The sequence below is a fragment of the Topomyia yanbarensis genome, chromosome 1 (genome assembly GCF_030247195.1).
Source record: "Topomyia yanbarensis strain Yona2022 chromosome 1, ASM3024719v1, whole genome shotgun sequence".
NCBI lineage: Eukaryota > Metazoa > Arthropoda > Insecta > Diptera > Culicidae > Topomyia > Topomyia yanbarensis.
Window position 1 is genome coordinate 61,230,126 of NC_080670.1, and position 144,179 is coordinate 61,374,304.

The 144,179-nt window shown below is 39.2% G+C and overlaps 3 protein-coding genes across 4 annotated transcripts in view; 1 reads left to right on the forward strand and 2 right to left on the reverse strand.

The window, feature by feature from the left end:
• The window catches only part of LOC131677743 (cysteine protease ATG4D), a 7,165-nt gene extending 4,081 nt beyond the window's left edge, over positions 1-3,084 (forward strand). The window contains exon 5 of the mRNA XM_058957763.1: positions 1,353-3,084. Within this exon, the coding sequence (XP_058813746.1) occupies positions 1,353-1,628 (276 nt within the window). The 3' untranslated portion in view covers positions 1,629-3,084. The remainder of the gene's footprint in view (positions 1-1,352) is intronic.
• Positions 3,085-15,732: 12,648 nt separating this feature from the next.
• LOC131677745 (transcription factor cwo-like) lies at positions 15,733-18,864 on the reverse strand. The gene is made up of 2 exons (XM_058957766.1): positions 18,353-18,864; positions 15,733-18,292 (listed from the first exon to the last, which is right to left on the reverse strand). The coding sequence occupies exons 1-2, from the start codon at positions 18,636-18,638 to the stop codon at positions 17,223-17,225; spliced, it is 1,356 nt and encodes a 451-aa protein (XP_058813749.1). The 5' UTR covers positions 18,639-18,864; the 3' UTR covers positions 15,733-17,222.
• Positions 18,865-19,493: 629 nt separating this feature from the next.
• LOC131677744 (transcription factor cwo) lies at positions 19,494-116,100 on the reverse strand. Of its 2 annotated transcripts, none has more exons than XM_058957764.1 (4): positions 114,420-116,100; positions 39,849-39,969; positions 22,114-22,447; positions 19,494-22,053 (listed from the first exon to the last, which is right to left on the reverse strand). In XM_058957764.1, exons 1-4 carry the CDS (start codon positions 114,476-114,478, stop codon positions 20,984-20,986), a joined length of 1,584 nt encoding a protein of 527 aa, XP_058813747.1. In that variant the 5' UTR covers positions 114,479-116,100; the 3' UTR covers positions 19,494-20,983. The 2 variants fall into 2 exon arrangements, with proteins under 2 accessions (XP_058813747.1, XP_058813748.1); XM_058957765.1 differs by lacking the exon at positions 114,420-116,100 and adding an exon at positions 40,074-40,236.
• Between the last annotated feature and the right edge of the window lie 28,079 nt (positions 116,101-144,179).

Genomic DNA, 144,179 nt, shown 5'->3' on the forward strand with positions numbered 1-144,179 from the left:
GTTCTGGGGCTTTGGCGATGAGGTTTAAGAGTTGTACTGGAGTATAGGATCGTTTTCTGTCAAAGACGGAGTTGAAGTGATCGTTAAAGTCGGCCCAGTCTTCTCTGTCGTAGAGCCGACGGCGGCGACTGGTGGCGCTTGAGGGATATTACTTTTGAGAAATGATCGCTTCCTGCAGTGTCCCATGGAGGAAAGTGTTGTTTTCGTCGTTTAGAACGATAGCTACCCCCAGGCGGCGTGGTAGGTATTCATGTCCCCATTATAATGCAAGGAGTCTCGATCTGGGATATCAGGACTCGAATCTTACTTCTACCACCAGTAGCAGCGTGAGGAATGTACAACGAGACGACGGTACACGTGAGGGGATAATTGATTCTCCTAGCAGATACAAATTATTCAGTTTTCAATTGTAACGGTGTTGAGACGATGTCGGCCCTGATTGCGATACCAATCGTTTGGTATATGTTTGTACTTGTAGCCGTTTCCTAAACAGCATTTGCGGAGTCAGTATGTCTGATCCGACCCTGGTTTGAGGAAGGGTCTCCTGAAGTGCCAGACGGATAGGGTCGGCGTCGGAGATCTGTGTTCCAGGTCTCATAGGTTAGCTGCCAATCTATTGATATTCCACTGTATTGTCAGAGTCGTCTGCGTCCGGTACCAAGGTGTATCTGGTGAGCCTACTGAGTCGCTGAACTGCTCGCTATCTGATATTGGTCCGGAGTGAGGGTTCGAGGAATCATGTGGTAGGCTGCCTGAAAGCAGTTCAGGGACGAAAATCTGTTCGTAGTTCGGGGGTAATATGGAACTTATCCTGAAGCCAGCAGTAGCCCCGCGGCTGCGGCCGTCAGTAGCTCGCCCACTGTGGTTGAAACTATCCCAGACAGCGTCGGTGCATGGGGGATGGTTTTCTTCATAACCCTGCAGCTAGCAGTTTCTGACGGTGTTTTGAGCGCTATATACCCAGACGGCCTGCCGTCGAGCCTTTTGTAGGTTAAAATATAGGGGAATTCGCGAGGGTCGGCTTGGCTGTCTCTTAGGACTGTTGCTTCGAGCGGAATCTCATCGGATACCAGGCGTATTCGGCGATAAGTTGCTGCCCGATGGACTGCCATTAAAAGCCTTGGAGGGGGGCATCTGGTTGTGGTTGGGTGGAAATGAGTTGAGGCTTTAGTGTAAAGTGTGATAGTGACGTAATAATCGAAAAAGAAAGTAAACAAAGGAAGGCTCTCAATGTTACTTACGTCCTAATCAAAATTTTCTACAGACTTTCTTTTCGACAATTGTAGTACTATTGATGCATGATCTTCCTCAACATACAAATGTGCCATTAAACGCCATTTTTATTTTTGCAGTTCCTTCTTCCAGTAAAGCAATCGATGAGTAGTAGCTTTACCAGCTCAACCGGTCTGCATCAGTTCAACGAAATCACTTACCCAATGTTCGTGTTTTGCCGGGGCAAAAGCAGCGAGCAGCAGATTGATTTGCCAGTAAGGTCCATGTATCGATCCCCGCCGGCACCACCGCCCCTCTCCTCACACAACGCTACGCATTCGCAGCAGCTACTCCCGCAGGACTACGACGATGATGACGATGATGACGACGAAGCTATTGAGTTTGTAATTGTGTAGATCCACTCTATCTAAACCCCCGGCAAGTAGGACCCTATTGCTAAATATCAGTTCATGTAGCACATTCCGGCTCTTTTAAAAGCAGTTTCTCCAATTTGGTGCTCCCTTAGCTCGAACCTAATGCTTTATGCTTCTAGTATTGTGTGCTTTAAATGCAAACAATCTTTCTTCAGCAACTTGAGTAGGAAATACTTAAGCATCCACTCGATAACGGAATAATCATGCTAATAGCTAAATAATATCTAGAAAACGGATTCAACCTGCTGTAGTATAGTACCTTACTGGTCTCCTCACTGTTATGTTGTGGGTGCAGTCGGTGCATTCACGTTTCTAACAAGAAACATTAACGGTAGTCTGTACTTATTTGAAGAAACGTAGTAAGATTGTAATCTTCTTACCATAATAATTATTACCCTGTTAGCCTGTAGTTGTTTTAGGACTATATCTAAAACTGCGCCTGTGTATATTACAAAAGGGTTTTCATGCTCAATGCGATGAGGCAAGCTAAAATCGTGGCAGTAATTTATTATTCGTAGATATGGCAAAATAATATTTTCACTTTTTCCAAGGACATGTACTCTACTAAACTTTTCAATTATCATGTATGCTGTCAGCGATTAAATGAGTCGTCTGGATTCTGTGGTACTATCTGGCAAGATATTGCTTTATAACTTGATAGTTTTTTTTTATTTCAATTGTAGAGGTTCTACAATTGAAATAAAGGGTAATTCGCCTCCTTTTCGGGTTAGAAAAGTCTCTAATCCTTTATGCGGGTGGTTGCGAATCGAACCCAGGTGTGCTGCGTACAAGGAAATCGATTTACCAGGTACGCTATGCTCGCTCCCATGATAAGAGGTTACCCCTACACTGCCGCTAGAAGCATAATTGTCCCATGTGTATAGGGATTCCCATAGCACATGGGACAGTTATGCTTCTAGCGGCAGTACAGTTGAGGATCTATTTTCGATAAATTTCGTAGGTTTTTTAAATGGTTTTCCTACGTAAAAGAGGAGCTCTACGCAACAACAATTGCGCATTACATAACTATCTGATTCGTACAAAATGTATACTCGAAGCAATTAGGTTCGAGAAAAAGTGATATAGTAATGCGGAATAGCTAATCGGACTCACCGTGTTAGACATACAAAAGGAACAATTGGAAGATACAACTTCGTGGAACAGAATGATCATGTTGGCTCATCTTATCGCGTACAGATTCATGTGTGTTTTGGCTTTTTTAGATTATGAAAAAACGCCTTTATGTCGAAAGTTGTAATTATAAATTATACATGATTATTTATAAAGTTGTTTTCGCTTCATATAGGTTTTAGAAACGAGAAATACAATACATCCTCCGATTATGCACTATAATTAGCTAATTAATCACTATAGGAAATGTCTCATACATCTGTAAATTTTGACTGTAATAATATGATGGAGCATCCGATTTGCAAAACGCTTATTGTTTTTAGTTGAGAAATCCATATTTTGCTGAAAAGATGGGGATAGGATGGTTCTGGAATAGAATTCTACATGATGTATGGAAAGTGCACTGAGATGGACACAGTGGGAAACATGGACACTTTTTTGCCAAATTCTACAAGAATTTAATAAAATCGTAACCTTTCGGGGTGAAGTTATTAGCAAAAAGCGAAAGTTTTCAGAAATGGGCATACTTTTCGACAGCAGCAATTACTGATTACAATGTTTAAGTAGTTCATTGTAAATTGATATAGATTAACCAAGCTAAGCTTTTTGTCGAAACGGGAAATATCCATGTTCAATAAATTTCGTGATGGAAATTTGAGATTCCAACGCGGAATTTTCGGGGTCTTACAGTCTTCCTACTGCGGCAAGTATCCATCTATTTCGAAACCTTCTAGTACCGAAATTTTCTTCGAATTCAGCTCACCGTCAATTGCGCAACGTTCCTATCGGTACCAGAAGCCTGCTTTCATGCCAGCAACCCGCAGTCGTTCATGAGTTGTACCTATCCCAACTGCATTGAGTACAACCCCCGGTTTCCCGTTTTCCCCTTCCTGCTAGCAACCAGCAGCCGTCCCGGTCCTGTGGTGGAGTTGAATGAGGGGTCTTCCGCAAACCTACAGCAGGCAAGTATAAAGAATCTGTGAGCTCTCCCTTGCCTCAAAACCAGATTTCCAGCCTTGATCAACAACGGGAGAAGCTGCTAGTATACTACCAAAACGTTAGTGATATTAATTCAACCGTTGAGGAATATCATCTTGCAGTCTCCGATAACAGTTTTATATCACCGTCTTCGTCGAAACGATGACACGCTTTCCAGTCAGGTGCTCGGTACTGGATATGAGGTTTTTCGTTGCAACCATAACCTTAGAAATTACCGTAAATCTACTGGAGATGGTGTGTTACTAGCAGTTGATCGCAGCATGAAGACACGAGATGCTAGGAAGATTTGCTGGGATTACCTCCAACAAGTCTGGACGATAATCGAGCTTGGTGACCGTAAGTTGTACTTGTGTGTGTTGTACGTCCAACCCGGCCGAGTTCACGACATCGAATATGTTTTATTTCGATTATAGAGGTTTTAACCTTAAGGTCATTCGCCTCTTCGGGTTAGAAAAATCTCTTATGAAAACTTTCAAACCCTATGTGCGGGGTCGGGACTCGAACCCAGGTGCACTGCGTACAAGGTAATCGATTTACCAACTACGCTACGCCCACCCCCATCGAATATGTTGATGCACACTGCAGCTCAGTTTTTATCATCCTCGAAGACGCTAAATCGGTTGCATAAATCATCGCACTAGGAGATTTCAATCTCCCCAGTATGTCATGAAAATCTTCCTGCAATGGATTTCTTTACCTGTATTCCGATCACTCCTTTCTTCGTATTGCTAACGAGAATAACCACCATCTTGATCTTTGTTTTGTCAGCGACCAGGTTTCTGCTACATCAGTAGTGATGGCTCACTCTCCTCTTGTGAAACCAGTAGTACATCATCCACCATTGATCGTAACGATCGATCGCACCCTGGTGCATGATTACAATGTTCCTCCGGTCCTCGTCTCGTACGACTTCCACAAAGCTGATCATCGCAATATCGCAGACCTCTTCTCCACTTTCGATTGGCTAAATATTGTGGACCCCGAATTTGTTGATACCGCAGTTCAAACATTTTCCAACGTTTTGGGTTATGTTATCGACAGGCACATCCTGACAAAAAGTATAATAAAAAAACGGCCCTCCTTAGCAAACGAGTAGATTGCGACGGCTGACGTCTATTAAAAGAGCTGATTTGCGGAGGTTTACCAAGTATCGCACAATCCCACTTAGAAACTATTATCACAGACTAACAGACATAACACTATAAGGAAATTCCCTTAAAAATATCGATACGGCAATTTTCCCAAAACAATAGATCCACCTTTTATTCACGGTCCCAAACACTTATTTGCTGGTGGGTTGCCCCTCTGATTTGGGAACAATTTTTCACTAGGGGTATATCCCCCATATGCTTGTTCATATGTCAGTGGCGCCATAATTTCAAAAGCGGCCACAGTCCCAACTACAAATATATATAAAATGCCGGTAAAGTGGGCGAAGCATTATTTTCTAGTGTTATGTCTGTTAGTCTGTGTTATTATGCCAGTCTTAACCATGCCTATAAACGATTGTTTCTTTCGATATTAGCGAACATCAGCGTAATTTCATGTTGCAGTTCAAACGTTTCTGGAGATATATAAATGTGTAGCGCAAGGAATCCAGACTGCCGTCGTCTATGACTTTCAATGGCAGCACAGCTACCATATCCCAAGATATGTGCATACTTTTTTTTCGGAGAAATTCGCGAACGTGTTCACAGATGAGGCCTTAACAATTGATCAAATTCAACTTGCTGTTAGTCAAGAGCTAAACCCTAAGCGCTATTGATGTAAATGAAACGATAATTACCAGAGATTGTTCTCAGCTAAAATCGTCTTTCAATCCGGGACCCGAAGGCTTCTCTTTAGTACTTTCGACGTTTTAGCGACTTCACTTATTCGTATCTTTAGAGCATCTATTCCATCCTGTTGCAAGTCCGCGAACATGTTTCCATTCCATAGAAAGGGTAATAAGCGAGACGTCAATAATTACCGTAGAATTACTTCATTGAGTGCTATGTTATCTGCAGATGTTATCTACACAGACCTATCTGCCGCTTTTGACAAAGTGAACGATGACATAACATTCACTAAAATGGAAAGATTTGGATTTAGCGGTCTTTTGTTGCAGTTGTTTCGATCCTACCTTACAGATCGAGAAATAGTGGTTGTCGTTGGAGTGTGTCAGGCACCCTCATTCACTTCTACGTCAGGATTACCCCTGGGAAGTTACTTGGGACCGCTGATGTTTCTGCTTTACTTCAACGACGTCCATCTAGTTCTGAAGACTGTAGTTAGCAAAGCATCCCGAATGCTGGGATGCATCCTCAGGATAGCCAAAATTTTTACGTATATTTATTGTCTCAAATCGCTGTACTGCTCTTTGTCGCGGTCAATTTTGGTCGTTGCTGCGAAGTTTGTAGCCAAGTTACGAAAGCCGATGCCAGCTGATTACTTTGGAACCCCTGCTTGTTCGAAGGAATACAGCAAGGGCTTTGTTCGTTGCTGATACTTTGCCAGGTCATCTGGAATGCCCAGTCATCTTGGAACAAATTCACATAAATGTCGCTTCGAACAACGCATAACAATCTTATGCTCCGATTGCAATTTCGAGACACTAATTATAGCATACACGGAGTCATTACTGGCCTACAAAGGATCTTCAACTGGGACGCATCAGTATTCGACTTTAATTTGTCTCACCCAACTCTGCGTCTACGATTTTCCAGAACCTTCAACGGACCCGTTAATTTCGGCTGATTCCTTCATTATCTATCGTATCGTTGCAGTTTTTTCACGTTATTGTTATAATTTTTACCAAACATTTGTAACAATTCGACTGTTAGCAATAATTTTAGCATTAAGACAGCATTGGGGCTTTGAATTGCCTGTTGGAGTATATATAACAAATACAAATCAACGCTCAACGATTGCAAAGAAAAGACGCACTCTACTTTCTACCTCTGCCGCAGCCAGACCTACAGTCGAGTCACTAGTGTGTATTATCTCGAGAACAATGGAAACATTGTATTATTCTTGTCATCATGAGCAAAGTAGACGTTAAATCTCTACTCCGTCTCAACGCCGTGGTCGTTGACTTGTTGAATACGACCGAGTTATTGTGAAGCCTTCTGAATGTGAAAATGCAGCTTAGGTTTGCGGAAGTCGCGTACCTTCAGTATCATCATGTCAATGCAGTATTAATATCATTCAACATGTTAGCACAAGTCGCAGAAGAACTTAAAACACGTGGCTGGTAGTGACAACAGGAATTAAGATCCCTGTGTATATAGAAAATGATTATATAAATGAAAGGCTACATGACATATCACATCGTACTCTTCCTGAGCCAATTGCCAAATGCAAGTCGCAATACAGGGAAAAATCCGTTACACCTTATATTTGAGGAAGCTTTTTCTCGGGTACTCCTAACGGCGGATGTGGGTCGAGAAACCTGTTCCCTCCTACTTGACAATAAAGCTCAAAACTAACGGAATTACAATTTAATCAACTACGCTATCAGCAAGGAAGGTAATAACAATAACGACGGATTTACACTGGTCAACCGTAAGTACAAGAATCAGTGAAGAATATCTTATCGCAGGCACCAAGACAGCTTCAACGATGATGACCTGGGTGTGAAAAACAAGAGAGAATTAAAGGTCCCCCCTGACGTAGTACGCGAGCAGATAAATGTTACGCCCCCGTTAAAGAAGGTCTCCGCTCGCAATAAATTTGGACACCAATACACCGTTTTTAGGAATAATCGGTCCCTCTTGAACAGCATCAAGACACGCGGCGGGGGTGTTTTAATAGCAGTATCGATTAAACTAAACGCTTACATGGATCCCGCAACCATCTCCAATACGCTCAAACAGTTGTGGGTCGTTGTTGATATACCGCAAAACGCACTCGGTATTGGCGTTATATACCTGCACCCAAACCAAAAATTTGATACGGTGAGTATCAATGAAGACGTGGAATCGTTAGGTTTGATATCATCACGATTTAGGCCCCACACTCTCGCTTTTCTGTTCGGTGACTATACTCTCGCATATGCCGGGTACTAGCTCCGCTCCTTTGGCTGGCTTCAATTTACATGGATTAACTCAAATCAACAAGTTATTGAATCGGAACGAACTTCTCGTACTCACAAATGATATTGTAACCGCAGTGTCGTCGCCCATCGAGTCCTTGATTGATCTTGATGCTGATCACCCAACTCTTAGCGAATTCAATTTGCCCACTCAAATCATCTTTGAAAAGCCTTCCATTTCGATCTCTCTAGACTTTCGTCGAGCAGATTATACCGCATTAAATGCTATGCTTTTGGTCACCAATTGGCAATTTATTGAATCGTCTACCAGTATTGATGAAGCTGTGGAGTGCTTCAGTGCCGCTGTGGAGTATGCTGTTTCCCGTTTCGTTCCACCTAAACTGCCCCCGCAGAAACCACCGTGGTCAAACCCAACATTACGCACTCTCAAGCGAGCGCTTGCTAAACATCGAACCGCTGGAGATACGACGAATAACCTCACAAGCATTATTCGCTGCAAAACTACTGACGGGCGACATTGACTGCCCTTCTTTGATAGTGCAGCTAAATTTGTACGCTCTTGAGAGACCAATTCGTCGTTGAATCTTCCTGTTCCTGGAGCCGGGGAATACGCAATACCGTCAGCATGATCCGCTTCGATTCATTTGCGCTCGGTTCAATGAATTTGCAGATTCATTTGATTTTAATGTGTCGTCCAGCGTGTTTCGTCAACGACTACTTAACCATTTTCGTGTTGTTTGTCATAATTAGCTTTTAAGTTTTTTCTTCATTATGACAATCTGTCAGATGAATTTATATGCTCATAAATACAAATACAAGTAAAAGAAATGTATAGAACTCGCTCAGAGTCTTATATACCAATCGACTCAGCCGGGCTTGGGAAGCCACCCGACCCGCTAAAACAACTACTCTTGCCGCCGAGCCTGATTCCTCCCCGGCACTACCTTACGGCATTGCTTCGGGGAGAGGTTCTTTATGGACCAACCGGTAGCGTGCCGTGGTCGGTCTTGCGATCCCGGATAGAGCGTGGTATCTGTTTCGCTTGCGCCCCGACGACTCATACCGGGTGCTTTTTTACAGGCTATTCGACTAGTACTCGGCAGTGGATCTAGCCTACATCGGCGGAGAGTTTCCCGGCGGTTATTGCTCTCTTGAAGCCGTTACTCACTGCTCATAATGCCATTTCCGCTGTAAGACGGCCATGATCTGCGTCACCACTCTGTTAACCACGTTCCACGAATTAACGTCGCTTGTCATTCTCTAGATGACATTATCCGGGTTGATGTCCGGTCCTCCCGTTTCAAAAATCCCTCTGAGTGTCGCTTCAACTTTCGGACATACGAAGACGGTGTTTCTACGACGTTCTCACACTTCGGATTAAACGGTGCCGTTGCGGTTAAAACGCTGGTCAAACTGTGGACAAAATACACGATACAATTCACCACTTCATTTCCCTTCAGGACTACTATCTCGCCATCGAATCGATTCTCACCACCTTCCTCAAGTTTCTAGTGTTTTTTTTTTTTCGATTGTATCCCGGCGATAACGCATACTGCCTTAAAAGATATAGTTCTGTATGCGCTCGCGACACATACGGCCATCAGCCGGAACGTCCTATTCAGCTTTCCACGATTCCGCTTGGTCTTCAGCGCCGTATTACAGGAAGGAATCCCGTATCGCAGTATTGATGACAAATCACTAGCAAGCAGACGTCTCGTGCTGCTTCTTGGACCGCCGACATTTAGCATAATCCTCGCTACCTTCGCTGATATTTTGCGGGCGTAGTCGACGTGGTTGTTGAAGCTTAACCGGTAGTCGGTTATCACTCCCAATTGCTACAGTGCACGCTTCGATACAATCATGTGCCCTCCGGCGTCGATCTATATCCGCTGAATCGCTTTGCAGTTGACGATCAGCAACACCTCCATCTTGTGGGAGCTACGAGGGTCGTTCAATAAGTCCTTAGAAAAAGATGAAAAATGCAGTTTTTTGGAAATTTTCTTTTTTATTTCTCAACATAATCTCCTTTCAGCTCTACCCACTTTTACAACCGTTTTCCCAAAAATTTTATCCCGCCCAAAAAATAGAATTTCTGCTCCTTGGAAGTGAATCGTCGTCCGCCGAGCGTGTCTCTTTGTTTCTGGAGTATAGTAGTGTATCCAGGTTTTGTCCACAGTGACATATCGATGAAGGAATTCGGTAGGATTGCGATAGAAGAGCGTCAACATAATCACTACACGATAGAGTTTATTCTCCTCTGAGAGCAAACGCGGCACTCATCTTATCGACATTTTTTCTCACAGCTAAATATTTATGCAAAATTGAAGCGAGTGTACCTTGTGATATGCTTGTGGCCTCTACCAATTGCCGCACTTTGATTCGCCGATCGCTCAAAATCAGATCGTGGATTTTATCGATGATTTCAGGAGTAAACACTTCAACTGGGCGTCTTGAACGATGCTCATCTTTTGTGGATGAACACTACGTTTAAACTCATTCACCCAATTGTAAACCATCGCAAACACAGGTATCTGCAGCTTGACCCTTCGGTCGCGTTCCTTGTCTCCTGCACCAACACCTCTAATTCTTCAAGTATCTCACTCATCACAGTTAGTGAAACGTCGTCCGCGAGACCCACGATTTTCACTTTCCAGGCCAGCCGAAGTGTCAATATCCCATCAGACACCCCTTTCCAAAGCGTTGAACCGAAGGCCCTGAGGAACGTCCGCTGTGACTCACATTGACTTCTACCGTTCGTTCGTCTTGTATATAAGCACTTTGCTCTGGAAGTAGCTCTTCAGGATCTGGCATAGATGGTCGGAGACCCTCATTCTGTGCAGCGCTGCGGCGATGGTGCTATTTAATGCATTCTGCACATCTATCGTGACCACTGCGCAGTATTGATCTCTTTTTCGCTTCTTTATTTGATGGTCGTTCAAATTTATGAAACGGAATCATCAATGCATTTTTACTCTCCTCATATAAGGAAGGTTATGCAATCACTCTGAAACTCGACTGTTCAATCGAAACCCGGAGTGCCGAGTGCCATATACCATTAGAGTTCGTTGAGATATGAAAATGTCATTGTGTTTTTATAGTAAGGTTAAAAAGCTTCAAAAGTGCATTGGCACTTTTTTTGATGCCTAACCACTAAAAACAGTCCTTACTTTTCTTCCTTCCTGTTGCCCCACGAGACTGCATCAAAGCGTTGCATCGTGGGAAGGCTGATTCGGTATTGAGATACAGCGAATTCAAAAAACTGGCGAAACCTAGTGGCAGAGTTGAAAACTATGTGGTTTTCCACAGGTTAGCTCTTGATCTTCCGAACAGGTTTTCCGAAGATAGTTACCCTGTACATGATCGAATTCTAATGTTCAGGGTAACTATCTTCACTTGATGTGGTCTGTGTATAAAAATGGTTATATCCAAAGGCCTTAGTATAAAGGTACGCAAAGAGTGTGCAGAAAGTGAAGCCGAAAAAGACTACCTATCGAGCAAAATTAGAATCCAACTTTGCTGCAGAGGTATCAGAGATGGATTCCAATTGTGCTCGATAGGTAGCCTTTTTTGACTTCACTCTTTGCGCAACTGTTCTCTATAGACAGTGGTTATATCTTGTCCAGAAGGCGTTCGGATGGCATCCACTGTAGGCCTGCTTATAAGGAAGCCGACTTGTATGACAGGCCGTGCTCATGCTTGTACTTGGTTAGGCTCTTCAGGATTACTCTCTCTAACAGTTTTCCGACTGTAACAAGGGATATATTGATCTATACGCTAAAAGATCTTCATGTTTTCCCAGCATCGGCAGCAACATCAGCGTCTGTCGCTTCCAGTTATCGGATCATCCTAAACATATCCGGATTCTCCTATATAGCTGATTTTAGAACCATTTTTGGTCCTTCTTCACTTTCATGGTTTTCACCATCTCGATCAGCTGTTTGTCGGTAATTCGAGTTTCTTCTTCATTATCACAGCACGGTAAAAGTTGGTTCATGCTGTGGGAAAAACCTTTCGATGGTGATCTTCATCTTCTCCGGGTACTTTTTAGGTGGGTCAGCTGAGCCTTTCATCTTTGTCATTGCAACTCTGTAGACGTCTCCTCGAGAATGCACGTTGGCTTTGTGGCAAAGCTCCTCAATGCAGGCTTTCTTGCTCAGCTTGACTGCTTTGTTGAGTGCTGTCTATTGCATATTGCACCAGGCGACCGTTTCTCGATTTCCCATTCCTCGGTATGATCGCATTTCACGCCGCACTGCCGTCAACTAATTTGCAGTTCGGTTGAAGGGGATGTTTAAGTTCTTCGGCGGCAGGCCCGTGCGCAGAAAATGCTCATGGGGAGGGTTTTGATTTTTCTACGTTTCTCATAAAAGAAAGGTAAAACTTTGAAGATTTTGATGAGACCTGGAAGGTCCAGTATTGTGTACCAATCGACTCAGCTCAACAAATTGGGTAAATGTCTATTATCAAGAAGGAATGGAATTTGTTGCTGGTAGTGTCGGATTGGTTTGAAGTAGTTAATCTTACTGACTAAACTTAAACCTCTTGTGTCTTGCCATCCTCATCCATCCGGGGCCACTGTTAAAACAATGTTCCTAAAATCTTGCATAGAGTACCATGAATTCTAGAACATTCACATTTTTTCGTTACGAAAACAGGACTATAAACAAAAATCACGTGTTTTATAATTATGTTCAATTTCGCTTCAGTAACGTCCTCATAACGCTTTTATTAGTGGAAATATTAGTTTTTGTGTTGTGAAATTCAATCACGGTTTCCTTGTCATTACCAAAACGATTTTCTGTACGTGAACTAGTTCACAACTTTATGATCATTACTCTCAGTTGACTCATGAAGTTATTCATAGATAGTTCGCAAAATCAAAACATTGTGGATATGTTCTCGTGCTCCATTCGATCCTCGTGAACTAATTCATGATTGTATATTAAACACAACTTACCATTCGTGCTCCTGAAATAGTTCCCAAGATCATGAAATATTATTCATGTACTCGTGAACTCGTTCATGATAATAGTCACGACTGACCATGCGTACCCGCGAAATAAATCCCAAAATTATAAAATGTTATTCATGTCGTGAACTGGTTCATTTTATCTAGTATAGTAGTCACAAGTTACCATTCGTGCTTGTGAAATAGTTCAGGAAGCCATCAAACATTATTCATGTAATCGTATACAGGTTCATGATTTCTAATATATTAGTCATGATCCAATAACCGTGCTCGTGAAATAGTTCCCAAGTTCATTACATATTATTCATGTATTCATGAACTGGTTCATGATTTCTAGTACATGATTCACGATCTATTTAGCGTGAAGATAGCCCTAATCATATATAATTTCATGGAACATGGTAATGAAATTTTCATGCGAGCTAATTTCTCAAAATGTGGAGTAGTAGTCGTGGAATCATTCTTGTTCCGTGCACTTTTTCATAAAATATCCAGCTGTCAGCGACCAAGAATAGGTACGAGCTGTAGATATAAAAAATATTGGGACCATTATCGTTATTCATTCGATGCGGTTCAGTGTGATGTCTGGATAGAAAACGAAAACTGTACTGAGCGCCTCAAATCGTGTTCGTAATATAGTTTACAGAATAAGATCCCGCGAACACTTTTTTTGGTCCAGTTCACCTTGTCACGTTACTCCGAGTAAAAAACCGATAGTAACCAAAAAATACCAGATCGTGATAAGACGAAGAGAAATTACGAATACCACGATGAAACTGAAATCATGTCACATTACTTCACGTGTTAAATTCGAAAGTAAGGTCTAGAATAAAATATCAAGGTAAGATGAACAGAAATTACAAAATTCGTGACTGAGGTCCTGAAATCATAAACATAAATCAACCAACTCGTGACAAAAAATATCAAAAATCGTCACTAAGATCTTGAAATCATGAACATAAATAAACATGAATCCCTACTCGTGACTCAAATATCACAAAATGCACAGAAAATATGAAAACCAAAGTTCCTGCAATCATGGACATAAATCACATTACTCGTGATTTAAATATTCAAAATCGTGACTAGGATCCTGAGATTATGAAAATGAATCACTTTACTCATGACTGAAATATCACGATAAAGTGAATAGAAATTACGAAAATCGTGACTAAGATCCTGAAATCATTAACATAGATCTCGCTACTCTGACATAAGAATCCTGAAATCATCAAAATCGGCTGTGTATTCCCAAATATTGAACAAGACTTATAACAAAAACTAAACATATCCAAGGAACAACAGTAACCCAACCAAACATTCAAGTGTAACGCCATGTATATAGTCGGAGCGAACTAGTTTTGTAGAAACACAGATAGTTCCATGGATACGAGGTCTAGTATTCATATTTTTAGAAACTGTCACGGTTTTCGTGAATCGTTCACGAAATAGCGATCATTTTTTCATGAATCTATGAACGAATTTTTTCCGTGTAGGCACAACTTCAGTGGGGATTGTACTCTAGCTCTTTTTATTTTGTGTTAATCGTTCATGTTTCTTTCCAATTATGCTTTTTCTTGCTTGCTGTCCAACCTTCTCGGTATATCTGACCTGCTCAGGTCTGCTGCAAATATCGTCACCTGTTGAGACACAAACCGATCCGGAGGTGTCGACCATAATGATTTACATCTCATTACAACCACTTTCCCCGGGTTTCTTATCCTTCTTGGTGCTACTCGTTCCTATTTGTTTGATAGCTGCTGCTGAGAATTTCTCGGCGGCGGTATTTCTACCGATAACGATAACTATTTTCGCGAGTCATTTAGCTGTCAGTCACTCCGACGGAGAGATCATCGGCTGTAAAATTTCTGCAGATAACGATATCTCGATTTTCTCTGACATCATGCTTTATCCTTAGATCCCGTTGCTAGCCCGCTGGCCGACCTTTGCTGTGTAGCTGATCTACTCACAACTAGTGCTAATATCGCAACAAACCGAAATGTGAACCGGCCCAGAGATGCCGAACAACATAACTTACATCCATTTCCAGCCTCCTTCGTGGGGTTTCTTCCTTGTTTTTTTCAACGACTAGTTTCAAGAGTGACCGAACTCGAATGAATAATTTCGTCCCTGAAAAGGAAGTTAATGAAATTTGAAAAGTAATTCAAAACCCTCATGGGAGGGGTTTGAACACCTAAAGCCTTGCCCTTGCGCACGGGCCTGTTCGGCGGACACGATCTTGTGAATGATCCACTAACTTCACTTGTTTATGTCTCTTACATTATTCAAACTGTATCCTGTTACCAATGCTGTACCAGATTGCTTGAATCAGATATAAACTTAGAACGGAAAACTACGACTAGGCAGGCTCATATGGACATGATCTAAAGGAAATGTGAAGAATCCTTTGTAGGAATACTAGCGTGCGGATTTGAAGAAATATAATAAAAAATATACTTGAGTGGAAATTAGAACATTTACCCTAATTTCCTGTGTGCTTAAATTAAACGTTGAAACGATACACGACTAACGTTACGGTAACGGGTATATCAAAAAAATTAAAATGTGAAAATACGCTTTTAATCACAACAGGCTGATGAAAAAAAATAATCGATTCGAAGAATTATTGTAGCGACGGACAGTCACATGTGCAATAAATTCCATTAAAAAATTCGATAAGCGCACGTGCAGTGATAAAAATGGAAGATTCCGATATCCTTTGCCTTCTACTAGTAGAAGTTGGGTAATCCACCCAAGTCTATCGTATGGTCGGCGACAGAATATAACCCATCATCATGTTTTACGCCGACGCCGGTAAAACATGATGATGAGTTATGTGCTATCAACGCCCATTATGTGGCTGAAACATCAGACCCAAAAAATCAATTAAGCAATATAACTAACTGCCATGCGACTGGCATTTGTTATCACCCATGCCCAACAAAAACGCACGCTTTATAATTATGACATTTTATTTGGTTGACTTTCTATCATTAATTACAGCACTTGTCTACTCATGTTTCATCAAAAATGTTTCTCTTCTTGTAGTTTTGTTGTTGTCTCTGCTCTTAGTTACAAATATACAAGACAAAAAGCGACTGATTGGTTTATACAAAGCATTTATACGTTTCAGTTCTCAATTTGTTTGACCATCAAACAATCTCTAGAAAGGTCTCTGCATTCATGCATGCATTCGTTCTGCCGTAACAGTTTTCCGTCGTTTTGTTGGTTTCCGTTGTTAATCAGTATCACAGATTAAAAGATTTTAATTTAATTATATTTGATAGTAAAAAAAATCATGAAACACAACCAGTTAAAAAAATGACGGGTTGGTGGCATCACTGACTCTGTTAAGATGATTTACAAAAGAAGGTAGGTTCTATTAACAAGTGGCTTGTCCTATACAATCTGGTTTGTAACGTTGTTGTCCTATATGTTTATACTGCGTGCTTTCTTGTGTTCATAATTGTTACGCACAGTTACGCTTGCTCGCCATTCGCTATTGAATTATTTTTATTCGCTATCTATTCTGCATGGGATTTTTTCTGTTATGCTAAAAATAGTGTATACCTGAGTTTAACTATACAATTACACATACCTCGTTTCTATCAGCTTATTTGTTATTAGTCAGTTTTACTTGGTTCTTCCAAAGATAGCAATGGAATTTCTACTCTTCTGTTGCAGTATTATGTTTTGTTACAGTTTGTATATCGTATTTTCAAACACTTTTAATCTGCGGCAATTAGGTGATTAAGTAAGCAAATCTTTTCTAGTTCCAATTAAAACAATACACGGGGCTTTTACGTATACATAATTAAAAGGGCAAATGCAGTTTAAAATGGCGAAAATGCACTTATCGGGGTTGGGTTTTTTGTTTGGCTTAGTCTTATGAATCTGCGTTTGTTTACTGTGTCTTTTATGTTTCCTACGTATGGAGATAGCAATTATGACTGAAACGCCTGAAATAGGTTCCGATAAATTTTCTTACAGAACCTATTTCCAAAAATTATGCGATGTGATCTATTCTTTTGTGTTATTTCCTATCAATACAAGATTGTAGTCCTTCATTCCTTATTTTATGATCTTTTAAACTTGTGTCCGTATGTACTATCCTTACCCAAGCAGCCAATTAAAATCTAGAGAAGAACAAAATTCCGGATGTGCAATAACATTTCTGGATGAATTCGAATCCGAACGGTTCAAGCTGCCAGATGCCGAAACATTGTATGATTTAGACTGTGCAGCAACACGAACAGCAACATGTGTTCAACACTGCTCAAAGGTTATTAACACTATATCCATGCGTATTCCACAAGAAGCACAGTAGACCTGCATTTTATACAATGCTTCGTTTCAGAACAAGAGAACAAAATATTGGGACAAAATAACTTTTTGCATTTCACTTGTTGTAAAGTTTTTTTTTACTTTAACCACCACCCACACTCTAGCAACCATTAACTAGCCCTTCGACTAGCTTGGCCTTTCCGATCGAGGTTAGCCCATTCATGGCCGTTTTCAGCAGACTGGCAGAGGAGTAGTTGACGTTTATGTTAATAGGATGCAACGGTGGCATCTGCGGGTAGTTCTTTCCAAACAAATCAATTCCGTTCAGGTATGGCAGTAAAGCATCGTAGTCCACGTTAAGAGGGATATAGAAGCCCTGAGTATGGCAAGCAAAGATTGGAACGGTGTAGGACGCATAAGAGCCTCTCGCCATATGTTCGTTCTTGAACTCTGTGAGACCGTTTTTAGGTTTCTTGTCCATTATCAGGTCGTCCCGATCGTCTTGAACCAGCGTCGCATGTGACAGTTGCTCTATCGAGACTGCTTTCCGTTTCAGGGACAGTGGCTCGTCGCAGCCATCAATGTTTGGGACACATTCGGGTTTACGCTTGGGTCCAAGTCCATTCATAACTGGTTTTTCTTGCGACAGGGGCGGTACATCAGCCATCTGATGATCCTCATGAAGAGAGGATGGACTATGTGGACCATCCGTTATGTGACCATTCTCGTTACCATGGGTGTCTTGCGAGAAACGTTGCTGAATGTAGTTCTTGAATTTGTAGCTGTTGTGGTTATGCTCGTGCTCCGGCGACGTTTCAGAAAACTTCCGCATACGGATGTTCCGTAGGACACTTTCGTGCTGAGCGTTGATGTTGTTGTTGGTGTCCTGCTGGAAGTGGTGCAGCGCCCCATTGTTGGAACTGGTGGAAATACGAGAGGGTGACGAAGCTTCAAAATCGACCGTAGAATGGTTGCTCGAAGTATCCAAGTGTTGTACACTACTCGGCGCGGTTGAGGTGATCACGGCAGCCTGTGGTGGATTACTGCTGCAACTGTTGGTGCTGCTGCGGAAGCTAAGATCCTTAACGTCGTGATGATCGTTACTACTATGCTCCAAGTCCGAGGGGCAGGATAGCATTTCACGCAGTGACGATAGAGGACCCGGATGTAGGTACACTGGACTGCCACCGTTTGGAATCTCCGAACCGCAGCGGGATTTCATCTGTTCACCTGGAATGGTAAATTTTGGTTAGTTTTATACAAAAGGCACTGAAGTGGACTACCAGTTACCTTTCATAATTTCACTGCAGTGTTCCTTCAGATGGGCCACCATTCGGTAGCACATTTCTTCGCCCCGTTCGCGCAGCATGAATTTGGCCGCTTCGGTGAGGCAATCGTTGTAACCCAGTCTGTACTGCTCGGCACACGATGACTCGCGAGCGCATTCTTGGTTTTGCAGGTTCTTCAGGTGTCGGATGGCCATCTCGATGATTTCGGTCTTCTCGACGCGACCGCGTCCTTTGCGCATGTACTGCTGTGGAATCAGCCGCGAGAGATCTGCCAGGCAGGAGTTCATTCGATCACGTCGTCGTTTCTCTATTATTCGATGTGATAATGGATCTTGCTGAAAGGAAGAGAAGATATGTTGTTCGCATGTTTAGTAAATTTTGTTAAACAGTGCTGCCAGCACCGTGCTGGTATCGTGGATGAGTTTAGGCATGGTTGATCACATCAAGAAGAAGCGGTTCATTAGTGGATATTGAAGCCAAGCTAAGGAAAATAACTAAAAAAGGCCCCTACAACTTTGTAGGAGACACCTAATTTCTATCTCTTTCTCGTGAATAGTTAGTTCTGGCGCTTTTTAAAGGAAATGTGAAGAATCCTTTGTAGGAATACTAGCGTGCGGATTTGAAGAAATATAATAAAAAATATACTTGAGTGGAAATTAGAACATTTACCCTAATTTCCTGTGTGCTTAAATTAAACGTTGAAACGATACACGACTAACGTTACGGTAACGGGTATATCAAAAAAATTAAAATGTGAAAATACGCTTTTAATCACAACAGGCTGATGAAAAAAAATAATCGATTCGAAGAATTATTGTAGCGACGGACAGTCACATGTGCAATAAATTCCATTAAAAAATTCGATAAGCGCACGTGCAGTGATAAAAATGGAAGATTCCGATATCCTTTGCCTTCTACTAGTAGAAGTTGGGTAATCCACCCAAGTCTATCGTATGGTCGGCGACAGAATATAACCCATCATCATGTTTTACGCCGACGCCGGTAAAACATGATGATGAGTTATGTGCTATCAACGCCCATTATGTGGCTGAAACATCAGACCCAAAAAATCAATTAAGCAATATAACTAACTGCCATGCGACTGGCATTTGTTATCACCCATGCCCAACAAAAACGCACGCTTTATAATTATGACATTTTATTTGGTTGACTTTCTATCATTAATTACAGCACTTGTCTACTCATGTTTCATCAAAAATGTTTCTCTTCTTGTAGTTTTGTTGTTGTCTCTGCTCTTAGTTACAAATATACAAGACAAAAAGCGACTGATTGGTTTATACAAAGCATTTATACGTTTCAGTTCTCAATTTGTTTGACCATCAAACAATCTCTAGAAAGGTCTCTGCATTCATGCATGCATTCGTTCTGCCGTAACAGTTTTCCGTCGTTTTGTTGGTTTCCGTTGTTAATCAGTATCACAGATTAAAAGATTTTAATTTAATTATATTTGATAGTAAAAAAAATCATGAAACACAACCAGTTAAAAAAATGACGGGTTGGTGGCATCACTGACTCTGTTAAGATGATTTACAAAAGAAGGTAGGTTCTATTAACAAGTGGCTTGTCCTATACAATCTGGTTTGTAACGTTGTTGTCCTATATGTTTATACTGCGTGCTTTCTTGTGTTCATAATTGTTACGCACAGTTACGCTTGCTCGCCATTCGCTATTGAATTATTTTTATTCGCTATCTATTCTGCATGGGATTTTTTCTGTTATGCTAAAAATAGTGTATACCTGAGTTTAACTATACAATTACACATACCTCGTTTCTATCAGCTTATTTGTTATTAGTCAGTTTTACTTGGTTCTTCCAAAGATAGCAATGGAATTTCTACTCTTCTGTTGCAGTATTATGTTTTGTTACAGTTTGTATATCGTATTTTCAAACACTTTTAATCTGCGGCAATTAGGTGATTAAGTAAGCAAATCTTTTCTAGTTCCAATTAAAACAATACACGGGGCTTTTACGTATACATAATTAAAAGGGCAAATGCAGTTTAAAATGGCGAAAATGCACTTATCGGGGTTGGGTTTTTTGTTTGGCTTAGTCTTATGAATCTGCGTTTGTTTACTGTGTCTTTTATGTTTCCTACGTATGGAGATAGCAATTATGACTGAAACGCCTGAAATAGGTTCCGATAAATTTTCTTACAGAACCTATTTCCAAAAATTATGCGATGTGATCTATTCTTTTGTGTTATTTCCTATCAATACAAGATTGTAGTCCTTCATTCCTTATTTTATGATCTTTTAAACTTGTGTCCGTATGTACTATCCTTACCCAAGCAGCCAATTAAAATCTAGAGAAGAACAAAATTCCGGATGTGCAATAACATTTCTGGATGAATTCGAATCCGAACGGTTCAAGCTGCCAGATGCCGAAACATTGTATGATTTAGACTGTGCAGCAACACGAACAGCAACATGTGTTCAACACTGCTCAAAGGTTATTAACACTATATCCATGCGTATTCCACAAGAAGCACAGTAGACCTGCATTTTATACAATGCTTCGTTTCAGAACAAGAGAACAAAATATTGGGACAAAATAACTTTTTGCATTTCACTTGTTGTAAAGTTTTTTTTTACTTTAACCACCACCCACACTCTAGCAACCATTAACTAGCCCTTCGACTAGCTTGGCCTTTCCGATCGAGGTTAGCCCATTCATGGCCGTTTTCAGCAGACTGGCAGAGGAGTAGTTGACGTTTATGTTAATAGGATGCAACGGTGGCATCTGCGGGTAGTTCTTTCCAAACAAATCAATTCCGTTCAGGTATGGCAGTAAAGCATCGTAGTCCACGTTAAGAGGGATATAGAAGCCCTGAGTATGGCAAGCAAAGATTGGAACGGTGTAGGACGCATAAGAGCCTCTCGCCATATGTTCGTTCTTGAACTCTGTGAGACCGTTTTTAGGTTTCTTGTCCATTATCAGGTCGTCCCGATCGTCTTGAACCAGCGTCGCATGTGACAGTTGCTCTATCGAGACTGCTTTCCGTTTCAGGGACAGTGGCTCGTCGCAGCCATCAATGTTTGGGACACATTCGGGTTTACGCTTGGGTCCAAGTCCATTCATAACTGGTTTTTCTTGCGACAGGGGCGGTACATCAGCCATCTGATGATCCTCATGAAGAGAGGATGGACTATGTGGACCATCCGTTATGTGACCATTCTCGTTACCATGGGTGTCTTGCGAGAAACGTTGCTGAATGTAGTTCTTGAATTTGTAGCTGTTGTGGTTATGCTCGTGCTCCGGCGACGTTTCAGAAAACTTCCGCATACGGATGTTCCGTAGGACACTTTCGTGCTGAGCGTTGATGTTGTTGTTGGTGTCCTGCTGGAAGTGGTGCAGCGCCCCATTGTTGGAACTGGTGGAAATACGAGAGGGTGACGAAGCTTCAAAATCGACCGTAGAATGGTTGCTCGAAGTATCCAAGTGTTGTACACTACTCGGCGCGGTTGAGGTGATCACGGCAGCCTGTGGTGGATTACTGCTGCAACTGTTGGTGCTGCTGCGGAAGCTAAGATCCTTAACGTCGTGATGATCGTTACTACTATGCTCCAAGTCCGAGGGGCAGGATAGCATTTCACGCAGTGACGATAGAGGACCCGGATGTAGGTACACTGGACTGCCACCGTTTGGAATCTCCGAACCGCAGCGGGATTTCATCTGTTCACCTGGAATGGTAAATTTTGGTTAGTTTTATACAAAAGGCACTGAAGTGGACTACCAGTTACCTTTCATAATTTCACTGCAGTGTTCCTTCAGATGGGCCACCATTCGGTAGCACATTTCTTCGCCCCGTTCGCGCAGCATGAATTTGGCCGCTTCGGTGAGGCAATCGTTGTAACCCAGTCTGTACTGCTCGGCACACGATGACTCGCGAGCGCATTCTTGGTTTTGCAGGTTCTTCAGGTGTCGGATGGCCATCTCGATGATTTCGGTCTTCTCGACGCGACCGCGTCCTTTGCGCATGTACTGCTGTGGAATCAGCCGCGAGAGATCTGCCAGGCAGGAGTTCATTCGATCACGTCGTCGTTTCTCTATTATTCGATGTGATAATGGATCTTGCTGAAAGGAAGAGAAGATATGTTGTTCGCATGTTTAGTAAATTTTGTTAAACAGTGCTGCCAGCACCGTGCTGGTATCGTGGATGAGTTTAGGCATGGTTGATCACATCAAGAAGAAGCGGTTCATTAGTGGATATTGAAGCCAAGCTAAGGAAAATAACTAAAAAAGGCCCCTACAACTTTGTAGGAGACACCTAATTTCTATCTCTTTCTCGTGAATAGTTAGTTCTGGCGCTTTTTATATGGTGAAATGTAGAACTAAAATTTTATTGTCAAGAAATGACTCATCATGCACTAAAATTCTTCCAAAGATACTATTCAGTTAAACCCAACCATTATTTCGCAAAACATGAAGTTCGTGGGAATCAATTACTGATTTATCACCATGTGCTGTTAGACCCCATACAGAACTGACTCAGGCATCATTTCATTAAAAGTTAATTAACTTTACCCATAGAAATAGGATTGACTTGCTGTCTTCAACACAGTTTTAGGTAATAAAATCATCTTTCTTATGTCGTTTTCGATTGAGAACCTAGACACTAACCCAGGTTAGTTGCTTCAACAAAACTTTTTTGCGAACTGCGCATTAACAAACACTAAATCAACAACGATCGTGCTCAGTACCACTAAACCAACTTATATTACGGACAGCGAAATGCTTCCAAACCAACACTACCAAAAAGAATCAGATGCCGATAAAGACCTATCTACAACAGCGACCCGTAAGCACAAGAAACAAAAAGGAACATCCGACCGTGAGCAACACGAATGCAGTACCGATGACGACATGGATGTGAACGAAAACGCGAGACAGTGGACTGAATGACCTCCAAGCTGTTGCAGCAACGCAGCTAATGTATCAGCGCCAAGGAAGAGGATCTCAACACGCAGCAGCAAGCAGCATCTACAAAACCCGATGGACAGGCATTTAGAAAACTATTTTTTATTTTTTACATAATATAAAAATCATAACAGACCCGCGGCTCAGCTATGTTAACGTATTGAGCCGAGTCAAAAAAACAAAACTTCCTATTCAGTATGATGAGCAGCCGGAGCAGACCCCATGTCATGCTATAACAGTGACTGTGTGATGCAGTTTGATTTGTACGCGAATGGTATCCGGCTAAGACGAGACATGCAGATAGCAAAAAATCGAACGTCAAATGCAGCCAGGGGGCGCTGTCAATAGCTGCGTCGTTGTACGATAGACGAATCCAATCGAAAACGGTAATGTCGGTTGATTGCCTTATTCTTGCGATTTGATGTCCTTGAAATGTTTTATGGTGTTCTATCAAGTTCGTCTACACTAGTGGTTCTTAAACTGTTTCGTTTCATGTACTCCTTTCCGAATATTGATCCCCATGGTGTACACCTTTCTGAAATTCAATTTTTCAACTGATCAAATCCACAATTTACTTTGAAGCAAACAGACTCGAATGTTCTGTTCTACAACCAATATAGTTTTTGAACAAGTGAAACTCTACTTAAAAGTTTTCTTTGGTGATTTACTTAGTGTTATAGAAAGAAGTAAATCGATCTAAAAAGTGTGCGTCTACTCGATGCACCACTATCGAGGCGTAATGTAATAACCATCTTAAAGCAGTTGTTCTTTAGATCTGATGCACGCAATACGCCTGATGATGTTTGCAATATCATCAACCCCTCAACTTTGGGGAGGGCATTTAATGAAAAAATTGGTTTGTACACAAAATGTCCAAAAATTTAATGTATTTGAATTTTACAGATAACGAATTTATTTTTATTTTGTTCCTGAGAATTCCATGTTTAACCAGGTACATTCTATGAAAATTGCTTTAAGAATAATGGAGATATATGCAAGCGAAAATGATATTTAAAATTTAATATGAATGACAAAAGGCCCTATAACCCCAACTTCTCGTATTCGGCGAAAGGTCACAAAAATTCCATTCGATTTCCCAAAAAAAAATTCGCATTCAAAAAATTGCACAATATGTTTGATTTGCAGCACAGAGCAGAGAAATTATTCAAAATAGAGAATTTAGCATATTTTTTGACAAACGAGGATACCTTCATACACATACTAAGGTTATTTCCTTAAAAAAGAGGTATGAATTGTAATTTTCTGAGCGCTACTTCAAAAGTTATAGCATTATGGATAAGCTTGAATGATAAAGCACTTAGTAGACCTTTAATACTGTTTAACGTGTACCTGTACAATTTAAGTAAACATAAATAATCAGTAGCGCATCATCGTGCGGATGTAATTTTCAAGTCTCTGATTTTAGGGTTTAATGTGGAAAAAATCATTGTTTCCGCATATTTTTCTCTTGTTTTGATAGCTTGTATAACTCTTAAGGGAGTTATTTGGTTTTACGATTTTGAAGGCAAGGCAACAATGGATCTTTTGTGTAATGTTTAGATTTTTTTGTACATCCATTGTAAAATATTTGCAGTCACGCAGAGCCACACATACGAGCGTTCTAAGAGTAGACGTCCAACCATTTCCACGTCGAGGAGCGCCGCGGCGAACACGATAACTCTTGATAAAATTGTCTGACACAGGAAATTCAATAAGATTTGTAAAGCTTACTCGATGAACCAAAAAAAAATAACTGTCTGTATAACTGTCTGATAATCTGACATGCAAAAGACAGCAGCATGTATGTTAATGCAATCGAGTCTGAGTACGGAATTCCTAGAAGCTGGAAAAGGTAGACGACTTCGTGTAGGTCCCACACTCTGGCGGTGTGCAATCAAGGAACTGATGAAGAACCTTGTCGCGGATGACATGTCTATGGCCCTTGTTCAAGAAGAATTCGAAGCGATTTTCTTTGGATTGAGTGCTTTTGACAGGTTTCATGCTCGATTGGAATGACACTGACAGATAAATGATAAACAAACGATACACCCAAAACGCAAGCCGCATGAATTACATGCGAATGAGCATGTTTCTAATGAGAATTTTGCATTGTAACTGGTATAATGCATAGAAAGCGATATTGGTCCGGGACAAAAATGCATTAAATGGCGATTACACCACAGAAACTTACACAAACCCATAGTTGGGAATGTATTAGTGAATTTAACGATATCGGAGTACATATTAGTATTAAAATGACTCCGCACTAATACACATGTAAAAGACATCTCCACTCGGATACATGTGCGCTCTGAAAATACTAACACACGCTCATGGACCCGTTTCCATTTCGCTTTTCTGCTGATCACATGCTGCATATTGGAGAGAACAGATTAGAGCATCATCAAATTGGTGGGGTGTGGGTGATGATTATGTGTTGATGTTATGTTGACCTTTCGGCGTTCTCTCAACCTTAAATTTACTAGCGATATGCGAGTTCTAGCCACTAGAAAGGTTCATAAATGTTAATAATGATTAATTATTATTTAAGCGCATTATACGCAGGAGATGTGGGATTATATGGGAACTTTGGGCTAACAGGTTAATTCAACATTTGTCTGATAGAAGCCGTCCGCCAATCATTTCTGGCATTCCTCATATCAACAGTACTTTCAGGTGATATTATATCAGTATTTCTCAGTAAAAGTATCTAAGTTTAAAGTATCATAAACTATAAGGGCAGTGATGACAAGGTTTTGCACTTTTGAGCAGCAGTGGCAGTTACTCATTTCAGTTTGTATTAGTTCCCGAACATGCGAATCCAGCGTACAACATCGCCCTGGTCAACTATCATCGCAAATCAATCTGAGCACAAATCATTTTCTTCCACTCGTCTCTGAAGCACAGAATGAGAGAGCGATGATTTTACTACAAAAACCATTCGCTATGGGAAAATAACAACGCGTATATCACACACTCTCGTGAACGTAAACTGTTCACGCGTTTGGTGTGGTTGTAATTGAGCTGTTCGCAGACAAAAAAGCGTAACTGTGTATGAATATAGAAGTTCTTACAAACGCCTTTACATCACCTTTTTGACAGACTCAGAAAGCAAAACCAACTAATACTTTTACATGCGGGCAGATAATATGGTAGTGTGTATTCTCAATCAATTTATTTCATCATGAATCAAGCTGTGTTGGTATAATGCCATAGCTATGCTTGGTCTACAATGCGAAGGCATGATTCTAATTCAGAATATGCACGAAAGGATGTAATGCCTTTTTTGCATTGGGAAATTTTTTTGGGTGTAGATATGGCGAGTTTTTATCCAGAGGTATTCAGCGTCTTGGAGGGGTACACTGAAGCAAAAAGACTTAAGAATTTCATAAGTAAGGACTTATGAACCTGTGCAATTTCGATATCATTAGACGCTTATGTAAATCGTAATATTATCTATGAATTTCATAAGTACGGCTAATGGAATTTATTGGCGTATTTTACGTTTTTCATAACTGTCTCATTGCAAAAATTTCATAGAATTGATGAAAATGGAAAGCATAGTTGGAAATGGAATCACTGTTTAGAACGAGTGCAAGTAATGTAAGTGTTTGAGCTTCTGATTGCGATCTCTTAAACTGGTCCCAACAAAATGTAAACTTAACGACCAATATGATTTTATTACCTTAACAATATTTTGCTTAAACACACATTTCGTAAAAGAATCGTTCATTCAATATTTAAAGCGCACGATGTCCGTTTAATTGAAAAGCAAAAATATTCTGAAATATTCCTACTCGTTGGGGTCCAGCTCATAAGGGCCGGAATAATATTTTTACCACAAATTTCTCCGTGAGTCCGTTTAGCGTTACGTACGTGTTGTTTTGACTTTACAAACGATGTTCCTTGTCGAAAGCGTTTTAAGCAAACAGGAATTATCAGTTGAACCGTCGAGTATAAATTGTTTACTCGTTTATCGCTACCGGTGAACATATCTGTTCATTTGTGTACTAGGTTGACTTTGTCACGACCACATGTCTGACACTCGTAACAGCTATACAGCTGAAGCAAACAGGGGATTTCCCCAGTCTACTTCGCCCCTACTGGGAGAAACGGCAACTCACCACAGTTTCCGCAATAAATAGAAGTAAATGGGACAACTAGACCGTATCATCCGTATGCTTTTATCAAGACCAGTAAATTTATTGCAGACATATTGATAATAATAACAATCATAAAAAAACAACAGAAAAAATATTTGCATAGGTCACGGATCGGATAGGTGTTTTGCGAATTCAATCACGGTTTCATAATATCTCGCTCGTTCTAGGTTACATGGTTTCTCAAACACTCATATTTTTGGGGGAACAGTGTTGTGCTTTCGCCAACAACGGTGCTATGAGCGATCCTACTATGTATGCCTGGTATCCAAACAAATTTTTAATTTGTTGGTAATAAATCTAGGTTCGATTCAGGATTCCAACAACGATAATACTCGCAAAGGATTGCACACTATTCGTTGAATTAATTGTGTGGACCTTGAATCACTATTTTATGTGGGTGAGCCGTTAAAGAGTGCACGTTCCTGAATGAGTATAATATACTCTGGATTCTGCACAAGAAGCTTCCCTCATTAAATTTATAACGCACATCTTTACTGCTGAAAAGAATTCAAAGCTATGTTTTGCATTATAACGAACGAGATATAACAACCGATTTTCTACCGGAAACGTGAAAACATCGTGGTTAGAGCCCCTATTCCTTAACATTTGAAGAGTTTTGCACCACTTATGCATTCCAAAGGAAAGGTGCACTCGGGAAAACATTATCGCGTGCGTGAGTTACATAAATTATTCTAATACTCCAGCACACCCGTAGAACCTGTTGATAAGAGTTCTTTTGCACTTGCTACTTGCTGGTATGGGCCCGTAAATGCTTCACCACACTCAACGTTGTTTTAATTTTATGTCCCGGCCGACTACACTTGTATAGACGGAACGAAAAGTCGCTGATAAGCGTTTGAATCGAAACAATCATGTGACGGTTAAGATACTCTGCTCAGTTCATCGAATGGCTGAGATAACGTGTCTAGACAAGAGAACAACAAACATGCGTCATTGGGATGAATTATGGAGCCAACCAGATGTCAATTTGATCTCCCTAGAAGCTGGGAATACACACGTACTTTGAATGTTGTGATTGGAGGACTTAGGACCCGTCCATATACTACGGTGACAGTGTAGGAGAGGGTAGGGGGTACGAAAAAGGATACGCTTGTCCATGGACAGGAGGTGGGGATATGAAAAATATTTAAACACGAGAATCTGAAAGTTTTTTATCCATTTTTCTCAATTTAAATAAATTATTCCATTTTTTTCTCTTTTTACGTTGTTTCATATTTGCTTGTTTGTTTCTCTTTTCATTTAATTCTGGCTTTATGTTCTATTTTTTCATTAAATCTTTTTTTTTATATTTTGCCCCATATTTTTCTTTTCCAATTTTTACCATTTTTGCTCCTTTTTTAAAATTTGTCCTTATTTTCTATTATTTCTTTGTACTTTTTATGATTTTTAATAAACCTATTCTAGTAATTCTCTGTCCGACCTATTTCCATATTTTTCATTTTAGGTTTCTCTCACTTGCTTAAAAAATCTTTTTTTTTTTTTTCTATTTTTCGTTCTAATTTTTTGGTGTGGTGTATGGATTTTTTCCATGTTCTGCCATTTTTGTGTATTGTTATGTTTCATTACCTTTAGCATTTTCCTTTTTTTACCCATTTAAACAATTTTGTATTCTATATTTTCTATTTGGTTACTTTATTCATTTGAACATTTTTCCCATTATTTTATTTTGACCTTTTTGTGTGTTTGTTAATGTTTTCTGTTTTCCATTTTATTAAATCTATTTTTTCACTTTTATTTCATATAGATTGATTTTTTGTTTAACCCACCTTTTTAAAAAACTTTCTCTTATTTTTCTTTATGGCAATATTCCTATTTTTCCCATTTCTAAGATTTTAATTTTTACCCATTTGAACCATTTTTATTTTATCTGTTTTCTAAGATTTCACTTTTATCTATTTTTGGACTATTTCCATTTGTTCCTGCTTTCTTTTTTTCAAATCTATTCCGTCCAATTGTTCCCATTTATTTCTATTTCTATCATTTCTTTTAAAAATAGCAACTTGTCCACTTTTTGATTTTTCATAGTTTTTTTTTTATTTTTATCTTTTTGCCTTTCTCAATAGAAAGGTATTGCAATTGCTCTGAAAACCGACTTTTTAACGGAGGCCCGGAGGGCCGAGTGACATATACCTTTCGATTCAGTTCGTCGAGTTCGGCAAATGTCTGTGTGTGTATGTATGTGTGTATGTATATATGTATGTGTGTGTGTGTGTGTCTGTGTGTGTATGTGACCAAAAATGTCACTAATTTTTCTCAGAGATGGCTTAACCGATTTTGACAAACTTAGTCTCAAATGAAAGGTGTAACGTTCCCATAGGCTGCTATTGAATTTCTAATAGATCCGACTTCCGGTTCCGGAATTACAGGGTGATGAGTCCGAACACGCAGAAAATGTCGATTTCAATAAATTCTGCAATGAATGTATAAAGGTGAAAATTTTTCCAAAATATGACTACAACTGCTTCGATTTGTAGTATTAGGTCACTAACATCCATTCAAAGTCACATTGACCACCATCATCGGTTCCGGAAGCCCCGGCGGAAGTATTTAAATTCAGAATAACAGTCACATAGGTTTCTCGGAGATGGCTAGACCGATTCAACTAAACTTGGTCTCAAATGAAAGGTATTACGTTCCCGTAAATGGCTATTTAATTTCATCCCGTTCCGACTTCCGGCTCCGGAGTATGTACAGGTTGTGGCGTGCGATCACATAGCAAATTAAACTTAAATTTGCTGTTCTAACCAAACTTTCGTTGACTACATTGACCACCATAGACGGTTCCTGAAGTGCCCGGGAAAAGCGGCAATCTTTCAAAATTGACGAACTAACATCAGTTTCCCGGAAATGGTTGGGCCGATTTTCACAAACTTAGCCCCAAATGATAGCTATAATATCCCTACAGATGTCTACAAAATTTCGCACGGATCGCTTATATGGGTCCGGAAATATAGACTGAACCGTCCGGTCACATATGAAATTCCCATATAAGCCGGAACTCAATTTTTTTTCAAAGGGGGGACCCGAATTCGTATTTTTGATGCCAAACATCTTTAAAATGTATGAAACGTCGAGATTTTATGTTATCACGAAATTTTTTTTATAAAAATCGACTTTTTGGGACTTTGCCGATTTTGCACCTTTTTTCAGTTCAATATTACCGTGGCTGTTTTTTCTTTTTCAAAATTTTAGAACTCGAATAATGGTTTCTTTTCCTGTATATAGTTGTCATGTGATGTATAATAATAAAATGTAATATATGCATTCAAAAGCTTTTAATGAATATAAACAACGCACACATCCTCGTAATTCAAGATTGGGAAAGGCACAATTGCACCGCTAGGTAGATTAAAACAGGTTTTATTCCATTTATTTTATCCTTTCTTATATTTTGAAACATCTTTAACATTTTCCCATGTTCCTGTTTTCATGCATTATATTTTTATTTTGCAACTATTTTTAATATTTCAAGCATTTTGTATGATTGTTATTTTTATGTCTAACTCGGTGGATCCATTTCGTTCATTTCTATATTAGTTTACTTTATTGCAGTCTTGTTTATATATGCTTTGTTGTGTTCAGTTTTCTTTCTTTCGCGATTTTTCCTATGTTCCATCTTCATGATGTTTTATTTTTCATTTTATTGTTACCCTTTTACAATTTTGCAATATTTTTCTAATTCATCAATGTTTGTCTAATTTCCTTTTATTTCCATTTCCTTCGTTTTTTTGACTGTTTCAATTTTTCATGTTGTTTTATTTTGCAATTTCTTCAAATTGTTTGAATACTTTCAAATTTTAACTTGTCCGTTGTCTTAATTTTGTCAATCTTCCGATGTTTCTCGGTTTTAGATTTTTTCTACTATTTTTTATATTGGTAGGTTTTTGATTATTTGCATACTATTAATCATTTTGCATTATTTTAAATGTTGTTTTTATAGGTTTCTTATTTTGTTCCATTTTATCAATTTAATAATTTTTCCTCGTTTGTTTTGTTTTTCTCTTTTAAAATTATAACCCCATTGAATTTTTTTTCCTTTTTTAAATTCATTGCATTCCTGTTTTGTTACTATTTTCGCAATTTGTACAAGGTTTTAATTGTGAGCTTTTCAATAGTATTGCACCAAATATATAGATGAAGGACTCGCAAGAATCGCCTAAATCATTTTCACCCGAAACCAAAGCTAGTCAGCTACACTATCGCACAAATGAGAACTTGTATTTTCAGAGACAGATCCGAATAAATGCATGCAATACCGACACCTGGATAATTACGAAAATATTGATATATCGACTACATTGATAACCACTAAAAGTTTTTTCGAGATATTTGAAAGATTTTGCGATTAGAATTTGGTCGACTTACACTTGACGTATTTCTTTGCACGATATTCAACAAATCTGAAAAAAACTCCATTTGCCTGCGTGCAGAAAGATGCCTTTTTAATTTTGACATTAGCTTCTCAGTTAGAAAAGTGTCGTCCAAGCAAGAGCAGCCACACAAAGAAATTTTGCTCGCGAGCAGCCTGAATCCGAGCCACTTACACACCAAGTGACTGTACAGAATTTGATGGCAGTAATTAAAAGACGCTCCACCGAAAGCTTAGCTGAATATTTTTCTGTATTTTATGGTAATAGAACTTATGAAAAAACTAATATTTTAATAAAAAAATAATCATTGTTGTTTGACCAAATTGTGATCATAGACGTCGACGGTGAGTGGTAAGCGTGACCGCCGCTCTGCCCATTAGGTCTGGGTTCAAAAAATCCTTGAGATTTTCTGAGATGAAAACTTTGTGTCACGTCTTTCTTCGCAGGGTGAACCGATATCTGGTTGTGGAATCTCCTCACTGAGATCGGTGATAGGTATCCAGTGTGGACAGAGACCGACAGAAAATAAACAAAAAAATACTGCAACACCCTTTGAAACTTTGAAAAGAAAAAAATCAATGGAATTGATAGCACTAATTTTATTCTCCTATAGTTCTCGCAATAGCCTGCTCTACCAATACTTCCAATGCATTGATACATTTTCATGAAGATTTTTCAAACGGTGTGAAAAAAACAAACTATTTTTTTCGTTTTCCAAGATGGCCGCTTTTCCAAGCTTTCTCAGTTAACCCTTAAAGCACTGCAAAAACTTTGGTTGGCAGAAACAGAGAGGCAGTCATCATTTTATGCAGTGTTGCGCATTCCTCTGTACGGGACTCTTAGAATACACATACTCTACATCAACGAGTAGTTACTGTATCCTAAGTAAACTTCGTATCACGAGGAAAAGATAATTAATTTTGATTTGAGATTAAAACAGATGTTCCCCCTATCAAAACAATCCTTCCACCTAACCCTTTCTCTTGCTTCACTCAACGTCACATTACCTATTATCGCCCATGTTGATACATCACGTGCCCCCTTTGCAGGTTTACGGGTTGTACAATTGCGAGTCTACCACGTGCCGTTGGTAGATCATGTAAATATAGGTACGCAAAATCCCTGTGTCACGAGGATAAAATCCAATTTCCCGTGAACGGCGTAAATTTTCCGCATCGATAAGAGTAGTCTAATCCTTTTAAGCGATGGTCACGCAGGTTGGTCAACTGCTCCTCAGGCTGCTACGATTGATAAGTTGCGGATTTTCTGATAAGGTCATTGGCCTATTGGGAAACAAACAACAAAAGGGTCGTAAAAAAGCAAAAACAAAAATATCTCTCTTGAATCGATGTGATTCGAACCGCTTTTAATTTGTTGGCATTATTGCTACATTGGTAGAAGCACCTGTTTTCAACTATTAATAGTATAAGCTTGATTAGTTGAAATCAGGCAACGTAACTGTCATTTACTCACATGAGAAAGGCATTATTCGATGCACATCCATTCCGGATAAGATGAGTCGCATAGTTCTACGACTTCACGTACAACGGAATGTTTTTTTTTCTGATTTTATACAACTGATCAGCACTTCTCTTCGGAAGTGTACCCAAACGAGTTTTTTTTAAATTTTGGGTGAAAATCCATGGTTTTTACATTCGTTTTCGGATAGTTTTGGGATTTTTTTTTTTGGAAAATGTGGCTTCAGACATTGCACAGTGGTCCGAATCCAGAATTTAGGAAGACAAAAACGTTTGTAGCTAAATCTTTTATTTTAGAGATAGATGTCTTCAGGACAAATAATCAGCATCGAATAGGCCACCTTCATATGTAGGTGGCATTAGAGTGGCTCTCATTGTTAGGGTGACTGGAAAATTATTTTCTGAATGTGATGTGATAGAAGATTGCAGTCTTCAGCAGCATTGTAGAACAACTTATACCAAGCTACTTTTCCGAAGTTGCCATAGCCATTATAATTTAGCAATTAAGGGAGTACCTAACAAAAATGGTTTTTTTCGTACAATCTCTTTACTTTCTCACCTACTCTGAACTTGTAATGAATGACAATACCTTCCGCTCGAAGCGTTGCGTACATAATTCGATCGAAGAGTTATTTGAAGACCAAAGAATGTACGACTTTTCATAGACAGTGTTCTTAGAATTTCACCACGAACGGTGTTCATACCACAGACCCTTTATACACAGATTAGCGAAGTTGCAAAAACTACAGCCAAACGAGCCTGAGGGTATTATAAGTAAATAGGGAAATTCATGGCCCCATGCATTGTTTTCGTATAGTTTTCAAATGGTTTACAATATCGCTTGATGTCAAAGAGAAAGCTACAGGAAATGTTATGAACCTTTTGAAAAACTTATTGTTGTTGATGGCGAAACGCGAATAACTTCTGAAAAGGTCGTAATAAAGAATGGTGATGTTGAAACACAATTTAAAATGTCTCGATAACTACTATATTTCATTTAGAATCATATTCAAAAAGAAATTGTATTTTTGAATGCAAATAGTATGAATAATAAAAATATTTTTTATGTTGTTAGGAAAACTTTTTTATTGAAAGCTTCTCCATGATCCAAATACACTGAAAAAGTTTCTTTTACGGCTTTAAAACGATAAACATTAGATTTTTGACATTATATGATGGGGTAACACGAATAACTTTTATAAAGGACATAAACAGTCGAATTAACTGTTTCTGTTGGAACAAAATTCCAAATATCTCGAAAACTATTGCATTTTGGAAGATTTTTGTTAAATGCATTTTGATTTAAAATGATACTTAGAATTATATTCTGTAATAAAATTACAGTTTTGCATGTCAATTAGTCTGATCACTATCTCGTTGTCAGTAAGATTCGAGCACGGTTATCAACCGTAGCGAACTCAAGAACTCAGCGACCGTTGGGTTTCAATATCCAGCGCTTCTCAGCAGAAGGTGTGACGGACGAGCACCGCCAGAAGCTTGGTGAGCAGATAAGGGGAGTCAACGTAAACAACAACCTTAACAATCTGTATGAGTCAATCCATGGAGCGGTGAACACAGCAGCGCGAGAAGTAATAGGTACTGCTCAGAGACGACCCAGAAACGGTTGGTTCGATGAGGAGTACCATAGAGTGACGGATGAGAAAAATGCTGCCAGAAGCCGGATGTTAGTGTCTGGTACCCGGCAGAACAGAGAGCGGTACAAGGAAGCAAGAGGAGCCGAAAAAAAATTCACCGCAGAAGGAAAAAGCAGTACGAGGAGAACGTCATTACTGAGGCGCAAAACAGTATGGAACAAAATGATATGCGGAAATTTTATGAAACTGTCAATGGCGTACGGAAAAAAACAGCGCCGTTTCCCGTCATGTGCAATGACCGCGAAGGTAACTTGCTGACAGATAAAACTATGGTAGCAGCCAGGTGGAGAGAGCACTTCGAGACATTGTTGAATGGAGAGAATGTTAGCGCGTCAACGAACAGAATAAGGATAAGTGACGATGGACAAGCTGTGGAGCCTCCGACGCTAGAAGAGGTGAAAAATGGCAATCAAAGAGCTGAAAAACTGTAAGGCTACTGGGAAGGACGAGCTCCCGGCCGAACTTTTCAAACACGGTAGTGAGCAACTGCACGAAATACTTCACCGTACTCTTTTGAAGGTATGGGAAGAAGAAGAACTACTTGCTGACTGGCTAGAGGGTACCATTTGTACCTTATACAAAAAGGGACACAGACTGGAGTGCGCCAATTATCGAGGAATATCGCTCCTCAATTCGGCTTACGAAAATATGTCACGTATTCTGTTCAACAGATTGAGGCCGTTGGAGGGGTCTTTCGTCGGCGAATACCAAGGTGATTTTCGTGAAGGCCGATCAATAACGGATCAAATGTTTAGCCTGCGACAGATCCTAGATAAATTACGGGAATACAACTTACAGACACACCATCTGTTTATTGATTTCAAAGCGGTGTACGATTCAGTGAAAAGAAACGAGTTATGGCAAATAATGGTAGAACATGGTTTCCGACGAAATTGATTAGGCTGATTCGTGCAACGCTGGATGGATCGAAATCAAGTGTTCGGGTTGCGGATGAGATTTAGACGTCCTTAGTAAAGTTAGACGGATTGAAGCAGGGTGATGAGCTGTCAAACTTGCTGTTCAACATTGCTCTTGAAGGTGCCACCAGGTGAGCAGGCGTGCAAAGGAACGGTGATAAATTTGAAGTAGTGGAAGAATTTGTGTACCTTGGAACTCTAGTGACGTGCGATCATGATGTTACCCGCGAGGTGAAAAGGGGTCTTTCAGCTGCAAATAGGGCTTTTTACGGACTTCGTAGCCAGCTGAAGTCCCGTAGTTTGCAGACGAAGACAAAATTCGCGTTGTACAAGACATTTTTTCACTCGGCGTAGATTCAATGAAGCGAATTGTTGCCCATCAAGTATCAAGTAAGTATGTCAATTAGTATGAAACTTAAAAACGTGTATAAAGTTATTGCTAGAAAAACTTTTTTATCGATAAGTTCTCCATCATACAATCACATTCAAAATGTTTCTTTTCTCTTTAGGTTTTTGTTGATAAAATATAAAAAATAAAAAAGGGTTTTTTTGAAATTTATGCTTTTATCACAAATTTTTGTGTTTATGAAATCATTTTTCATAAACACAAAAATTTTGTTCAGTGTATATTTTTCCGTACTGAGATAATCATCCCCTGTAACTCGTTCTCGTAAAATATTGCTGTATAAAATAAAGTAATCGAACAAAAAAATAGATTTATGAGCTTAGAAATGTCTACGCCCTTTTGAAAAATTGCTTTTGTTTCAAAATATTGCAATTGTCAGAGAAAATCATGGGGTTTCATAAACCAAACACAACTTCGTTTGAATCGACGATGGTCATATTTTGTGGACGACCGGTTTCTCGTGGATGTGTCTTTGGATATATCGTCTAACTGATGGTAGTTAGAACACGAAACATTTAAATCCAACTGATTAAGTCCAGAAAGCATCGTAACTTTAAAATATAAGGTTTAGCCACAAACATTTTTGTCTTCCAAATTGTGGATTTCGGCCACCGAACATTGGTTAGGAAGCATACGATTCTTTTGATTATCACTGCTCAGTCTTTGAGTAACTATGTTATTTTTTCGCTGAGTTCTGTTTAACTAGCTTGAATGTTTTGATGTGGATGAATTGTAAATGAAAATGATACTTAAAGTTTGTTAAATGATAGAATTTTTTACATGAAGTAAAAGATGAAGCAAACCAAAACACCTATTTTTGGAAGGGTAATATTGGTTTGGAAAACCCTCAGTAAACCCCAAACATAAAAACCTGGGAAGATTTTCCCCAACCGTAGATCACCACTTATCTCGTAGTAGCAAAAATTCGTGAACAATTATCCAGCGTCACGAGTCCAAGAAACAACAGAACGATGCGTTTCAATATCCAACGTCTTTCGGCTGAAGGTGTAGCAACAGAGTATCACCAGAAGCTGGATGAGCGACTAGATGAGACGAACGTAACTGGCAATGTTAACAGCATGTGGAAGGCTGTCCACGTAGCTGTGACTATAACGGTGCGAGAAGTGATAGGTACAGCTCCGCGCCTCAACGAAGAGGTTGGCCCGACGAAGAGTGTCAGAGTGACTAACGAGAAGAATGCGGCCAGAGGCCGAATGATAGTGGCAGGTACACGCTTCAACAGAGAGCGGTAAGGGGAAGCGAGAAACGAATCCACCGCGAAAAGAATAGGCAGCACGAAGAAAGTGTGATTGCTGAAGCGCAAGAAAAGCAGCACCAGTGCCCGTTATGTGCAATAACCGAGAGGGAAATTTGCTGACAAACAAAACTATGGTGGCTTCCAGGTGAAAGGAGCATTTCGAGGTTTTGTTGAAAAGCGGAAGTGAAAGTGTATCTAGGAACAAGATAAGCATTGAAAATGACGGACAAGCTGTGAATCCACCAACACTAGATGAGGTTAAGAACGCTATACGTGAGCTGAAAACCGGTAAAGCTGCTGGGAAGGACGATATCCCGGTTGAACTTCTCAAACACGGTAGTGAGCAACTGCACCAAATAGTCCACCGCATTACTCTAAGAATATGGGCGGACAAAGAATTTTTTGCTAGTAGGCATGGATGGACTCGACAAGAAAGGGCACAGACTGGAGTCTGCTACTATCTCTCCTGAACGCGGCCTACAAAATACTGACGCGTATCCTGTTTAGCAGACTTAGATCACTTGAGGAGTCCTTCGTCGGCGAATACCAGGCTGGTTTTCGTGAGGGCCGATCAACGACGGATCAGTTGTTCAGTTTGCGGATGATCCTAGATAAATTCCGGGAGTACAACTTGCAGACCTACCATCTGTGCATAGATTTTAAGACGGCGTACGACTCAGTGAAAAGAAATGAGCTGTGGCAGATTACGTCAGAGCATGGTTTTCTGGCGAAACTGATTAGACTGATGCGTACGACGTTGGATGGTCCAAAATCAAGTATTCGGATTGCAGATGAGATCTCAACCTCATTTGTGACATTAGATGGACTGAAGCAAGGGGATGCAGTTTCAAATTTTCTGTTCAATATTGCTCTTGAAGGAGCCATCAGGAGAGCTGGCGTGCAAAGGAACGGAACTATCATCACCAGGTCGCATATGCTCCTTGGTTTTGCGGACGATATTGATATAATTGGAACCGATCGTAGAGCAGTGGAAGAGGCGATCGTGCCTTTTAAGAGGGAGACAGCGCGGATAGGCTTAGTCATCAACTCAGCTAAGACAAAGTACATGGTCGCAGGTAAAGAGAGAGGCGGGTCTAGTGGTGTTGGTTCCGAGGTAGTGCTTGATGGTGACATGTTTGAAGTAGTCGAAGAATTCGTTTATCTTGGTATAATTGTGACTTGCGACAACGATGTTTCCCGTGAGGTTAAAAGACGTATTGAAGCTGCCAATATGGCCTGTTACGGTCTACGTAACGAGCATAGGTCCTGCAACCTGCAAACGTCAACAAAATTCGCCTTATACAAGACACTGATCATTCCTGGCGCTCTTTATGGTCACGAAGCGTGTACGTTGTGGGAGGAAGATAGGAGAGCATTCGGAGTCTTCGAGGTCATGTGGTACAAATTTTGGGAGGCCACGAACACGTTGGTTATACGCAGTGGAAGAGACCCTGAGATCGCTGAGCGTGCGGGGGAGCTGGAAGGAGGCCGCCAAAGATCGACAAAGATGGAGCTATACGATACGCCCGGCATTGGTGGGATGAAACTGCAGCCAACAAGGTATCAAGGTAAGGTAGGTACATCACCACTTGTGTGAATGAAATAATTTTCATATAAGATTGTGAGATTTAGTTTTCGGAGAACGGTAAATTTCTCGACTCATATGGCAATTTTCAAGATTGTGATTATGTGATATGCAATTGTAATCAATTGTGATATATGTGATATGCAATTGTAATAATGATATAAAAAAAGTTGTCGCCTCAATGATAGGTTCTACGCTGTATTTTTGTTGGTACAGGTGTGACGCTTGGATTACCAGTCGATACTCCTTTGTTTCACTTTAGAATACAGTACCGATAATGAATACAGGAAGGTACCTGCTACGATTCTAGGAGACTTAAGGACACATCGCGTAATCAGCTCGGAGCAGTTTCTTAGGATGATAAATTTAAACATCCAAGCAGAACAAAGCGGTGATCAAACTTAAGCCGTTTTTGCTTGAAGCAGAACTGAGTCAGGTTTGAATCCCAACTGTTGTCAAAATGTATGAACAGACCGGGGTTGACACCTGACTGATTCTGTTTAGGGCATTAGAATATGAAAAAATGGCACTATAGAATATGAAGAGCGTTATTCTACGGAACATTTACATTTAATCTGTTAGAAATAATTGTACCGTATAAATATCTACATAAACTATACTTTTCATACTAAATATCAGTATATGACATACTGCCTATCAATTTCCCTGATGCCTGAAAGGGATTGCCCACAAAATCTTACTCACCCTCGACGTTTTACCCCGGCGACCGGGTGCGAAGTCGGCGTCATCTTCGCTGTAGGTGGTATTACTGGTGGAAAAATTTAGCTGCTCACTGCAATACGGATATCCGGGCACGGATGCTTCACTGCAAGTAAAGAGGAGAAGAGTGCGGGAATCAGTACGATTTTCGGGACAATAATGGGATGTGTACATATGTATTCAGCTAAGTTGACTGCTGTTTACACTTACCCTAACTGCTGCTTAGTTAGTTACGATTGAGGTTTAATTTGGGTTATTAATTATGTTTTGTCTGTACGGAAAATCGAGAATATCTAATTCTTATTTGATAAGTTGCATCGAGCAAGATGTGTGCAATATTTTCGTGTGATGGTAGTATGTGACGTTCGAGCAAGCAATCCCCTCTGACGATGTGTTGAAACAGTTCAAACAATACTGCTCGCTTGGGAACATTTGAAATAATGCTAAGCACACAACAATATAATCTCCACTGCGCCTGTTCTACCTTCAGCAAACGAAATGGCCAGTAAACTGAAATATGGAGAGATATTTCCTGTGTTGCCTATCGTGTATGAAGCATAGGTAGGTATGTAGCCTTGAGATATAGAACCATTCTTTTGACCGTTTATTGCACCGACAAGATCCCACGCCTATAGAAACAGCAATAGATTGCCTGCACTCTCAACAATAGAGTCAACAGCCGTTGCAAATGTAGATAGGTACTGTTGCTAGTGCTGTGCGATACGTTAGTGACACAACACTTGGCATATACATTACCGCTAATCGCTGCAGTCAGTGGAAGATTGTAATGAGATTTTGTTCTCTGCAAAAGGGCTTAAGTGCTGGGTACGCTGAGAAGTTGTATACATATAGGTAGGCACAACTTAATTGAGAGGATAAAACGCGATTCTGATGGGGGCGAATTGGAAGATAAGATGTTTTTGTGGCAACATGCCGTTAAAATAGAAATTATCCACCCATCTTTTTTATGAGTGTATGCTAGAAATTTGAGTTATAGTAAACTACTGATGGTATTCGATTTTAGTCGAAAATAAAAGGCGATAAGATGTACTGAAAATAAGACGCCGCGTGAGTCTGATACGATTAGTATCAGAAACATTCGTAGGAGAAACTGTTTGTGCAGGAAAACGTGACCAGGGCTCAATTTTCGTTCAGACCCATTATACTAAAACACACGCGCGATAAAAGTTGGTTCGTTTCTTAAAACCACCAAACCCAACTCAACACACCTACGCATACAGTAACGCTGATGTGGTGTACGTACACGGAAAAATAAACCACACCAAAGAATTAATTCTTTTAACTTAAATTGAGATACTTTTGAGTTTGGCGGTTTCACGTCTTCTCGCTATTGTTGTCAAAAATTGAACGATAGATTTAATTAGGTACATGTGAGTTGTTTGAGATTTGAAACTGAGTAAATTTAACACTACTTTGAGTATACTTAACCCAATGTTGAGAATCGCAACCAGCAACGCGTTGTTATTTTTGCAGTGATTAAGAGTAGATAACACAAGTAGATATATAACACAAGAAGGGACGGGCATAGCGTAGTTGGTAAATCGATTGCCTTGTACGCTGCTCATCTGTGTTCGATTTACAAATCCGCACATAGGGTTAGATTTTTCCAAAAGAGATTCCTCTATTTCGAAAAGAGGTGAATGACCCCAAGGGTAAAAGGCCAATAATAAAAAAACCAAATTACCATTATTGCTAGAGGTACAGTCTCTTTTGCTCTCGTAGAACTGTCATTAGTTTGACAGTTATATACCACATTATATGTAGAGCACACTGTACCAATAGCAACAATCGCAATCTTTTGCTCTACTGATTAAATTGAAGCTACCTTCAATGCGGTAAACCTAAATTTATCAAGTTAAAAGAATTCAAATCTATGTAGTTTTTCGTATCCGTGTAGGTATCTTGTTTTTCGTATGCTTTTCATTCGATCACTAAAAATAGCGACACTCTGCTACTTAACAAGTTTGTCAGCTGGCTGCTCAGTTATGGCGATAACGCATTAACAGATATGATGATGGTGATGATGTTTCATCTGTCTCTGCCCCTTCCCTTGTTTCTGAATATATCTATACTGCTAAATGTGCGAAAAGATACCGAGTCGCACCTGAAAATCGATAGTCACCTTCGCTCCTATCGACTCGGTCAAGCATTTTGGCGTGATCACGAGGGAAGGTTCAATGTATACACAATTCGTTCCTACAAATTGAATTGAAAATGTGTAACCGGAGGCGCACAAACACACACACATATATACACACATACCGTCACGCATTTTGTTTGTCCAAATGTCAGATTCGCGCGCAGTAAAGTTGTTGACAGAACGTGACCTAACCGTTTATAAACTTTTGAGCTTGGTTAATTTTAGCCTCGAAAGTTCAATCGGAAATATAGGTGAGGATCGGCTGGCAGCGGCGGCGACAACAACAAACAACGGGTATAGCATTTGATTCACACTGTGCCGTACGGTCAAACACTTGCAATTCAATTCTCGAACAAACGAGCTTATCGTGATTCATGTACCCGTTCTCACTCCCGTACCTCAGATGACGTACTTTTCTTCCCGATACTTCTACCGGCAGGAATGTCTCAGATAGTACCACCACGTTGCTAGCGGAGAGATTGTTCCAAGCTGCCAGCCAGCGAATGCCTCGTGACTGATTGCAAATTAATTCTATTACTATCCAGTGAGCATGCGGGGAGTTAGAGTTGGGTTCCCTCCGGAGGCGACCAGAATAATTGTAGAATAAATATAGGAAAAAAACACCTCGGGCCTGGCTGAAAGTGCAATTTCTTGCAAATTCGAAGAACGCGTCGTTTGATCTCGGTCGAATGGTTAACGATGTTGTTTCATCGAACCAAATGAAAATGGGTTCGAAGCGAATGTTTTTCGTAAATCGGCAAAGAACTGGAGCGTTCATAGCTGCAAGGTTAGTACCGACCTCTCTTAGGGGTGTTAGTTTGAGACAGTCCTGTTTATGTATTACTTAGAATAGTCGTTTTTTGTTTTGAATATTGAGGTTTTAATCATAAGACCATTCATCTCTTTTGCGTGTTAGACAAATCTCTTTAGATTTTTTTTTAGCTTTATGTGCAGGGTTGGGAGTCGATCCCAGGTGAGCTGTGTACAAAGTAATCGATTTATCCACTACGCTATGATCGCCGCCTAGATAATTGGAACGATTATGTTGCACTATTTAATCTTCAATTAGGGGGACGGGCATAGCGTAGTTGGTAAATCGATTGCCTTGTACGCAGCTCACCTAGGTTCGATTCCCAACCCCGCACATAGGGTTAGAGATTTTTCCAAGAGATTTCTCTTACCCGAAAGAGGCGAATGACCCTAAGGTTAAAACCTCTATAATCAAAAATAACAAAAAAATCTTCAATCAATACAGCTAGCACATATATGTACGTTACGGGAAAATCACCCCGTAGTTAGAGCAGACATCATAACCAGACCTCGGAAACTCACTCATATTAAAGTTTTTTTTTTCGACAGAGCTCTTGTAAGCATTCACATTTAAGAAAGTCCTTTCTGAAAAATATATTCTCAAAAAAATGGATTTCATTTATGCGTGCACTTTTGTATTCCCCTCCCGACTGCACCAGGCGCGGCGTGCGCTTTCGTAACGGCACGGCTTGGCCTGGTGGAGCATTCTCGAAGCTCGGTAACCTTGGGAAGTGCTATTAATTCCTGCTTTGTGTGCTGTTTGAAATGTCCTACTCTGCAATCGGTCGAGAGAATATATATTTATTTGAATTATATTTCAACAGCCAACGCCACCGTCGTCTATGGTGTTGTCGGATCACGTGCACCAAACAATGGACTGCCAATCGAGAAACAGCTTCCCGGAATCGCCACCAAGCACTGGCTAGTGGATACAAAAGCGGCCCAGCTGGCTGGTGCTCGTGATCCTGGTTTAGTTGGAAAGGCAATAGCTGATATTTGAAGGTTATTAGGTTTTAGAACTGTCGGTGTACAGGACACAGCTGACCCATTATACGAGTTTGGTTGCTTTGAAGGGCCCTAAAAAATAGGCCTAAACTTAATTGAGCGACCGAAACTATAAGTTGACTTTTACGCTTAATGTTTTTATCGGATTACTACAATGGCGTAGCCAGAAATTCGGTTCTGGAGGGGGTTTTGATGAAAATCGATAATTTAAAAAAAAAAAACCCTAGTATTTGATGTAACTTTGGTAAAATAGTCTATAAGCAAGAAGAATCAATATAGAACAGTTTTCAACCCCACATAGGATTTTTTTATAATATGTTTCATAAATTAGAGAATATGCACTTTTATCCCATGTGAAGGCAAGCAAAAATCCTAACGTTAAAAGGCAAACCGGCCTCTAAGGCCCGGTAAAATTCAATCCCCTCGTACAATAAAAGTATATGAAACTAGCTAATACCCATCGCGCGTTGCTGCAATTTTCAACGAATTAGGAGGAAAACACAATTTGTTCTGAAACGCCATCTGGCGGGTAGATAATCCTCAACTAATAGCACATAAACACGCTCCACAGCAAATACCTACTATGTATAAATTTTTGTGGCAATCGGTTAAGCACTAGCGGATTGATTCAGATTGTGCTGAAAAGTTCAATATTTAAGCCTACGCTAGTAGTCACATGGTATTCTATATACCGAAAAGAGTCAAATTCTCCCAAAAATATTAATGCCCTACAAATACTAACCCAAGGAATTAGCTAAGGAAGATTGAAATTGAGTTAAGCAAATAAGCTAAAATATGTAAAAAGAAAAGTACTACTTTTCGAGTACTTTGATTCATATTCTTTAACCTTTTTATGGAACTATACACGTTCCCAGAATGCTTCGCGTTACACTGTACATGTGTACAGGTCTCGACAACGTATTTCATGGCTTGCTCTGTAAAAAATTCGCAGATAAATCTTGAGTTATCAAACAACCACAGAAAAACGGTGAAAAACGAAAAATTTTGGTCAACATTGTTAAAGTCACATTTCAGTCCGCTATATTGGAATCGCCATTTTTATTTCCTTGAATTTGATACATATTAACTCAAATTTGTGCTTATAAATCACAAAACCTTTTTTTCTCGATTTTGGCTCAAATACCATTTATTTTTTTAGTGAGGTCCGCTGTATTGGATCGGTCATTTTGCATTTCGAAAAACTGTCTTCAGATTCGTAATCAACAATGTCCACAGTCAATAATTCCATGTGATTTTTTTTTTACAAAATATGGACATTCTACCACGAATAATTCATAAAAAGTGTTCTCGAAATTTTAAATGCGTTCATCTCAAAACATGATTTTTTCACAACTGCGTTTAATTCCGAAACTGTCCTCTTTGGGGGTTTAAATATATAAAACAACGCATATTCCGATATAATAATTTCAGTAATTATTTTTCCTAGAAGTAATAATGGAAAATTAATTCTTAAAAAATAGTTAGAAACTCCATGTCTTCAGCAAAGTTTTTGAGAATGTCGTTTAAAACAACATTGTTAAAACGGTATTTTCCTAAATCAAGTTTTCATCAAAATAACTTTTTAATTCAAACTTTATAATCTCATACCTAGGACAACATGTGAACATTATTTTTCAAAAAACAGCAGAAGAGATTTAGGAATTATTCATAAATTACGTTACGCTTTTGGAGGGGAGGAGTATGACAATTATGACATGTGACACGTTTGGGAGAGGAGTAAGCTAGAACGTTACGTATCATTTTTTTTACTGACGAAAGATTTTTTTTATAGGAATTGGATGCTTAATAAAGGAGGGGCACAGAAAACAGACGTCCAATTCCAGTTTAAAGTTATGTCAAAATCGAAGACATTTTCGAATTTAATTGGGATATCATCACCAGGTGTAGTTGGGATATCATCACCACGTGAGAATTGACAGCTACTCGCATATACATTTAAAAATGGCCGACATTATTATACCCCTACCCAGTCAAACCATTCCGGAACCGATTCGGAACTCTGTGTGGATTCAACATGGATTCCAGCTCAAATGCATCAACTGATTGAGTCGGAATCGGTTGCTTCCTTTAAGCTGGAATCCATACTGAAACCACTCAGGATTCTGGAACGGGTTTGACGGATAGTTGGGATAAGTTGGTGTGGTGGTGCTAGTGTTTAACGTATATTCATTCAAATGTTTACATAAGTTTTTTTGTTCGATCATTTATGTATGTTCTCTGGGGAAGGGGGTATAGAGAAATTTGTGACAATTTGTTACGTGAAATTTAAAAACATGTTTAAAGGTAACGTTAGAAAAACTTATTTATTGATATACATTTATTATTTTTTTCGAGAGTTATCCTACTGGAGCTGCAGAGCTACATTCTCGGAAGGGCTCTCCATCAGAATCGCACAATACAATTGCAGATGAGACAGACAATGTCGCCTACTAAAACACTGCTTAAGGCCAATTGCAGCGGGCCGTGGTTCTGAATGTGAAATTTATTGTACGGTTCAGATATGTGCGGGCGTAGAGACATCGCGGTCGCTTGTATCATCGCGAAGAGCTCGAGCATTTGTACGTTAGCGTGTTCAATAGCGTGTACGATTGTATGTCGCGTATGATAACGTGTATATAACTTCGCGTGTATGAATTCTATTTTATAACCGTGTGGCCATTCACATATTCGCGAGCGTTCTTGGATGGTCACGCGGACCATCATTCGGATATTTAGTTTTCGGTGTACAATTCACATTCTGACAGGAAGTGAATTACCCCATATCACCAGAGTACCCGGTCATGTCGCTATGGAACTTGTTGTCCGGTGGATATAAGAGCTTTCTTTTTTAATTGGTCCAATTGCAGACTTGGACCTAGTCTGCTGATGCTAGGGCTAGAGACTTCCAGAAGCGACTTATTCATGATCATGCGAGCAAGGGAGTTTTTACGTTCACGCTTAAAACCGTGTTTGAAAATTTATACGCGCTGAAACGTTCACCTTATCACCGGGATGTTATCATGTTTGCGAGATCGCGGGTGTAGCTACCGTGGATGATCGCGAAGGGCTCAATCGTTTGTATGTTAACGTGTTTGTCACGTGTATGTGACTTCGCGTGTATAAATTCGATTTTATACTCATGTGGCATGTATTCTTGAAAGAGTGAATCTGATGCTTAATTTTTAGTGTATGGTACAGATGGTAGAAGAGAGTCAGTTTCCCCAAATCACTAGGGTTCCCGGTCATGTCGCCATGGCGCGTGTTGCCTAGTCAATTTGAGCGTCATTTTTTTATTCGTCTTATTGAAGGAATAAGTCTAGGCTGCTAGAATCGAGGTTAGACTTCCGGACGTGACCGCTTCACGATCGTGCGAGTGGTGGGTTAATGCTTGAGACCACGTTTGTAAGTTTATAGGTGCTACAACGTTTACTATCGGGGTGTCTTAATCTTGGCGAAATCGCGGGTGTAAATATGTGTAGATGATTGCAATTGCATGGTTGCGTTTGCTACCAGGTTTGTGTTATCGCGAAGGCCGCGACCGTTTGTACGATTCTACCTATATGAGTATAGATAGAGTATAGTATAAATATATACCAATAAAAGGAATCGTAACATGCCGAATAAAGAAAAAAAGATGCAAAAAGTATTTAAATTGTATAAATTGACCGATACTATTTTGGTATATATGGTATGGTAAGTAATGGCTATCACTATATGCTACTATATATATCACTATATGCTTGCGATCCTGATCACTTATAGAACATCCGTTCTGACCGCATTTCTCTTTCCGTTCGACGCTCAGAGTTTGGTAGTAACGGTTGATCACACGACTTACCGTTGACTGCATGATCCCGAGTTGTTTTCCGATGTCCCGATGAGAGAATTGAGGATTTTTCAGGTTCTTGCGCAAAAACAATTCGCGACGTTGCTTTTCGGGTGACGCCACTTTTTTTTATTTTAAATGTACACTCAAGTTTTTTTTTTACGCGTCCCGGCGTAAAGTGATTCAAAGCCACACAGCATTAGTGTCAAAAGTGCTCCCCCCGCAATACGGGCCGTCAATTCCCGATGCGGGAAAGAAAAAAGTGTTTTAACAACGTAAATAATAATAGTGGAGATCAAAAACTTACAAAAAAAGCGTTTTCCCAGTGATAAATCTTTCCCAAAAAGTGAAAATTTTACGACGTCACTTGGTGAAAAAAGTGGCGATTCCAAATTATCAGCGCGTCACCCGTAGCTATCGCCAGATAGGTGTCGCACCAATTTCTTAGTTCCACATTCGGAAACCTGCAGGTCAGTTTTTCTTTTTTTTCCGACATTTCCCAAGCCTTTTTCGGGTCAGGACCACGTGCGTGGCCAGTGGAGTCTTCTGTATCTGCTGCAAGCATACTGTTATTGATAAATAGCGCTGTACTTGCAAACGTGAGAAAGAGAAAGGATTGCTCGGGCTGTTTGATGCGTGAGAAAGAAGCTGGAGATTTTTAGGATATCTGGAGGTTTGGAATGGGACGAAAAATGGATAAGCAAGTATCAGTCACTCGCGTAAGTAGGAGATGAGGAAGGAAATAGAAAAACTGGTATTTCTACAGACATTCTAATTTATATGTACAAAAATCAAATAAATACACTAAATACGCGTCGATTTCTTACCTCATGTAAGAAATCGAAAGTCTTATTGTAATGTTATAATCCATTTGATATAAACATTACAGTAAGGCGGGGCTGGTTGATGGAACGATGACCTCGGAACATGTCTGGCTCTGTACACGAAATGGGTCATCGGAAAGTCAATTGAGCTAACACCTACCTAAATCCTTGAACCAAGTTATTTGCATGCATATGTTAAAATACATGCAAACAACTTTTTTCTGTAAATCACTACCAGCTAGTGGGAGTTAGGATGGTTAACACACACACACACACACACACATATGGTATGGTAAATAATGGCCAAGCAAATTAATTGAAGTACAAAAGAAACAGACTAAAGAAGTAGAAGAAGTACTCAGGCGAACACATACACAGATATATATCTGCTTAGCAGATAACAATTGCACACGAGTACTAAAAACTACAATTAATACAAACGACAACTAATAGGTTTCGACTTATGTATTTATTAAATCAATTTAATTGTTAAATTAATTTAATTATCCTGGGCATGATGCCGAGGTTGATCGATATGTGGACATACAATGACCCCCACTGCGAGCCCCATCCACCAAAACTGCCATTAAACTATGGAACAATGTCATCAAACACGGCCTACAGCAAAAGTAAATCCACGTCAACCAGCCAGCCGGCCATGCCACCGCGCACAGGCTTTTCGCTGAGCGTTAGTATGGGCAAGTGCAGAGTATGAAAAAACACAAAACATAAAAAAGCCCATAAGCCCTCTCGGTCTCCTCGAAAAACCACTATCGAGGTGTAAAGCAATAACCATCTTAAAGCAACTGTTTGTCAGTGGTTCTGTAGCACTGATGCACGCAATATGCTTGATGAAGTTTGCAATACCGTCAAACCCCTCAACCTAGGGAAGAAAAAAACTTTTTTATTTACATAAATTTGTACATTTGAAATGTTTCTTTTCTCTTTAGGTTTTCATTGACAAAAGATAAGAAATTTAAAAAATGGATTTTTTGTAATCAAACTTTTTAATATAAATTTTTATTTCTATGAAAAGTGTCAAATTTGTTCCAGTGTAATTTTTTTTTTGGATCAGCTGTTTTCATTCCGACAGTTTTGCTGTATAAAATACGGCAATCGAACATCTTTTTGGTTGCATACAAAAACTTATTTTGAAATATTGCTCTTGTTTCAAAATGCTCTAATTACCAGAGGAAATCATAGAGATTCATGATCCGGACCCAACTGTAAAGTTTTGTTCGAATCGGAGATGTTCATATATTACTTTCTCGTGGAATCCTTTTAAAAGAATATCAGTTGATTTAGTAGATAATCATAATTCCAATAATGCAAAATAGTTGTTGGAAAAACCATTAATCGAGCAGCATTGTGTCATTGGAAAAGTGGCTGTGATTTTTTCATTACGCAATTGTATTGCGTGCCCCTGCATATTATGTGACAAAAAATCGCAGCCATTTTTTCAAAAGCACCATTCAGCTAGGTCGACAGTTTTTCCAGCAAATATTTTGTATAATTTGAATCATCAAGATCTAATAGTGTGACTGATATTCCTCTTTCAGAGCTTTGAAAATGTTTTATTTATGCTAAGCTGAACGCATTTTTTTATTGGTCGATATTAGCCCGATGCTAGTCGAACTTTGACCAATACTGCTCCAACATTGGTCTGAGATTCTGTCTTCTATCCACCATCATAATCTTTCAATTTTTTTCTTGATCAAATCGATTTACTATAATTAAGTAAAATGAAAGCAGACTAACTGACGTTAGTGTTGAATTGATCATCGCCCGAAAAGGTGATAGCTCAAAACGGAAGTAGCTATCAACTGAGACTACTTAAATTGTTCAGCTCTGCTGGCAACACAAAGCTGCGTATTCATAGCACTCCTGCTTTTGTTGTTTGTTGCAAAGTAATTTGCAGCCTGTTTGTTGATTCTGTATGATAAAAATCGATCAGAACTGTAGTACAAACCAGAATGAATGAATTAGTTATGGAATTTTCGTTTCTACTTCGTCTCATCAGAATCCGACACCAACTAAGTGTCGGAACTAAGCTAGCGCTAGATTGATGCTAGCTCTAAAAAATGAAAACACGATTTGTGCTTCAGAGAAAACTCCTAGCCCTGCGTGATCTCCCGCAAGAAATAGGTCTTCTTTCAAGCTGATGAGAACTAGTGAAATTGAAACATTTGGAAGATGCACTATGCTTTTTTCCTTCTAAGTGGAGAAAATTTAGGTTAGTTCTGTCATTAAACTAGTGTCGGATTCTGATGAACGAAGTCGAAACGTAAATTCCTTAATTAATGTGGTTTTAAACAATTTTCTCCTTAGTGAAAAAAAACAGATTTTGCATAAATTTTTGCCAGAAAAATAGTTTTTACATAGATTTTCTCCACTAAGGAGAAAAATAGCATAATGCAGAATGTATGTTAAGAGAGCGACGACAAATGTCAAAAATGTAAAGATGATCTGTTATTCTCGATCCAAAACAATAAAAAATTTAATTAACCCATGTATTTGAGAGATCTTTTCATGGTCTGGAATGACACTAATACTAACCGCTATCGCCACTAACCTTACATACACTCTAGGCAGAAGGATGAATGTCGATGTCTTACAGCCCTGCGCGAAAAATAGCAAGATTAGAAGCTTCGCAGGAAGTGTTCCGCTTCACATCGGGTGTAGAAATAAGCCAGTAGCTACCCCATTCCCCGCATAGGTTGTGCGCAAAAAGACGTGAGCGACCAACTATAACGGTCTGTCACTTAAGAATTAGAATGACTAACACCTCGCCTGAGCACTTGACACCAGCCGGCGCGGTTGAGGCGTGCGTTTGTATAGCGATATGGCGGCGACAACACAGCTCTTGTACCGTAACAAAGTCCTTCTAAAGTTTATTGACGGTATGCCAGCGATCAGAAAAAAATAGTCATGATTTCATGACTATAAGCACAGTGCGGGTCCAAAGTTTGAATACACTTTAGAAAAATATACTTTATTGATTGTATTCATTTTGTTCTGAAATGATTTTTCACCAACGCATAAACGTAAAGACTAAAATATGTCAACCATAATGCTTCGTCACCAAGCCATTTTGAAAAGTCTGTAGGGAATGAGGCGATGTTATCTGACGCTGCGTCAGTGACGGAGCCTTTTATTTGTAACCGAATTGATCAATTTACTTTCGTGAAACAGTGGATCAACTTAAAAATAGTTCCTTCTTAAGTATATCTGTCATAATACCTGTACTGTATAAAAAGCTAAAAGTGAGTGAAAAAGGCAAATATAAAACCAGACCCCGTCGCACTGCAGGTGGGACCGGTTTACTAACGACCGCGACGGCGGCGGTATGTGGGAAAGAGGTGCGACGTAGCTCGCCATCGACGCATCGGCTTCTCTTTCCGGAATGTGGAGTCGTTTGCGACTCGTCAGTGCGTGATTTTCCATAGGTTAACTAGCTTGTGTATCTGCCAACCGTACAGAACTTTTGCCTCATCGTATCGGTTCATCAAAGCGAGCCTCGATTGAATTGAGGTATGCGGCCACTGACCACGATCGTACGTGCTGTGGGAAATTAGGAAATTTGCAGAATGATAGTGCAACAGTCATAAAATTTTTAATGTTTCGATAGGGACAGCAGCATACCGCGGTCAATAATATTTTCATTGCTCTTAACCACTGCGACCAAACGAATCTATTTTTAAAAGCCACGTTTTATAATGCGCTACGGTATAATGGTATGCTAACCCAAACAATCAATATGCCTAGCATGTAACATACGCATTGCATCAGGGGGCAGTTTTCTCGTGATGATGTTTGCCGGTAGCAGTTCGAGAATGCTCTGAAGAAAATAACTCCGAATAACGGTGTATATGGACGGGGAATGTAAGCTCACCGTTAAAAGCAAAGCAAGAAAATCATGCAAATTTTTCACATCTGCACTGCAGGCGTATGACGGGGTCTGTTATTAATGGGAATTTTACCTGATCACCTGCTGCGATTCTGCCCGTCTGTTAAATGCAGCAACAGTGTGAGTAATAATTGTTGTTTTCAATTGAGCAATTCTAGATCGTTGGAGATAAATATCCTAGCGATTCGCAAAGGTAAACCTCTTGTGAGGAACTGAGCGAGAGTCTAGTCGGTAGAAACTGGCTACCAGATATTGCTCAATTTGCATGTTTATCCATTGCTTGTGAGTTTCGGTTTGTTAGGTATTAACATGCAAGAATGGAGATCGATGTTTGCTATTGCTTGTAGACTGGAAGTCATTATTAGATTTGGAACTAATAAAGTGAACTAAAAAGCACTAGTAGTGTCATGTTCTGCACAGTGTATTTCTACAATAAATCTTCACGGTTATTTCACAGAACACAGCTAGCAGAGCACCGGCCAGGCTAAACGCTATTTATCCGAATGCTAAATGGTCGAAGGTGTCGTCTGGCCAAAAATCATTCACTCTAAAGAGTCATCTAGCCTAATGCTATTTGGCTGAATGGGTCAGATAGCCGAATTCAGTTGGTCGGAAGTTTTTGTACCGAATGGCATAATTTTCTAATCCGATCTAGATTTCGATATGGTCTAGACCTCGATAAGGTCTGATTTCAGTTATGAAAGAGAGACGGACATCATACATACAGATCTGGCGAATATAATGTATTAAATAAGCATTTATTTATTTAAATACTTGTTATTAATTAAAAATTCATAATATGTAAACTACTGGTTTGTTAACGAAATGGATGAGATTCTGTTGAATTTCAACGTAAAAAAACACCTTTTTGCGATTTTTTAGAACTTTGAGTGAAGCGAATTGATCAAAACTTTCATATGTTATAGTGTATCATTTCAATAATATTCTGTAATTTTTCTATGTAAAAATATCGACAAACGACTCGGTGACGAAGGTTTTTGTAGAACGTTTATGGAACAAAAATGATTTGCGGTGTTACCTGCCCTTCAAAAACTACTTAACCGATTTCTTTCTAACTTTGCATACACATTCTATGTAAAAATACCTAACCCCCACGTTGAGTTTTTGAGATAAATTTTCAATCATTTAAAAAAAAATATTTTTCACGAAAAATTCCTCCTTTTTACAATCCAGTATTACAATATGTGTATGAAAAGTGTGAAAGACATCGGTTACGTAGTTATTGAATGATAGGTAACACCGCTAATCATGTTTTTTCCAGAGACGTTCTACAAAAAGCTTCGTATCCGAGTCGTTTGTCGATATTTTTTCATAGAAAAATTACAGAATGTTATTGAAATGATAAATTGTAATGTAAAAAAGTTTTGATAAATTTGCTTCACGCAAAGTTATAAAAAAATCGCAAAAAAGTGTTTTTTTTCACGCTGAAACACTTCAACCGACCTCCACTCCCGCCCGAGGCTAAGCGACTATACTGGAGGGCCATCTTTGCCGACTTTTTTGAGCGTGAACTTTCATGCGATTCTTATGTTGAAGGATCTCAGTTCGATTTCTGTACCATGGGTTCATCCGAACTGCATCGAAACTACTGCTCAGTACACCAGCTGAAAGCGCCTGCGTTGTGGACGGCGTCCTTTCATTTCGGTAGAAGATCGCGCTGGTGGTCCTCCGGCAGGTGTTTGGGGTCATCGAGCGCACATCAGTCCCTCCGAATGCTGAGTGTATCGAGGTGTATTAATTGGCAACGGTTTTCATAGCTCGGCAGCTGAAATCTGTTTCGCCATGGGAGATGACGAAGGGCGAAGCGTATGAACCAGCGTTGGACAGCCTCGATTCTGTCAATTCCGTTCTAGTAGTACGGATTCCAAACAGCTACGATAACGTACATAGAAATAACGAAAATCGTGACTAAGACCCTAAAAATATGAGCATGAATCCCATTACTCCTAGAGAAAAAACCGAGATTGAATTTATGAATAAAATATCATGATAACACGAAAAGAAATTACAAAAAGCGTACCAAAGGTCCTTAAACCATGAACATGAATACCATTACTCTACTAGAAAAAATGACCTCCTGGAATCATGGACATCGTTCGATTCTTGGCTCTTTTAGTTGATATACAGTTACAGTTTAGTGTATCATCAAATAAAAAAATCCTGAAAAAACAAAACCTATTAAGGACACAACCACAGCAATCGTTCCGAACATTTGAGTGGCGTTGTATTTTTGGCGTGAATTAGTTTAGTGGAAATACAGTTTTACGAATACAAGGTTTATTATTCATGATTTCGGTAGCTTGGTCACGATTTTCGTAAACGGTACGAGATCGCGATTATTTTCATGAACTTGTGGACAGATTTTTTCCGTGTAACTATTAGCTAAATTGTAACTCTCGAAGAATTTCAGGGTATAATATGAGTCATCTGCCGAATCGCCCCGACACGTTAGCGTTCGTTCTTGTATTGTGTTGAATTATGTGTTAATTTGTGAAATAAACGCGAAACTAGCGCAATAATGCGAAGATGTTGTATCGCAACTTCTAATAATTTTTTCTTCTAATGATAATTTGCTGTCTGTAAGCGTCATATGAATATGACTGGCTGATATATCGCTTTGGTTGATCTAGATATTCGCCGAATCAATTAATTGATTAAGATCCGGACGTTGGTGATATCGTTTTTTGTTATTTTTCGACTCATACATATAATTAAACAAAATATTTTGCTTTAACTATATACATGTCAGAATCAATTTTTTTTGTTTCATTCTGAAATATATTGCAAGTATTCAAATGTTACGTGAATGTATTCGTGCGGGGATTAGTTTACATAAAGGTGTTCTCAGTATGTACGTGTAAGATCAGATATTCTTGAAATGGGCCGTTGGATGCATCATCTTTCATCTCCTGGGTTAAAAATGTTCGCATCTTCAGATATGAACAAATACGTATATCAATAAATAGATGCAGACAAGGTTCTTCCATAAAAGCACTGCTGGTCAGTGGGAGATGAATTGCACACCCACACACATACATAATTTGAGTCATCTTTCGGCTAGAAAGTTTTAGTTCCTCGTTTTACCGTCTTGTGGCTAGCATGAATGTTTCACATAGAGAAACAAAAAATAGATGCCAAAATTGTAGGACAGACATTACATCAAGCTAGTTTTTCGCGTTTCGGATTCTACAGATCAGTATCTAGCACCATCCTGGTGCCAGTTAGATAATAAATATAAAATAGTATTAGGATTGACACTAGTTCGATGCTAAATCCCAAAAGTTATACGTCTTGCATTAACATAATCAACTGGATGGTTCCGAGGGATGTCTCGAAAGACAAGCACAGAAGAAATTTGTTTCGTATTCCGCTTTTTCATCAGCAAACCACTTTCTTTCTTTGAAATGGGAATTTTGGCTAGATAAAAATCGAAGACATTGGAACAACAATTAAATAGAAGACTCATACTTGAAAATGGCTCGTCGTAGTCGTAATTAGTTCTGGCATACGGGATTCTTAACAAGGGATGGAATGTTAGACTACGATGATGAAATCGAAATTCACTTGCTGCATGAGATCTGGGCAATCATTTCGTGATTGTAATAGATCTGCCATGAATACTACTTTGAAAGCATCCCGTCGGGTAGATAGCAAATTAAGATCGATAAGCTTACAGTGATCCTAACAGCTGATAGTTGAGTGAGTCACTCTATTGCAGACGACGAGGAACGAGGCGAAAAAATTTGTGCTGAACAGCTTCAATGCGCTGAATATCGATTTGATAATATGGTGCCCAAACAATAGCATCATACTCGAGCTATAGGGCAATATAGTGCTTTTAAACAGTCAATATTGATGAAGCCCTTGATAACGCAAAATATGCTCTTTTAGAGTTTAGAGTTTAACTAGGCTCCCAGTTATTTTTTACGGATGATTCTCGTTTGCGTACAGCTTTCGAAATAGTGTAGTCAAATTTGATTGTTGAGTGTTTGCGAGACAAGGAAATAAAGGAGCATTTCGAGGTATTCAGTATCATCCTATTGAACCTGTCCAGGTGTATCCAACTGTGCCTGTAAGAAAGTAGTGCCTTTGGCATTCTTGATAGGATGATATAATTTAAGATCATCGGCGAATGATAGTATGAAGCATTTCAATGAAAAGTTTAAATCATTAAGCTAAAGCTGAAACATAAATGGTTCAAGATGACTGCCCTGCGCCGCTCCTGAGCTCTTTACTGTGAGGGGAGGTCACGTAGTGTAATATTTTCTCTGCCATATCCCGTCCAATTAGATACGACTGTAGCCAATCCAGAAAAGAACCTTTGAATCTAAGCCTGTGTAGCTTTGCATCTGTTATCTGGTGGTTGATCTAATTGAACCCTAGCACACGAAAAGTTTATAATATCCCCACACTCATAGTTCAGATTCATCACCGTTGTGTATCATGGTGGTTATTGAGACATACTAAAACAATTGTCGTCTGCCATTGGGGGTCACACATTGATTCTTGTAGTTAGATAGTGGCCAAGAAAAAGAAAATGTATTCCCATTAGTGATAAATGACAACTGTTTGAATCGTCACCATATTTTCATTTGTCAGTTTTCTATTCTAGAATATTTTGCTCCCCATAATACAAACCATTTTCAACCATACAATTTAGTCCATCCGGTTTCTGCGTAACCTCTCCGGGGTCACGTATTTCGATCGCGACAAATTACGTGATCAAAGCGTGGCGCGCGTCACGGTGTGTCGTAAACAGCTATAGCAGACACAATACAGTTCCCGTCAAATAGGTCACCATATGGGCACGTGACCAGGGCTTAGTTTTCAAACTCATCATAATCGAATGGTGAGTCAGCCTGTTTCAGGGCTTGATTCGTGTCGTCAATAGTCCAACAACCGATTCGAGCCGGTTGATGTGTGTGTGTGTCTGTAACGAGAGTCTATAGAGCGAACAAAGTGCAAGAAGTTTTCTTTCTAGTTGAAACATCTAGAGGATGAACACGAAATTATTGCAACACTTATAACTGGCTTTAACTTTTTTTTTTCCCACCTGACAGGAATCAACCAAATTTTACACGGTTTCTCTTTTAAGTGTTTTGTTAAGGTCCTGTGAACTTCGAGGCTGCTACCGTTTTAGCAGGAAATAAATCAAACGATATCGTCACATGGCTCATTATGTTGTGAAATTTGGAAAGCAATAATGTTACGCAATGAGATTCTTACAATTGAGGCAAAATATTGATATTTTTACTTCAAATTGTTTGTGTTCTTTCCGGAGCCAATGAAAAGCTTCCCATTTTATCTGAATTGCATATTACAAGCAATTTATAGACGAGTGAAATTTTAACAGTTATCTGTCAGCTATTCTATACGTCAGACCGCCAAATAATGCTGATTTCGTTTTTGGATCCGATTCAGAGTAGACTTACTGAAAATTAACACAAAAGTAACAGTTTCGAACGAGTTTGCCCTGTTCCAGTTTTGTTTTTTCGATCAAAGACGTGCAAAGAACGTAACATAAACTTTCCGCTATTTTGTTTTGTTTTGAAAGTTGGTGTTAATCAAAGTTCAAATTAATCATACACTCAAAACGTGACCCATATGATTACCATGAAAATAAGCATACAAAATATGCATTATAACTGGTATAATGCATATAAAGCGTATTTGGTCAGACGCCCAAATGTATAATGCTGCCATAACACCGTAGAAACGATGACAATCCCAAATGTATTGATGAAGTCAACGTTACCATAGTATTGGTATTAAAATAACTCTGCACTAATACACATGCAAAGGACACCTTCACTTCGCATTCGCTTTACGTGGCTCCCCTAGTAACAATTGAGGTTTTATGATAGTTTTAAACCTATCATAAAACTTAGATTGCATGCCATAAACTTCAATCGTTACTTGGGTCGTGTTCTAAAACTATTCACACATGCTCATGGAACTTATTTCAATTTTCCCGATAGCATATTTTGCTTCATATTTTAGAGACCAGCTCATGCCAATCATCGAATCGTTGGAGTGTCGTCCTCTCAAACATAAATGTATCATAAATGAAAGGCTTGTAGAAAAACCCTTTGGGTATTTTTTCTTGAAAATTTGAGTATAAATAGTTTAGACTGTATTGTTTACACTGTATTTTTATCGCTTTCAGTTTTTCGAAAATTGGAAAAAAGGCATCACCCGAAAAGTATTGTGCCTTGCAGGATAATCGCTCGATATGCGATTATATGAAAGCTCAATTGAGATAGGCGCGTGACAGCCGCCTATATAAATTTATAGGCAGCTTTTTCCTTGAAGCTTTCGAAAAGCACACAGCTGGCAGAAAAATAAAGCTCCACTGAAATCTGCTTGCGGAGCAACTGCGGCTATATTTGATGCTCCTTTCAGACGCCCGCAATGAGAGATTTTATTATAAGCGCGACAATAACGTCGCTAATTAATTTTGCGCAAGCACCTGGAAAATTCCTAAACTCTCATATCGGGACATCGGTAAACAACTCGGAAGCATGTAGTCAACGGTGGGAAAGTCTCGGGCCCGGAAACTGTGAACCCCGACGCTAACTAAGTCTCATTATCTCATCATGGATGATGAGACTTACGTCAAGGCGGACTTCCGGCAGCTTCCAAGGCTACTGTTCTTTACCGCTCAGCAGAAGTTTGATGCTCCGGAGGAAGTAAGGAAGCAGAAACTTTCAACGTTTGCCAATAAATACATGATTGGACAAGCGATCTGTTCATGTGGCAAACGGAGTGCGCCGTTCGTGGCTACCAGAACTGTAAACGGGGAGATCTACCTCAAGGAGTGTCTACAGTAGCATCTGTTGAAGCAACACGAGGGCCCTATGATCTTCTGGCCGGATCTAGCCTCGTGCCACTATTCAATTGTTGTCCTGGAGTGGTACGAAGCCACTTTCGTACCCAAGGACATGAACCCCTCCAGCGCACCGGAAGTAAGGCCCATCGAAAGATACCGGGAAATTATGAAGCAGGCACTACGGATGCATCCCAAGGAGGTCAAACCTGAGGAAGACATGAAGAAAAGGTGGGTTTTCGTACAGAAGAAGCTGCAGCCAGATGTTGTACAGAATCTAACGAGTGGAGTTAAGCGTAAGGTGCGAGCGTACTGCTATGGTATTGAAATTGAATAAAATAAATTTGCCAAAAGCTTACTAATGGGCTATATTTTGTCTGAAAGTTTGAAAAGGGTCGGTCCACTATTGCATCACGGAAAAACGCTGTAGTAAATTACCTACTACAGCGTTTTTCCGTGATGCAATTTGATGTGGGACACAATAAAAATATTCCTGTCGGACAGGGGCGGCGAAACACTTTACGCCCGAGTGGGTAGAAAGCATAGGGTGAGGGGTCCATTAGTAAGGAATTTTTTCCATTACGCAATACACACGCTAACATTACATTCACATTAAATCTCGTTCGTTTATGCAAATAGAACTGTGGTACATCGATGTTTTTAAAATGTGTGTAGTGCGAGATATATGGGTTGCACATCTAAATTTTTTGAAATGGTTCAAAATTTCGAGTGGGTAATTACCCACTCGGTTATTTTCGAGTGGGTAGTACTACCCATACTACCCACGCTTTCCGCCGGCCCTGCTGTCGGATTTTTTGTGTCAAGGTTTTGTAAAATCCGTGACGTTTTCCGTGGCACAAAATCGAATGGTCATATTCCTGAGATGTACAACTGTTTTAATGAGGAACGGAGATAGTCTAGATATTGGTTCTAATTATCTTTTGCGCCCCCTGGGTTTTTATTATTTACTATAACCGTAAACAATCAATCACGATCTTCACACCGGCAGATCAAAGTCACCTCTGGTTGAACAATTTTCTGTCCGCACTCCACATCGCACGGTGAAATGAAATCGACGCATCACGCAAAAAATCCCCACAGACACACTAAAAATAGATTACGATTACCCACATATTTCCATGTGCAGATATAGTCCTGTTGATGTTGTTGTTCTTATTATGGTTGCCGTGCTTTTTTCGACAACTCACATTGGAAAACCAACTAAACACAAATATTACCTACCGAAGTGCTAACGATATGAATATTTGTTCAGAGCTACCCACTCGCATGTACCCAACAATCTTTGGAAGTGAGAAAATAGAAACAGAGCAAAACTGCACACTCACGGTATAATCTCCAATCCAGCAATTTGATCACGTTGCTCGATTCAAGCACATGGGAAAAAAGTCGTGGCTTCTTTGTGATAAAAATAACTCCAGGCACCTTTGCTATCACGTGGTACGGTTGGAACGTGTTTTTTTGGTTGGCAGTCCAGCCCACAGCAGGCTAGTCAGAAGACAATAGTAAATACCGGGTTTCAATTTTGGTCGTGGAACGCGGCCTGCGCAGAGGTAAAAACGGGTATATTCGTGTAATTAGTTGGTTAAAAAACACGACATCTACTAACACATGTTGCGTTGTGTAGAGTATAACAGAAGCAATAAGACATTTAAATATTCTTTAAACTTCAAAGAGCACCCAATTTCACTCGTACGCACTGTTTTCAAAAACAAATCGAGGGATAAGATTCAGCTTAGTTTGATATTCTAGCAAACTTCATCCAAATCTACTGCAATGAATTTTCAGAACTTCCTCCGATTGCGGTTTACTTAAATTCACCCCATCGAACGACACCCCAAGATTGAGTAAAATTCGTTGAATTCCGCCTAACAATCGTTCTATTCTAGCCTGCTTCAATCGTTCTATTCTAGGGTAGAATCAATCTCATTCTACGTCGATGTAGGCGATCACTCTTCAGCATTCCACGATCGTGACGGAATGTGTTGTTATCTGGATTGATGTACAAGAACGGCACAGATCCAAGACCTGTAATTTTCACATCGTTGACTGTCCTGTGGTTGCTTACGTCCGCAGACTAGTGAACGGATGCAGTCACGGTAAAAAGATTGCTAATTCAGTCAGCAAGCTGCTGCATAGCCTGTCAGTTCGGTTCGGTTTGGTTCACCGTGTGGAATAAGGAAATCAATTAAAGGCACCAGCAATTTGAATTTTAAATTATATCACGACTCTGGCAGCATAAACGAGCGCGCGAAACGTGTTTTGGCGTAAACAAACATCATATATCTGTGTACACGAGACGAAACATGGAACTGGTTGGCGAACGGTTAAGGATAGTTTGCTGCCTCCTAACGGCTTCCATTAGGTTTTTTTATTTGGAATATCTATCTCTATCATTCTGCAATCAATTTTTGATACATATATCTTGCCGAAAGTGGAAAATTCTAAGGAACAAAATACATGTATCGTCATCGGAAAACCATTCAAACCATTATATTTTTTTATATATTCAGTCTAGAAACCCCATTTTTCATTAAATAACACGTAACAACTCCAACTAATAATAAATTATTATTCATTTCACTACTTTTAGTACTCTGGCATCACATGGTGAAAATTTCATTTCAGGAAAAATGCGGAACGTAGGGCTGTTAGTGCATTTAATGAAGAAATGTGGTTTCTAGACTGAATGTTTAAAACTAATTTAACCGATAACGTATCTTCTTCAAATTTGTTTCAAAGGATCTCCCTCGTTCAACAAGGTACATTTGATAAAAATAGATTGAAGAATAATACAGATATATGCGTGAGGAAATGATACAATTTGATACGGATGACAAAAGGCCCTCACCCCAATTTCTCATATTCTAAGTGAGGTTGCAAAGCTTCTGTTTGATCCAATTAAATTCAAATTCATATTTCACTCCATTTCTAGCGTGCCATCGGGTACAACACGTTCATGCAGTCTGCTGCTACTTGAACGAAGCATAATGCCCATACAATCGCCGTGTTCACATCTACAAGCTCACGCTGCGCTGCCATCACTGGGACGCCCGTTATACAGTACTGCTAAAGTCCCGAGCGCTCCGACGATGCAGTTGCAGCACCAGCCAGCAACCAGCTTAGTCGTCCCGGCCTAAGTTGTGAGGTCGTGAGGGGTCTTTCGAACTTCCTTCTCAGGCGAGTATTTTGCTTTAGATGATCAACCGCTCCCTGAAATCTTTTGCACGTCACCGAATGCAACACACGATTCACTGTCCGTCTACTACCAGAACGCCCTTAGGATGAGAACAAAAATTAGGCCTTCTTGCCTATCCTCTCCTCCTACTACTACGAAATTATTGTTGTCATCGAAACTTGGATACGTGACGAAATATTAAACTCCGAGCTTACGATGAACTACGCAATATATAGATGCGATCGCAACTCTTCTATCAGTGATATATGGCGCGGAGGTGGTGTTCTTATTGCGATAAGGAAACATTTAACATGCTTTCGTACGCGTATCACGGCCAGGTCGATCGTTATATCTTTGCTACATTAATCAGAGGCAGAATAGTGACCCTAACTTGTATAACGTTCACTTCTCTGCGGTCCAGAGCATTCTGACATTTGTACTCAAGGTTTACCCTTTGAGCGGACCAGGTCCGGATTGCTTGTCTCCTTTGTTCATCAAACATTCTACCAGAGTGTTTTCTGTACCAGTAAGCAATGTTTTCAAACGCTCAGTCACGGACAATGTTATTCCTGTCATATGAGCAGAAGCTGCTATATTTTCTATTCATAAGGCTGGAAACGCTCATAGTAGAGAAAATTACAGAGGGACCTTGCTTCTGAATTGTCTGGCCAAAGTTCTGGCAAAGGTTGATTACGATGCGATGTACGTTGCATCCTCCAACATAATTGACGAACGTCAGAGCGAATTTGTGAAAAAACGCTCGACCACTTCTAACTTGATGATGTACACAGCAAAAAAGTCGTGTAACTTTACGTCTTGCCAGATGCACATAAAAGGAGCGTCCCAATTTACATAAATTTGTAAAAATGTGAGTGGTTCGGCTTTTCCTAGGTCATTCAGCCTAAGTTTTACATCAAAAGAGTAACAATATTTAATTTTACATATCAGAGCATGTAAAATCCTAATATGTATCGGATGGGAAAATTCCTCGTAAGTTGTTTACGTCCAATGTAATTTTCATTTTACCTAAGAGTGTACACAAGTTTTCTAGTTTCAGCTGTCAAGAAGCGTTGGAAAGGTGTTTAAGTTTTGGGCACTCGACAACCCTAAGACGCTGCGACTATACCCTTCAAGCCTGTGTCATCGAGCGGGTGAGTTCTATCCGTGATTTGGGGCTGTGGATTTCTACGCGCTGAAATCTGTATACTGGCCCGGAGCATCTTGGAGTATGCGGTACAAGTATGGGAACCACGCAACGCCATTCAAGGCAACCGATTGGAGCGAGTTGAAAGAAGCTTTGTACGTTCCGCTCTGCCTTGGAACGACCCTATCCATCTCCCGCCATATAATAATAGATGCATGTTGCGCCAATGCTGGATTCTCGTCGCACTTTCTTGCAAAGAATGTTCATTTTCGATGTGTTGTCAAACAATGTTAACTGTCCCGACATTCTTTCAATAATTATTTTGTTCGTTCCTCCTCGTGGTATAAGGAATCGTCCGTTTCTGTGGATTCCTAGGCATCGCACATCTTATGGCTAGAATAATCCGGTAGACCGATGTTGCAGCAAATTCAACGAAACATCTCTATTGTACGATCTTCACACTTTTAAACCTAGTTATAAGATAGGAATTAAAATATTTGAACAATAGAATCAAGTGTAATCTGTAGGTATCTATCCAAGACAAATAAATAAATAATGTGACGAGGATTCCGCTATCTCATCAGCAAATCAGAGATTCTGTGCTTACCTTCCGAGACATCACTCGCAACAAGTCAGATTTTTAGTTCATGCAAGACGTATTTTTGCATGTGGGATTGAGCGTCTAACTAGTGTAGTTGGTGCTATTTTAGATTTATCATCCAACTCTAACCAATGTGGTGCTAGTTACTGATGAGGAGAATCCGAAACGCCAAAAACTAATTTTATGTGAGGTATTGTGTCCTTCGGCACAAATAAAAAATATTTTGCATAGGTTAAGGTTACTTCCTTTAAGAAAAGGAAACTATAATTTTTCGAGTGGTGCTTCAAAAGATATAGCATTTAAAGTATTTCCTAAAGTAGTATTCAAAAGATACAGCATCTCATATTTCTCCGATCGCAAAGTGTTTCCGAGTGTCCGGATGACTACGTATGTGGTCGAATTAACAGGTCCCGCAGAACCTAAAAAATAACCACTTTGGTCCCAAAATGAATGCAAAGGGTTCGCATGTAACGATGCCAGACTTAAAGCTTAAAGATATTGAAAAATTGATAATAGTGATTTGAACAAAATGGTAGGTAAAGTATCATGTGCAATATGAGGCCCCATGATGTAGTCAGTTACCTCTGATACAGACTCATATCACTCCCCGTGGTGCCAGTTGGGGTACGAGAAACCTTAGTAAAGTTTGGGTATCCAACTCCAGTTTGATCTGCCCACATGCTGACAGGGAAGGGCCAAACCGAAGAGCGTCTGTTCTCCATATTAGGAGCGTAACTGTAAGCAACATCGGCTTTAAACAGCACATGTCTCGGTATGGTCTATAAAGGAGAAATGTTTCACCTCGTCAGCTTAGCCATGATGGCAGCCCCTATCACGAGGTTAACTTTCGTAGCCCCGTACACTGGAGCAGGATACTACTTTCGACGATCGAAACTTCTATCGCTCTTGGTTCATGAGATTCAATGCCTTTGGTAAACTATCTTGTTTCAATGCCTTTGGTAAAGTATCTTGGGTAGAAGTAAGCATTATTTTAACAAATTTAGTTTTGATCTAGACAAGTGAAAACTTATCTAGATGATTTCTATCTTTTGATAGAGGCATCTTAGCAAAAACCTTTCTTCTACAAAGTTATTTGTCTTCGCATTTTTTTGATAGAGATTGTAGTCCTACAGGAATCTCGAGGGCGCGGCGCAGAATAACGAGTATTCCGGACAGTTAACTCAACTACGTGTACTTCGTTCAAGTACGTTACAGTACTCTCGCATTTTCTGTTTTTGCGCTCACAATGTCATCCTTTTGGAACATGGAGTGTTTCTTGTGCAATTTGAATGAGCAAAGCGCTCCCACAAAAAAATCGTCCGATCACACCCACATTTAACGTTGACTTTGGCAGTAATAAGGGTAGAATCCACTTGCTGCATGCTCACGAAGATTCCCTTTCCTTTGCATACTCACACACCCCGCAAGACAACTCGCAATCTTACCATTGCTGCACTTTGTTTTCAGCCATTCTCTCCTCCACTGCTATAAACAGCTCGTCAAAATTTCTAGACTAGAACCAACAAACATTTATTTGCTAAAACACCTCTTTACTCCCCGTGCTATAACGACCCATATTCGTTAAGGCGTAAAATGGTATATATAGGCTTTATAAGCGTGATGAGTGTGATGTTATCCTCTGTCTCAAAATCAACTGTAAGCAACATCGGAATGTAATTTGATGGCACAAACAAAATGAGGATCCCTATTTCTCATTTTGTTTATGCCCTCTATATTCGTTTGCTCGTTCAATAGCAACTCAAAGGGCTTCTTACACCTGGCAAACCACTCCTGTACGAACTATCTTCTGTACCTTTTTATAGTACCGAAGATTCTGATGCGGATAGAGTTTTTATCTCGGTTGTCCTCAGTTCGCAATATCGTTTCCTGTTCTGATGACAAGACACTAGAACAGGGCGAATACTATTCGCAAGTTGAAAAAATGGTCAGACCATGGAGAAGGATGAAATTTTGGTCGAGTATCTAAAAGTCACAGCCTGTATGAAGCAGTCTGCTTCTTTATCGGGATTTGCTTATTGGATATAGAGATGCCTTTGGATTGGTTGGGTAGCCTCATCTTCAAAAAGACCCACAAACTCTAGTAGCGAACTATCAAGGCATAATGAAGATTAGTCCCGCCAGGGTGAGTATCCTTCCGTGCTCTGATTAGTAGGCTGTACCAGTTGGCTGAATCCTTCGTTGGCAACGATAGATCAAATATTTACCCTGTGACAAATCCAGTAAAAAATTTGAGGAGTCTCCATCTGTTCTGAGAAGTTCAAGGCGGCGTACGATTCAGTGAAACGAAACGAACTGCACCAAGGTATGGTAATGGTAATGCTTGAACATGGCTTTTCGACAATTCTGATTAGGTTGGTGTAAATGAAACTGGATGAGTCAAAATCAAGCGCCAAAATAGCCGAAGATATCCGACTCGTTTGAGACTTTAGATGGATTGAATGACGGCATTGCACTCTTTTATCTATTGTTCAACTTGGCGCTCGAAAGTGCGATACAAAGATCTGAGTTACATCTCACATGTTTCTTGGCTTCACGGACGACATCGTCATTCTCGGCGCTGATCACAGTGTAGTGGAAGAGGCAGTTGTGCCTTTTAAAAGGGTTACAACGAGAATCGAAATGACTTCAAACTCTGACAGGACAATGTACATGGTAGTTAGTAGAGAGCGAGGCCGTTCGAACGGTGTTGGTTCCGAAGAGGAAATGGTTAGGGTACAGTACGAGGGGGGGGGGGGTATTCCATCGTTTGTCAAGTCAGCTAAAGTCCTGTAGTCTGCGAACGCGCAGTTGCTCTGTAGGGTCATGAATCATGGGTGTTGAAGGAGGCAGACTATCGAAAGCTCAGTGTTTTTTTGAGAGAATAATACAAAGTATTGAAACATGCTGCCATCGAAAGGCCGATAAAGCACAGAAGACTACAGTTGACTGCACATGTAGCGCGAATGCTGGAGAGAGACCTGCTAAAGTAGTGCTCAGCAGAGATCCTAGAACAGGTCATCGACTTTGGTGCAGAGCTCGTGTAGCCCGTGTAGGCTGAAGAATAGCGGCTGAAGGTCGAGTAACCTGAAAATCGAGCATGCATGGTCACGCGGATTGTTCGACTCCCGATGATGATGATGGCATTCTGTCCGATATACCCCACGGAATTTCGCAATAAATTCGGAACCAGGTATCTGGTCCGACCAACTTGTACAGTTTATGAATATTAAATAAAGAAGTTGTACTTTGGTTGAAATTAAAAAAAATGTTAAGACTAGACGACTTTATTGTAAATGACGAAACATAATCACTAACCATTGCAAAGATTTTATTTATGTATTAGAAAAAATAATTCCATACAAAAGAGAGTGTTACAAAGAACCAAAACTGCGGTCTACGGCGATACAACAAAAAGCCTAACGACGTAATCATTAGTGCATCTATTGGGAAAGAAAAGTACGATGCAATTTTATTGATAATCTTGTCAAACTAGTTTAGCAATGCAATAGTATTGTCGTTGCAGGTTTCCATACATGTAATGTGCCGTGGGTGGGTGTAGCCGGTACAAATTCTGTGACGATACCCGCAACACCCGCCATCCATTGCAGCAGCTCATGTTGTCCGGGTGAGTTTTGCAAAGTTTCTAGAATCTCACCACGACGGCACGGCACCGCTCCCGTCCAGCAAATACAACAACAGGTAACAGGCTGTTTCCTGATGGATGATTGCTTTAGGCTTGATCAGTAACTATGACTTGGCAGTTTTTGTTTGACGCGTTGCGCTTGCTTAAGCTCGCTGGGCACTGTGCACGACTGGTATGTGGGAGATACGATCGAAGGCAACTGGTTTGGCGGGCATCGATGAGACTGGTTTCCATCTAGATCATCGACAAGTTTTTCAAATATCTTTGTTAGACTGGTTTTAAAAATTTGTATCGCGCATACATTTTTTTGTATTTGAATGTTGTTAAAGGCTACAAAAATTAATGGGGAATTTCATGTCCCCAAAAATGCCACATTTGTCATAACATTTGTTTTTTTGTTCCTTTAAGTAAAAATTTACTTGTTGACAGACAATTCACTACATCGTTTCAGGACACGCGATACGTCCTGCGTCAGCAGCGGCCTGACACGCCCCAGCAATTGGACTTGAACGATTCCGTAACTGATATCAGAAACATGAGTCCCACGCTGATGCAAGAGCATCAGATTGGTAATGATATGGTAAATTATACCGAACAAATTTATACGGCACCAACCAACTTTTTTCCGTAAATAGCTATGCAAACAAAAAACGAGAAGTATTGGAAAACGAATGGAGAGCTCTATTTATAAACCAGGGAAATGTTGTCAGAGGGGGGCACTGTGTTCGCGTGATGAAAACGTGACGCAAATAACAAAAGAAAAACATCCTCGCAAGGTGACTGACAGTCGGCTAAACGATGACAGCAGAGTGAGAAAATGGAAAACCATTAATGACAAGACCGTCAAAACCATAATACGCCATGGGACGGGGAGTGACTTTTTGCAAATTGCGACACATACATATGTACTGGTGTACAAAAATAGCGACCTCGTCGCAACCAGAGGAAACACGGCGAGCAAAACAACTCAAATGAAAGCGAGTACGGCGCGACGACCGAACGTAGATAGCATGTGTGTATGTGTAAGAAAGAGACAAAGTAACTAACGTCAAGTGGAAACGAGTGTTAAAACAGTCACATATTATTGAATATTCAAGGCCACGTTCGCACTTTTCCGGTCTCCATTAGGCTTGGGTTCACCCAAATAGCTGTTTTACGTCACTCACAGCACTGGCATCTGTTTGGCAACGGATGAGTGCTGACAGTAAACCTATATCCAATCACATTCGCCTTCTGCATAAACAGTGCCGCCTACACCAACCAAGAACGTTTCCTGCTCAACTAGTTAATCCCAGACACCGAACTAGTTGGGATTACACGAAAACGTTATAGCGCCAGTGGCGATGATTTCTTCAAAATTTCCTACATTTACGTCAGCTGACAAACGTGAGCATGAAATGAATGTACTACAGGTAGTCAAATTTCAGTAATATCATTCATACACCTTCCCGATCGAAACGAAACATTAAAATTTAAACGGAATGTAAATTCAGGCAATAAATCATGTTATGTGATATCAAGTCTCGTCATTAGTTAAAATAACGATAAATTATAATATAGTTCAACGGCAGACATAGTTTTGAGAGCATTTTGTTATATTCTCCCGATCGGGTGGGCTGCTCGTATTGAGCTGACCGTGCGGTGTGTGTGTGTGTGTGTTTCGATCGATCACACCACAGCGAGGGTGAGAAAATTGGGCAGCTAAAAATAATACATGTATCGTACAAGAGTCGCCATAAAAAGCCGCCTCGCAAAAATAGCGGATAACCTGAGCAGAAAAAAACGCGAACCACGGGGAGAGCAGACAAGCGAAAACAACAAAATACCACAACATACCGATGAGATTTCCGGCGAGGCTGGCGAATTTCAAACAACCGTGCGATCATTGAATCAAAGCGTGCGGTGTCACCGGGGCACCACCTCACCCCCTTCGGAGCGACTAATTTCATTTTGCTTCGCGCGGAGTGACCACGTCGTGATTCTAACCGCGTCGTTGACCGCTACCCGAATGAGCACATCGCAACCGTAAAGGTTCGAACACGATTGGCAGGTTATTTTTAATCCCGATCGCCGTGCTGCGAGCAGTAGGGGCGGCCGCCATGCCGGGTTCGCTACTGAACGCCATTGCTCATTACTGATTCATAGCTGTTGTTGTTTTTTTGAATGCATAGGTCATATAGCAGATCATTGCAGAGTGAATTCTATGGCACTTTCGCTTTGACTTTGGTAAGATGTTTTGGAATTGTTACACATTCTTACTCTACTCGCTTATGTATGCGAAGAAACACTGAGGAGCACACTTAAATTTGAAAATAACCAAATGCGGGAATTTTGAATGAAAATTATGTTTCAACAATTAACAACAATAACAAACTAACAAAACTAATGTGTTCAGAATCGCTGTGTTAATGGTAATGATTAAATCCAGAATTCCTATTTAAGTAAAAACATCGCTTGGATTAGCTTAACGATTTTCAGAGTAAAAGTAAATCTTTCTACACGAGAGGCAAAAAATAAAAATTATTATGGCACAGGTATATGGGAAATTCCTATGTGATCGCGCTAACCAACTTGTATCTCTGGAACCGAAAGTCTGATCGGAATGTACATCAATTGAAGTATTGAATAAATCATTTAAAATTTGGATGATGGTGTAAATCTGTTTAAAAAGTTTTGAGGAATAGATGTAAATTAACTCTGAACATTGGCAAGTTCTCCGGGGCCTCAAGACCATCCTAGGTGGCCAATGAGATCAAAGCAACTACGGGCCTGCAAATCTAAGTAATTTAACACCCATTTTAATAAGTTTTGCATCATATAGATATCATGGTGGTACCAGTTTATATGGGGAATTGCTGTATGATCGCACTTCTCAACCAGCAACTGCGGAACCGGATGTTGGATGAAAATTAAATTCAACAGCAATCTGTGCCTTTCATCTGAGACTACGTTTATAAAAATCTGGACACACTATCCAACTTGTTAATCGGGCGAACGCCGATTGTTATAGGAGGAGATTTTAACGCATGGGCAGTGGAGTGGGGTAGCAGGTTTACCAATGTAAGAGGTTACAGCTTATTAGAAGCACTGATGAAGCTTGACGTAAGGCTGTGCAATGAAGGTTCCGCTAGCACATTCCGTAAAGACGGTCGGGAATCCATCATAGACGTAACAACAGCGCGTCGCTGATAGATAACATGAATTGGCGAGTTAGTGAGCAGTACACACACAGCGACCGCCTGAGAGCGAGGACTGGCGAGCGGCAGTGGAAAATAAAAGTACTTCGACAAGGACCTTTTTGTGGAAGCACTTTGTGCTGACAGCCCAGGTCCTATTTCGAATGCCGATGAGCTGTCGGAAACATTAGCGAGTGCGTGTGACGTGTCAATGCCGGGAAAATGGAGCCGAGGAACTGCCGGCGTCCAGTGTATTGGTGGAATGAAAGACTCCGCATCCTTCTTGCTGCCTGCCTGAAAACCAGAAGACGCGTCCAGAGGGCAAGAGCCTCAGATCTTAGAGAAGAGAGTAAGGGGACATTTCGGGCGGCTAGGTATATAGTAGCTCACCTGCTACCGGAAAGAGATATGGACGCCATCCGCACAGTCATCGCGAGCGCGGAGAAAGAATCGAAGCAAAAGAGAAGGGGTAATCGCTACGGCGCCGTGTTAACGGTAGACGTGAAGAACGCGTTCAGCAGTGTCAGCTGCGGGGCGATCGCCGTAGTGCTGCACAGAATGCGGGTTCCGGACTATCTGTGCAAGGTTCTGAAAATATCCAGAACCGAGTACTGGTGTACGAAACGATCATGGGGCAGAGGTCGATTAGGATCACGGCGAAAGTACCTCAGGCCTCCATACTTGGCCCAATGCTCTGTAATATAATGTTCAACGGAGTGTTAACACTGGAATTGCCCAGGGATGGCTTTGCAGATGTTGTTGTCGTGACGATAACCGACGGGACCCTTGAGGAGGTGGAGATGGCAGAGACAATAGACATCGTGAAAACCTGGATGGCTGACGTCAAGGTGCAGCTGGCTCACCACAAGACGGAGGTAGTGCTCGTCAACAACCGTAAAAAAAATCCAGCATCGTGATCAGCGTCGGGGGACAATCCATCTCATCGATGCGTGCGCTGGACTTGGGTACGATGGTTGACGATCGGTTAAATTACTGCCATGTCGACTATGTATGAGAGAAGGCTGCGAGGACAACTTGCGCATTGGCAAGGATTATGCCGAATCACGGAGGAACAAGAGGGAGCACGATACGCCTTCTGACGGGCGTCTTATCCCTAATACTGAGGTATGGCGTACCGGCCTGGGCTACTGCGCTGAACTCAAAGCGGAACCGGGCAAAGTTGACAAGCATGTTTCGTCTAATCGCTGTTCGTGTCGCGAATGCGCACAGAACGATATCGTCGGAAGCGGTATGTGTAATTGCCGGGATGATTCGCATCTGCATTACTCTGGCTGAGGACGTGGAATATTACCATTGGAGAAATGCACGTAATGCAATGAGATTGGTTTGAGCGGACTCGTTGGCTAAGTAGCAGCAAGAGTGGGACAACGCAGAGAAAAAAAGGTGGACCCACCGACTCATCCCAAATGTGTAAAAGGTTTATATAGAAAATTCACGTGTGATCGGATTCTTTTACTCATAACTCTGGAACCAATACTTCGTTTCGTGAAATTCGGTAGCAATCAATGTAATACTATAACCTTCATTTAAGACTACGATTACTGAGTAGGGAAAGTTATTAACATTTTAGAGCCATAGTACTCAAGTGAGAGCAAGGATGTGAAATATACAGATCGGAAACTAGAAGGTTCGTTAGAAACAGTTTTTTGTCTTCTGCTGGCAGAAGTCGAGCTTAGGCAGAGTTACTACGAATCGCTCAAGTCTACCAACATGTCTCACGCCAAAAACAGACTTGTCCGTCTTTACCATGAGCGCCTCTTTTCATTCGACCAATTCTGGTGTAAAATTTGCGGGAAAATGCGCATTGCCCTGTCTGAGTGGATCTGATTATGATTTTGAGTCCATGCGTAGGTTCACTAATGTATTGAATTGTACTTTATCTTTTTGGTTCTAATGACCAAATGCAAACGATCTTACTAGTTTCTTGGAACGTTGTTTTGCCCAAAAAAGTTCATGCGTTACATTACCTCTGTTTCTGATATAAGATTGAAACCATTGAATTTCCTTCGTCAAAAGCGGCAACAGCAACTGCAAAACAAAATAAACAAATTCTCTTGTCCGCACCGGTTGCCCATGAACCGTAAGCCGGCTTTTTTGCTAAAAGGATGATTTTCGCATCCCAAAAATAAAAGTTTATATATTTGTTCAGCAGGTGCAGTTTATCTGAAATATGTCGCGATTTGAAAAAAACTACAACCGAAAAAGAAAATCGACAAAAAATCTGAAGATGCGTTTGCGTAATGATAAACAGCTACTCCGCCCCCGGCAGTGAAAGAAACGACCTTTAAATTATTATTATAAACAAGTTTGTGCAGCGTTTTTCACACTTGTCTCGCCGACCGTAAACATCGCCTACCGAAGGAAAAGAAATTCTAAAAAAATCCCAAACAGCACATCTAGAGGCGTCTTCGAGACGGGCCACATGACCAGGAAAAGAAGCAGAGTAGAAATTTTGCTTCCTCCGTTGGTCGGTCGGTCGGTATTATTCACTCCAATAAAAGCATGATTTAATTTTCAGCACGTGTCTTGACTGAAGTAACGACCTATACCTATAGAGAGCAGCGAGAACCATGACCACGTTTCTGCGGCTCCGAAAGAGGTGCGGTTCGGTGCGGGTCCGGCGTGGTGACGCAAGTTGGACCGATTCGAGCCCGGTGCTTCGAGTCACGAAAGAAGGTCACGTATCACGTGATTTCGTGTCAGTTTTCTCCCCGAACGAAGTGAAAAACCATGTCTCTGAGTGTCTGAGAGTAACTTTTCTCCTCGCACCTCGTGATACTGCACCCCACTGTATTCATTTCCACGAAAGTGGGACCTTTGGCGATAGAGGATATTGATTTTTATCACAATGGAGCAATACAGTACATAGGTAGAATTCAACAGTAATTTAGTTTAATTGTTATACTAGTTTCGTAATTTTGTGTGTTTTTGAAGGAGTTACGGTAAGATGAAAAGAACTTAAATTACTATCATTCGTTAAAAGCAATGGTGAGAAGTAATCGAATTACAAATGTCTTACTTATAGCACACTTGCTCCGGCAATTCCAATTTTGTCCCTACCTCTCCAAAACACTAGCACAAGATCATCTTCAGCACCTTTGTGCACTAATTAGTTGGCACTGGTTGTCATTGATGTCGTTGATCTTCCTTTTGTCATAAAGCTATAATTTCGGCTATTCCTTTTAAAAGATGGCTTCCGTTAAATTCCACTTTAATACTAGTTTTATAGTGAAAATAATTTTGTTGCTAACATTGTATTATTTTGGTGTTTTTTGTCTTTCTTCTTTTCGCCGTCGTCTCTCTCCACTGTCTGTGTGATTCCCCTACGGTTAATTCAATTCAATAATCTCACTAGTGTAAAAAAATACTAAACTGTATCTCTTTTTTCGATTAAAGAGGATTTAACCTTAGGGTCATTCGCCTATTTTGCGGGTTGGAGAAATTTCTTTAGAAAAGTCTCTAGCCCGATGTGAGGGGTTGGGCTTCGAATTCAGGTGAGCTGCTCACAAGATAATCAATTTGTATATCTATATATTCCTATATGTGACTTCATACGAGTTCATGCAGAAATTTTGCCGATTTCCACGGATGTTATTGATTTGCGAAAAAATGGTTGGGTTTATTTTAGCAGTATAATTGGAAGAATTTCAGTACATAAGTTCAGTTATCTTTGGCTGTAAAATGTTAGTTCCACATTTTAACGAATAAAGGGCGCCAACACCAATTTTCCGCGGAACAAATAAAACGTGGACATGTTCAGAAGAACGAATGTAAACATGTAGAAGATACCTTATTTTTATCTCTCTTTTGTAAAGTTAAAGTTGGCATTATCTATCCAGTGAAATATGGAACTAGAATTTTCGAGCCAAGGCAAATGTCGGACTCCTTGGTAGAGTTTAGGGGAGTGGGGTTCAGAGTTATCTTTTCTGTTGAGAGTCCCTCACTCTGGCACACGATGGATGAAATTGGTAGTACACAAGAGGCAGCAGGGACATGAACGACTGGTATCTACGGGCTTAACGAACCCCCCCCCCCCCTCCCCCGCCCCTACTGTGAGTTGGGGAGTCTTGCTAGGATATGATGGGGTTTGGATTGGGCTCTGCTAAACCTCTGAAAAGCCATAACTCCTAAACCAGCTCCGACGAAGCGAGTCTGTGCCGCTTCTGCTAAGATCCTAAGATACCAGTAAACTAAGATCTTAGCAATTAGAGCACCTTAGCCAAACCGGAGTGCCTACTGGCACATCAGGATCGAAGCCAGTAACATCCTGATTTCGGCATACTGGTGATGGCGAATGGTGGTACTAGGTTCGGTTGGAGCATTCCCTATTTTACGCCGATCCGGCTCTGAACACTACTCCCCATGAAAGATAGTGTCAACCCACCAGCATAGACACATCCAGTAAAACAAATGAGGAGGATGCGACTGCGTTTGCAAGGAGCGGTGAGCTGCAAAAATCACCGGTTACACCACTGGTAGCCACAGCGGCTTGGTACAGAGCTACAAGGTAGCCAACATAAGATGGGGTTACCGAATTGAGTGTTCACCGCGAGAACAAGTAGAGACACCACCCAGAATGACTCACATCTTGTGAAGTCCTACTTGACGGAGGTGAGGAGGAAAAAGGTCAACGAGCTTTATATAATCGTGAAGGACAAGACGTGACACCGAAGACTCACCACAATACTCGCTCGGGGAAAAGAGGGAAGGACACGCCGTGGGAGCAAGAGGACCCGAGAAAGCAGAAGAGCGAACTGAAGGTCTGCAGCGACCAGAGGAACGTTGGGAAAGGCCGTGATTGGTGCATCGCGGGAAGGGAACGGAAAAAGGAAGAATTAACAAGAGAAGAAAGAGAAACGGAAGCCTTCTTGGGAGAGGTACAGGGGCGATGCACAGATCATCGAAGTGAACGATACGACGTCCTATGCCGCTCTTCTCAAGAAAGTGAGAGAGAACCCAGAGCTGAAGGAGCTGGGAGAGAACATTGTTAAAACGAGGCGAACTCAGAAAGGCGAGATGATCTTCGAGCTGAAGAAGGATCCTTCCGTCAAGAGCTCGACCTACCGCGAGCTCGTTGCTTAATCCTTGGACAGCGAAGCGAACGTGAGAGCTCTGTCGTAAGAAGCCGAATTCGTATGCAAGGGTCTAGACGACGATAACGACCGTAGAAAAACTGAAGAGTGCACTGATCGAGCCATGCAAACTAAATGTACCGGCGACTATCCAGATTTGGAAATCGTACTGAATCACTCAAACTGCGACGATTCGACTACTTCTGGTCGTTGCCAACAAGTTGGCGGAGATCGGCAAGATAAAAGCCGGCTGGTCGGTATGCTCGTTAAGAATCGCTCCGTTACCAAGTTACCGTTAGTTACCAAGCAGATGGACCGATGCTTGGACGTCGAACATCAGGCGAGAAACTGCAAGGGTCCGAACAAGCAACCAAGGTGCATTATCTGCATACCGGAGGATGGAAAGCACCACACGACGGGAGGCTTCAAATGTCCTGTGTACATAAAGGCAAAGGTAGGCCAATAATGATGGAGATAACCCAGCTTAATCTCAATCATTGCGACATTGCACAGTAACTGTTGTGGCAGTCGACAACAGAAACAAAGTGCGACGTTGCAATTATTGCAGAGCCGTATCGTGTTCTTCCCTATATCAATAACAGTGCAGGGATAGCGGCAATTCAAGTAATAGGTGGTTTTCTGTCCAAGAGGCGGTGGATAACATTCGAAGGCTTCGCGATCGCCAGGATCAACGGCGTATTCGTCTGTAGGTGCTATGCTCCTCCAAGATGAACACCAGAGCAGTACAATCGGATGCTGGACGCACTAACAGACTTGTTAATCGGACGGACGCCGGTTGTTATAGAAGGAGACTGTAACGCTTGAGCCGTGGAGTAGGGTAGCAGGCTGACCAACACAAGAGTTTGCAGCTTGTTGGAAAGCCTGGCGCAGCTGGATGTAAAACTGTGCAGGAGGAGATGTTGACGGCAGAAACAATAGGCATCATGAATACCTGTATGGCTGACGTCAAGTAGTGGCTGGCTCACCACAAGACCGAGGTAGTACTGGTCAACAACCGTAAAAAATCCAGCGTCGTGATCAGCGTCGGGGACAATTCATCCCATCTATGCGTGCGCTGAAGCGCTTGGGTGTGATGGTCGACGATCGGTTAACTTACAACAGCCATGTCGACTATGTATGTGAGAAGGTTGTGAGGAAAACTAACGCATTGTCAAGGATCATACCGAATCACGGAGGAGCAAGAGGCAGCACGAGACGTCTTCTGGCTGGTGTCTCATCCTCAATACTGAGGTATGGCGTGCCGGCCTGGGCTAGTGCGCTGAACTCATAGGTGGAACCGAACGAAGTTGACAAGCACGTTTTGCCTAGTGGCCGTTCGTATCGCGAGTGCGTACAGAACAATATCGTCGGAGGCGGAATACGTAATTGCCGAGGAATTGAGAAGGTTGGTCCGAGCAGACTCATTGGCGAAGTGGCAGCAAGAGTGGGACAAAGCGGAGAAAGGAAGGTGGAGCCACTGTCTCATCCCATCTGTTTGGGTACCTAGGGAGCATGGAGAGGTAAACTTCCATTTGACGCAATTTTTGTCCGTGAACGATGACGGTGACGCAAGTTGGACCGATTCGAGCCCGGTGCTTCGAGTCACGAAAGAAGGTCACGTATCACGTGATTTCGTGTCAGTTTTCTCCCCGAACGAAGTGAAAAACCATGTCTCTGAGTGTCTGAGAGTAACTTTTCTCCTCGCACCTCGTGATACTGCACCCCACTGTATTCATTTCCACGAAAGTGGGACCTTTGGCGATAGAGGATATTGATTTTTATCACAATGGAGCAATACAGTACATAGGTAGTATTCAACAGTAATTTAGTTTAATTGTTATACTAGTTTCGTAATTTTGTGTGTTTTTGAAGGAGTTACGGTAAGATGAAAAGAACTTAAATTACTATCATTCGTTAAAAGCAATGGTGAGAAGTAATCGAATTACAAATGTCTTACTTATAGCACACTTGCTCCGGCAATTCCAATTTTGTTCCTACCTCTCCAAAACACTAGCACAAGATCATCTTCAGCACCTTTGTGCACTAATTAGTTGGCACTGGTTGTCATTGATGTCGTTGATCTTCCTTTTGTCATAAAGCTATAATTTCGGCTATTCCTTTTAAAAGATGGCTTCCGTTAAAATCCACTTTAATACTAGTTTTATAGTGAAAATAATTTTGTTGCTAACATTGTATTATTTTGGTGTTTTTTGTCTTTCTTCTTTTCGCCGTCGTCTCTCTCCACTGTCTGTGTGATTCCCCTACGGTTAATTCAATTCAATAATCTCATTAGTGTAAAAAATACTAAACTGTATCTCTTTTTTCGATTAAAGAGGATTTAACCTTAGGGTCATTCGCCTATTTTGCGGGTTGGAGAAATTTCTTTAGAAAAGTCTCTAGCCCGATGTGAGGGGTTGGGCTTCGAATTCAGGTGAGCTGCTCACAAGATAATCAATTTGTATATCTATATATTCCTATATGTGACTTCATACGAGTTCATGCAGAAATTTTGCCGATTTCCACGGATGTTATTGATTTGCGAAAAAATGGTTTGGTTTATTTTAGCAGTATAATTGGAAGAATTTCAGTACATAAGTTCAGTTATCTTTGGCTGTAAAATGTTAGTTCCACATTTTAACGAATAAAGGGCGCCAACACCAATTTTCCGCGGAACAAATAAAACGTGGACATGTTCAGAAGAACGAATGTAAACATGTAGAAGATACCTTATTTTTATCTCTCTTTTGTAAAGTTAAAGTTGGCATTATCTATCCAGTGAAATATGGAACTAGAATTTTCGAGCCAAGGCAAATGTCGGACTCCTTGGTAGAGTTTAGGGGAGTGGGGTTCAGAGTTATCTTTTCTGTTGAGAGTCCCTCACTCTGGCACACGATGGATGAAATTGGTAGTACACAAGAGGCAGCAGGGACATGAACGACTGGTATCTACGGGCTTAACGAACCCCCCCCCCCTCCCCCGCCCCTACTGTGAGTTGGGGAGTCTTGCTAGGATATGATGGGGTTTGGATTGGGCTCTGCTAAACCTCTGAAAAGCCATAACTCCTAAACCAGCTCCGACGAAGCGAGTCTGTGCCGCTTCTGCTAAGATCCTAAGATACCAGTAAACTAAGATCTTAGCAATTAGAGCACCTTAGCCAAACCGGAGTGCCTACCGGCACATCAGGATCGAAGCCAGTAACATCCTGATTTCGGCATACTGGTGATGGCGAATGGTGGTACTAGGTTCGGTTGGAGCATTCCCTATTTTACGCCGATCCGGCTCTGAACACTACTCCCCATGAAAGATAGTGTCAACCCACCAGCATAGACACATCCAGTAAAACAAATGAGGAGGATGCGACTGCGTTTGCAAGGAGCGGTGAGCTGCAAAAATCACCGGTTACACCACTGGTAGCCACAGCGGCTTGGTACAGAGCTACAAGGTAGCCAACATAAGATGGGGTTACCGAATTGAGTGTTCACCGCGAGAACAAGTAGAGACACCACCCAGAATGACTCACATCTTGTGAAGTCCTACTTGACGGAGGTGAGGAGGAAAAAGGTCAACGAGCTTTATATAATCGTGAAGGACAAGACGTGACACCGAAGACTCACCACAATACTCGCTCGGGGAAAAGAGGGAAGGACACGCCGTGGGAGCAAGAGGACCCGAGAAAGCAGAAGAGCGAACTGAAGGTCTGCAGCGACCAGAGGAACGTTGGGAAAGGCCGTGATTGGTGCATCGCGGGAAGGGAACGGAAAAAGGAAGAATTAACAAGAGAAGAAAGAGAAACGGAAGCCTTCTTGGGAGAGGTACAGGGGCGATGCACAGATCATCGAAGTGAACGATACGACGTCCTATGCCGCTCTTCTCAAGAAAGTGAGAGAGAACCCAGAGCTGAAGGAGCTGGGAGAGAACATTGTTAAAACGAGGCGAACTCAGAAAGGCGAGATGATCTTCGAGCTGAAGAAGGATCCTTCCGTCAAGAGCTCGACCTACCGCGAGCTCGTTGCTTAATCCTTGGACAGCGAAGCGAACGTGAGAGCTCTGTCGTAAGAAGCCGAATTCGTATGCAAGGGTCTAGACGACGATAACGACCGTAGAAAAACTGAAGAGTGCACTGATCGAGCCATGCAAACTAAATGTACCGGCGACTATCCAGATTTGGAAATCGTACTGAATCACTCAAACTGCGACGATTCGACTACTTCTGGTCGTTGCCAACAAGTTGGCGGAGATCGGCAAGATAAAAGCCGGCTGGTCGGAATGCTCGTTAAGAATCGCTCCGTTACCAAGTTACCGTTAGTTACCAAGCAGATGGACCGATGCTTGGACGTCGAACATCAGGCGAGAAACTCCAAGGGTCCGAACAAGCAACCAAGGTGCATTATCTGCATACCGGAGGATGGAAAGCACCACACGACGGGAGGCTTCAAATGTCATGTGTACATAAAGGCAAAGGTAGGCCAATAATGATGGAGATAACCCAGCTTAATCTCAATCATTGCGACATTGCACAGTAACTGTTGTGGCAGTCGACAACAGAAACGAAGTGCGACGTTGCAATTATTGCAGAGCCGTATCGTGTTCTTCCCTATATCAATAACAGTGCAGGGATAGCGGCAATTCAAGTAATAGGTGGTTTTCTGTCCAAGAGGCGGTGGATAACATTCGAAGGCTTCGCGATCGCCAGGATCAACGGCGTATTCGTCTGTAGGTGCTATGCTCCTCCAAGATGAACACCAGAGCAGTACAATCGGATGCTGGACGCACTAACAGACTTGTTAATCGGACGGACGCCGGTTGTTATAGAAGGAGACTGTAACGCTTGAGCCGTGGAGTAGGGTAGCAGGCTGACCAACACAAGAGTTTGCAGCTTGTTGGAAAGCCTGGCGCAGCTGGATGTAAAACTGTGCAGGAGGAGATGTTGACGGCAGAAACAATAGGCATCATGAATACCTGTATGGCTGACGTCAAGTAGTAGCTGGCTCACCACAAGACCGAGGTAGTACTGGTCAACAACCGTAAAAAATCCAGCGTCGTGATCAGCGTCGGGGACAATTCATCCCATCTATGCGTGCGCTGAAGCGCTTGGGTGTGATGGTCGACGATCGGTTAACTTACAACAGCCATGTCGACTATGTATGTGAGAAGGTTGTGAGGAAAACTAACGCATTGTCAAGGATCATACCGAATCACGGAGGAGCAAGAGGCAGCACGAGACGTCTTCTGGCTGGTGTCTCATCCTCAATACTGAGGTATGGCGTGCCGGCCTGGGCTAGTGCGCTGAACTCATAGGTGGAACCGAACGAAGTTGACAAGCACGTTTTGCCTAGTGGCCGTTCGTATCGCGAGTGCGTACAGAACAATATCGTCGGAGGCGGAATACGTAATTGCCGAGGAATTGAGAAGGTTGGTCCGAGCAGACTCATTGGCGAAGTGGCAGCAAGAGTGGGACAAAGCGGAGAAAGGAAGGTGGAGCCACTGTCTCATCCCATCTGTTTGGGTACCTAGGGAGCATGGAGAGGTAAACTTCCATTTGACGCAATTTTTGTCCGGGCACGGATGCTTCCAGAAGTACCTGCATCAATTGGGACACACTTCGTCCCCCCTTTGCCCGGAGTGTGTGAACGTGCAAAAGACACCGGAACAAGTGGTCTTGGAATGCCCTAGGTTCGAAGAAGTTCGTAGGGATATACCTGGTGTGACAATGGAAGAGATGAGCCACGACGAGCATACCGGGGACGGTGTCACAGAGTGGTTACGAATATACTCCCCGAGCTGCACAGTGGCGAAAGGACCAACAAAGTAGCGCCATTGGCTAGAAAGTCACCGTGAAGCCACAAATCGGGATTCGAGAGAAATTCCGCTGCCGGGGAACTCTCCGTCGTTGTAGACTAGGTCCACCGCTGTGCATCACTCGAGTAACACGCGACGTAATACCTGGTTCGAGTTGTCGGGTCGTCAGAGAACTAGACGTCGGTTCATCGGAATCGCCCGGCCGACCTCGACACCATACCGGGTAGCTCGTGAGTAGGCAAGATCCACCGCCGTGGATTAGACCGAGTAGACCGCATCTGACAGCCAGCAGTGGGTCCTTGGTGCGCCAGTGAAGCGGAAGCTACGCTCCACCCGGAATAGTAGGATAGACCTCAGCACCTACTGGCTGGCCCGTTGGGTAGGCTAGGTCCACCGCTAGAGACTAGATTGAGAAGATAGGGACAAAGCAGGGAGATAAATGGCTCACGGAAACGAACATTGGTATCAGGAGCAATCTACCGCTCGGTGTCGGGAAGGAATTCTCCATCGGAGTAGGATAGATCGATCGTCGGGAACTTGACCGAGTAGTTCGCGAACAAGATTTTAGTAAAGTCGGAAGGTGAATGGCTCATCGGGGAAGTGGAACGAAATGGAACGAGAAGCGAACCAAAGGGCCTAAAGGAGTTGCGGTGCTAAATGGCACCGGACAGGGAGCCAAAGGGTTCAAGAAGTTGTGTTGCTAAGAGCAAAGAAGAACCGGTATCGATAGAACTTCCTCCGCCGGGAAACTTATCGTCGGTGTAAGCTAGATTCACCACCGTGGCTAGACTGAGTAGACCATGACAAGACACAAAAAAAAATCTCGAAAGTTTGAGCGAATTTTAGGCATTTCGTTTACAAGAAATGTAAAACGTACCGAGAATGACTCTACAGGTTTTTAAGGAGGGCGTTAATTGCAAATATCGAATATTTTACTAAAACTCATCCTAAAATTTTACCGACTTATGGAAACCGAAATAAATAAATATGCTGAACTACTGTAAACTGGTTTATTTCAATAGCCGTTTACCTATTACTCTAATCTGTCATAATAACTATTGACTCACCTTTTAGCTATGTACCAATTTGATGAGAAGAGCCACAAGCCGAAAAGACTGGTGACGAGATAACAACAAAAACTACGCGATTTTTTAAGATTTGCAGTGTTGCTTGTAGCCGCTTTAGGCGTTGTTTGCCCTAAGATTGCTTATATTTCTACACAATTTTTGTGTATTTGTCAGGTGAATAAAAAATAAAAATATTCAAACCATTTGCCGTGCGATTTGTATGCGCAAATTTAGTATACAGGGAGTATCCACTATTTTCACTTCGACGTTTCGATTTTTAGTGTACTATTTGGAACACGTATGTCAGAGCGGTGGCTTGTCCAAAGCATGATAAGCACATGTGTCAGTTTCGTTGATGGGCAGCTAGCTATAAACAAAAAATTCAACAGACAAAGTTTACTTAACTCTCTCTAATATACCTGAAATAAGTCCACAACCAACTTGCGGATCGAAAAAAGATGTGCACGTGTGTTCCTTTTGCGTTTCGGCGGATATTCTTTTCGAGTGATGGAATGGAATCCAGTAAAGCCACTTTACCCACCAGTCACGAACTTCCCGCTTGGCGAACGTATACGTGACCGGATTGATTGATTTGCGAATAAACGTAGCAAAGGAGAGTACATAGGTACTTATCGGAAGAGCGTCTGCGCAAACATCATGCGGGGAACACCCACCGCTGCTTAACAAAGAATCTCTCAATCACGCCCATTGCGTAGATCCATTCCGCCATCCGTTCTTCTATGTGTGAATACGAGCAACGAACTGTCTGATCGTAGTTCCGTAATGTATATTATTTTGCTGACAGAGTATTGCGCTTGTATATGTCTTCCATCCAACTACGTATTCTGACTATAATTGCTGTCGTTGTAACGTAGACAATGACTGTTTATTGTGTGACTTTATATTTTTCTGCAATTAAATTATACTCGATAATTTCCTTAACATATAAATTGATCTGAACCGAGTGTAGCGATATAGGCATCGAAAATCAATAACAAGTTTGAGGATACTACAGAGACCATCTATGCTGACTTAACGCACCAAGACTTTCCAACTCTATATTATTATCTGCTGAATACCGGTCCCGCCGACATAATCTTTAATGGTCAATTCTGTGGTAGTAGAAGCCGCAAGCAACGCTGCACGTGTCAAATGTAGTTTCCCAGCACAACTCCCAACCACGGTCGGTCACGAATGTCGAAACTGATCAGATTGGCAAAGCGGCGATCCAAGACGGAGTAAGACGTCAATAAAACGACTTTTAAACCACCGCGTCCGACCACCAGCCCTCAAGCGGACAACGCCAACGACAGCGGTAAACGCGGAAATCGAGCTCTCTTGCGCCACGTTCTTTGTGTTTGGTTCGCTTTGATTTATTGATCCGCTCGTGATCGCGGCGTGTCTGCGCGAGTTCTCCTGCCATCTCGCGGCCTCCACCGGTGGAACGATCCGCGAGATTCTGCATGTTTACTGCTGCAGTAGGTGGGTACCAACCACCTTTAGCTTCGTTTAAATGGGTGGTGGCGCAGCAGGTTTTATTTTTGCCTCCTCCGACCGGTGCGGTGGTGGTGGGCTTGCTTGCAACTGGACCCATATAGTTGTCAGTGCTTTGTCTGTCTTTCTCTTAATATGGCCACATGCCGCTAAGTCAAGGTGACCAAACCGATCCGAACGTGCGTGACATTCGCCCATGCAGGCTGCAATGCCGGGCAAATTCCGTTATATCCACCATCGCAGCCGTCGGTTTTGCATGTACATTACAGCAGCTTTTCGATGTAGATACCGTTGCTATTCAAATGGTTGTTGCGACGACGACCGAGAGAGGTCGAACGACGCGGAAGCAGCATGAATGGCGTAAAAATATGCTGCCTCAGCAGCTGACCAAAAAAAAACTCGTGATGTTTAAATTTGGATCCTTTCCACACCGGAGTGAGAATATTTAATTTTTTTTAACATGCATATCTAATTTGAGCTCGGATTAGCGTTCGCGGTCGCAAATGCTTTTGTGCAAATAGTCGTGATTTGAGAGAATTTACACAACAAATTTACGCGAACTGTTTCACTGCCAGGTGATAAACACGGTTTGTTGAGTCATGGCGATTAATCGGATAGAGCATTACTTTAGTTGCTTCGCGAAGTGTTCCAATGACTTATCGAATAAGTTATTTTTAGGTTCGTTCAATCTTCCGAGGTTGCACTTTTCTACGCTTCATTTATTTTATCAGGTAAAGCAAAACAAAGTCCTTCAATATGCATAACTGAAGGGGCTTCGGTACAGGTTGTTGTTCAATGGAAAAAAAATGATAACGTCAAAAGGTCAAAAATGAAAATAAGCAGGTTTTACACAACGTTGGCAAAATCTTCATGAAGTTCAATCAGTTGTATTCTAACAAGGCACCGAACACACTGACTGATGTTTATGAAGATTGTGTAAAAGGTAACGAAAAAACGGCTTTTTTGTTTTCAAAGATGTCTGCGTTTTGAAGCTTCCTTTGCTGAACCTTAAAATGCTCTTTTTTACTATATACGTCTAGATGTTCCGAAATTAACTATAGAATTAAACAAGACTATTTCATCACTACTTTTAACACTCGTAGCTTTGTTACTTATGGATGAATTCTCGTCGTTCTCTGCCATTCAATTCGGAAACCCATGAGAATCTTTCCCAGATACAGCTCTCTATATACACTGAAGAGACATTAAATTATTTCTACGAATTAATCATGGTTTGTTCTATGCCAAGAGGATGACATGACGTCATATTGGCGTATTCAACATAAAACAAAATGTAACAAAATTAACGAAATTTGTCTAAATACAAACGAGGAGCAGTTTAGTTTGCATCAAATTAGAGAAAGTGTGCATTGTTTTCTTTTGTTTAATGCTACTGCTGTTTGTTGATGACATTTCAAGCGACTTTGACGTGGTCAAACTCACCCCCATGGATCGGTGGAAAAACGCAAAGAGAATAGGGAAAGAGACGAATAGAGTGAAGCCACAAATACCTTATTAAGCAGACCAATCGTGCAATGTAAATAAACATTACTCATGCCTGAGTTGGAGGAGATAAGTATTGTACATCTATTAAAAAAGAAATTTCAATTTTCGTCAGAATTTGGTTCAATCGTGATTGTGAGGTGCATTCTAGAGTATATGTATGAGTAAAAACAAGCTTTAGAATTATTTCATCTCTTTGTTTCGAAATGCGCATCGTTTGATAAACAAATCCAACGATCGACATACGGTTTGTTTTCAAAATATAATAGGAGTCATGTAAAGTGCTGCCTGTGGAAGCGGTTGCCAAAATTCTAGTGTTGAAATCATCATAAAGGGAGTGTTGCCGTTTTGACTGATTTTCACTCTTCGTCTCTTTCACTATTCTCTTTGGAAAAACGATGTAGCCTATTGTCAAACTCTGGATGTAGAGATAGGGACGCCAGTTGCCTGGTCTATGCTGATAGAATCAGTGTTGCCATTTGAGTTCGAAGTCCTTCTGTAGATAGGTTGCAAGCTTACCCATACATTCAGATAGCGTATGTGAATTGAGAAATTAGAAGCTCAGGTATTTCTACTTGCCGTAGCAATCTACTAATTGCTTAGCCAACAGTTCAAATTTTAGAGAACTTAAATATAATTTTAGAGAACTTAAATAGTAACTCCGTTTTTGTATCAATTGTTTCTTCATTCGTTATAAACAAGTAAAAAATGTGGCGGAAGATAAAATATTTGGATAAAAATATTTTTGATAGAAATAATACAAATAGTTTTAGCACGCAATACGGCAATTTCAGGTGAAGTAAAGAGTTCACCTGAGGCGCCAATAAAACCTTTTGAAACTTCCTTGTGTTTTAAATGGGATCGAGTTATTTCGCCGAATGTCATTTAACCGTTTCCATTGCACCGATTGGGAAATTATGACATACGCTCTGTTGCACAAAAAATGGAAAGATTTGCGATACTAGACCCAAAAGTTGAAGAAAATTCTAGATAGGTAAATGATCTTAAATAACCGTATAACATAAATGTTGTTTGAATGGAATTTTCCTTCTTTATAACACGATCAGTTTAATAGAAGTTTTGTTTTGGTTAATTTCTTCTTATACACATATACATACAAAACGTCGATCATGCATTTTCATTATGTTTGGTATAAGTCATGATGAGACAATACACCTCAACCCAACTAGCGATGAATCAATGAGTTTTTTCCTTGGGCAGCTTTCGTAATTTAAATTTGCTAGTTCTAGAATGTCAATATTTACCAGTACCTTCTTCATGTTGCTTCCTTGAGGTTTATTTGCTTTTATTTGAATAAACTCTTCCTTATTCAAAATTTGATGATTAATTTAGCTACGTTATCAACAAGAGCAATTAACAAATCTGCAAATCTCAACATTAACAGTTAATAATGCTGCCAAACTCAACATTACCAATTCTGCAAACCTATTCGAAAAATGCCCGCTCGATAGAATAATCCATATTTCGCAATGACCTTTGGTGAAATAGAACCATTTTGAATTCTTCTGCACATTCTAGCAGCTCCGTAAAAATCGATTTTGTTTGACAGACTGGTACCATCAATTTTCATATTCCATGCAATTTTTTTACGTATCCTGTGTTGCGCACATATAATAAAGTTTCCATACAATTCGATTATTTTACCTTCCTTGCTACAAATGATGGTACAGATAAATATTTAGCTTTTCCAACTGATATTTAAATGAAATGAGCGTCAACCAATCACGAAATCGTTTCTGATTGAACTTTTGAAATTTGTTATTTGTGTATGTACATATTCATGTTTTTAGTCCCTTGATGCTCATGTTGTTTATAAACAACAACGTTCTCAAATAGCTATAACTTTTGCTTTAGTCAAGATTTTCTCACATAAAGAAGTAAGGTTAGTAACTGGGTCTATTACCTTTCGTTTGAGTCGATACAGCACAGAGAACAGACATCCATGATCGAACAAAAATCTTTAAAAAAACGTGTGTAAACATTTGAATTTATATACGATAAACACTAGCGCAGCCACACCAACTTATCCCAACTATTCGTCAAATCCATTCCGGAACCGGTTCGAAATCCTGAATGGATTCAGTATGGAATCTTGCTTAAAGAAAACAACCGATTCCGACTCTATCGGTTGATGCATTTGAGCTGGAATTCATGCTGGAATTCCGAACCGGTTCAGGACTAGTTTGACTGGGTAGAGGAATAACCGCTGTCAATTCAGTCGAACTCAGCCACAAAAAACATGACGACAGTAGCGCACCTGGTTTGGATATCCCAACTACCTTCGAAACCGTTAGAGATTTTACACAAGTTGAATGCTGAAGATGGACGTCTGTTCTCTGTGGTTACAGTTAGAAGTGTTATTCGTAGGACTGAAGCTATTGTTATTTGTTTGATATGATTCCGGTTGAGTAGTGCTGCCAGGGCAATTTTTAGTGAGCGATAAAAATTAATTTTTTTCAATATCTTCAATATTGTGCAGTATATATTGCAAACTGATAGAACCTAACAATTTAAACTTTTCGACTACTTTTTCCATGCATTTGGACTTCTGTAAATATTCTAGTAAAATTGTATTGAGCATCGGAAGGTAAAAATTAAGCAACTTCTAGCTCTGCGAGGTAAGCACCTATCTTTATTGAAACAAGTTTTTCGTGTTCCCAAGCCTAAAGAAAAATAATTTTGGAACCCTATGTGCGCTAGAAAAAAGTTGGGCATGAAAGGGTTGACCATTGGAAATAAATATAATGGTTGGAAAAAGAAAAAAAAAATTCAAGCATATTGTTCAAAAGTATCGCAGGCAAACTTTAAGAAGGATTTTGGTTCTCAGGAAAAGATATGATTGCGCGGCGATAGAAATGAAATCCAATTGCTGGTTGTTACAGGAAAGAAGACAGCATTACAAATTTATAAAATTATTTGGACATTTGCACCCAAGTCGACAAAGCCATGACGAATATATAGAAACTTTCCATCACAAGTGCACATTGACGGACATGTTTGAAATAAAAGTACTGAAATCTACAACTTTTTTCATCAAGTTTATACTTCATATTCCGTAACTGAACGCAACCGCGACTATATCTGAATTTTCTTATATTTCGCTCTCCAAATATCAGAACTCTAAACCTACGGACGGGCATAGCGTAGTTGGTAAATCGATACCTTGTACGCAGCTCACCTGGGTTTAAATCCCAACCCCCCATATAGGTTTAGAGATTCTTTCCAAAAAGGGATTTCTCTAACCCGAAAAGAGGCGAATGAGGTTAAGGTTAAAACCTCTATAATCAAAATAAAAAAAATAAAAATCTCTAAACTACCACTGCACTAAAAAATTTAGACGCATCAAAAGGACCAGTACCTGACGGAGTTGCACCAATAGTTTCTAAAAAACTTGTAGAAGAATATCCTCTACCATTATAAGTTATTTTCAAAATGTCATTAAAAGTAAATTGGCAAGTAAATGTTGAAGCGGCCGAGTAAATAACAGAAGCGAAAGTAAACAAAGAGAATCTCTCATTGTTTCTTAATACCGAATGAAAATTTTCCCCAGAATATTACAACCACCAATAATAGAGTACATAATCCAAACCAACCGATCGCCAATGAAATTTCAGTTACAATGCCTCAAATTTGAATAACAGCGACATTTCCCGTCGAAACTTAACCCGGTCGCTGTAAACCGACTCCGTCCAGTTCAACGTCCTAATCCATCGAGTCGCACAAACAACACACGTTCTCTCACACACACTGTGCCGGTTAAGCAGCGCAAATTCCTCATTGATAACGACCACCCTCACATCGAGCTCCATCATCGCCATCGGTCGTGATTCAGTTTTTAAAGAAAAATTCGCCTACGTGACCGTGGCCGATTCGCGCGCGCACACTCGTATAGGCTCGGCTCACTTCACAGGGGACATCGGCGCGACAGGCCGCGCAATGAGAGCACCAAAGATAAAGAGCGAGTTTGTGTGTTTTGTCTGTTCTTTTCTTTTTTTTTTGGTTCTCACTTGTGCCCACTTGCGGACTCGCGAGGAATTATTGTCGTATTTTACATCTTGGCACTCATCACATTCTGCACGTTCGGCTCATCACCGTTATCAAGTGGGGGGTATCGAAGCAGGTGACGTTGCTTCCTTATTGCTCTCCCTGGGAAAAATGAGTAGTCTGAAGATAGCGTCCAATAGGGTGAAGTGAATAGTGTGTACAGTTTTTTAATAATTTGGTTGCGCATTCGATTGATCAATTCAAACACTTCGGCGTAGGTATATTATTTGCTGCATGGAAGAGGTGAAATGTAGGCGGTACAAAACAGCCATTACTGACAATGATATAAAACGTGATTTATGATATCTTCAAAGAACAAGCTAAAACCTTTGTTCAAAGTTGAGAAACTACTAATTCAATTTTCTATTCTAAATTCTAAACTAATCTCAAACTTTCATTAGTAGCAATTGCGTCATCGAGCCATATGACAACTACTTTAGAGCTGTGATTTGTAGCTGTAATTTATAATTATTCCCTATTCTGTAAATTAGCTTTAAGAAATGGGTAACGGGCTTGTAGCCTACAGCCTACTACAAATACAAATATGTTGTGTTTGGTCTTTTCCAAGCAGTTAAAAATAGTTTCAAAAAACCGAATTAATAGAACCTTATATTTAACCACCTTCATTCTTTTTCTTTTGCTGGGTTAACTGTAAAAGCTGCCAACCCCTGTGGCCGAATAAGCGACAGTTTTAAACAATGACTTGTTTACATTTTCGTAAAAACCAAATTAACCCTTAAAGGCGCAAATGTTGGCGTTTTTTTTTCAAATTTTCTGGAAATTGTCTCAAAGCTTTAATACGTTACTATGTTAATTTTAAGATGGTTTTCGCAATGCTGTTTTAAAACAACGTTGTGCATTTAAAAGTTTAAAATCATACAGAAGTTTTAAGGGCTGGAACTGTATTCTGCTAGAATAAGAAAGTTTAGCTCTGTCGATGTGTGCTATAAATGAAAATAGAACCGAATTATAGACAACTTTTCATCACCATACCTAAAATAAAACGTAATTCTCGAGACTTGTTTCGAAAAGACATATCTAACAATGAGAGACTCTCATTGTTTACTTTCTCTTCTGTTAATAATTCGGTCGATTTAACACTCAACCCTCAACTTTTTGCATGATAAACTAGTCAAAACCACCGTATTTATCTGCACTGTAAAATTAGTAAAAAGGGCTAAAGTGGTTTCGCAACAATCGAAAGAGAAAGTAAACAAAAAGAGTCTCTCATTATTGGCGTTACACCATTATTGTTGACCCTACAGCACAAATCTGGATAGGCATGCCCTCTAGATTGCGGAAGGTGGTGTCTTTACTGCGAATGTAATTCACAATAGAAAGTTTGTTACAGATGCGACTGTATACTCGTTTGGAACTATCAACATTGTTGTAGTTTGTTAACTTTAAAATTTATTGTTTACTACTTGTCAAAGACTCTACCTCAGAAATTAACGAAGTAACTTGCTGAAAATGTAAGTTATTTTTTCTTAACCATAAAAATTACAACAGCGAAAAAGAGCGATTAGATGTCAAGCGTGGCCAATAGTATCCAAGCAATTAAGCAATGATACAATCTCTGATACACTAGCCGTTATCACAAGTGCATATAATATAAAACACACCCGCAATGGTGCTTCTTATCATTTGTCAATAAGGAAACATTCCAGCCGACTCATCATGCGAATAGGTTGTTGTGTAGTTGATATGTAAATATGAGAAAAGATGTTGACATGTTTTATATATACTGTTACTTGGTACATGTCGTAATAGAGCTTATTTCGATCAATTTATCTTATAACTTGACACGAAATATTAATTACACAAAATGAAACCTTGATTTCTACTGCTCTTGTTTCGACGGAAGAACTGCTTCGCTCGAAGAATATTACTGAGTTAGTGTCGGGTTCTGATGAGACAAATTCGAAACGCAAATTCCATAACTAATTGAGTTGTAGGTTTTATGCTCTTAATGCGCAAATGTAGTTTTTAACAATTTTATCTTTAGTAAAGAAAAAAAGGTTTTACATAAATTTTCTCCACTAGGGGGAAAATAGCATAGTGCATCTTGCATTGGCTTGCTAAGCCAGACCAAATGTTTCGATTTCACTAGAATTCTATTTCTTGCGGGACATCACGCAGGACTAAGAGTTTGCTCAGAAACACAAATCGTGTTTTCGTTTTTTTTAGCTAGCGTCAATCCGGCGCTAGCTTTGTTCTGTTAATAAGTTGATGTCGAATTCTGATGAGAAGATGACTAATTTGCAAAAAGGCGATTGTTAAATTTATCCAACATGTTTTTGTATAGGATATTATCCCGCGTAATTGGACACAAAGTGATAGATCCGGCGGTGGCTGTGGTTCACTAGGAGGTTGATATTACAACCAAACAAAACCAGCCTAGAGGCCGTGTGGCATCCAGCGGGTTGAAGTATCTCAACGAAGAATTGATCCACTGGGTTTCTGTACCCATGTCCTAAGAGGCGACTGAAAAGAGGAGTCCTCAAGTCAAGGTGTTTCTCCGTGCCAAGGGCTGAACGGCTGGTAGGACTAAAATATACCAGTCGAGCACGGATTCAAATGATGGTCATGTCCCTAATATCCATTTCGGGGTTCGCTATATGCGATTATAAGCCAACGTGTTTGGTATCTTCTAGTTGCTGTACAACAAGTGCTGATAATGAAATGTGTAGTGCTGTAATCGAGTATGGTTAGAGTAGCACAAATTAATCTTCAGCATAAACGTACAGCAACTATAAATCTATCCCGCCTTGTGCATGAAGGAAAAGCTTCCATAGCATTGGTTCAAGAACCGTATTTCCATAAAAGAAACTTCTATATTGGAAAGCTACTTATCTCCGTCTTCGTAGCTTTCAACAAAAATGGCATGACAAATCCACGTGAAATGCCTCGTGCATGTATACTTGCGAATAGTGCTATTGACGCATATTTTATATCCGACGTTACAACTCGCGATATTTATGCTGTCACGGTAAATATGACTGTTACAATCATAAACAAGAAATACGTTTATTGTTCGGCATATTTGCCGCATAATGAACCATCACCTTCGGATCATTTCAAAAGGGTTGTATCATACTGAGGCAGAAATGGGTTTCCCCTCATAATCGACAGTGATGCAAATGCCCACCACATAATATGGAGCAGCATCGAATTTAATAATCGCATGTCGAACTCAAATCGAAGAACTTAGCATTTCAAATGCTATATACCTTTTATGGGCACCTGGTCAATCCGGTTTTACTGAAAATGAATGGGCGGACGAATTGATAAGAGTAGGCGCTGCGATTGACTTCGTTGGCCCAGAACCAGTTCTACCATTTTCGATAAGTTGGATAAAGTACAACATTCTCTCTTGAGAAGCATCCGAACATACCAACCCCTGTCGTAGCAAATTTGTGTTCATATTAAAACTTTTTTGTCGGATGTGAGTCCGAAAATGTCAAAGAATTTGTTGAATTTTTCCAAGCAAAATTGCAGTATTCTAGTCAGGGTACTGACTAAACATTACAAACTGATTACTATTTGTGTGACCTTTGTGAATCCGATTACAGAACTTTATATCATTTGATATGTAGCTGCCCTACAATAATTCGAAGGCGTAACCGGATTTTTGGTTTTCCATACATAGATGAACCTACGAAAAGGGAGCTGAAACTCAAGGATATGATATTGTTCCTAACCCACTGTGGCAAAGAGCTTTAGAGTTTCAGAGCTTTAGCTCTGAGTTTCTGGCGAAAAGGGTTGCAAAATGAACCATGGCTTCCAAATAGTAACGGCGAAGCTTCATATTCTATTCTATTCTATTTTATTCTATTCTAACCCTTACACAGTCAGTATTGAAAAGCATCCTGGAAAACACCACAGTTAATCTGTAGTGTTTTTCTTGTCAACATTAATATTTGAAGCATAATTTCATATGTCGCAAATATTAAAACGGCCAGGCCTACTGTGCAGAGTTCGGTTTGAAGATGTTTCAAAATTAGACGGCAATTAAATTATTCATTTAGTGAATAATTTAATTAACGAATTGTTTTGAATCTTAAAGGAGGACGAAACGAGGACAACCGTACCGACCGTTTCAGTTTAAAGGGAATATAATAAATCGTTGGGAGTGACTTGGCTAAGAAGGTTAATGTCACTCCTTTGGTCCTTTGGGATGGGACAGAGGTGTTTACGCCTTGCCCTGGCTAATATGCCTAGGTTAAAGCGCCTTCACTCGCTCTTAAACTTATCGTGCCGTGTCAGATAATAATATTAACAGTAACTACATAATTCCGAAGAATTAGGAAGTAAGTGGAGACATTATTACCTTTTGACTAGGGACAGGCGATTTATGTACCCTAATCCATGTCATAGTTCATATAATGCCCTGATGCACCCATCCTGTCCAAATATTGAAATAAATGTCATGGATTAAATGCATATAACAAACCTTACAGTTAGACAGTGAAAATAAAAAGTAATGAAATACTTAGAAGGAATAAAATCATCTACCACTACCGAAAAAATGACATAGCAATTTGAAAGTAGAAATAATATAATCAGAACGATCTCACCGGTAATTGCAGATACATCCACTGCGTTGTGGCCCTGTCGGCGTAGGTTGTGGAATGATGTGTTGCTTCTGATGACGATGATGAAGACAACGCAATATATTCGGACGTCGGCAGTGTCAGTTTTGCTGCTGGAACTTGCTTGCCGCGATGCATATTGCAACCACAGCTGGGGTCTATCAGTGACGTTGATTTTGCTCTCATTGTACGACGACCTATGAAGCAAACAGCTCACCGCCATCCAGCAGTGTCTCCTGCACGATGATAGCTGATGTCACTTCCGAACACAGCCAGCAGCGTTAGGCCCGGCAAACATTCCGCTTGCACGAGCAGCACAATGACGCAAAAATCGTTCCGGGAACGCTGAATTAGCTATTCCCCGTATAGCACTCCGTGTTCCACCACTGAGAATTCGTCTGAAGTTGTCCAACTAGTAAAACTTCTGAAACTGCAGCAAAATAGTGCAGAGAAAAAAAAACTGACGGAAAAAAACAAAACTGTCTCGAAAGAGACCTCGACTACTATCTCTTTGAAGAAACAACCCTTTAACAAACTCCTTAAAGCGTGACATCCCAGAACTCTATGCGATCTGTACCAAATAGTAACGGCGAAGCTTCATAAACCTTAAACTGTTGAAGTCGAATTTGAATGACAATATCTCTTCGGGTGTTGAGATATCCGCTTAGGGACCATTCATAAATTACGTAACGCATTCAGGGGGGGGGGGGAGGGGGTACAACAAGTTGTGACATGTTGTGACATAGGGGGGAGGGGGAGTTAGCTAGATCGTTACGTAACATGTTTTCACCGAAGAAAAAAAAAATTTCTAGGAATTTGTTACGTAACAGGGGAGGGGGGGGGGGGGATGAAGAAATTTGTGACAATTTGTTACATGGGGGGAGGGGGGAGTCAATTTTGGGCAATTTTTGCGTTACGTAATTTATGAATGGTCCCTTATCGATGCGATGTGATGCATTTTGAAAATTAAAGGAAATTAAATGCATTTCATTCCATTAAATTACAAATTCAGAATGTATTTTGCGTTGCGTGTAAGACATCAAATTCCTGCAAGAAACATAGCTCTACATCAACTCAAACGTCGAACGAAGTGGATCAGTGTAGGACGTTTGTTGTACACATTTTTTTGCAAGGGAGTGCAAAGTTGATGCAAAAATGGTAATTAAATGAATCTTTTTGAATTTGATGCAAATTTGTTATACATTTCTAGAGTGATCTGCTCCTAGCTTCCCACTCATGATGAGTGTGATGATTTCACTTACCTCCCCAAGCCGGCCTTTCAGCATCGTCATTGACGCATTTTGCTTTGTACCATTTTCCAGGGGTCTGCCTCAAAGGGAAGAAGAGCGTGCTCGCATAAGAATGCGAAGAATTGAAGATTTCGAAAAACGCAAAACAGATTCAAGATAATCTGCGTAAGATGTATGCATATGTGTACAATAATATTATTGGTGGCAAATGCCTTGAGAACCTCAAAACGGCTAAAAACACTAATTTATATAATCAAAACATTATGTTTTAAATAATTTCGTTGTTAATAATCTCTTTTTTGGGAAGAGAAGCAGTATTAAGCAATGTCGATTTTGCCAATCGATAAATTAAAGCTCTCGCTTCATGTATGCCTATACCTTATCTGGTATCATCTTGGGTTTTCCCGTCATTTGCAGTTTGACAAGAGCATAATTGACAAGACCATAATTTAATGTTGCACGCTTATTTGAAGCGACTCAGGGAGTGCGTCGAAAAAACTCATTTTTGGCAACCATGAGAAGCTGTCAGAAAATGAGTAAAATTTAAAACTGTCGCTGAGTAAAAAGTGTTCAACAAATTTTCTTCATTCAATATAGTTCATCTAAGAGGATTGCTCAGAATTTTCGCAAGCTTGCCTAAAGAAGGAGTTCACGCATCTGGTGATATGGTCTGGGATTCTCCAGAAGAACTCTATGCTGCACCTGTCATCCAGTGGACGCAGGTATTAAACAAAAATATATTTAGTAGTATTAAATAACTGTTTGACTGTTATAATTATTTTTCAGAACTTGACTGATTATTTGGCACTGGCAGAGCTAACGCCGCATCTGGTTTGCGAAGCCGACAAGTTTAAAACGGGAACATACAGTGTTCTTATGGATGGGGTGATCATAATGACGGACTCGTAAATCAGAAACGTCATTGACACGTTCTTCAAGGCCTTATTTGTCTTTGGGGTACCAGTTCCAGCACGGCTTTTAATGTTTGAAGAACTGATGTCCATACTTGTGTGTAAAATGCGGAATCAAAGCTCACGGAAAACAGTAAATCAAATTGCAATGTCCATAAATGAAACATTAAATGCTTAGCTTGTTTAAAATATATAATACATGAAATAATTGGCGTAAACATTCATTTTATTGAAAAGAATTCCAAAAACAATTAAAAAAACTCAATTTTCCATGATAATGGGTAAATTTTACACATTTGGGCATATACAAAAGTGAGTTATTTCTACTCAGTTTGGTCATAAAACAGGTTTACTCAAAAATGAGTAGACACCCTTCTACTCATTTTTGAGTAGGTATGGTTTTCACTAAACTGAGTAGCATTCGTCTCATTTTTGGGTAGCCGTGGATAAGCGAACGGTCTATCTCTGAGAATGGTCATAGGAAGGGCAATCCCTCGCCATTTTCCCACTATTATTAATATCCCGTTTGTATGTGTGTGTGTTGGGAATTAAGCCTCACTAGAGAAAAAAACGACTAAGGGGTAACACCAGGACTTGAACCGAGAAACATCTACTCATTAAAACGTCTTTTTTCACTCTAGGTCATAACGAGCAATACAAACTTCTGGTTATAAGTGCGATAGCATTGACACGTTGGTATGTGTTGTTCAAGTTATCTCAGTGCTGTGTAGTCAACAACGTGTAGCTGTGGGGTTCGATATTCTATTGCACAAGTATGAGGTGTATGAGTTGGTTGGAGACTAACGCTCGCTGGGTAGAATGCCGGATAACCTAAATAGTTAAACGAAAAATTGGTATCAATTCATCTTACTCTCTGTTCCCGCTCGTCCCTTCATTCCGGGCAATGACAGATAATAGATACACAATTTAATCAAGACTGGTGCAATAGACGATGATATTAATAAAATACCTTTTGCTTTCAAATAGTTTAAATGCGCTTCTCGACAATGAAGATTAGGGACGGTAACTACACTCAATTATACATATAGAATCAACGAAGGCATCCAGAATAACAATTGGAGTTATATACCACACTAAAACTGAAATCTTAGTATTAAGAGAGACTCCAAGAGTGTTCCGTAAACATGATCCTTCCTTGGGGTTTGGATGTCAAGACTTCATTCCATGACGGTATTTTGACAATAACTTATCATCTGAAACGACGACGGGTATTTTTGGTATTGGGATGCTTTGTGGAGTACGACAATTGATGCTCGCTGCCAATTAAAACTCCAATATGGTAGACAGATATTCAAAATGATGATAATTTTTTATATGAGCTCACAAAATATTTACAACCTTCTTTGCAGGCAAAATCCGTATTAAAATTAAATTAAATTCAGGACGGTTTATCAACCTTGCATCCAAAATACAATATTTTTATGAGAACGATATCTAGCAATCAATCAAAAATTGATATTCTTCGTCATAGGTTTGCTTGAATTTAGTATTCAACTAAAGGTGCATTTGAACCAAAAATAATTGAATTTCTGCGCTGCACCGAGCGAATGAGTGGTGGAGCAAACAACCGAAACATGACATTGAACGCAGTATGGCATGAATTGTCATTCGCTTGTTTGAGTGCAACGAAAACTCGAATCGAGTGCCCCAATTATCGCCCTATCATTTGCGCCAATGCGTTGAACAAAGATGGCTAACGGCTTCAAATGGGTTGGGTTATAATTGAAACGGTGAAAATAGGTTCATTACCATATAGAAGTCAAGGGATTTGCGTTTCGATGGTATCCTCAGAATCTGATACTTGACTAGAGCTTCCATTTCCAGGCAGTTTTCAGCTTATCGGGATTCGGGAAATAAAAAAATATTTTCCCAGGAAATTTCAGGATCCCGGGAATACCGAAAAATTGTTGCAAATGTAAAAATTTTACTTCAAATGAATTTATTCATGCAATTTGCGTGCTTTTCAAAACTGATTGATTTTTGTCCTTTTTCGACCCTAATTAGTACTTTCTTCAAGATTATTTTAGGATGCAATATAAATTAAGTCTGTTTTGATTTCAATTAGTTAGTATTGCGAATGTGTCAGCATTCATAGACAACGGCAAGAATATGTATAGACAAATCCCAGGCCGATTGGGATTCACACAATAGCCCTGCTGTCTGCAGCTGCACACTGAATTTCACTAAATTGATTTGATTGGTCGTATTTACATGAATCGTCAAATTGTCATAAATTTAAAACAATTAAACAACCGATAAGGATTACATGCGTTGTCGAGAGCTGCGATCGCCATATCTCGTGCCAAATAAATAATTTATTGTCTGAAAGACTGAGTGACATTTCTCGCTGTTGCTGAGTTGAATATTAAAAAGCTCGAACCGATAACGAATCGCTATGAATATTACACCGTGTTCAATATATTCGGGAACACTTTCTCGTGCAACTGCTGAACTTTGCGTTTGTTTTTTTTTTCATGCGTGAATGACATTGCACGTAGCTCAAATAGTGAATTTGTTTCGAGCCTCATTTATGGGCAATTTGAAGGAATTTTTGGACAAAAAATATACTGTCATTCAGGTTGAGTAGTGACCCAAATTTGAACCAATTAATTTTGTTTTACTAAATGACCACAAAATCCAGGATATTTGGAAGGAAAGGCAGGTGACGTCCATGCGTGTCGTTTGTAACGGTTTCGAAAGGAAAAATGAAATAAGAAGTAAATTCACAACACATAATCTAAGTACTCTCTATGAACAGTCATCGTAATAAAATATACTGACACATATATCATATATCACATTTTGAAAGTGTATCCGACTATGTTGAACACGGTGTTAAACCATTTTTTTATTTAATAGGTTTATCATTGTCCGTATTTTCCATTGACGTAAATTACATTTTCCCGCATCTCTGACGCAATAGGTATCTAACAATTGCAGATTTCAGTTAGTTATTATCTAAACGTTTAGTTACCAAAAAGTAACCAAGCACTTGTCACTATTTGAAAAATGTTCATGGGAAAGTGACACTGTCTCTGCCCCCTGGGCCTTGGCATCGGCATCAATGTTCGCAACAAAAACAATCGAGAGCCAAAATGTAGCTCAAAACGGCTAGGCATCGGGTGCGAGATGATGAGTACAACGTCCTCAACCCCTCCTTCCCTTGCAGACACTGAGCGGTAGATTTGCGTATCGTTGAACTCCATCGGACCGAGGCCTGGCAAATGTTAACTGTTTTTATTGCTATTTGCATCAATGCAGTGCTGCAGTGAATTAACATTGTATGTGCAACTTCCGCAGAGGAGCATCGGTATGGGGCGACCAAATGTACTGCTCGTAACGGAACCAGACGGTGCGTGTAGACTTTTTCCATGTTATACCGCACCTCAGAAGGAAGGAGGCCCCTTGTCAGCAGTGCATTCTAATCAGTGATGTCACCGTTATTTATATACGTTTCTGACGGACATTGGACGGACGGCTGCTGCTTGGAACCAGAACGCGCATGGCCGTTCACGTACATATTCGTTGTGGTAGAGATTGTTTTGCTTCTCATCGGGGCAGTCACTCGCGGGGCGGTAGCACCGTCGCGTCCGTCCGACGAGAAAATGTGTCGTTGACGACACAACAGGAAGGTTCTCGACTGCCTTCTTAGAGTAGATTTACTGTTATCACACGGCAGGCATGTGTATGTGTTATAGTAGCTACATTAATAGTGAGACGGAATAGAAATTCTTAAATCTGGCAGCTTTTATTCCAGAAACAAATTTCTGGCCTCCCATGTATGCTAGCTAATCGCTTTCAGACGAATACGAACACATTATGTATTTTCATAATTCCATATCAACATATGAATAGGGCTAATAAGATTTGTAAACAAACTTCTGTTTTGCTGATTTCTCTTAATTTGTTGTATTTTCGGCACAGAAGACATTTGAAATTGATTCTACCAAGGGTAAAGATGTTGATTCATGTGTATCTTTCATGAAAATCAACTCGACAGCGGAATAATGAGCGAAATAAGTTTGTTTACAAAAATCTCATTAGCCCTTTTGAAGAATTGGTATTGAATTGTGCGAACAACTGTCGCTGTCATACGAAAAATGATGTTTATTAAGAAATGAGTAAATAAATTATTGCAACAATCGGAATACTATTTCGACATGGATCCGAAAGAAAGCGTTATGTGACGGCATGTTCTATTAGCTCCAGCATTTGGCATGTTCAATTGGGTCGCGTCAGTGTCTCCGCCTAACTATAAATATAGGCACTATACCAAGCAAGGCTGTGTTATGTATTCTTATTTTACAAGATTGTTCGTCCACAAAATTGTTACTTTTTTGTTGTAACTCAAAATTTTACCCAGGTTAAATAGGAAAGGTTAAATATTTATTTCGCACTTAATACTTACGTACAACACAAACTTTTTGGACTAATTTGAAGACATACCTGTAAATAAAACAAAACAAAAACATTGAATTAGATTCGAGATATGGAAATTGACCACGGATAAATCTGTGAAAGCGAAGAAACCTGATCACTGTCCACTTGCATGTAGGAAATAGCTTTAACAGTTTTAGACTTAAAAGATATATACTTATATTAAACCTTTTGACAATTTTTTCTGCTCACACTTTTCTAATCGAATAAGAAGTGGTGGCTATCCCGTATTATTCTCGATTTACGTTTACGTTTCTTATTAGTATTGCAACCTCGCGAATGACCGACCGAACGAAGAAAGTGTTTTCCGTTAAGAAGTAGGGTGGATGCTCCTCTAGTTGAGGTGTACCAATAGTTGCAGTAGTGGGTTATACGCCTAACTAAGGTACCAACACACTTAATTTGAATTACTGGGTACAGTAAAATTTTGCTGGGGTTTTGAACAGCAAACCGTTCGGTAATCAATACAGTAAAACAATTCGGTTACCGAACTCTCCGCAATCCGTTCTCTCCAAACGTCAAAAAATACTGGTCAGTCAGCAGTTTCCTCTGAAAATGGCGACTTGACAGATGATTTGCTGTACCTGTTTTGTAAGTTTTTGACGAGGTTCGGTAATGGTGGTACAATTTTGCCGAACAATCAGTCAATATTTTACTGGATAATGTTTATGTACCGAAAAAACAGAAGTGCTGATAAATTCAGTGAAAAATATTGCGGGTTTCAGCAAATTATTCGAAAAATTACTGAAAATCGCTAAAAAGTGAAAACTTTACCGCAATTTTTTAAACAACTTGCTGATAGCTCCGTAAAAACATCACTTTACTGTTCATGTCGTCAAAAGAAATTACTGAACAACTTTTTGCTGGTTTAGTGTGAACCATCAACAAATATTTTTATCGATTTATCACACTAAAATTATGCGACAATAAAACTGTTATCCTTGAAATTGGCTCAAATAACTATTGAAAAAATTGATTTTCTTCGAATTTTGAGCTCCCTTGCACCTATAGTTGATCTAATGTACCTATAGTTGCAAGTCCCATATGAAATCAATGGGATTTGCAACAATAGGAACCGAAATTGGCGATTGCACCACTATTGGTACATGTGTTCCTACAGTGGTACAAGCGGTTTTAAATACATGAATTGGTTATTAAGCCAGCTTTATATTTTATGTAGTAGGGATTGAAAGCTTTCGTTTAATGTATTAACATTGTCCATGTCTATTCGTCGATTTTTTAACAAAAGTTTTCCTTAAGTATGCGACTATTGGTACATCCACCCTAACTATTGAATTTATCGTAGAAGTCAATTTTATTTTTCTCTCAGCTCAGCTATTACTGTTTTTTTATTCATTTCGTTTATTTGATAGGCACAAATGCGTTAGCTTGGCGGTGCCAAATTCTTTTGTTTTTACATTTTGGATATTTTAAAACTAGGAGGTTACAATGTTGAAATATTTTTTTTAAAAAAGAAAATTTTTACAGCTATCTTAAGACTAGAAATAAGATTCTATATACAAGAGAGGGGGCAAAAGATTTTTTTTATGAAAAAATTTTAAAACAAGGAATTCAATAGCAATAATTTTTAGGAAATATTTACAGTTATCTTAAAACTAACAATATAGTTTGGTACACAAAAGGGGGAACAAATATTTATGAGAAAATTCGCAGGTGTTTTAAGACTAGGGGTACAATTCTATTTACAAGATGGGGGACAATAGCTTTAACAAAGAGGTAAAATTACAACTATCTTAAGACTAGGAATACAGAATACAAATTTGAACTTTTTTAGCGGAGACTTATGCTTGGTCAAGATATTCAGAGGGGGGCTGTAGAAGCAGTTGTATCAAGGACAGGGGAGAGAAAGCGTAGATGGTGACCGGGAGAGAAGAGCAAAACTTGCAACTTTCGGGCAAACGGGAGATCAGCGAAAGATTACCGCCTCAGTCTAGTAGGTCGGATTGGCGGATGGTATTCTTCGGACCCGCGGGGAATCCTTCAAAAGTCATCGGACCTTGAGTCGCTCTCGCTTCAGTTTCCGTAGTGGTAAGTGCGACGGCGGTTACATAGTTGCAGTCTGGAGCTGATCGGTCCCACAAGGCAGGAGAAAGCTTCTAAAACGAGAAATAAAAAGAGAGGGGCAGCTATTACTGTTAATCAGGTAATAACCAGTAACCCACCTTAATTTATTTCTAAATTTGTATCAGGTTTGTCGATTTGTCTTTATATTTGCACCAATCTCGTTAGAAATACTTCAAACATTCCGACGACTGACATTTTCTGACGGGCGGTAGCAAGTATATTTTCGAAACAGTTTTTATTACGAAATAAATGTAAATATATTCTAAACTAAGTGAAAGAACCGTGTTTCTAGTCATATAACTTTCATTAATAGCCCCAAACTCTGGGCCTTATAAAGGGTTACAAGATATGCCGGAAATTAAATGCGGCTTTGATGATTGATGAGAAAAATTCAACACATCAGTAGTGGAGGAAATTACTATTCCATTGAAATATAGGCTTACTCAGTTGTGTGCCAGTTTTATCTAAGCGCAGATGCTACAAAGTTTTTGTTGAGTATCTTTTAAGATGAAGGACTGGACCTTTCAAAATGTCGTTTTACTTTACTGGAAACCCAAATAATAAATTTCTCCCGAAAAAAGTTACTGTCAATTCTCAACTATCATACATAATTCAATAGTCATCATTCCACTCATACAAGACCATGCGTATTCCCCACGTACATTCATGCCCTCTGGATTAGTTCCCTAGTTGGGTAATTAAGCATTAAACAAACAAAGAAATTAGCTTGTTCTTTGACAATGCCATCAAATCAACGAACATTTCATGCATGCGACAAAATATGTGCAATTTAAAAATAGTAAAATGAGAACTACTACTTATTTGTAATAAGATAAATACGGGAAAGAAATTAGTCGCATAGCAAAGGTGGCTCATTTTCGAAGATAGCACTGTTGGTCACCTTATAAAAATAGGTGATAAGAGACGCGGACGAGAATTGCTGACCACAGCCAATTATCGCTCCTATAACCTTTTATTGTGCAAACGCTACCCCATTCGAGTATAGGCAAACCTGCACAATAATATTTTCGTGAGCTTCAATCGGGACAATAACGGATTACCAACTGATATGATTATGAAAGATCAGATTGCTAGTCTGGCTGCGGAAGTGTGACCTATTTGCCACTGATTTAAAAGGCGCATTTATTGATACTACTTCATCTGCTGATCATCCCATTAAATATGTGTACCACGAGAAGGTTCTGTCAAAGCAACCTTTCAACTAACCAACACTTTTAGTGGGGAGGGAGGAGTATAATAAAATGTAACATGGTGTGACATATGGGGAAGGGGCAGGAAACTAGAGTGTTACGTAACATGCTTTTACTGAAGAAAACAAAATTTAGAAAAATTTCTTACGTAATAGTTGAGGGGGAGATAAAGAAATGTGTGACAATCGGAGTTACAAATGAAGGGCTCAGTGCAAGAACGGCCCAAGTAGAAAAATATCAAAAGTTGGTTAATCGCATTAACCCAATCAAAAAATCAAAAAAGAGCTTCGATTATTTTTAAATCTGGTAACAATTTGTTACATGGGGGAAGGGTGAGTCAATTTCGGGCAATTTTTGCGTTACGTAATATATGAATGGTCCCTTGAGCACCTTCGCTGCGCGGTCTGTTTCTTGGAACCATTCCAGCTTCCAGCTTTTTTATAATCTACTCAGTCCTAGCGATCAATCTACTTAGACGAAGACTACTTTGGGCTTGAAATCCTAGCCAGACCCCATTTATTTTTCATCTACCTGGTCTATACGCGTCACTCCGGCGCCTGACTGTACTTATTTTGTCCGTTTGTCTTTTATGGCCTGTAGTGATTACCTTATCCCCAATCTGTGATTCAAACCGGCATCCGGTCCCTAATCTACGACTCAAGCCGGCATTTATTGAAGCCAATCAACAATTTAAAGCCCACTGATCCCACATGGTTTGATTTAAACAGTTACATATACACAGTTTTTTTAATTGCGATTCAAAAAAGTATTTATTTAGAAGAGCCTGGCAGTAATGTAAGTCCTAGGGCGATTCTAAATGATTCTGCCGTTAACAGTCTCCGACTCCAGAACCAACCTTCGTTGTACGGTTTTCATTTCGGGAAAAAAATAACTGAACTAGTTAAAATTAGATACGAACATCTTCGATTTTGATAAAACTTTGCACATTTCTTCGGTATGATGTATTTTTCATCGAATTGTAGACCCTTTCGACTCAAGACAAACTTTTGCAAAACGCGTACATATGCAGACAAACGCACACGCAGACAAACTTTTGGAAAACGCATACATTTTTAAATTATCAATGCTGGAAATCTTTTAATTATAATAAATTAGCATCCGAGATGAATTTAAGGTGAAAGCTTGCAGAAAAACATGTTTACTGAAAAAACTTATCTCTAAAACAATATAAGCAATGCATACTCATTTTGCGTATTTTATCTAAAACTTCCGCTTTTTAAACCTTGGAAAAATTTAAATGAAGTGATAGCTTGTTCGGAAAAATTGATTTTTCCTGAAAATACACCATTTTCATAAATGAGTCTGACATAACATTTCAAAGAACCTTCTCCTTAACACCTAGACTGCCTATAATCGCATATATGCCCAATGTTCTACGAGATTCCCTACCGAAGCTGGACTGACTGGTGATTACGGGCAGTGGATGTTGAGTGAAACTATTTATTGACGTGTTACTGCTACCCAACATTTTGTTCTGTAATTTTGAAGCTAACTAGTAAATCGAATCCACAATCGCACACGATCAGCGTTTTATCGAAGACTGGATATCAAGAAGACTGGCAACTCTGTCCAGAATCTGGAGACAGTAACAACAACGCCACTTGCGGGTAAAGGTAGTACTTCCCATAGTGATGCACACACACATACACACTTTTACAGTAAGCGTCCTACGTTCCCCCAATAGAGGCGCTGTAACCTCTGTCGCTTCTCGTTTGTATGGGAGAAGGAAAGAGATATCAGTCCTCTTAATATACAGTCTTCGGTTTTATTTAGTCACAAATTATTTCGATCCTCACTGCGAGACAACGCTTACATTCCTACTCTGCATTTTGTGACCGGGCCTGTGCAATTTAATCTCATATTTAAAATCGTATATTCTGTATCATCACAAAAATTACACAGCCAACCGATAAAATCTGAACATGTCCGGTACCGCGTTTCCCGTTTCTGGCGGGTGTGTAATCAAACGTTCGCTCTCAGCATCGACAACTGTGAACACTTCCTGCCTTTACTCGTCGACGCTAAACACCTCTATAGGTACACATTCATCTAATACCTACAAATGACAACCGTTCGGCATTCCACACGTCGATCACGTGACAAAACAGTTCCCCAGAACAAAAATGCTGCAAAAAAACGGCAAAGCCGGCATTTTACATTCTGCCCACAGTGGCTGATGGTGGACAGCAGCAACCAACACAATACTTCCCTTCAGCTGCTTGGTAGGCACCACAGCACATGGGAACGCTGGCTGTGCAAACGTGGTGCAATGTTTGCGATACCAACCTATTATACTGCTCACAAGACCTATACCGCTTAGCGGGAGTCTACTCGTGTGTTTAGTAGTGTCGTAAAGAAACAAACAAAGCTATCACGTTTCCAGGCGGCAAACACGTTCGTTCGGTTTCGCTTTATTCGCGGAATGTGGCCGATGATGAGTGGGTATTTCTGTATAGCTAAAAACGATAACTATGAGTATGTGTGTGTGAATCAGGAACGCTGGCGACAACCCTATTCCGGCTTGGGAAGTAGCGACGAATAGCGATGGGTGGCAGGTTTAAGGTTCAAGTTACCTTTTTCAAGCATGTGTTAGAATTGAACGCTTGGTAGTGTGCGTAGGAAAATTTGTGTTCAGCTTTGCCACCGGATTATCCATTTAAACCTTTTTAAAACTCTAAAAGAAGAATATCAGTCGATTTATTAGATCATCACGATTCAATTCATGTAAAATACCTGCTGGAAAAACCATCGGCTTAGCTAAATGGTGCTTTTGAAAAAGTGGCTGTGGTTTTTTCATTGCGCAGTTGTGTTGCGTACCCCAGCTCGGTGTGGTAGTGTGATAAAAAATCACAGCCACTTTTTCAAAAGCACCATCCAGCTAAGCCGATGGTTTTTCCAGCAGGTATTTTGCATGAATTGAATCGTGATGATCTAATAAATCGACTGATATTCTTCTTTTGGAGTTTTGAAAAGGTTTAAATGGATAATCTGGTGGCAAAGCTGAACACAAATTTTTCTTACGCATACTACCAAGCCTTGAGGTAACTTGAGCCTTAAGCTATAGTGACAGTAAACTCAGGTACGCAGTCACAAATTTTTGAAGTAGTTCTTCATACTAAATACTGGTCTGATTAATGATATCGAAATTAGCAAGAAATGTTTACACAATAATTTTTACTTTGGTATTGTCGAACTAGGACGATTTCAGGAAATTAATTTACTTGAGTGGTTTTCTCTCCGTTTACTTCATTTAATATAATCACAAACCTTTCGGTGTTAAAGGACGAGGGCAAGTGAAATCAGAATCAGGAATTCTGATCAGGTTTCTAAAAAACAAAACTCGTACCCCACCCGTATTCGGACATGCATTGCGTTGCATATGCACGGCATACTTCGTAGATTGCAGACGGATGACTCTCATTTCCAGCCAAGCTACTTGAAGATCATTCTTTGGGAATAGTAATTGATCCAGTCCAAGCGAGTATTTCGGCGGAGAACCACCATTGCGGGTCACAACCATCTGTACTGTAACTTGGGATATGAGAAAGGAGGTGGCCTAATACGAACCCAATGATTTCAGTTTTTCCTTTTTTTGGTAGGAGCACATTATTACCGCTACACGCAAACGTGTCCCTGTTTTATGGAATTTTCTTTATACGTGATATAATCGTGCCTAAAACGATCAATTGCGTCAAACACATGACGTGCTCCCCATCCCATTTAGGTCACAATTTGTCATAACTCTTCCCCTAATAGCGCGGCAGAATTTAAAAATGGTCTTTTATAGGTATTATCACAAGCATATTAAGATCCCGTAGCTTGAAATTTTCCACCTCGTTCGAGTAAACGTTGCGAAATTACAATGAAGGCGCGAAACAGAAAAAAATATCGATGCTGCATTCCTAAACAACATTAATTTCATGCCAAACCAAACACCCCCCCCCCCTCCCCTTACCCGTCACCAAATATTATAATTACCCTTAGCTTAGCTTAGCAAACTATTAAATATAACAATAAAACATTTGTTCCTCGTGCTGAAATGATTGCCGCAAATTGGTAATTGGTTTTGAATTGTTCTTGCGAATTGTCAATTCTCAATATTCATACATAATTCAAAAGTTATCATTCACTCAGACAAGACCATGCGTATTTCCCATGCGCATTAAAGACCCAGTGGATTCGTTTCCTAGTTGGTCAAATAAACACTAAACAAATAAATTAGTTTGCTCAGTCTAAAGAATCAAAGAACATTTAAAATTAGACGCAACAAAATATGAGCAATTCGGAATATAATGAAATGAAGATCGGAAAACATTAGTAGCGTAACCAAGGTGGTTTATTTTCATAAATAGCATGCTGATGAATCACTTTATAAAAAGTGATGAGCGACGCGGCCGAAAATAGCTAACCACCGCCATTTCTATGGTATACTAAGTCCTGATACCTGCAAACGCACACAAAACTTGCTCTATTAAAATCGTCGATACTCCCTGTTTCTCTGTTAAAAGAAGTAGACCATCTAGTGCTCAGTGTGCTGGAGAGACAAATTCTTCTTTTGAATGCTCGGCGGCACAGTAATAAATGGATAAAGGCTCAGATGTAAGCACCATGAGCTATACAAAAATGCTGTCATTGGAAAGCTGATAAAAACGGCAGACTACAGCGGGCATGTAGTGCGAATGCCGAAAGAGAGACCACTATTTCCTGAAATGGGCTTTTCCCATTCAACAACATTTCAAGTGGACCAACACAGGTCAGCTGAAAAATACGAATCAATAAAATAAAATAAAATAAGTTGGCAGAGAACCTGGAAGAGGTCGTCGACTTCGGGGCAGAACCCGCACTCACTGACTATGTATGAAATCGAGCAATATACGTGTGCAGTAGACGTCCAATGCGACTGATAAAGTACATTTGGTCATGATTCGGAGTATCCGGATTGTTCGGTCACGATTACGATACTGACGCAGAATATTAACCTTTCTTTAATACCTAATCCTAATCGTGCCTATTTCTTTGATACCTTCTCATCATCCGTGTTCTTCAACACACATTCATAAGAGATGATATTCGTTGAAATCAAGCCCACAAACGCCCACAAGTGCTGCCAACATTTTCTATAACTTTTGGTGGATTTTTCGACTTTTATGGTTTAAAAATAAGAACGGCTGTTGGATACTGTTCGACGTTTCGGTCACTGGTTATGGCCCTTTTCAAGGGAGATAAGTAATCGCACTTCGCCAGAATATCGTTTGCTAATGACGTGTGGGTAGTTAATTTGCTTCATAAATATCGGCTTGGTGCGTTTAGTTTAGATCGACTTCTGTACGATGTTAAATACTCATGAATCAAACATCGACGGGCCATCGGCTTCGTTATTTTCAAATAAAAAATCAACGCTTCCTACAAACCCTGCGACCCACCTCTAATTCAGACAGCAGAACTAGCTGCTCTTCAATATACTCTTGGGGTCATTAAAATGTTTCTCACAGACTATTTTTCATCGTTTCGGATAGCCTCAGTTTCATCGAAACTATCTATAAAACAAAAATAGCACTTCCCGAGCTTATCTTGGGTTGGATTCTTTTTCATTGCTCCATACAGGGTAACGAGAGTGACACACTCTTTAGTTAAGGTGGGCGCTGAAGAAGCTTTTCAGTAGTTTTCGTCAGAGGTCTCTCGAGATATGGCCAACTTCGTAGAACAATGGGGTACCAGGAAGGTGGCTAAAAGTACTGAAGATAAGTACGAAACCTCGGTTAAGGGAATGGATGTGGGTCGTGATTTCAATCGTGTGATGGACTCACGTCTTGTCATTCCTCGTCGATGCACATCTTTGACACATTGGGCTCGTGGACAGTGGTATCTGCGCTTGTAGCGACGGCTGTCACGATATTGAACATATTATTTAAGCGTGCACTGAGTATTATTCCGCCAGATCTCGACTGAACGATTCTCTTGGGGATGAAGGAAGATTGCCCAATGTTCCTGCACGGGATGTCCTGATACGTCAAAATGTTCCCCAGATCTATTTGCACGGAAAAAAAATGTTCCCGAGATCTTGAATAAAATGCCATGAATTCTGAAAAAATCACGTTTTCACGTTACGAAAATAAGCCCAGTTTTATAATTATGTTCCATTTCCCTTCAGTAACGCTAATACAACGCTTTTATTAGTGGAGATACATGTTTTAGTTTTGTGAACTTCAGTCACGGTTTTCGGCAAACCATTACCAAATCGATTTCCTGCATGTGAACTAATTCACAACTATATGAACGCTATTGATAAAACCAAAGGTTGAATCGTGATTTTATTCATAGCTTTTGGATCATTATTCAGATTCCGACTATGCGATTTATAAATGTTAAACATAATCTGGTTATCGTGGTTGTAGAGTAGTTCACAAAATCAAAATATATTTTCTCGTGAACTACTTCACGAAACCCGGAATATTAATTATGAACCCTTTCAATCGCAGTGAACTAGTTCATTATTCATAACATATTAGTCAAGATTCAATATCCATGCTCGTGACATAGTTCACAAGATCATAAAATGTTACACGGTGGTACAAAATAAAAATAATTGAATACTTTTAAAGTGATACGGTAAAGGTTGTAGGTCTCGTCAAATACAATATAAAACCACGCTTGATGAATTTAATATACCCTCAAAATCTTGATTTATAGCATAAAACGATTTCCAAAACTTTTGACACTAAAATTTTTTTTACGCATTCGTTTTTCAACCGATTTTGAATTTTTTGAGTGTTTCGGAAAGAAGAAAAATGACCTTACCAACGACATGTTATGTCATGTTCTTTTGTTAAAAGTACTATGCGGTTTTGGGACAACAATATGAAAGTTGCCATTATTGTGCTATTTTTTATTTATTTTATTTATTGTTTATTGTGAAGCGCCTTTGTTTTAATAAAAATTTAAGGAGAATATTTAATTCCGTATCCAACGACCTATTTATGATCAAAATTGGTTGAAAAATGGCAGAGTTATTGATTTTTTCCAAATCAGAGACTTGCTCACATGAACTTTTAAGTCTCATATAAAATTTTCTAAAAAAACGATTTTTTTGCTCGATTACGTGTACACTCAAAAGTATGTGTGTGAACTTTGAAAATAAGATCGTATAAAATAACGGAAGATACAATTATACCATCTTTTAGTGTGAGACAATATCTCACTAACCCCAAAAGTTCATGCGAGCTGGATTCTAATTTGGAAACAAAATATAACTCTGCCTTTTTGATCAAAATTAGGTCATTGTATGCGGAATTAATTGTTCTCCTTAATTTTTTATTACAACAAGGACGTTTCCTAAAAAAAGTTGAGCTAATTTTATATTTTTAATGAAAAAATAGCAAAATAATGGTAACTTTCATTTTGTTGTCCCAAAACCGCATAGTATTTTTAACAAAGGAACATAACGTAGCATACCGTAGGTAAGGTAATTTCTTCTTTCCAAAAAACTCAAAATCGGTTGAAAAATGATCGCTTAAAAATGTTTTAGTGCCGAATGTTTCGAAAAATTGTTTTTTTGCTATAAAGCAAGATTTTGAGGGTATACAACATTCTGTGTTGCATTTGATGAGATCTACAACCTATACTGGGTCTCTTTAAAATTACAAAATCATTGAAGCACCGTGTTATTCATGTATACGTGAACTGATTCCTGATTTCTAGCGAATTAGTCACAATTCACCATTCATGCTCGTGAAATAGTTCACAAAATCATGAAATAATTTTCATATATTCGTGTACTAGACATAAGATCGAAAAATATTATGCATGCATAAGTGAACGGATTCATGATTCCTAGCAACTCACCACTCGTGCTCGTGAAATAATAGAAAAAGTCATGAAATCTTATTCATGGAAGCGTGAACTGATTCCTTGTAATTTCTAGTATAATGCATGCCCGTGAAATAGTTCACAAAATTATAAAGTATCGTTCATTGGTTCGTGTACTAGCTCATGATTCCTAGTATAATTTTTACGTCTGACAATTCGTGGTTCATGGTTCGTAGCACATGATTCACGATTTATCTTAAGTGCTTGTGATATTTAGAAGACATCCGTAATCATTTTCAATTTCATGCAGCTCTGCACATACTCTTGAAGTTTTCACGTAATCTATTTCATTAAATTTATGTTTTTCATGAAATATCTTATAGTTTTGCCCACTTTTAGCAAGCATTAATAGGTACAAGCAGTAGATATAAGAAAACTATTAGACCCTTGAACATCTTAATTCTTTTGATAAGGTTCAATGTGATATCCGTACAGAAAACGAAAATTATGCTGAGCACCAAAAACATACTATAGAGCCACAAATCGTGTTCGTGATGTAGTTCACAAAACAAGATACTGCGAAGCAGTCACGTTACTCCGAGTAAATATCCTATAGTATATATGCGTGTATATAAACTACAAAAATCGTGACTAAGATCATGAAAACATAAATTAGACTACTCGTGACTAGAATATCAAAAATGTCTATGATTCTGAGATCATGAACACAAATTACTCTACTTATGACTAAAATCTAACGATAACACGAATATAAATTACGGAAAACGCGATTAAGATCCTGAAATCATGAACGTAAGTCACACTACTTTATCAGAAAAATTCAACAGGAAATTCGTGAATAAAATGTCACGAAAACGTAAATATAATTTGCGAATATCGTAGCTCAATTCCTGAAATCATGAACATAAACCATGCTACTCTGCCAGATCCGATTGTAAACTCATGAATTAAATATCACTGAAACATGATGACAAATTATTAAAAACGCGACAAAGCTTCTGAAATTATGAACATCGTTTAGTTTAGTTAATACACTTTATGCAAACAAGAATCATAACAAAAACCAAATATGTCCAGGTAACAACCACAGTAACCCAACTAACATTGACATGTAACGCCATGCACATTTTTGTGCGAACTAGTTTTTTGAAAACACACACCGTTTCATAACTACGAGGTATATTATCCATACTTTCAGGAACGATTTTCGTAAATCGCTCAGTTGACAACATCGTGATTTTTTGTTCATGAATTTATGAACGGATTTTTTCCGTGTGTCCTTGACATGTTTAAGTTAGCTACCTTTTAGTCCTTCTCTTCGTTTCTAAAATTGCTCTTTCTCCCCAAGAAAAAAAAATCCACATCTGAACTCCACGAGAACATCAAACTACCATGCGTCTACTTCAGTTTTGGTTGAGTTGCGATCCAACGAAGCGCCTGGTGCTCGATGTATGCTAGCAATAACAGGTTGCGAATTCGCAAGAAAAAGCAGAATCGAAAGACACTCGCTATAAAGCGCGCACAAGTTCGAAGATCCGGCACGAATATTAAAGATGCACCCGGCTATAAATCGACTCGTTGAAAAACAGTCGGTCCTCAACGATGATGGCTTGGTGCAAAAACTGTAGGCGATCATGAAAAAATAGAACGGGTCATTTATAATTTGTCTAAAATCTAATTAAAAAAAAACTTCCCACGACAGTACTGTTCGAAAGTAAACAACATCTCAAAGTCGAACAAAAGCATGCCGGTACATATGCTGGCACAACCTTGCTAGAGGTCGAGATTAAGGAAAGTACTGAATTTCTTTTTCTTTTTGAATCTCATATTGTGAATTTGGCAGAATTATTTCTGGTATGCAAAAACAGTTAAGTCTGGGATTATTTGCTAGGTTTTTAATGATTATTGTATGAATAAACTGTTATTCAGGGACATTGAGTAATTTTGCTTGCGTTCTCATAAAATCATGCATTCTCCTAGCTACCGAACCACATTTTAATCATCAATGCGTCGAAAAATCCAGGAATACCAATTGCTCACCTTTCATATTTAACAGGATGCGGTGCGTGACCGCTGGGTGCCTCCCAATAGCCTTCCATACCGTAGGCGATTTTCAAAACACTAGCTGCCTCCAATCCGGCACTGCTTCCTGATCACTGAGTAAACCACTGCCGTTGATCCTTCGACTGACCGACACGCTCCGTGGGTGCTAGTGCTGTTGCTGCGATACCTTTCTGTTTTTTCAGTTCCACGCGATCGAACCCACACTGGGAGCCAGAACGCAAACCGATACGTATACCAGATACAGTCCAAGATCGATATCTTGAGCTCAGCGGATTGCGGGTTGATTTCAGTGCGTCAATCTTTCACTGTATCGGAACTTTATTTCAACAACTGCTTCAAGCAACACTGAGACACATTGCCGCACGTGTGAATAAACTTTCGGCTGGTTGCAAACGTGCACACTTGAGCTGACCCGTCTGTTATGCTAAAGTTACACTCACGATACTGCCGCACGATACCCAAACGAACAGGAACGCGATGCTGTCCGATTGAGTGTTATATAAAACTTTGCGACTGAGCGGACTGAAACACTACAGAGAACCGGTTGACCTGCCAGTTTACAGCTTTCAACAGAGCTACCTGTGATGAAGTCAAGGAAGTCCTGGACACAACACCACACTGCAAACGCCTTTCTAGGTGTTGGGTTTATCAATTCTACAAAGTACTTGGAATGGAACTGATTGGACCTGGCGTGGCTCCGATTACTCTCAGGTTGTGATTAGGTGAACTGCGATGATGGTTCAAATATCTTGCGTATAGTAATGGAAATTCAGTTGATCCGTGCCCGTCGATCAGCGCCGTTGGCCGTTTTTTCCTCCGCTGCTGCCGCTGCCGACTCTATAATGTACCAAACTGAACAGTAGTGTGTGTAGCGTGGTTTCCGGAAGAAAAGTCTAACACGTTTCTTATTGTTAAGAAGGATCGAGTTCTTCTTGCTTGCTAATTTACACATGAAATTAACTATTGTGGAAAATCCAACCAAAAAAAATGATACCGGTTGTTAGCAAGAGCTTTGACTAAAACTTAGATCTTTGCCGTCTGTTTTTTCGCTTTTTCAAACTCAATCAACAGTACACTACTCTCTGAGCTTGATCTCCACTCAACGATATTATTTTATTATGTATTTCACGCTTGAATTCACGAAGAATTTATACATATGGGAAGAATGCCGTGAGGCGAAATCACGTTTTTACAAGCGAAAAACTTGCACCGCTCACTACGAATCAAATTGTGCACCAGTCACACGTGAGGCGTACACTTTTTCACTTCTTCTAGCCGGCTTCCCACAGCGATGACCAATCCTCCTAGGCCGCACAAATGTCGTATCGATTTCCCTTCAAACAGTGTGCACTTGTGGCACCCCACTGTACACCAGAATCACTATTTTCAACCACTCGTTGGATTCGCCCAACAACACTATTTTCCCGAAATAACTCAGGCGGTGATGAGCTCACACTCTCACTATTTGCTTTTATTTTATTTTTCTCAAACAACCACCAACAAACTTTGCGCTGGATTGAAAAGCTCAATCACTAATTCGCAACTGACGACACGGAATCGATTCGCAAAACGATGGACACTATTATGGAAACAAGTAGCTACAGAGGAAGTCTGCAACGTTTGATTGGCTCGAACTGACTGACCGAGAGAAATTGGCTCCCGCGAGTGTCATTGTTAAAATACCACCACGCACACAAGCGCACCATGCCCCAACCATACGACACACATTGACGAGACGGCGGCGCTTCTCGTGATTCCCATATATTTATAGCTTGTCGAGATTCAGTGAGAAGAGAACCGGTATGGGTAAGTGTCCATATGGAACATACGCGCACGAGAGGCGAAACGTGAACGAACGTACTCGTTCATTGATAAGTGCATAGCGTTACAGCCAAACCGATGATGTCACGTGGTACACCTCTGCCCTAGAGGGTAAAAGGGTGCTAGAAAGTGAAATTTACTATTCAACATGAATCAACTATATACAGTTTCAAGGCATTTAGTATCAAAAGCAATGTCATACTGTCTGATAGTTAAGGTCTAACTGTTTTGGCCTTAGCAACAGTTTCATATACGAATCAAAACAATGCGTTAAATATACCGATAAAAACGTGAGCCTCTCACCGCTCTCCGTGTGTTTAGTATCAGCTCTTTCTTCTGATGCAATTCACGGCTTACAAACGTGCATCAGTGCTGCTAGATTCCGTTCGTATAGTTGGGTATCTACAATGTAATATTACGCGGTTCTTAGCCAAAATAGTTTAATTTATTGCGCAGATATCAGTTCACAAATGAATTTCTGTCCATAAACAAACTTCGATCTTGTTGTCATACAGCTTAGTAGGTGGTACATTAGATCGCAAAAAATACCTTTCCAGTTAAAGAATTTTGAATCTAGGAACAGATCAAGCTTATTAGTACGTTTACCTGGAGCTTTATCCTTCTATTAAAAAAAACTTAAATAAATTCGCCTATAAGTAGCGATTGATTAGATCACGGTGAGGCTAGCTTATGCTAGGCTGAATAGAGGGTCAAAGTTAGTTAAGGATCATATCTCGACAAACATATGATTACGACCTAAAAGCCAACTGTCAAAATCCACTTTGAATGGAAATTCCGGACAAACCGTTACGCGCCAATCAGAGATGTTTATAGTAACCGAAAGAAACATATTTTTTCTTTCATAACCTGTTGTGAACTGTGTTCGGCTAGTAACGGTTTGTCCGGAATTTCCATTCAAAGTGGATTTTGACAGTTGGCTTTTAGGCCATAATCATATGTTTGTCGAGATATACACTAATAGCGGTAAGCTTGAAGCTAGTTGGTACCGCCGCACGGTACTATCTTTGATTTTAGGCCTCAGTTTAGTCCGGTCTAAGACGTTAGTACCTGTCATCGCAGAAATGGCTGCATCCTGAAGCCAAATGAAAACAGTGTAAAGGGGCGCCATATTCCTCTTGCATACATCTCAATAATTTGAATCAACTTTTCGACTTTTATGTGCAATATTATGGCCCATGTTGTACACAAACCATATGAGGGCAAGTAAGCAAGTTTTATCCCGTACGAAAAACAGGTATAATCGAGTTTTAAATGTCATTTTTTGATATTCTTTATCGTCCTATCCATAAGGTGCTGCACGCTCATTTGAAAATTCCATGTCGAAGAGTTATATTGTAAGTTAGCAGAAGTCGAATAATTTTGAAACAAACCGTAGAACGAAAATTTAAAATTGGATGCAAAGCTGCATTAAAAAAAATTGTTTTCGTTTGTTAGTTTACTTATGGCTATCGAAATGAGTGAAGCTGTTTAATATACCCACAATTTTTTAGTTAGTTTAACTAGAGGAAAAGAAAAGAATATATAATCACACTGTGTACTCTTTTCTACTTATATCTTCTCACAAAGAACACAATAAGCAAGTGGAAGTTTTCTTATAATTTACTGCTTTCGAAAGAATCCAAACTAAGATTAAATAAAAGATTGTAAATAAAGCCATGCCATACAACCTAAGTAACACTATGACAGCAAACAATATGCTACAAATATTCTCATTTTGATCGTTATTTAAATAATATCGAAGATTGCTTATATTGTTTCACTATTTATAATTTTCCATCAGATCTTGGACGATTAGCATTTCCACTGTAGACCAATGATGTGAAGAATAAAAACTGTGCAAAATTCAGTACGATTGGTCCAGGAAATATTGAGTTACGGTTAACATGCATTTTGTCAAGGTGCCTCCTGAAGATTCACTGTCTGCATCAAGTGTCAGGTTCAATTTGTTAAGTTATATCTGTCAATTGATTATCAGACAGATTGCACACTATAGGAAGTAATTAATTGTAATTTATTATTTTGTAACCGGGACTTGAAGCTTTCTCAATTTTTGCACGACGTCGCAAAATTTCGTTGAACTGATCGTTTTAGCAATACAAGATGTTGAAAGCTCAGCAATTTGGATTTAACCCATTTGACAGATTTACGTCGTTGAAAATCAGCTTTTGAGGTTGTCAAATTCTCAGCTCAATTACTGAACTTTTGGTATTTCAGGATTGATTAGGTAATCGTGCTAATAATTTGAATTACTTCATTTTCAGCAAAGTAGGTCTGCCAAATTCTATATGCATGGTTAGTGGAGTAGTTGGGTAGGATGGTATAATAAGCACCACCTGGCTAAAATGTCAGATTTCTTTTCCAATGACCACATAATTATCTGAAGCAAATAAATAATTGATTTTGACTTTTTCATGTGCTGCAGAACAGCAACTAATACAAACGTTTCCATTATTGTTCTGTAAGCATTTGATTTGATTTGAAATAGTCAGATTTGGCTGAACTGTCTGACTACTAAATATAATGTTAGAGAAGCTTTTTCAATACTTGAAGTGGCTAGAGACATACAATACAATTCTATAACGTTCACGATAGTATGCACCATTATTAGCAAAATAGCGAAATAACGTTGTATACCATGTTCACATTACAGAGTTAAAACATGTTTTAATAATTAGCAACAAGAAAAATGTCATCGAGATAGCGTTAAAACACGTTTTTACTTGTTGTGTGAACGTAGTATTAGCCACTTGAATCTTAAATAATTCTAATGTTATTTTGTTTAAGCTAAATCGAGGATTCCAAAATTATTTTAAAAATATAAATACATCAGACTATTAAATAGCATAAACAGTGAATTTTCTATTAACCTCATTGTACGGTTTTTAACATTGCCGTGTATTGCCGACCAGAACGCAGTAATGCAAATGGCAGCATCATGTTACCGGAAAAAGACAAAAATATGACATGCTCCTCTTGCGCATACTTCGTTATTTTTAATCCTCTCTTCGGCTTTCTTCTGGATCAATATGGCTCTCTTTGCTCGCAATAAAGCCAGTTTTAACAGGTAGAAAAGACAAGCACCGTCGAACTATATTTACCTAGAGCACTCTAGTTAGAGTGTGGCCAAGAGGCCATAACGTATCCAAACGAACATGAAATTTGACGTATTCACAATAGAAGTACGTCAGATTTCTGCTCGTTTGGATACGTCAAACGCGTCTTGGGCGCACTCTAACTAGAGTGCTCTATATTTACCTGTATTTTTGATTTTTCTGTTCTTTCCTTCTCTCTACACGCTTGATTCCAATTGCTCATCGAAGAGTTACAGGAGAGCATTTGGATAAATCGAATCGATTATCGCACATTCAGATCAAAGTTGTTTTTTGCGAATTAGAATCAAAACTGCAATAAGAATTGTTTTGATTATTTTCTTTTACATATCGCTGTGAGAATAAGTGGGATCATTTTATTCCGTAATATAAATCAATAACATGTTATCACGAATTATTGCCCATATATCTGTCGTTCACACATCAAAGAAAGTGAATAACGAAAAAAAATAGTTTTTCTTTATTGAATAGATCCAAACAATAAAATGTAGATCGTAAAATGCACTATTTTATAAATTTTCTTATTTTCACTACCAGTTCTCAAATTGAATCAGAATGTCAACTACTTACAAAGTAACTCCATTAATACCCTAAGCAAAGATTAAATAAAAGATTTTAAATATACGCATTTTTCCTACATGAATAAACTCACATAAAACATCCAAATAAAAATATTTTAAAATTGATTACGAACGCAAAGGCGATCAATATATTTGTTCGTAAAAATATATTTCTAGGATGCTCAAAACATTCATTACTGTTTATTTATAAAATCGTAGAAATTTTGTTAGCAAATAAAATCGTTCCAATCTGCATTGGTGAATTACAGAAATAGGCAATCAACAATATGAAATATAACACTTGTGAATTTAAAATGATCATTCTGTCAATTTTTTGTTTGGCCTTTGTTTACTTTTTATTTAAGCTTCGCTGAAAAAACGTGTGCAATTTTAATTCGCAGAGTGTGATCTAACCTTCATTAATAATTGATATTTATTCCAAACTTGTGAAAATTAGCTTGAAATGAATATAAATATTCTCCCCCCCCCCCGTGTCGACAGGTATCGTGTTCAATTAGAATTATATTCACAGTTCATTTTGAATTCAAATTGAAATATTTCAACCAATTTTTTTAATCAAAGTTTAAAATAACTATCATGGCACGATGGTTCAACCACTTCAAACTTATTTTCTTTTGTGCATTAAATATTATGTCACTACAAAATGCTGTACATCATCGGCCAACTATAAACTATCCACCAAGTTAAAGCTCTAAGGTCAGAAACACATCAGTTACATGTTGACCAAATTGTTCTCACACGCTATGGAACGAGACATATGACGAAGAAAAGCTATTTTACTGCAAGAAAATATCGGCATGAAAAACAATTCTCCGTGTTGTCTAATTTACTCATTTTTTTAACATGAATTTGTTGTTTTTTAACATTGTCGTGTATCGCCGATCAGAACGCAGCCATATAAATGACAGCATCGTTGGGTTAAAGCTTACCAAATAGTTTAGGCCGGTTTAAAAGTTAGTCCGGTTTAAAAATAGTTAGTACGCGTTTGAGCTTACGGCTATAAAAGCAACATCAGATGTTATTTTAAGCTGTTGTCAACACGATTCGACTTCGACTCAGTTTATTTATAACACCCTTGGGTAACAGTTCCGATACTTAGTCCAATATTCCATCACCGGCGGTTACGTTGCTTGATTTTTTGCACGAGACGAGCCACTGCGACCAGCATTTAGATCTATTGTCATAGGCAGCTGCAGCCGTATGGCAAAGGGGAGGGGGCGTTACGCTTTTTTGGCAAAATGTAGGGGAACTGGGAGTAAGACGGACATGTTAAAGATATACTCAAATATAACATAGAAAAAGCATGTTTTTGTCAACATGTAATACTCTAATTTGCAGTTCCGTATGTTGGTTTTTGAATGTCCAGAGGGATTATGTTACAAAAATCAATAAGTATCTCTTTTAAAGAAATGGAAAGTGAAGAAATTTCTGTACTTTTTTCAGACTGCGGGTAAAAAGGACATATGGTGGGGGTAAGATGGACATGTTGGAGATTCCAATTTAGAGTTGAAGCAAATGATGTATTTTCTAATACCGTTTTTGCCGTTGTCATAAAGAAAGCTATACAATCACTTCCAATGAACACATATTACACAAAACTTGTAAGTTATATATTAAAATGACATTGGTAACATCAGTTCCTCGATTGCACATAGCCAGAGTGTGGATCATGCACGAAATCGTCCACCTTTTTCAAGTTGTAGAAATTTCGTATTTAGTCTCTGTTACATTCATGTACATCCTGCAGTCTTCTGAATGTCACACTTCAACTAGCTGGACGGTTCTCCACGTATAAAATAGATTTTCGTTTTCATACCCGAGAAATTTTCCTATAAGGTTGAATCAATCTAATTAATCAAGACTGTCGTCTTGCCCCACAAGCACACATATTTTTTAAACGATTGTACTTATTCACTCATAAATCAACTTACCTGTTATTTACATCGAAGTTGCCACTTAAGAGTTACATTATCGAAATAAAAGAAAAAAAAGATTTTTGTACAATAAACCTTAAAACCAGAGGCTTGAAAATTGCATCCGCACGAAGATGCACTACTGATTATCAATGCCTAAAATAGCCATGTGTCCGTATTTCCTCACCTGTCCGACTTACCCACAGTTCCCCTATCTGATGCATCTGAAAATGCAATTTCGAATTTTGGAAACACGTTTCATGATATGCGTGAAGCTTTACGACGAACTTGGCCAACCATAAACATAATACAGTAGTGATTCGCTGGTTGGACATTTTTTAACTGGACCGCTTTTTAGTTGGACCTCCGCTAGTTGGACCATTGTCCCACTAAAAAGCATTTGAACGCCAAAATTTCATGTCAAATTAACTTTGACAATCAATCTGACAATATTTAGAGATGTGAATAGATGCATTTGCACTGCCAACATCTCCTTTTGAGAGTTTTTAATATTTGTCAGTCGGTCCAACTAGCGAATCAAATTCGTTAGTTGGACAAGGCTGTGGCCCAACCAGCGAATCACGACTGTACACTTAACTTATGTTCCTCAAGGAAGCCACTATATATATTTCTCCCTATGCTAATTTTCACCCTAAGGAGAAAAATTGTGTAAACACCAAAATTTCTCACAAGGACGAACTTTTTTGGAAAAACCAGTCTTTGCACTTGAAGGGCACAAATCCACGTTTGAGCAGTCGCTCGATTGAAACACAAAGTGTGTTTTAGTTTTAGGGATTTGCGTCAAGCCGGCGCTAATCTATTCTGACAAAAAGTTAGTGTCGGTTTCTGATGAGACGAAGTGAAAACGCACCCATGTAAAAAGTAAGGATTTGTGCCCTTCAAGTGCAAATACTGGTTTTACCAAAAACTTTCGTCCTTGTGAGAAATTTTGGTGTTAACCCAATTTTTCTCCTTAGGGTAAAATATAGCATAGTGCTTTCTCATAGGCCTGCTAAGCCAAGACAAGTTTCGGCTTCACTGTGTCTTATCGGCATAAACAGAACTTCTGCTCGGACGGGACATCACGTTTGGCCAGTCGTTCGATTGAAACACAAAGTGTGTTTTAGTTTTAGAGGAATTCCACGAAGATCCGTCCGAAAATCTTTAAAATCGTGACCGACCATCTATGATTCCAATGAAACTTTACACGTTTCACCGTCATGCAAGACTAAATATTTTCCACAGATAATAAGATTATTTTGACTCAAGAGCAACTTTTCAAAAGGGCGTAAACGTTTCTACGTGCATGAATTTCAATTTTTTTTGTTCGTTTACTGTATTTTATACAGCAAAACTATCTCAAAACGAGTTACAGGGAATGAATACTTCTGTCTGAAAAAATATACACTGAAAAAAATGTTGCGTCATTTTTCAAAAAAACAAAAATTTATGATAAAAAATTAAATTGCGAAAAAACTAATTTTTTTGAAATTTTTATATTTTGTTACCAAAAACCTAAAGAGAAAAGAAACATTTTGAATGTGATTGCATGATGGAGAAAAAATCTGTAAAAAAGTTTTCCTAACAATAACTTCGTACATGTTTTTAAATTTCATACTAATAGACATACAAAATTGTAATTCTTTTACATAATATAATTCTAAGCACCATTTAAAATCAAAATGCATTTAACAAAAATCTTCCAAAATGCGATAGTTTTCGAGATATTTGAAATTTTGCTCCTTCAAAAACAATTAATTCGTGTAATTATGCTCTTTTTAAAAGTTATTCGCGTTACCCCATCAAAAAATGTCAAAAACTTAATGTTTATCGTTTTAAAGACGTAAAAGCAACTTTTTTAGTGTATTTTGATCCTGGAGAAGCTTTCAATAAAACAGTTTTCCTAACAACAACTTTTGACATTTTTTTATAATTCTTACTATTTGCAGTCAAAAATACAATTTTCTTTTTGAATATGATTCTAAACGCCATTTTTATTCGAAATGCTCTTAACAAAAATTTTCTACAATGTAGTAGTTCTCGAGATATTTTATCTTTTGTTTTAACAACACAATTATTTTGTTTTATTACGACCTTTTCATAAGTTAGTCGCATTTCTCCATCAACAATAATAGGTTTTTCAAAAGGCCCATAAACTTTCCTGCAACTTTCTCTTTGACATCAAGGCGATATTGTGAAACATTTTAAAGTTACATGAAAACAACCAACATATGATTCAGCTATATAGTTTAATCAATAGACCCTATGGTTGAAATATATTTTGGTTGCTTACAATTACAATTTTGTATGTCAATTAGTATGAAATTTAAAAACATGTACGAAGTTATTGTTAGAAAAACTTTTTTACCGATTTTTTCTCCGTCATGCAATCACAATCAAAATGTTCCTTTTCTCTTTAGGTTTTTGGTAACAAAATATAAAAAATTCAAAAAATGGGTTTTTTCGCAATTTAAATTTTTATCATAAATTTTTGTTTTTTTGAAAAATGACACAACATTTTTTCAGTGTAAATTTTTTTCGGACAGAAGTATTCATTCCCTGTAACTTGTTCTCAGATAGTTTTGCTGTATAAAATACAGTAATCGAACAAAAAAAAATTGAAATTCATACACGTAGAAACGTTTACGCCCTTTTGAAAAATTACTCTTGTATCAAAATATTCCAATTGCCAGAGAATATCATGGAGATTCATACAGCGAACACACCTGCAAAGTTTCGTTCGAATCGACGATGGTCATATTTTGCGGTCGGCCGGTTTCTCATGGAATCCCTCTTTAGGGATTTGCGTCAAGCCGACACTAATCTTCTCCGACAAAAAGTTAGTGTCAGTTTCTTATGAGACGAAGTCGAAACGCACCCATGCACTAAGGACTACTCGCATCTGCTTCTTTGATCAATGATACTAATTCAATCAGTTACATTGTACTAAATGAACACCTTGACGCTTCGTGATGGTCTACAAAAACAAGTATTAACGAAAAGGTTTTATATACACGCTTTTTACTGAATTACTTTTCGGTTGAAAGGGAAGGGCGGCAGTGTCTATTGCGATAAATATTGTTTGATTTAACCATATTAGGTCCCACGAGTGAGTAGTTCAGCACTATAAGTGGCTACGGCTATGCGGAATACTTATATGCACTTCACAAGTAAAAATACATTTCGAGGCATTTTTTTATTTATGAATCTTTGTACTACAAATATTCATTGTTTCAAAAACAAACATAATTGTAACAATCCTCTATGCATCGCTCGATCAAGATAGTAGTGTTTTGTTTCCAGTCTGTGCGAAAAAGAACTAATCCGCGTTCAAAGTTATCTTGCCATTCTCTGCCTCTTCGAGCGTTTGACTATTATCTTCTCTTGTGCGTGTGTTAACCGTTAGGCCGCATTCCTCAGCCTTTTGTTCGCAAAGTGAGTATTGAACAATAACCAGCTATATAAGCTGGACTGGTGCGTCGTGGAAAACGAATATACAGATAAGTGAAATCTATCTTTTTGATACATTAACGGCTTTTTCCCGTCTGCGCGGGTGCTGACCCCGTGCGTTGACGGTGTCGATGGCTCCCCGGATGGCCAAATGGAGATCGAGTCGACTCCTAAGTCTCTCCCCCGACCCAAACAATATCCAGAGCTCTTGACCGGTCCCTTTGTGGTCTTCTTTCGGCCCAAAACAAAATCGCTGAATCTATTACAGATTTCGAAAGACCTGACGGAACGATTCTCGGCTGTGATCGAAATAAAAAAGGTCCGCTCAGACAGGCTGATGGTCGTGCTGACTAACTCAAAGCAGGCAAACGATATTGTATATTCCAGCTGTAAGAGTACAGTCGGAAGGCGTTGTCACCGATGAGAGTTTGACATGGGAGGATCTGCTGCAGTACGGGGTTGGCCGTTTTAGAGATCGCTTACTTCAGCCAGTGAAAATATTTGAGTGCAAGCGTTTGCACTCAGTAGTAGTTGCGGGGAACGAACACCCAATCAAACTATTATCGGGTGACCTTCGCTGGTATCGCTTTGCCAAATTACGTCCTCTTACACAAGGTTCGTCTGCCTGTGCGTCTGTGCGTCATGAATTGCACAAAGTGTAAACAATTGGGTCACACAGTCACCCATTGTAGCAATAAGGCCCGCTGTGGAAAATGCGGTGAAAATCATGTGGATGATTCGTGCAGTAAGAATGCTGAGAAGTGTCCTTACTGTGCAGAGAATCTGCATGATATCTCGGCATATCTCGCGTACAAACTACGCGGGGATTAACTAAAACGTTCCCTTGTGGGACGATCCGAACATTCTTTCACAGAAAGCTACACCACCAACCTCAACAAACATCTATGCTCACTTGTCTCCTAACGAGGGCGAGGCTGATGACCAACAAGAGGGAACATCTACTAGGGCGCCTAGAAGTTATAGGAAGAGGAGGAACATTTCCTCTCCTAAAGTTCCTTGTAAAGGTCAGAAGGTATCCCTTGACGGAGCTCCGAAAGTCACATCTATTGGAAGTGCTGCAACCAAACCGAAGCAAGTAGCTCCTGGTCTCGGAAGATTAAACTCAGAGAAGGAGTTCCCATCACTTCCAGGAACATCAAAAATCCAAAGTGTTTCCTTGTTTCAGTTCAAGAAAAATCACAACACTGAAATTATCAAACTCTCGGATATAGTGGACTGGATAATAAAAAATTTCAATATATCTGATCCTATTAAAAGTCTGATTCAGTTGACTGCAAAATGGCCCCTCCTTTCAGCGATTGTATCCTTCGATGGCTAACTCATCGAACGAGGTCACGGATTTGATCACTGTTATACAGTGGAATTGCGGAAGTAGACGGGTTACCCACTAGTTTTTGACGGTACGCGACGTTAGACAAGCGAATGAAGAGTTTGATGAAAGTCAAGAAACGCGGTTATTGGCGCCGGTTCGCCAACGTATTAACGAGAGAAACATCGATGAGCACTCTTTGGGGAACAGCCCGATGTATGCGAAACCGAAACAGTACTAATGAGAGCGTGGAATATTCAAACCGTTTGATATTCGATTTCGCCAAGAACATCAGTGTTCCTGGATATTAAGGGGGCTTTTGATTCAGTTTCTATCATCATTCTTTCAGAGAAGCTGCACCAGCATGGTCTTTCAGCAACCTGAAACAACTGTTTACTAAACTTGTTGTCGGAAAAGCACATGCATTTTTCGCATGGTGACTTATCGACATTACGATTTAGCTACATGGGCCTTCCCCAGGGCTCATGTCTAAGCCCCCTGTTATACAATTTCTACGTCAACGACATTGATGAATGTCTTGACAATTCTTGCACGTTAAGGCAACTTGCAGATGACGGCGTGATTTGTCTGCTTGTGCTATTAGGCTGGATATCGAATTCTCCACGGAGAAAACTGAGCTAGTTGTATTTTCTAGGAAGCGTGAACCAGCACAACTACAGCTTCTATTAATGGGTCAAACTATCGCTCAGGTCTCCACAGTAACATATCTAGGGGTCTGGTTCGACTCGAAAGGTACTTGGGGATGCCATATTCGGTATCTGAAACAGAAATGCCAACAAAGGATCAACTTTCTTCGTACAATAACCGGAACATGGTGGGGTGCCAACCCAGGAGACCTAATTAGGTTGTATCAAACAACGATATTGTCGGTAATGGAATACTGATGCTTCTGCTTTCGCTCCGCCGCGAACATACATTTCATCAAACTCGAAAGAATTCAGTATCGTTGTTTGCGTATCGCCTTAGGGTTCATGCAGTCGACCCATACGATGAGTCTCGAAGTCCTGTCGGGTGTTCTCCCGCCGAAAAATCGATTTTGGGAACTCTCATATGATTGAACCCGGTGGTGATTGAAAATTTCGAAAGGCTTGTTGAGCTCAATTTTCAGTCCCGTTTTATGTCCCTGTACTTTGACTACATGGCGAAAAATATTAATCCCAACCGAGTGCATTTCATAAATACTTCTGAATCTACTGTTTTCTTCGACACATCCACGAAAGACGAGATTTGCGGAATTCTGGACCACATACGCCGCGTGGTTCCAAACATTTTTTATAATAAATTCCGAGAAGTCGACTATTCTAAGATGTTTTATACTGACGGATCAAACCTCGAAGGGTCCACTGGCTTCGGTATTTCCAATCAAAAGTTCACCGCCTCCTACAAACTCAGTGACCCCGCTTCAGTTTACGCCGCAGAACTAGCTGCTATTCAGTATACCCTTGGAGTCATTAACACATTACTCGCAGACCATTACTTCATCGTCTCGGATAGTCTGAGTTCTATTGACGCTATTCGGTCGATGAAACATGGAAAGCACTCCTCGTATTTTTGAGGAAAATACGGGAGCTAGTGCTTTATCTAACAAATCTTTCCAGATTACCTTGGTGTGGGCCCCTTCTCATTGCTCCATTCCGGGCAATGATAAGGCGGACTCCTTAGCCCTTGAAGGTGACGATTTTGAAAGACCAATTTGCTTCCACGATTTTTTCAGTATTACTCATCAGAGAACCTTCGAGAGTTGGCGAACCTCGTGTAACAATGAGGAGCTAGGAAAGTGGCTACATTCGATAGTTCCTTAAGGTATCGACGAAACCTTGCTTCAAGAGGATGGATGTGGGTCGTGACTTCATTCGTGTGATGTCCCGACTCATGGCAAACCATTACACGCTGGATACATCTCCGGCGTATTGGGCTCGTGGTTAGTGGTATATGCGCTTGTTGCGACAGCTATAAATTTAACTGCCCCTCCGTATTTTCGGCATCTCGGGTGAGATGCCGCACAAGATGGCGGAAGATCCATAGCTAAAGTGTATTTTTTCTCCTCGGAATGTCATTAAATGATCATTTGCGTCAGGTATAGGTTCTTAATAAGGAATATCCACAAACTAGCGGACCTAGCACAGTGACAAATAGACAATTATTCTTTAAAGTTTCAGACATTGATTTGTAGTGATGTCAATATTGGGATAAAAGCGAAAATTTCAAGGAACTAATCCTTTTTCAAAATGCATCATTCAAGAACAAAGTTATCTAAATTCATTGTTGAATCCAAGCGCACAAAGCAAAATGAGTCAACGCTGATGATGATGGTTAAAGCGAAAGAGACAACTAGCACCATGACACTATGTTAACCGTGTTTGCAAATGAAGCTCGAATGTACAAACGATTTTGTGTACGAATAATTGTGTTCGAGATTGTACATAAAAGTGTGCTGGAAACGAGCACAATACAAAAAAGCATAGTGTTTGAACGGCCAAGCTCAGTCGCGTGTTGGACGGCACTGGGTAGCGTACCTTCACAGCCAGTATAACGGACTTTTAACTCAGCTTAACACTTTAACACAGGCTGCGAAAACACACAGCGCAGTGAAAAATTTTTCGGGAATATGTCAATTCCAAAGCAAATTGAACGTTCCAGTTTCCTGATAACTAATTAAGGTCCAACAATGAAGTAGAAATACCAGATAATCTTAAACGACACCGTCAAGTAAAGAAGCATGAAAATGACTAAATCAAAAAAGAATGGAGCCCTAGAAAGTCCATTGTATATTAATTATCCTTTTCGCAGAAGATTGAATTTTCCAAAACATTTCATAACTTTCTGATGCAATGGTTCTCAAATTCGTAGTTTTTTGCCTTTCTCAATAGAAAGGTATTGCAATTGCTCTGAAAACCGACTTTTTAACGGAGGCCCGGAGGGCCGAGTGACATATACCATTCGATTTAGTTCGTCGAGTTCGGCAAATGTCTGTGTGTGTGTATGTATGTGTGTGTATATGTGTGTGTGTATGTGCGTCTGTGTGTGTGTACGCGAACACAATCTCACTCACTTTTCTCAGAGATGGATGAACCGATTTTTACAAACTTAGTCCCAAATGAAAGGTGCAACGTTCCCATAGGCTGCTATTGAATTTCTAATGGATCCGACTTCCGGTTCCGGAATTACAGGGTGATGAGTACGATCACGCAGAAAATGTCGATTTTAAGAAATTCTGCAATGAATGTATAATGGTGAAAATTTTCCCAAAATGTGACCACAACTGATTCGATTTGTAGTACTAGGTCATTAACAGCCATTCAAAGTCTCTTTGGTCACATTGGCCACCATCATCGGTTCCGGAAGCCCCGGCGGAAGTATCCAAATTCAGAGTAACAGTCACATCGGTTTCTCGGAGGTGGCTAGACCGAATCAACCAAACTTAGTCTCAAATGAAAGATGTTGCGTCCCCGTAAATGGCTATTAAATTTTATCCCCAACCGACTTCCGGTTCCGGAGTTACGGGTTGTGGCGTGCGATCACATAGCAAATTGTGATTCAAACCGATACCCCGATGGAAGCAAAAAAGGTAAAAATTTCGCTAAAATGTCTCTCAAATAACTTAACTTTGCAGTTCTAGGTCACCGACGGCCAAACAAACTTTCGTTGACTACATTGACCACCATAGACGGTTCCGGAAGTGCCCGGGAAAAGCGGCCATCTTTCATAACTAGCAAACTCATATCAGTTTCTCGGAAATGGTTGGGCCGATTTTCACAAACTTAGTCCCAAATGATAGCTATATTATCCCCACAGATGTCTGTAACATTTCGCACGGACCGCTTGTATGGTTCCGGAAATATAGACTGAACGGTCCGGTCAAACATGAAATTCCCATATAAGCCGGAACTCAAATTTTTTTTCAAGGGGGGGACCCCATGAAATTTCAGAAATCGAATTCGTATTTTTGATGCCAAACATCTTTAAAATGCATGAAACGTCGAGATTTTATGCTATCACGAAATTTTTTTTTTTTGGAAATCGACTTTTTGGGACTTTGCCGATTTTGCACCTTTTTGCCTTTCTCAATAGAAAGGTATTGCAATTGCTCTGAAAACCGACTTTTTAACGGAGGCCCGGAGGGCCGTGTGACATATACCATTCGATTCAGTTCGTCGAGTTCGGCAAATGTCTGTGTGTGTGTGTGTGTGTGTATGTGTGTGTATGTATGTGTGTGTATGTGCGTCTGTGTGTGTGTGTACGCGAACACAATCTCACTCACTTTTCTCAGAGATGGATGAACCGATTTTTACAAACTTAGTCCCAAATGAAAGGTGCAACGTTCCCATAGGCTGCTATTGAATTTCTAATGGATCCGACTTCCGGTTCCGGAATTACAGGGTGATGAGTACGATCACGCAGAAAACGTCGATTTTAAGAAATTCTGCAATGAATGTATAATGGTGAAAATTTTTCCAAAATGTTACCACAACTGCTTCGATTTGTAGTACTAGGTCATTAACAGCCATTCAAAGTCTCTTTGGTCACATTGGCCACCATCATCGGTTCCGGAAGCCCCGGCGGAAGTATCCAAATTCAGAGTAACAGTCACATCGGTTTCTCGGAGATGGCTAGACCGATTCGACTAAACTTGACCTCAAATGAAAGGTATTGCGTCCCCGTAAGTGGCTATTAAATTGTATCCCCAACCGACTTCCGGTTCCGGAGTTACGGGTTGTGGCGTGCGATCTCATAGCAAATTGTGATTCAAACCGATACCCCGATGGAAGCAAAAAAGGTAAAAATTTCGCTAAAATGTCTCTCAAATAACTTAACTTTGCAGTTCTAGGTCACCGACGGCCAAACAAACTTTCGTTGACTACATTGACCACCATAGACGGTTCCGGAAGTGCCCGGGAAAAGCGGCCATCTTTCATAACTAGCAAACTCATATCAGTTTCTCGAAAATGGTTGGGCCGATTTTCACAAACTTAGTCCCAAATGATAGCTATATTATCCCCACAGATGTCTGTAAAATTTCGCACGGATCGCTTGTATGGTTCCGGAAATATAGACTGAACGGTCCGGTCACACATGAAATTCCCATATAAGCCGGAACTCAAAATTTTTTTTCAAAGGGGGGACCCCATGAAATTTCAGAAATCGAATTCGTATTTTTGATGCCAAACATCTTTAAAATGCATGAAACGTCGAGATTTAATGTTATCTCGAAAAAAATTTTTTTATAAAAATCGACTTTTTGGGGTCTTTTTTCAGTTCAATATTACCGTGGCTGTTTTTTCTTTTTCAAAATTTTAGAACTCGAATAATGATTTATTTTCCTGTATATAGTTGTCATGTGATGTATGATAATAAAATGTAATATATGCATTTAAAAGTTTTTAATGAGTATAAACAACGCACACATTCTCGTGATTCATGATTGAGAAAGGCACAATTGCACCGCTAGGTGGATTAAAATAGGTTTTTCATTATAATAATCTATATTTTCAGTTTAATTCATTTCAATTTATTTGACACAATTTATTTTTTTTCTATTAATTTTCTATTAATTTAACCTTTTAACATCGTTAATTTTTCATTTCAATCAATGCATATTATTCTGCTCATTTCTTTTAATTCATTTTATCAATTTAGTTCATTCTATTTATCTGATTCGTTTGTTCTATTTATTCATTTCAGTTATTATTTATTTTATTCATTTTATTCAGTCCATTCATTTTATTCATTTGATCCAATTGATTCATTTGATTCATTGTATTCACTGCATTCAATAAATTAAATTGATTCATTGAATTCATCAGATTCATTTGATTCATTTGACTTATTTGATTCATTTGATTCATTTGATTCATTTGATTCATTTGACTCATTTGACTCATTTGATTCATTTGATTTATTTGATTTATTTGATTCATTTGATTCATTTGATTCATTTGATTCATTTGATTCATTTGATTCATTTGATTCATTTGATTCATTTGATTCATTTGATTCATTTGATTCATTTGATTCATTTGATTCATTTGATTCATTTGATTCATTTGATTCATTTGATTCATTTGATTCATTTGATTCATTTGATTCATTTGATTCATTTGATTCATTTGATTCATTTGATTCATTTGATTCATTTGATTCATTTGATTCATTTGATTCATTTGATTCATTTGATTCATTTGATTCATTTGATTCATTTGATTCATTTGATTCATTTGATTCATTTGATTCATTTGATTCATTTGATTCATTTGATTCATTTGATTCATTTGATTCATTTGATTCATTTGATTCATTTGATTCATTTGATTCATTTGATTCATTTGATTCATTTGATTCATTTGATTCATTTGATTCATTTGATTCCTTTGATTCCTTTGATTCATTTGATTCATTTGATTCATTTGATTCATTTGATTCATTTGATTCATTTGATTCATTTGATTCATTTGATTCATTTGATTCATTTGATTCATTTGATTCATTTGATTCATTTGATTCATTTGATTCATTTGATTCATTTGAATCATTTGAATCATTTGATTCATTTGATTCATTTGATTCATTTGATTCATTTGATTCATTTGATTCATTTGATTCATTTGATTCATTTGATTCATTTGATTCATTTGATTCATTTGATTCATTTGATTCATTTGATTCATTTGATTCATTTGATTCATTTGATTCATTTGATTCATTTGATTCATTTGATTCATTTGATTCATTTGAGTCATTTGAGTCATTTGAGTCATTTGATTCATTTGATTCATTTGATTCATTTGATTCATTTGGTTCATTTGATTCATTTGATTCATATGATTCATTTGATTCATTTGATACATTTGATTTACATTTGATGAACTAATCTAATTAGATTCGAGTATTTTATTATTTTCATTTATATTAATCATTCTACTCATTTTGTGTATTCAATGGCCTATTCATTGAAAGGCCACTTTCAAAATAGTATTCATCACATTCCACTGATTTCGTAGCATACCTCGTTTCACGAAATTAAAACCATTTGAAATTATCCTTTAATACTCTCTCAGCTTCCACGTTGGAGTCGGTTTTTACAGAAAAATCGTTTGCGAAGAAAAAGATCTCGTCGAAACAAAAATTAAAAACTTTTCATGAGTAGTTTCCCTGCAAATATTCAAAATTCTAAAAAGTTTCAAAAAATCAATGGAAAACAGACTGTTGAGAATTTAAAGAATTTTGGGACATTGGTAAATTTTGATTCTTAGACCCGATTGCACTAAAGTGCTTAAATTTCTCATTTATTTTCACGACAAGCAGCTTACAGCGGTATTCCACTCAGGGGAATCATTTAAGATAACTAATCTGCGGTATAGTCATTAACAATCTTTGTAAAAGCATCATGTCTGTGCGATTGTTCCATGGTGATGGTCTGAAAATGATTTGTTCTATTACGTAGTATAGCATCTCGATTCTGGTGTGCTTCAAAATGACAATATAGTAATTATTTGTAGTTTTAAATGGAATAAGTCCGGCTTAACATGCCAATGACAGATACACTATGCTATATTTCTACCTAAAGAGAAACATTTAAGTGAAAACCAATTATTCTCTATTAAATTGGGTAAAGGCACTTTTGCGCGTTTAGAACACAAAACCTATAACTGAATTAGTTTTTTGCACCCGAAAAGAATATTTTTGGTCAAACTAATATTTCATCCATGTTGAACGGATTTTTGAAAAAAAAATCAAGAAATCATTTTTATCCTTCAATTCAATTCTTTCATACGTGTCTCAACCACTTTTATAGTAGTTTATACTGTCCATGATCGCAAACCAGTCCCATAAAGATAGCAAATCCCATAGAAAACGGGACAAATAAGTGATCATGGGTAGTATAATGATTCGTAAGTTCGACACCTATTTACATTACTACTATTCCATTGTATCAGTTTTTGACGTCTGCCAGTCGTCCCCGCTTGCGAATCTAATTCGTTAATTGGACAGAAATAAGTAGTCGTCCAACCAGTAAATCAGAACTGAAAATGGTACTTGAATGCAAATATTTTATATTAGTGTTATATGGCAACACTAGCTTGCAGAACATCACCCGGTAATCTATTCATTTGAACTCCTTTCTCCCGCTCTTGAATGATTCGCTACACAGAAGCGTGTTGCCACGGGATGACTACGTATAGAATAGGAAGGACCGAACAAAAACAACCTCTCGGTGGAAACTTGGAGAGCTCCAACTGTGCCGATGTGGTAGTCAGCCAACCAGGCATCCATCCAATTGGCGACTGCGAGTGAGCGATGCCGATGTGTTCCGGACATTTGCGTTTCGCTTTATGCGCGACCAGGCCGTGTGGAAAATAACGTGACTTTGGTGTAGATCACACATTCCGCACATGATTTTTATCGCGCCCGGCACCACCCGACAGCCACCCCACCATCGTCCGTCAGGTTCGTTTCGTTTTCCGGGCCGGCCGGTTCGATATCACCACCGCCAAGCTGTGCGTGTATCCGTAGCAGGCAGCTTGTCTCTTGTCGTTTTCGCACATACAACAATAATCAGTAATCATCATGGATCGGTGCAGTCTAAGTGTTGAAACAACTTGCGACCGATAATGGAATGGGAGGCACACACATCTCGGTGCTTTTCTCTGTCGCTTGGCGGTCCCCACACCCATACCGATTCGCAGACACTAAGTTCGCGTTCCTATACCGACGAGGCGGTTGGTGACGATCGCGATAATTAACATTATTTTCATTTTCGCATCACGTGGATTCTGGTGGGGAAATGTGCGGACCCGTCGATTCCAGTGTGAAATAGATGGGAAACCGAACGCTCGCCGGAGGGAATGGAAAAGGTCAAAGCGGTGATTGGAGATGAGTACATTTATATACCTATTTGTATTGGGAAGTATTTTAAGCGTGCGGTGATGTGTTTTCGTAACTTGTTTGTGCTGGTACCTATACAAATTTGGATAGTCATGGCACGGGGTGCGAATCAAATTTTATCGGGTGAAGTCTAATCGATTATATGTGCGCTGGAAGCGATGAATACTACTCAATGAAACGTCATTCTTACAGCTCTTAATTCGGCAATGTGCTGTGACTATACTGGTCCAAACCAAAGGTTGAATCAGTAATACACTAATGCCACAATAGGCGACTATTTTTGTGAGGGGTTTGAAAGGTTGGCGATTATTTATGAACAAATTATAGAACAAAAAAAAGGAAAACTGTTGAAGCGAGGTTTCTAGAAAGTTGTTGGATGTTTTATATTATTCGTTTATTTTTGACAATTTAATGTGTAATCCTAACTGAGCTGTGAATCTTTTATATATGCACAGCCAAATATGGGAAAATTTGATTGCATCCTTAGCTCAGCCTCACACAATCAACGCTAAGTAAGCGTACAATATCGAATCATGACAAAATGCGTTGCATCCTTTTCATGTCACCATATTTGTAGCATTTCAAACAGGAAGCGAATACAATCTTGTCTGTAGTGAAACGTATTTTAAAAATCTTCCAACTATAGAATAAGTTGGAACTGAATTCGGAATGAGTCAAACTTCACTAGCTTCGAAAGCATTCGTTGATTCATTCAGTTCATTCATTCCGAATGATTCGCACAGTGGGATTTTTATTTTTTATCATTTTTGTACAGCTAAAGAAATCAGGTTTGTTCTTAATATTTTTTGTTACACTGGTCTGGTGGTTATGAGTCGGGGAATAACATGGAATTATAATATATTTTGGACGCTGCTTGTAAGATAGCTAAATCCGGTGAAAGTCGTTTTACGCAGGCGAGAACTTTGAGAAGTCACTTTTAGAAAGAAGACTTGAGATGGATCCTGTGGGTGACAGTGATTGTGAAATTATATACAGAGCTACACTACTATTTTTGCGCTGGCGACACGTATCGCGTTAAATCGCACGGTGGTGACTTCATTTAGTCACAAGAAGTATAAGTGTAGGCATTTAGTTTGAATATAGTTTCAGGCCACATATTACATATGAGACAGTTTTTCATAATTTTGTCTCTGGTCGTATTGATTTTCTCCGATTTTAATGAAAATTACAGCGTTTGTTTGTGCATATGGACTTCGGTCAAATATTTTATTATTTTTTTGGAAGGAAGTTGTGCAAAAGGCTTTGAAAATTAGTCCAACGAAATAGGTCGAAATTTTTTACTCTTTAACGCCGATTCAACTTAATGAAATCGAATTCTGTTTAGTTTTTCTAAAATGGTGTTGGATGGGGTTGAAAATAGAATAGCTCTTTTCGATTCGTAATCGATGCATTGAAAAATATTCATGTTTTACCCTAAAAAATGACAATTTTGAAAACTTCATAGCTCATTGCAACAACCTAATTAGGCAGAGTTTGTAAGAAGGCATTTTAGAGTAAACTTAGGACTATAAGTTTGTGATACAGGTCGGACTCGATTATCCGGGGATTTCAAAAAAATTTCACCCCGGATAATCGAGTCAAATTTTTTTTGTGTGATTTTATAAATTTAAGCTTCATTCGCGAAAAAATTGGAAAATAAAATGGTCAGGGTAAATTTTCCTATTATGGTAAATGTAAGTGTACCTATTTTGGCCCTAGTCGATTTTTCAGAATTTCATTTTTGCATTTCCAATTGGTTTTCATTTATTATTTATATTGGTATCGAGTTAACGGTATGTATCAGTTGTTAATAGGTAACTGTACAAGAATTCCAAGACAAGCTTTTTAATAAGCTTTTTTCCGGGGTGAATGATTCGATTGATCGTATGCTAGAAAATAATAAAGCAAGTAAGCAAGCTGCGGGTTGTCTGTTTCATAGCTCCAGTTTAATTTACGTGGTGGTATCTTAGCTAACGTTTCTTTTAACTCTCATTCTAGTTAGAAGAGGGTTGTGCCTCCACAAAGAGATCCTTGTCCTTGTCCTTGTAGAATCTTTTAGTTGACCAATATCGTACCGGATTGTCAGGTGCTCACTACGTATACAGTCATCGTAAACCCTTCCACTCATGTTTACATAGCCTAACATCCATTTTTGCTTGAGCTACCCTAGAATTGAAATCGCCTCCAGTGATCGGCGGGTCTCTTATCAGAATCTTGTTAACCCTTTCATGACCATTTTTTTTCTAGCACATATGGGTCATTCCTGACAAAGTTACCATAAAAAGATGCAAACTTGAAATCGATCTTCACGGATTTGAACCAAATTTTTCTCTCAATGCATATATTTCGATTTTGAAAATTCTAATACCATCGTGCTTTTCAAACTTTTTTTTCATAAAAACAGCACCTATAATCTCAAAATAATTTGAGCGCATCCTGAGATACCCGTTTTGAAGGGAAAAACTTGCATTTTCTCATATAAAATCCATTTTTATTGGCCAAAATTGAGAAAACTTCAAACGGTCATAAAATTTGACCCAGTTCTGCTAGAAGCAAACCAAAAACGTAGTTTTTCATCATTTCTCGTCGATAAATTATGTCTAAACTCAGAATATTCAAGTTTGCTTTTTATTGTTGTGCGCTTGCGATTTTATATGGGAAATAGCAATTTTTTTGTTTCAAAACCGTGTATCTCAGGATAGGCTCAAATTATACTGAGATGAGTGGGGTACTCCCATGGTCCGAGGAGCAGTTCAATTAGACAGAAAAAATTGGGTTTTAATATATTGACCCATATATGCTTCCAAAACTAGGAGAACCGTTGGCGTCATGAAACATGAAAAATCTGATTTTATAAAGATAGGTGCTTCTTTCGTAATGCTAGAAACTGCTCAATATTTACTTTTAGTCCAATTGCATGGAAAAGGTAGGTGAAGACAGTCCAAATTAGAAAGCTCTATCAGTTTTTAATATTTCCAGGCTATGAAAATATTCCAAAATTTCATTCCAAAAAATCATTAACAGAAACTATTCCTGGCAGCACTGCTTTAGCAGAACCCAGTCAGATTAATTGTAATAACTTCTGTTATACTGATAATATTTATAACAATTAGTGCTCAAATGAAAGATATTAGTCCCAATTATTAGCCTTACCTATCGTTGTAAACGTACGGTGTGTAAACCAAAAGTTATGGTCGTTTGGAAACGTGATTGTTTATGAAATACATGGACATGAAGGGGTTAACGATGCCATTGGAATTAAATTTTTGAAGGAGAAAATGGGAGAAGAGCGATATTGTGAGAAAGCCCGCTGAAACTAAGAGCAGGTCATTCATTAGAATTTTACACCAGATTTCATTGAAAATAGAAATATGATTCCATCAGCATCTTGAATAAATCATTATATTGAACAAAATTCTATCCTGAGAAGGCTTTTACCAGAACTCTAAGAAGTTTATCTCTAGAATCCTGCATCAAAATTTAGAGAAAAAATCGTAGAAATACAGATAAAAATACAATCGAAATTCTGAAATAGATTCCATTGGATTGCGAAGTAAACTTCGATCAGAATCCTAGAAAGTATCCGAACAGAATCCTGAGAAACATGTCATCATTATCCCAAGAGAGTGCTAGACACCGAACGAGCAAAGTAGGTATAATGGCATTTTATGCGTCAAAAAGACCTTGAGTAACCGATATGGGTATAACAAGAAAAATGTATTTTTAGTTTAAAACTAAAAGGTTGTAAATTTGGCAACACTGCCGTTAAAACCTGGTACTTTTTCTAGGTTCATTGAACAAAACCTGCAAAAACCATCTCGCTCATTTATTCTAATGCAAAAAGTAACACAGATATAGTCCGAAATAAACCTTTTTTAAACAATTTGTTAAAATAAAGAGTTTTTTCCATGGACCGAGGGGTGGGTCAAACAACACAATAATTTAGATTATTATATGTTGGCTCTAGAACAATTTCTTCAAAACTAGTTCCAATCCGTGAAGGTGGATTCCAAGTTTTGGCCACTTTGCGCGGAATAACCCATATATAACAATTTTTCAGGTAGTCCAAAATTTGAGAGGAGGTTAACCCTAGACCCCCCGAAAAAAAGTTTTTTTCGCTGCAATGATCAAATTAGTACTATAATCAGGCATTCTAGTTGAAATTTGATTTTTTTCGAATCACCCGGATAATCGAATCATTTTCGCCGGATAATCGAATCACGGATAATCGAATCCCCGGATAATCGAGTCCGACCTGTAATAACTTTTTGAGGTACCTTGAAATTCGCAAAATATTACATCTTTTTCAGAAACCTCATATTTTCAAACTATATCTTTACTCGGGGTTTGTTTCGAACTCATTTTCATGTCGGATTTTCAGATTTCATAGGCAATATTTTTGTCACAAATCAACAATATTTTTACACAATATCATTAAGAAATGTTAATGCATCAACAAAGAGTTTTCGTTGAACAATTTCGAAGTTCAATTATTGTTAAATTTTGATCAGTTTATGGTTTAATTTCGATCAGATGCATTTTATTCGATTTGCGATTATGTTGCGTTTGTTGTTATTATCTTATTTTATGTTTTATGTTTGTCAGTTGTCATTAACCATCAAAAAAGTACAGAAAATTTTACCAAGAGTAGGGACATAGAAGTTCTGTTAGGAAATAACACAATAAAACGACGAGTATATAATGATGGTTTCATTTCACCATTTAAGTATAAAAAAATGGCTAAGGACTAAGAACTGTAATAATATTCGACACCTTGGTTAATATGTTAATGTTAATAAAAAATCATTTATCTGGTTTTTGACGTAAGTGACAATACCCTATTTAAGACTATTTGGTGGTATCCAACGAGAAAAACCGATCGAAATGTTGAGTGAAGCGAAAGCAATAATGTAAAAAAATCCCCCACAGGCAGGATTTGAACCTGCGACCTTTGAGACTTCTACTCCTACTACTCCTACTAACCCTTATGCTATCCTTGGGATATGATGACGTCCCAGAAAGAACATATTGCGGTAATCATATGTTATTATACCTCTGTCGCCCATCCGAAGTACGATGGGTAATGAACTTAAAAATTAGACACCAGATGATAATAAAAACCCGGGCCTTGGTACCGTAAACCGGGGTGACTTTGATCACTCGAAACTTTTCTCGTAGATCGCTTATTTAGCTAGAAGCTAGAAGTCTACCAAATCATTGAAATTTGAAATGAGTTTTACTCTAAACTTAAAAAATACTGATTTGTTATACTTTTTAAGTGCATTGTTCGGTTTTTTGGCACAAGAACTACAAAAAACCGATATTTTCCTTTACCTTACCGAAGCTTTTTGCAAGAGTAATAATTCCAAGCGAGTTTTTATTTTTCTTTAAAATGGGATGTGCCAAATTTGCTTTTATATGTTTGCTTATATCAAAAACTATTTTTTTATGAAACTAGTTGGCAATTATTTCAAATTATTTCAAGCTAAATTTAGAAACATGTTTTTATATTCAATATTCCAACGTGTTAAAATGGATGGAACTTTTTGTACATCAGTTAACCACTGAAATAATACAAATATATCAATTTTAAATGTATCAGATTCTTTTATTCTAGTTGGACACATATTATACGAATTTTGGTTACTCGAATTTTACAGTATATTGAAACACTTACCAATTAACATCTGTTTAACAATGAGTATCTTTTCAAAATTAGTTTAAACAAACATTTGAATGGAAATATTGACTTCAAAAACTTAATGTGGGTGAACATGCAGGTTATCAAAGTCACCCCAGAATACGAAAACGGACTTCAACTTGAAATCATTTTTTGAAAAATAGCTGTAAGCGGACAATTTTAGAGAAAACAATCGAATCTTTTTCTCCATACATCAGTATTTGGTTTAAAAATATTAAACCAAAAAAATATGTTTTGCGTCTAAAAATACGTAATAATTACTTCGAAAAGTGATCAATGTCACCCCGGTTTGCGGTATCTAGCGAAAAAGTAAATAGATCAAATGTGTTGGGTGGCAGCTGCGGTTGTGGGAGATCATCTCACTTTGCAGGCAGGGTACGATAACTGTCGTCAATGCGATAAAGATATGTTCTTTCTGGGACGTCATCATATCCCAGGGATAGCATAAGGGTTGGTGCATTGGGCCGGAGACTCAAAGGTTTCGGGTTCGAATCCTACCTCTGGAAGATTTTTTTAACATCATTGGTTTCGCTTCACTTACCATTTCGCTGTTTTCTCCTTTGGATACCATCAAAATGTTAATGTTGTAAAAGCAAATTGGAGTATTAGTAGCATCGCATATCTACAGTATCCCTCATCTCCAGTTTTCTTCACATCTAGTTTTGCTGTAACGAGAACTGAGATTTACTCATTACATATACACCATTTGTGACAAGATTCGAGTCGACGCACATGTGGGAGTTACGATTGATCAATGATCATCTAAAGAGCGTATCCTTTAAACGTTATGTGTCCGACGCGGTCTTCAGGTACCTTTTTAGGTTTCAATTAATTAAATTCCCATGTTTTATCCATACCTGGAAATTTATGGATCGTCCCAAATCAGATAGAAAATAATAGGGGAACCCGGGGCTATTCGGACCTACCTAAGCAAATCGCCCTTTTAGGTGGATAGATGTAAAAAAAAAATTAATCGGTCAAAAGTCCTAATTGTTAGTTTGAAACCTAAGCATTTTGGTGCCATAAAAGTTCATTTGCACCACTCCATGGCAGCGCTAGGTGGCGATTTGTAAAACTCTACGTTTTTTCATCCTTTTACAATGTAGGGCTACTTCGGACCTCCCTACGAGGCAATTCAGAAAGTCTATTTTTTTTAGTTTTTTACGATGTAACTATATTTACCTATGGAATATTTATTAAAGAAACTCCTTAAGAAACAAAAAAAAATCCGGTACAAAAACTTAATTTGGTTAGTCACAGCTGTCGATTGGCGCATCATGTATTTTATTTGCTATGCCGTGTGCAATCGCCTGCGAAGTCGCAAACCGCTAAACGGTGTTTGATAGAATAGGGGGTCCGAATAGCCCCGTACGCTCATTTCGCACAAAAGTGGTTAGCGTCTTGAAAATATCTGTGTTCTCACCCAAACAAAAATCATTCCATAGAATAAGAGCCTCAAGCTTTCTAAAATACATACTCTTCATTTTTTTTCAATTTTATTTGTTGCTTTAATTACGGTTTTTGCATTACAGTGATTTTTGTTTTGAGAATGGCAAAAAATGAAACACGTTGTATCGCCTTTCTAAAAAAACAAATAATTAGATTCGGCTGTCAAAAATAATGTTTTAGAATTACCCCCACTGTCTTAATAGCCCCGGGTTTTTCTATATATATATATATATATATATATATATATATATATATATATATATATATATATATATATATATATATATATATATATATATATATATATATATATATATATATATATATATATATATATATATATATATATATATATATATATATATATATATATATATATATATATATATATATATATATATATATATATATATATATATATATATATATATATATATATATATATATATAAAGTTTCACAAAAAAATGGTACAAAAGTGGTGACGATTTCTCCAAAAATCAGGTTCCGAGAGCTTTCTAAATTGTTTTTGGGCATTAGGCTTATAAATAACGGTGCAAATCAAAATCCTTTGTTCTATCACAAGCTATTGTGAGTCCAATGGTATTCGAAATATGTTGTGAGGCCACTTTTAGAGAAACGATATCGAAATAATCACGTTGAGGTAGCGTGTTATGAAGAGCTGTAATTTCTGTTCTAGTTTTCAGATCGCCTTGAAAATTTTAATAAACGCTACTTCAAATATACGCAATAATTTTTTTTGTATTTTATATGTATAGCACTTAAGGGAAATTCAGTTTTTTTTCTTAAGTAATGTATTGAATGAAGAACTTAAATATTTTATTCACAATGTTTTAGTAACATGTCGATTGTCCGCCAAAAGGCATTTTTTCGCTTTACCTTTGATTTGATTTGGCTTTTGAAATTTCTCGCAATGATGTTGTTCCATGCTAATTCGATCGATATAATATCCGAAAAAGGGAGTTCTAAGAGTTATAAGAAATGCCACATCACACGTCATATTCACTAGATATTCAAACATTGAAAGAACGTCGGGACTATGCTATGATCTCGTTTCTAAACGATATTGTCATGCAGCGTATTGACTCATCTTACATATTGTCAATATTAAATTTATATGCTCCTACTCGTCAATTACGCAATAGAAATTTGTTCGCGATAGGTCATCACCGTACAGATTATGCTAAATTCGGACCACTAAACCAGATGATGGCTGTGTATAACGAGCATTGTGAAAGTATTGACCTTACCATGCCCCGAACAAGTTTAAAACAGTTTTTCAACTCTTTGCGGCATCATAGTACATAGGAGTAGTATACAGTATAGTATATAAGAAATTAATATTTGTATAATGCAGTCTACAATTGATTGACGAATAAATAAATTTAACACTGTTAGGTGGATTAAAAGCGTTTTTACACATTATATTGTGTTGCA

Coding starts and splice junctions, on each gene's coding strand:
- LOC131677745 (XM_058957766.1), bottom strand. CDS start 18,638: ATGAACTCCTGCCTGGCAGATCTCTCGCGGCTGATTCCACAGCAGTAC. Junction 18,293..18,352: donor CTGCAGTGAAATTATGAAAG/GTAACTGGTAGT, acceptor TTACCATTCCAG/GTGAACAGATGAAATCCCGC.
- LOC131677744 (XM_058957764.1), bottom strand. CDS start 114,478: ATGGAAGGCTATTGGGAGGCACCCAGCGGTCACGCACCGCATCCTGTT. Junction 39,970..114,419: donor CATCCTGTTAAATATGAAAG/GTGAGCAATTGG, acceptor CTTTACTTGCAG/TGAAGCATCCGTGCCCGGAT. Junction 22,448..39,848: donor GCCGGGGTAAAACGTCGAGG/GTGAGTAAGATT, acceptor TCTTCCTTTCAG/CAAGATCCATTATCACATCG.